Genomic DNA, 143,338 nt, shown 5'->3' with positions numbered 1-143,338 from the left:
ACCTCTGCTCTTCTGCTTCCCTCAGGCCCAGCCCAAGTGTCTTTCTCCCCTGGAGGCCACAGAGGCCACCCAGCTACTTATGGTCATTCCACCTCCTTTGACCTTGAAACCAGTTCAGTCCAGTGTTAGAGCAGCTTATGAGTGAATGGAGACAACATTAAGAACCACAGAATTGTAGACTTTTCAGACCCTGGGTAAACTGACACCAGGCTGGCCCTAAGAGACTTGCCCACGATCATCTAATTAAAAAACAGTGGAAGAGGCAAGGGGAAGGACCTAGCAGTTGTTGAAATGTATTGAGTTCTTAGTGCATGCGATGCTCTATGGGATTTACTTACATTTCCTCATCCTCCAAATCATCTTGCAACGTGGGTCTGTCACTGCCATTTTCTAGATGAGGACATCGAGGATGATGGGTTTTCAATAACTTGCCAGAGACAAGTAAACAGCTGGGCTGGAGCCTGAGCCCTGGTCTCTGCCCTAAAGCCCCCTGGTCTTCTTTGAACTCCTCCGTGCCCTGCTCACTTCCTATTGCAGAGAGAATGAGAATCTGAAAAGGGTTGTTTTATAGCTTTAATTTGAAAACTTCTCAAGTGTTGTAGGTACTGCCGGCACGTAGAGGAAACTGGCCTTTCCCATGATCTCACATCCACAAAGTATTTCTAGTGGTGACCGTCAGGGAAAATCTTAGCCCATATCATGGCCATAAAGAGTAAAATGTGTTACAAAAACCCCAGGCTTCCAAATAACTTCTTCCATCATTACAATGGAACAGGAAGGGGGAAAAAGAAAATAGAAGACTCCTTCACTATCAAAATAAAATGTAGCTGACTTCTGCCAAGGCAGTTATTCCTGGAATGTCTAAATATTATATCAGAGGCTGTGGCTGAAAAGTCAAGCATTTCATTCCCCACGTTTTGGCAAGAAGCCCTTTGGAACCTCAATTCAGCGACAGAGCTGGGGAGAAATCCTTCTTCTGAGGACCGTGCAAAATTCAGTTTTATTTGAAAGAATATCCTGCCATCTCCTTGCCAGGAGATGTATAGCATGCATCGGGAGTAAAATACAATGACTCCTAGGGCCCCAGTTTCCTCCTCGGGCCTCCAGGCCCTCCCCTTCGTCTTCGGCCTTCTCCAGCTCAGCTCTAAAGGGCATGCCCGGGACAGAGGACAGATCAGAGGGGCACAGTGCTCACCATTCCTCTGACTCCAACAACCTTAGACACGTGAATGTTCCCAGTTCTATTATTATTATCTATCTATCGTTAATATAAACTCACCTGTTATTCAACACTAACCACGTGTCATGAGTTATGCTAAGCATTCAATGTACATTTTCTCATTTAAATGCTACAACAACTCTATAAAGCAAGTAGCACTATGATCTCCATTTTATAAATGAGGAAACTGAGGCTCAAAAGGGTAAGTAAATTGCTTGAGCGAAAACCTCTGTTTTGTGCCTCCTCGTGAGTCAGAGTGAAACCGTCTCCTGAGGCCTCTTTGGAAAGAAGGGAAGGGAAGGAAGAAAGCCAATCTTTTTTTTTTTTTACCATCTGTTATGTGTCCTACACCACACTAGGCACTTTGGTTCTTGTCTCTCTCCTCACAGCAAGCCTAGTTTATGTAAACAGCCCTATTCTCTATAAGAGTTAACTAAGAGAGAGATCAAGTGACCAGACCACAGTTAGCAGATGGCTGAGTGACAACATGACACAGACCTCCTGTTCTAAAAGATCCCTTTCCACATACGTCATATGTGTGCAGATAATTTAAATCATGGCTCTAAAATATTAGCTGCAGGATCTTGGGCAAGTCCCTGATTCTTAGTTTTTCACCTTTAAAAGAGGAGTAATAACCCCTCCTGAATGAAAGGATAAAGTCAGCACCATTTGCTATCGTGGCACCATTTGCTGAGCAGGCCTATGACCTTGTTAAACATGACTGCCATTTTGCTTTTCTGAGTTTATGTCCTAGGACTGGAAATTACTGGAAAGCTGGAAAGCAAGAGCAAAACGTGACTACTGCCCCTCACAGCCACAGGCAAAAGGTAACATTGGAGCAAACCGCAGCTAATACAAAACCACCCAAAACCTCCTGTGTTCAACACCCCCAATAGCCCAGGGGTCACAGGACAGCAACCCCCCCTTTTTTAACCCAACTATAGTCCAATGAAAGTTCAAAGCCCCCACCTCTCAAGGCTGGCATATCTCTCCACACCATGCCCCTCTCCTTTCTTGGAAAGTGAATAAAATCTTTACTCTCTACACTTTCTTCTCTTTGTGAATTCTTTTGCAGCCTGTGTCATCAACCACCCATACACTGAAGGTCCACTAAGATCATATATGGGCATCCTTACTACATGCCACTTTCACACACACACCTCCTGTCTCTGGCTTCTATAGCACCTAGTTGCACCTCTGTCAGAGCCCTCTGGGCAATTAGGGGCTTCTGTGTGGGGACTGTATTGTGAGCCCTACACATTCTGCAGAACCCACATCTTGGGGTGGGCCTGGCATTCGCCTATAATTTAGTAAGTGTGGACGATTAAGGATCTATTGTTTCCAATCACAGGGACTAAAGATGTTTTTGGAAAGGCCTAACTTCCTTCAGGGATCATTCGACCTGCTGGTCACCTTTGGGTGACTTCAGTCTCTATTACTAAAGAAACCTGGCCAGAAACTTTGCCCCCTCTTTATAATCCAAACTCCCAAAGCAATGTCCCCCATCCAAAATATCCATTATAGTTTCCCTCTGAAGAGCTACCTTCTCCAGCAAACACTTATTAAATTTTATTTTTTGAAACCCCATTTTTATTAAAAATTTAGGAAAATACATAAAGGAAGGGACTCTCATACTCACCTTTGTGGCGTTCAGCCACAGTAAGAATTAAGCAGTCCCAGAGCTGCAGATCCACTCTCTGGTCCTTGGGCCAAGCAGACATGGCCTAATATGTGTCTTGTTTGTATGAACCACACAGGTGAGAGGTCCATTGTGCTGTCTGCACAGTCAGTCACCAATGGTGCAGGTCAGTCAGGTAGGGCTTTTATAGAGGGTCACTCTGTAGGATCATGCCCGAGTCAATACCATTGGGTACATCTAGTATTTGGATGAGGAAATTTAGATCTGCATTTCTCTTGAGCTAAGCATTTTACCAATAACACAGAATGTAAAAACAAAAGTTCTCAAAGGGTTAAAAAAATACAACACATTTTGCTCACAAAATGTTCAGTTTCACACTAGTTCAGTAGTTCTCTGGCCAGAAGCATCAACATCACCTGGAAACCTGTTAGAAATTCAGATTCTCAGGCTTCAGAATCAGCATATCAACACTATTTTAGTGGTCCAATCTCATGTCACTTTACAAGAGAAATACTGTGCTAGCCAATAGAAGCTATGAATATCTGTTCACTGATGCCCTTCTAGAGCCAGGGACCTACCACAGAGCCTGAAAATAACCCCATAGTTGTGAGGCCTGAAGCTCCTGAACATCTGGTCAACCCCAAGCACCAGGAATGGGGGTATAGAAAGTCAGGAAGCAACCTGAAGGGGACAAAGGGAGACCAGGACCTATGCCAAACCCAGTCCAGGCTCAGAGCACACTGCTCAGTTGGCACTGCAGGTCCTGGCTGGAACTAGGCACTGGAGAGGCACTTACACAATTTTGAGAAAGATATCTCAAAGCACAGGAACCATTGAGACTGAATGAGGCATAGCGGGGACAGGAGCAGTGGGTGGCTCGAGGAGCCCCGCTTGCCTCGGTCGAAGGACAGTAATGCTGTTGGCTTCTGTCTGCACAGACTGGCCCCTTACTGATTCGGACCAGCCTCTACTGCCCCAAGGCCAGTCTCTATAACCTCCACAGAGCCCAATATAACATGTTTCGTGCAAGAAAAGCTCAATAAAATTTGTGAATTGCTCCATATATAAATCTTATGGTTGCTTTTAACTAAAGGAAAAAGCACACTATCTGTGGTCTAAACGAAACACCTGGACTCACTCTGGGAAGGCGGAGTCACAAGGCTGTCCCAGCATGTCAGTAGCACACGTGAGGCTGGGAGATTACTAATCAGGTCTTTCTGACTCGAACACCTGCTCTTTCCACTGTACCATGCTGCTTTGGGACCACTGGAAGTTATGGAGACTGGAGCTTGGAAAGGTGTGGAACCCAAATAGGGTATGATAGGAGTCAAAAAGGCTCCAGCAAAAATCTCTAAAATGATAAGGATCTACAGCCAAACTATGGCCACAATGTTGGGTCTCCTCTCCCCTCCTGCAAATATTCCCTCATTTAGACTGCAGTGGTTTTAAGACAAGTTACTTGACACTCTTCCCACTGAAGGTGAAGTCTAATTCCCCTCCCATGAATATGAGCTGGCTAAGAAGTCTGGCTACCCTGGAGACACCTTACTGGAGAGATCACACAGAAATTGTGAGAGATGGCCTTGGAGCTCCCAGGGTTCCAGACCCCATCTGTCTGAGTTTCCCCAGCACCAGCTGCCAGAGACATGAGTGGGAAGTGTTCCGATAATTCTGTGCTTGTGTCTTTAAGCCACTAGAGTTAACATCAAGTGGATTGAAAACAAGTTGTCCCAGCCAAGCCCTGGCTAAGTTACAGATTCTTAAGCAAAATATTGTCATTATTTTAAGACACTAATTTTTTAAAAGATTTTATTTACTTATTTTTAGAGAGAGGAGAAGGGAGGGAGAAAGAGAGGGACAGAAACACTGGCGTGAGCGAGAAACATTGATCTGCTGCCTCTCGTGGGGACAGAACCACAGTGCAGGCACGTGCCCTTGACCAAGAATCAAACCGCTTACACTTCAATTTGCAGGTCATGGCCCAACCAACTTGAGCCACACCAGTCAGGGCAAGACACTAAGTTTAAAAACAGTTTTTTTAACACAGCATTACATAATCAGAAAACAACCCAAACCAAAAGAGGTAAAATGTCACCTATGGAAAAGAAGAGGGAAATAGGCAAATGTTAGCACTCAGAGGGGTATTTTTCAGTATCTGTGAATGACATATTTTCGCCTCTTTAACCCCAGTAAAAGATATGAATGAGTATACTAAAGCCGTCCCTTGCCAGGGATGTGAAGAAGACAGTAAAACAGAAGTATTGAGTGTCTATTTGAGATGCCCACAAAATTTGAATATTTCATTCTAAATGAGATTTTCACCTCCAGCTCACAATTACTATGAAATCAGTTCTCATTTGTTTTCCTCAAGAATGTCTCTTTGCTGGTATTTTTACAGGTTTTCCAGTTGAAAGAAACTTTTACTTTGGGGTCTATTTACAGACCCCCCTGTTGATGTTGTTTGCTTGTTCTCCTTAGAAATTCCATTGATTTTACACACTGGGACAGTCTCTGGTGTCCCCAGGCCCAGCCTGTTGCATCTGACGTGGCTACTGCCCCCTTCTCTGTCTTGTCCTGCTGGTACCTCTTTTAGCGTGACTGGCGCTCAGTGTTGTCTTCTCCACTGAGTCCCTCAACACTCTCCCCTCCTTTTCAAAGCCCTGTCTCAGTGTGGCGCCATTCAAGTCCCTTAGGCCCCTGCCCTGGTCTAACGTTTGTCCTTTTCTACCATCATCCCTCTTCATTTCTTTCATAAGTAATTATAACTGTCTCTTGACTGGTTCTGCTGTTTCCAGCACCTCCCACCTGAAATCCAGGCACCCTGTTGCTCTCTGATATGCCTTCCTAACGAAGAAATCTCATCAAGTCACCGGTGTCTCTGGAGTCAAGTCCAAGCACACGATGGCACAAGGCCATTCGTGATCTGGCCACTATCTTCCTCTTAAGCCTTATCACACATACTTCCCTCACCCCAGAGCAAAATTTCCAGCAATGCCATGGCGCACATGGTTTCCTAAGTACACCATATAGTGTTGGGCTCCTTCATGTTTAAAAATACTGCTCGTTTTCTCTCTCTCTTCCCTACCCTCCCTACTGCACACCCACCTGTGGAACCCCTATTTATCCTACCAAATGCATCTCAACTGTCACCTCTTCTAGGAGGTCTTCCCTGACTCCTCCATAAAGAGTTGCTATCTCCTCTATCTTGCACGTGTTTCCACTGCTGCACATGTCACTGTGAAGAAATCTGGATATTTACATGCCGGTTGTCCCTTTTAGACCTCAAGCTCCTGGAGAAACTGTCCTGTTTGTCACTGGGCCTCAGAGCCTAGTTCAGAGCCATCTACACCAAAGGGGCTCAGTAAATGTTTTTTCAATTAATTAGGACAAAACCAAATGAACAAGCATTCAGTGGTGAATTACCTGAATAACAGACCAAGTGCCCTTGAAAACACAGCCTCTGGCAGCTAGCCAGCAAACCTAAACTTACCGTTTGTATCACTATAACAACAAACTGGGTCAACAGCTCTGTGGGAAGTGGCTGAGCTGATTAGGTCAGAGACTAAAGGATGAAGGGCCAACTGAACAGAAACCACTTCGAGAGCTAGTTTTATTACGCTAACAGCTCATGTGATTCTGGTTGGCATTAGCAAGCACTAGGAACTGTAAGAACCAGAAAGTCTCCTTGATCTCGTCTTAAGTTTGATCGGGACTTTTCTTAGATTACTAGTTTCTGAATTTAATCTTCAAACTTTAATAAGAATGGAAAAACATTAAATTGGATCCAAAGAAGAAAAATCAATATGAGTAAGGTTTAGAAAATAGGAGTGATAAGAAGACATGATAGATGTTTAAGAAATAATTTTACTTACAATAATTAACTAAGAATTTTGACAAAAGGTTTTTTTCCAAGAAAGACTGTAGGAAAATTGTTTTAAATTGTAGGGGGGAAAATTGAAAACAATCTGAGTGACCAAAATAGGAGGTCAGATCATTAAACATCCATGTATTTGATAGCCAAGATATGGAAGTGTAAACATGGAATTATGTTTATGGAAATAATTACATTATAGTAAATATGGTAAAATTCATTTTTTATAAATTTACATATGTATAAATATGCAAGGAAAAACATCTGAAAGAAAATATAGCCAAATGTGGACAGTAATTATCACTGAGAGTTTGTTATAAATATTTATATTTTTCATTTTGTTCATCTGTATTTCCTATGTTTTCTAAAAATCAACATGTGTTACTATCACTTTTTAATTAAAGTAAAATAATGATAGAAATAGGCATGATTTAGCACCAAATGTAATTAGAAAATCTCTCAGATTTTCTTAGGAGCATAAAATAAATATAGTGAAATAGACATAAGGCCAAAGATGAGCTGGAATGAAAACATAAAGATTCTATAATGCCAGGTTGAGAAGTTCAATCTTTATTCTGTAAGCAGTATGGGACACTGAATCCTTTTTGTTCAGAAAAGTGACTTAGACACAATTGTTATTTAGAAAAACGATGCAAGAATTGAGATTGGTGGCTACTTGGACTGATGTAAAGAGAAGAAAAACAGAATCCCACGTTTCCAATGGTAAAGTTTGATGCCTAACACTTGGGGCAGGCAGTGATGGCTGGGTCGGGCCTCCAGAAAGAGAAAGAACAGCTGGGAGACGCAGGAGGGAGGGTGAGCGGGACTCGATCGTGCTCAGGCACGGGCCACTGTTCCTGACTGTTCCTGGAAACTTGATATGGAGCTGTGTCAGAGAAAAGACTCTTAAAATGAAGTATCTGCATGTGTGAAGTTTACACAGTTCTTATAAGTTTGTTTCCTAGACCAATATTAGATTTTGGAGGCCAAATTTAACAGAAGGTTATAGTTAGAGACAGACTAACCAGGGTCTCTAAAGAAAAACCTAACAAAAAATCAGAAGAAACTACTCTTTTAAGCCTGAGTATCTAAAGCTGAAAAGGCATGCAAGGATCACAAATTTGATAAAATAGCAAAGAAAATAATTTCTTAATCTCTTGATATTTTAACAGGATTCTTAACTAATTTATCCTTTGCTCTTTTCCAAAGAGCTGGCTGGTTTTACCCCTGGAATGTATTCATCATCATTTATAATTTCAGATAAGCTCTTTTTGTTCATTCCAAACTGAATTTCAGTGAAAAAGAACTGAAGTGAATGCTGATGTGACTTCGTAGTCACTTCATGATCTCTATTTCAGGTTTGACACCTGGTACAATGAATCACCATTCTGTATAACCACTAACCTCAAAGGATGTATCATCGATCAAAGGATGTAAGACTAGCCTATATCCTGAGTCTTTAGAAGACAGATAGGTGTTCGCACAGAAAAGTCTGTCCGTTTGTAAGAACTATGGGAAATTTTACAGAGAAGTAATTGATTGGTGCTCTGATGGAAAACCACTTTACACTGATACCTTGTGAGCAAATGACTCACCTACCACCCGACACAGACTGATTTAAAACTTAACATAAGGCTGAATTCATTTCCTCTTTATAAGTCTTACGGGAAGAAAGGAACCTCCAGGCCCAAAGAGATTTTTAAGTTTTCGTCATAAATACTATCCAGCCCCCTTTACATAAGCCAACCCAATGTTCTGGGAAAACAGATCTAGCCATCTGGATTTGCACAGAGGCATTCTGTTACATGGCCACAGTAGGTCTACCCTACATGTGTCATCAAAAAGCTGGTCTCCAGGAGAAGGCCTGAGAAGCATTACTCCCAAGCGACAGCAGAAATGTCTTCAGAGTCCTTTCACACTGCAAAGGCTGTGGTGCTGGGCAGATCGCGGAGTTTGTGTTCATGTGATTGGGAAGCTTACTTGCTTTTTGAAGCTGCCTCTTGGCTGATGTCACCCCATGAGGACAGCAGGCTGGCACAACCCTGTGGGGTGCAGGGCACCTTACACAGACTCCAGTGTGCTGGGAAGACCCAGTTCTTCTGCACAAAGCTTTTTTAAATTTTTTTAAAATTATATTCCAGATGTTTTGAGCTATAACGGACAGATAAAAATTGTGTATATTTAAGGTGATGTTTTGGTATGTGTATACACTGTGAAATGAATACTTTAATCAAGCTAATCAATATACCCATCACCTCGCATGGTTACCATTTGTGTGTGTGTCTTGACAACATTAAGATCTACTCTCGGCACAGTTCAGGTGTACAGTACAGTATCAGTAACTCTAACCGCCATGTGGCACCTTAGATCCCAGAACTTACTCATCCGGTGTAATTAAAAGTTTTGTAAGCTTTCACAAACATTTCCCCATATCCTCTTCATCTGGCAACTACCACTCTAATCTCTGCTTCTGTGAGTTCAACTTTTTTAGATTCTACATATAAGTGATATCATGAATTATTCACTTTTCTGTGGGCAAAAGCTTTCTAGCTATATCAGACTTGCTCTAAGTTTGTGAATAATAAAACATCTCATTCACCATCCTTGTAATATAGTTTTTATTTTTCTATATTTTTACAGATGAAAAACCCTTTCTAATTGCACCCTTATATGGGCAACAATGTCATAAAATGATGATATCTACACATATAAATGCTTCTCACTTGTAAAATACTTTCACAAAAACTCAGGGTAAGTTGAGTACTAATTACATTATTACTATTTTACAAATTTTTAAAAACTGAGGCTCAGCATTCTGGCCAAGATAGAGGTGTAGGTAGAAACCCTTCGCTTCCTCTCACAACCAAAAGGAAGATAACAACCAATCTAAAATCAATAAACAACCAGAAGCACCAGAAAATCAAACTACATGGAAATCCGACAACCAAAGAATTAAAGAAAAAAATCAACCAGAACAACCAGACCAGTGCAACAAGACAAAGAAATATGGCCCAAATGAAAGAACACAGCGAAACCTCAGAACTAAACAATAAGGACACTGCTAACCTAACTGATGGAGAATTTAAAGCCCTGGTAATCAAAATGCTCACAGAATTGATTGAGCTTGGTTGAAAAATGAAAGAACAAATGAAAGATACCCAAAATGAAATGAAGCAAAATATTCAGCGAGCCAAGAGTGACAAGGAGGAAACCAGGATTCAAAGCAACGACTTGGAACAAAAGGATGAAATAAACATCCAACTGGATCAGAACAAAGAAACAAGATTCCAAAAAAATGAAGAGAGGCTGAGGACTCTATGGGCCAACCTGAAACGTTCCAATATCTGAATTGTAAGGGTGCCAGAAGGAGAATAGCAACAGCAAGAAATTGAAAACTTATCTACAAATAATGAAGGAAAACTTCCTCAATCTGGCAAAGGAAAGAGAACTTCCAGGAAGTCCAGGAAGCCCAGAGAGTCCCAAAGAAGTTGGACCCAAAGAGGAATACACCAAGGCATATCATCATTAAGTTACCTGAGATTAAAGACAAGGAGAAAATCCTAAGAGCAGCAAGAGAAAAGAAGACAGTTACCTACAAAGGAGTTCCCATAAGGCTATCAGCTGATTTCTCAAAAGAAATCTTACAGGCAAGGAGGGGCTGGAAAGAAGTATTTGAACCCATGAAATGCAAGGACCTACATCCAAGATTACTCTACCCAGCAAAGCTTTCATTTAGAATGGAAGGGCACATAAAGTGCTTCCCAGATAAGGTCAAGTTAAAGGAGTGTATCATCACTAAGCCCTTACTATATGAAACATTAAAGGGACTTATCTAAGAAAAAAGATCAAAAATATGAACAATAAAATGACAACAAACTCATAACTATCAACAAATGAACCTAAGAGAAAAGAAAAACAATGAAAAGAAAAACTAAGCAAACATCCAGGACAGGAATAGAACCAAAGAAATGGACATTACACAGAGGGAGTTCAGTGGGGAGGGGGAAGGGAGGAATGGGGGAAAAAGGTACAGAGAAGAAGAAGCATAATTAGTGGGCATAAAATAGACCGAGAAAGATAAAAAATGGTATAGGAAACAGAGGACTCAAAGAACTTATATGTACAACCCATGGACATGAACTAAGGGGGAGGAGAATGCTGGAGGGTTTGGAGGACAGGGTAGCGGGGGATAAAGGGGAAAAATTGTGAAAAATGAATAGCATAATCAGTAAAAATACTTTAAAAAAACTGACACTCAGAAGCCATCAAGACTAAAGTCCCATGCAGCCAGGATGGGAACCCAGATCCTCTGACTTCAATTTCCCTGCTCTTTGCAGTATGCCACACTGCCCACCTTGCTGGGTGGGACCCTATCGTAACACTGAGCCTCCTAGTTGTGTCCAAGGCCAGCCTCCCAGTGGAGTTTCACAGTGTAGGCAGCCGGGCCCTGGGGGCCTTAGAGGGCTTTTGTAGCAGCTGGGACTACATCATGTGTTTGAACCCTCTCTCCCTAAACACAGCTGCTGCTGTGTGAGGATTTACAGTTTGCATCTTTGTAGCTCATCTACAGACTGACACTCAAAGATGTGTCCTCCTTTGCTGGGCCTGGACATTGGGGAGGACTTGACCCCTATTTTATCTCCTCAGGGGACCCAGCAGCCTCCTTAAAATAGAAGATTAGAGTGAACCTATTATAAAAGCCCTACTCTAGCCATGAGCTAACATGTATAAAGGTATAACATCTGCACAATAATAGTTATTGTTCTAAGTATTGCTATTAATAACACAAAATTATTGCTTGGCAAACAGCAAGCACTCAGTAAAATGTAACAGTGCTGCATGGTACAATATCATGATGCAATTCTGCATGCATCAGCTCAAGAGTCTTGGGAGGCATTAACATTACTCCCGTCTTATAGATAAGAGACTGGGTCTGTGGGGGCTAGATAACTTCACTGAAGTCACAGAGGCAGCACATGGCAGAGTCAAAATTCAAAACCTATCTATCTCACTCCCAACCCTGGAATGCCATTATGAGATTAAAAACAGACTCTGTATCATTGATTTCTGTTAGAGCAGTGCTTCTTTAAGATGAAAAAAAAAAAAAAGCACAGAGTGATGAAACTTTTCCTGCTTTCCACAAACTTGCATTTCTTTTCCACAAGCTCCTGCCTAGAAGCTTCCAATTTTAATTTGCCTTCCAGTCCTCTGGCCCAGGGAAGTCACTGAAGTCATGCATTTCTCAGGGCCATCCTACTGAGTGCCTGTTGGCCAGAGCCTGTCAGAATGCCTCCCTGAGCCTGCTGGCTCCCTGTGATGCTAGTCCATGGGTCCTGGGTGCAGTGCACAGGTCCTCCTTGGTCCTCCTTAACACCAGGCCTGGCCACACCAGTGCTCACCAGTCAAGCTGAGTCCAAGATTCCACCAATTCCCACAATGTGCTACAGGCATTCAAGGTCTGGGGGCGCTCAGAGTGCACAGGTTAACCCTATACCATCTCTTAGGGGTCTGAACATAGACTAACTACAAAATCCATAGGACCCAAGAACTCATGCCCAGCACCTTCTCTATCCTGACATCTACACCTGTGTACCAACCGGTCCTCCATTCGCTTTCATGTCCGTCCCCCTCCATCTCTACCCTTGCCTCCAGGCTCTGTTCTGTGTTGCAGGAGGCTGACACCTGCAAACTGCACTTCTTAGGCTCCTTTCCCACTGAATTCCACCTGGGTTCAGTCAAGGAGAACCTAGGGTTGCAGGTAGGGTCGGGGAGACATTGAGACAGAGTAAGGGAGAAGCCAGGGTATTTCCCTTAGGAGATTATAAGATATTCCATAGCCCCTTCTCCTCTGCCTAACAACAACAAAAAAACAAGTTCCCTAAGGACTTGCTTTAAACCAACCCAGGAAGGCACTGGGTCTAGCGGATTTGGGCCTTAAACATGCAGACCTCCTGCAGGTGGAATCTTAAAAGTTCTCCATACCCATAATCCCCTTGAATTCTCTGTCTCTGAGATATTTCACCCTCATAATGTTTTCTTAGTATGCTTTACTCTTCATGGGTACACTTTTTGAGCTCCCCCTCCCCCATTATTACCTGGTAACATCTAGCACAGGCCACATTTTTTGTTCCACTATAAATTCAAAGCCATCTGGTCAGCAACTCAGTAGATTTCAACAAATCTAATGCTGTTTAACATTCAACCAACTTTATTCTCTCTCTCTGGGGACTGACAGATGATTCAGGATACCTGCCTCCCTCCAAAGACCAGCTTCCTGGCATCTGTCCCTGGAATTCTCTACAGAAATTAGTCTGGCATCTTACCCAGTGAGGCATAGTCCTGGCTTGTGGTGGAAACACCATCACACTCTCATTATAACTCAAGTCCCAAGATTAGAGCTGTCTCCCCTTCATCCCTCTCCTTTGGAAGGGTATTCAGAACCCCTTTGCCATTCGTGATGGATCCCACAGTGTATTCAGCAGCCCCTCCTAAGGGTTTGGATGTCATGATGGACCATCCCTTTTGATTCAGGTGCAGCTGGAGGCCATAGCACAGTCCAATATTTCCAACACGGAATACCAACCAGAAGGTATTCTTTCCTGAATACAGGAAGAGGGTAGCTATCTGCCAAGCCCCCTGAAGAGGGACAACAGAGAAAGCTGTGTGGCCATATAAGCAGAGCAACAAGGTAAATGCATTTATATTTGTGGAGTTTCAATTTTATTCAACGACTTGGAAAAACAAAATGAGATAAGTAATAATTTTATAAAAATTAACATGGATATTAAAGAGAATAAAAATTCTCATAAGTTTTTAAGATAAAGTGAGAGAGCTCAAAAGCAGGACAATGGCCTGCTTCAAGCTACATCCTTCATTTCCTCAGAAGCATGAATTCTTTCTTCTCCACTTGGAGGAGTGCAGGATGGAGGCAGCAGGAACTCTTTGGGTGCACTCAAGGCTCATGCCGTCTCGTGCTTTGGGGTTCAACCCTGCACTTCCTCCTAAGAAACATTTCCTACCACTTGCGGCACCAAAATTTGTAAGAAAGAAAAAGGCATTGGGTAAATGGCTCAGGAAAACTCTCCACAGGAAAGAATATTGTTTCTCTCTGACAGAGAGAAAATAGAAAATTCCCAAAGGAAGCCACAGGGTGTGGATTTACAGGAAAGGAGCCCTCTAGCCCTCTTCCATAGGGGTCTAAAAAGAGCCAAGAGCAAGCCAAGAAAATACTCAAGGTTTACAAATAGATCAGCCCAACTCATCAGGAAAGTACACTTAGGGGTCTGCACTGTTTGACATTTCAAGGCAGTCGATTCTTTGTTGGAGGGCAGTCTTTGGGATGCATATCCCTGGACTCCATGCACTAGGTACTGATAGAAGCAGATGCCCCATTGTCACAGCCCAAAATATCTCCAGACATTGCCGGTGTGCCCAGGGTTAAGAACCACTGAGTTGCGATAAAGAAACTGTTAATAACAAAACAAAACAGTTGTCTTCTTGTAGCATTCTCTGCGCTACTTACATCACCCAGGACTCAGGGAGGTACCATGGCCATAGGAGGTGGAGCAAAATTCAGGCTGCGAGGATTCAGACCCCCATGCTGCCCACCATCCCAGGGACTAACACTACCTGAACTGAGAACCACAGTAAAGTCAGGGTGCATCAGCATCACCAGGGCCAGCACAATCCCAGAAGGTGCTACTCACATGGACTGGGGTGTGAATGGTGCGTCCTGGAGCTGTGCCATGCTCTGGCCCTGGATAGCACAGTGTTCCCGCCGTCTATCTCCGGTCTGGTAGAGAGAGTCTTAGGAAGGAGTAAGAATAAAACGACATAGTAAACACTATATATGGGTCAGGAAATCATGAGTCACGGTCTCAGCTTCCAAACGGGATCCCACTACCAGATGGCATCACAGTCTCAAAAATTAAAACAGAGCTTCAAATCTAAAAAGTCTTGTAACAAAAATTTATGTTACATTTTTGCTCTGTTGTCAGGATTCTACTGGATTATTTGAAAACTGTAGAGAAACTGTATAGTACAGCGGCATGAGCTTGGGATCCCTCAGGGAAAGATCCAGATTGGATTCATGTTTTTGCCACTTAAGAGCCTTGAGGTGACTCTCTGGAGGCTGACTGGAGACAACCGTGACCACCCCCACCCTGGAGTGCTGTGAGGGTCGACAGCGAAGGGAGGCGGTGGCTGTGCGTGTGCACCGGGAAGGGCACAGCACCACTCCCTCGCTGCTCAACCAGACCAATAGTGCGTGTCGCTTGACAGCTTACTAAAAATTTTAGCTTTTTAAAAAAATGTCAAGGACATCTGTTTTCTAAAAGATACCCATTTTAAACATTTTTGAGAATCCTCTACTCCATGTCATTTTAAATACTGGTTTTTTTTTCAGATTTCATATTATTTTATGCTTAGAGGTCATAATGTTTCTCTTAGTTTGATGGCTGAATATTAAAAGAAAAGGGCTCTTTATAGAAGCCTTTTTAAAGATTACTTAGAGGAAAGTATAATTGCCTGCCTTTATCCTAAAAATCTTTTTTTCTAATTAGAAAAACAATATGTGATCATTTTGAAAACACCCATTGACATCCAATGGATAGATCATCCAGAGAAAAAAAAATCAATGCAGAAACAGTGGCCTTAAATGACACTTTAGCCCAAGTGGACCTAACTCATATTTTTAGGACATGTAACCCAAAAGCAGCAGAATATACATTTTTCTCAAGTGCACATGGAACATCTTCTTGTCCAACAAAATACATCCATATTGTCCAAATGGACAAGTAAGAAGGAAAAACAGATATACCATAGATTGTAAATACGTGTAATACGTAGTTAATATATGCAAGTGTATCTCCTTTCCCACTCATCAAAACACAGCTTTCATCCCACGGTGTGTACACACATATATATGCACTATGTGTACTGACACCTGTTTCTAGCCACTTGGGCCCAAGTCATCTGCCCGCTAGCCTAAGATGGTATCTACAAGATTTGAGCCCAGGAACTCATACTTGCTTGGTTTTGCAGCTTTCATTTCAATTGTATTCAGATTACGCGTTTTCCTGCAGTCCTCTCCCAAGAAGTTGCCCACTCCTAAAATCGTATGAGCCCTTCATCTACCTCCAAATAACACATCAGACTGCCTCCGCATCCCTCAGCATATCCATTCATTGAGAATGTTCAGAGATGCGCTGAAATGGGCCCCCATCAGATCACAGGAGGCAATGTGCATTGCTTCCCAACTCCACGTTCAAGGATGTCACATTCATACTTTGAAATTGACTGGGTGAGAGTATGTATACCACAGAAACCAGCAAAAGTGACAAATCTGGACCCTTGTTTCCAGGGAGCCAGGTCAGCAGCATACCACGGACGAGACTGTCTCTGAGGGCCCCGAGGCCCGGGACTCCCCAACACGACTAACTCTGATACAACATGAGATTGAAAGGAGCGTTAGCTAGATGCACCGGTACTGCATCAACACCCAAATAAAAATGTAAATTGAAAACATGTAACCTAAGGAATTTTTTTCTATAGTCCTTTTTTCTCTTTCTCTCCTTGGTAGCTAGAATCCTGAGAGCTTACTAAAATAGAAACTATCTGCACGAAAACCAGGTGGGGAAAAAAAGATGTTAAAGTACAGCTTTGACCTAGAAGAATGTGACACTTTGGATTGTGATGGGAGAATAAATAACATTTTCTTGTATCAGTCTCTGTCCCAGGGGGTCTTGGGTTATTAAATATAACTGTCCGGACAAATAGTACTTCAGGGAGAACTGGTTGTTGTTCGGCTACTCCCAGGACAAATTACACGAAGCCTATTAACCAGACAGCCTGTGCCAGATTAAAACCCTCTCCTGACTCCTCTGGACACGCCTAGTTAGTCCTCCTTAGACACCCCCATCAGCCTTGTCGATCCGGAGCACAACACTAACTAAAAGTGACTCTGTGTGCTGGCTGGTCTGCCAGGGGGTCTGAACACAGCCACTGGGCAGGGGGTTCCACGGTGGCGGGCACTTGGTCTTTCAGTTTCCAGTGGCCTTTACCCATAAAAGCCCTCTATTGAGGCAATTTCTTCAACCAGTCTCCTCTGGATCACGGGTGTCCCCAAAATTTAGCCCTAAAGTTATAGACTTAAATCCAGAAAGAGTCTCAGGGATATTTTGCTCCAATCTTCCTCTTACAGGTGAAGTCCAGAGAAAGAGGGTCACTGGCCAAAAGCAACAGCAGAGCCGTCACCAGGGTAGAGCGGGAACTCAGGACTGCCCAGCCCAGGGCTCTGTCCACCCTCTTTCACTGTCTCCCTTGGAGGTGGGAGAGAGAGTTGGCATCCTTGAGGGAAAGGGGACAGCAGCTTTACTACCTGTATCCAACAGCAGTCACAGGTGTCACAGATCCCTAAATCTGTGAGAATGTCAAAGGCCCCCACTCAGCTAATGAACAGAGATTTCATCGAATTCAATTTGTGATACAACTATTGTATTTAATTGGTTGAGTCATTTCTTAAAAATATTTCTGATGGGACTTCCGGCCAAGATGGAGGCATAGGTAGTCACACTGTGCCTCCTCGAGCAACCAAAACTAAGGACAACAAAAATTTAGAAACCAAAAACAACCAGAACAGAGAGAAATGAACCGAACAAAAGTCTGACTAACATTCATTCAGACCGGTAAGGAGAGGTGGAGTTGGAGGCCTACAGAGAGGGGTCCCGGCAGGAAGAAGCGGTGGCTGGCAGACCCGGGAGCGCAGGACGCAGATGGCAGTTGGCGGACCCCAGAAGCACAGGGGCAGCTGACAGACTGGTGGCAGACCCTGGGCACGGGAGGCAACAAGCAGACCCAGTGAGGCACGCAAGGCAGCTGTCTGTCTGCAGTCACACATTCAAGAGCAGACAAGCTAGACAGAAACGGGCAGCAACACAGACCGCGCAACCCAGGGACCCAGCGCCGGAAACAAAGCCTGAAGGCACCGACTGAAAACACCTGTAGAAGTTGAGGCCGGGAGATTCTCTCAGCCTCACAGGAGGCTCCTTGGGGAGGCCCACAGAGTCCGAGAGAGTGCACAAGCCCACCCACCCGGGAGCCAGCACCAGAGGGGCCCAATCTGCTTGTGGGAAGCGGCAAGGGGGACTGAAGTCCTAGAGAGAGGAGAGCAGAGCAGGCATCATTGTACCCTCTCGGACCCCGCCCCCACATACAACGTCACAACCCAGCGACTGAGGTGGACACCTGGTGAACACCTAAGGCTCCGCCCCTCATACGTAACAGGCGTGACCAGACCAAAGGGTGGGGGAAGATGGCTCAAACAGCATTAAGAGCCCCTCGGCCAGTCCTTTTAAGCAAACAAGATATAGCCAACCTACCAGATGCACAGTTCAAAGCACTGATGATCAGCATGCTCACACAATTGGTTGACTTTGGTCATAAATTAGATGAACAAATGCAGGCTACAATAAGAGAAATGAAGGAAAATGCACAGGGAACCAAGAGTGATGGAAAGAAAACTGGATTTCAAATCAATGGAAGGGAGAATCAACCAGAAGAAAGAAAGAAACAACCAAACAGAAAAGAATGAAGAAATAAGAATTCAAAAAAATGAGGAGAAGCTTAGGAACCTCCAGGACATCTTTAAACATTCCAACATCCAAATTATAGGGGTACCAGAAGGGGAAGAGGAAAAACAAGTGGAAAAGTTATTTGAACAAATAATAAAGGAGAACTTCCCCAATCTGGCAAGGGAAATAGACTTCCAGGAAGTCCAGGAAGCTCAGAGAGTCCCAAAGAGGTTGGACCCAAGAAGGAACACGCCAAGGCACATCGTAATTACATTACCCAAGATCAAAATGAAGGAGAGAATTCTAGAAGCAGCAAGAGATAAGGGGACAGTTACCTACAAAGGAGTTCCCATCAGAATGTCAGCTGATTTCTCAAAAAAGACCTTGCAGGCAAGAAGGGGCTGGAAAGAAGTATTCCAAGTCATGAAAGGCAAGGACCTACATCCAAGATTGCTCTATTCAGCAAAGCTTTCATCAGAATGGAAGGGGAGACAAAGTGCTTCTCAGATAAGGCCAAGTTAAAGGAGTTCATCATCACCAAGCCCTTATTATATGAAATGTTAAAGGGACTTATCTAAGAAAAAGAAGATAAAAAATATGAACAGTAAAAAAAGACATCAAACTCACAGTCAGTAAAAACCATACCTAAAACAAAAGCAAACTAAGCAAACAAATAGAACAGGAACAGAACCACAGAAATGGAGATCACATGGAGGGTTAGCAACAGGGAAGTGGGAGGAGGACAGAGGGAGAAAAGCTATAGAGAATAAGTAGCATAGACAATAGGTAGAAAATAGACAGGGGGATGGCGAGAATAGTATGGGAAATGTAGAAGCTAAAGAACTTATGACACATGGACATGAACTAAAGGGGGGAATGTGGGTGGGAGGGGGTGGGCAGGGTGGAGGGGAGTGAAGGGGGAAAATGGGACAACTGTAATAGCATAATCAATAAAATATATTTTAAAAAAACTTTCTGATGCATTCCCCAAGTAATAACTGAATTACAAAGCCACAAATGAGAGAGAATTTAATAAAAATATTCTAGTGGCTCCTTTTCAAAATAATTCAAGGACAAATAAATAAGAAGCCTTACTTCATTGCCCGAACTAAATAAACTTCTCAATAAATTCTTCCATCATCCTAGCAACAGAAAACAGAATCCTCTATTGAATTTTTCTTCTTTCTATTTTTCTTCTTCTATTAAGTATAAAGTTTCTAAACAAAACAGACCTTTAAAAAATCACTGTAGCCTCAAGCTAGCTTTAAAAAGGAAAAATGTTACGTTACTTAATGTTACTGCAAGTTCCTTTTAGAGCACAAATCATAGATTATAAGAATAGATTTTCATGTATGGCAATATAAACATTTCATGAGAAAATAGTGGGTCTATGCATTCGTTTATTTATTATTGGAATTACATTTGGATAGCTCCTATTGTCTGCACAGAATGAGCTGGTTCGTTTTTATATTATGTATAGGATTTCCAAATTACAAGGCTAAATGGAATGTGTATCGTAAGTCCCAGAGACTGGCTCCCTCACCCTTCAAATAAGAAAAGCGAAACACACGAAGGTTCTGGGACTCGCCCAAGGTCATAGAGCTAATTAGCTGCAGAGCTGGAAATAGAATCTCCCCAGAATGTATGACTCCACAGAATGTATGCTGCTGATCATTCTCACAAAGTTTATAAAACGTCTTTTAACACCACAAATTCCCATGTTTTCGTTAGACATATGAAAATTATAATAGTGGTTCCTAATAAATGTTTTCTCCTCAGTTATATATGTTCTTGTTGTATACATGTGTAACATCAGAATATTTATGCTTTGTCAATGACTGTCCCCACTGGCCTTAAAAATATCATAATGCTTGTAGGGCAGAGGGGGGAAGCTCAGGTTCAGGACTCAGAACAGAGTTTGAACCCCAGTCTGTTGAGTATAAGAAAAGTGAAGCTGGTTATTTAACCTACTGAAGCCTTTCAGCCCCAACTTCCTCATCTAAAAATGGGACAATGAATAACTGACTACTTTGGTTGAGATGAATGCAAAGCCTTGAGATAAGTGTCTGGATTTGGGGGGCTGAGGAGAGAATAACTTTTGACATTTGAAATTCACCTTATTTCTAGTCGTCCTAAACTTACTCATTCAATGACAAAATATTTATTAGGTACCTTCTATAGCTACACATTGTTCTAGATTCTGGAGATACAACAGTGGACCAGATAGACAATACCAGATAGCCAGTGGGTGCTGATGGCCCTGAGGGGACACGAAATGAAGCTGGTTTTACATGTGTTAGAAAAACTGCAAAGTGGACTCTGCCACTGCTAAGGGAATGAATGGACTACTGGTAAGAAGCATTGCTAGGATGACATTCAGAATCAAAAGGCAAACAGGAAGCAAGTCCTTCTCTTTCCTCCAACCTTCAGGCTCCCTCTAGTGCCCCCTGTTGACAGAGTCTAACAGAGCGCCAGCTAGCAAAGCAAAAAGGAGATTTGCATCACCAGCCCCAACATCACAAAGCAAAGCATGAAGGGTAGGTTTGAGTCTTAAAGACAGCATCTTAATAACTGACATAGCTACTGAGGAAGCTATGCCACTTGGCTTCCTTTGGTCTCAAGTCCAGATGAGTGGGTCTCAGTCTTTCTCTGCAGATTTGGAAAGAACACTTTCCAACTACTGCTTAGAATTTTAAACCTTTTATTGCAAAACACCAACTACTCCAAACAGTGCATACCTGTGTGGTCTCCTTTATTTTTCCAAGGAAACATCTCTCTGTGAGTTTGTTCATTCTAAAGTGTTTTTATATTACAATAAGTTGCTAGAATGGCAGGTGAGGAAAGGAGAAGGGAGTGAGAGATTCAGAAGGTAAGAGTGGGGAAAACTGGGAAATTTGGGAAATGGCAGCTGAGAACTTTAGGAGGAGAAATAAGTTTTACCAAGAGGAATGAAAACACTAGTCTTATCCATCTCCCTACAAAATCTACAATATAATTTGCATCACTCATAAATGTGTTGTGGACTTGGATTTTATTATTACCATTATCATCATCATTATTAGAATAGGTAATTCATACACCAGTACAGAAAACCAAAGGACAAAAGAACATATAATAATTATCTTCCTTCTACCAGTACCTCCCAAGCAATGAAGAAAAAAACACGACAGCAGATGTATTGTGTCAGGGCCAATTTTCGAGATACAAAACCCATCTGATTAACACGAGCAGAATTGTTGTAGGTGTTCAGTTCTGTACCAGATTCATTGGGAAGGTGAACAAAACAGAATCTAGGCTGAGTTTCCAGGAACACCTCCCAAAGCCTCAGCACAGAATTAGGCCACCAGTAAAGCATCTGTTCCTCTCAGAGTCAGGAAAGTGCCGACTGCTTAAATGCTCCGCATTTGTCACAGTCTTCACCAAGGTGGGGCCAGACATGGCACCTCTGCTACAATTGCTGTAGGAGAATCAAATATGCTCTCCTCTCTCCTCGCCAGAACAGATGGCAAAGAACAGCCTCCAAAACACTGAATCCCACTTTGCCTTCTAAATATTAAATGTCAAACAGAAGTGCAAGGGCAAGAGCATCTGTGTGATGTAGCTGTCAGTCTCCCCACTTCTGAAAAGAACTGGAATGGGTGCTGAGGGAGCCTCTAAACCAGACCTGCCACGGCAGAAACCCTCTACACAAGAGCAAACATACGAAAGTTTCTAAAAATAAAAACTGTATGGTACTAGCAGAGAGAAAAATAGGGCAAAGCAAAAAAAAAAAAAAAACAGAATCCAGAAAAACACTCATGGATATATGAACATTTAGTAAAAGATAAATATAGCATTTCCAAGCAGTGGAGAAAATATAAGCTATTCCATTAAATTGGTATTGGAACAACAGGTTAACCATGTATACAACTGTAAAGCTACAGCATCCACACACCATGCACAGAAAGAAATTCCAGATGTAGTTAATAGCTAAATGTTAAAAAAGTAAAACTACATGGTAAGATAATTGCCAATGTATAACCTATCATCCTAAATGATGGTAAGTGCCAGGAAGCAGGGGACAAAGCTTTGTCTTGATACATCTTCTATGCCTAACTCTGAATCTCGTGCACACCAAGCCTTCAGTGATGGATGGATGGATGGATGGATGGAAGGAAGGAAGGAAGGAAGGAAAGAAGGGAGGAAGGAAGGAAGGAAGGGAGACTATTAGAGCACTAGAGGAAAAGGGGGATCATATGAGCCACATGAAATCAGGAAAATAGAAAGCAGGCTCCAGGAATTGCAGAAGTATAGCTGGATTGTGTTATACGGATGTGGGCAGGAAGGTGGCAGGTGACAAATGTTGAAAATAGAAGATGCAAAACTGTTACTAGGGTTTTGAGTGTCAGGCTAAGATAGCTGAACTCATGCTTTAGAGAGCAGAAAGCCACAGGAAGTTGAGAAACAGGGAAGGGCTGAGATCCGAACTGTGCTTTAAGGATACTAACCCGACGTTGAGAATATCTTTTTTTTTTGAAAATATATTCACTTTATATCAGAAATCTTCTTTGCCTTAACCCAAAAGAACTGGTTTTCAAAAGAATTGATCTTATGGTGTGGATCTGAGCAGCCCTGATAAACATTCCTTTTTCTAAAATAGTACAAACCATCTGTGTGACACAGAGATAGCCAATATACATATGAAAAAAATGCTAAATGTCACTAACCATCAGAAAAATGCAAATTAAAACCACAACAAGATATCATCTCAAACCTACCAGAATGGCTACCACCAATATATGAACAAACAACAAGTGCTGGTGAGGATGTGGAGCAGAGGGAACCCTCATGCACTGTTGGTGGGAAGGCAGACTGGTACAGCCGCTGTGGAAAACAGTATGAAGCCTCCTCAAAAATTTAAAAATGGAACTGCCGTTTGACAGTGGATCGCTGTCACTTCTGGGGAATATAGCCTCAGAATCCCAAAACACCAATTTGAAAGAATATATGCACCACTATGTTCATAGCTGTGTTAATTACAATACCCAAGATGTGGAAGCAGCCCAAGTGCCCATCAGTCGATGTGTGGATAAAAAAGCTATGGCACATTTACACAATGAAACACTACACAGCAATAGAAAAAAAGGAGGAACTCTTACCTTTTAGGACAGCATGGATGGACCTGGAGATAACTATGCTAAGTGGAATAAGCCAGACAGTGAAAGACAAACACCTCACTTAAAATCTCACTTATACGTAGAATCTAATGAGCAAAATAAAACCGTGAACAAAATAGAAACAAAGTCATGGACACATGGAACAGACAGACAGCTGTCAGAGGAGAGGGAAGAGCGGGTAATGGGAGTAGCCAAAGAACGTGTATGCATAACCCACAGACACAGACAGCAGTGTGGTAGCCTGAAGGAAGGATGGGCGAGCACTGGGTAGAGATGGGTAAAGGGGAAAAAATTGGGACATCTGTAATAGTGTAAATAATAAAAATAAAGTTAAAAACAAATAAATAAAACACTTTAAACCTACGTGTGTCTAGATCAGCCTTGAGTAAAGTGTTGTTCTGCAGTTTTTTTTCTTTCAATCAATTAGTCCTTGTGCTCCTCCACAAGCCAGCAGCTGCATTATTTTGATGCAACACCCTGAAATTAACTGAGCCCTCCCCAAGGCCTCGCCTGCGGTTACCAGCAAATGCTCACCCAGAGCAGGGGTGTCACTAGTGACTGACTGGTCTATGAGATTCTCTTATAAGGCAAGATTTGCTGATAGAAGTTCCAGTCTTTTTTTTTTTACTAGAAATATTTTTTAAATGATACATTCATCATAAGAGAAATTATCTTTTAATGTTATGAAAAACATTTTAATACTTGATAAGCAATTAAATACAAAGAATAAATCAATACTAAAAATTAGACCATCATCCTTTGACAATCACATATTATTTAATTTGTCCACCAGAAGCTGGTTTCTATGACAATGAGCATGTACTAAATCCACAAGTGATCATTTTAGACCATTTTAGATAATAGTTGTATCTTCAAATGGTAAAGTTGAACAAGTAAACATTAAAATTAAACATGCAAGTTCAATTAATATTTTGTTTTTAATAACATTTATTTTCTCTAATTTCCCAAACATGTGCTGATTAGGGAAATAAATAGTGAAGAACACAAGTCCAGTAAGACAGTATTATTGACCCATCTGGTATGAAAAGAGAACATGGAAACTTTGATTCTGCCCAGATGGGCTTCTGGAATTGTCTTTTTAGACATTGTATGTTCAATAATCAACATTTTAGAAAATAAATGGATTATTCATTTTCCTATTGCTTGATATTTTGACAAACCATCCTTTCTTTTTTAAAAATTTTATTTTAATTGTTGTTCAAGTACAGTTCTCTGCCTTTTACCCCCATCCCAGCCCACCCCCCCCACCCCTCCCCACCTCCCTCCCGTTTCCACCCCTCTTGTTACCGTCCATGTGTCCTTTATACTTGTTCCTGCAAACCCTTCCCCTTTTCCCCTGAAATTCCCTCCCCTCTCCCCTTTTCCAAAGTCCATCCCTGGGTCGAGTGAGGGCACAAAGGACGCAGTTTCCCCGTTCTCCATGCTTTTCTAAGAGTCCAGGCTGTGAGGAAAGCACCGTAGCAGTCTGGGAGACGGCCGGGTGAATAGATGCTGTCCCAGAAAGTACCAGGATGCTGTTCACCCTATGACAAATGAGTTCGCTTGGAGCTTTGCTAGACCTTGGCGTAAACGTCTTACTTAAATTACAGAATGCATATCTCCATCTGGTCTGGAATGATCATTCTTTAACAATCAATACATAAAATCCTCATAGACCTACCCACAAGCCTGCATAAATCTCTGTCCAGATTGGTTAATTGATATTCACAAACGTTATTAAGTTCTCTTGAAAAGAGAGCTCTTTCTGGTCCTGTTGGCTTATTAGGGTCAAGTTTGCACTGGGTATTTGGTTTATCAGCATTTCTACAACTTCCATTTTTCCACACATTTAATTTATATGCACATAAATATATATAGGTCATTTTTAAAGACTCATATCTGTAAGAAGGTTGCAAATATTTTTAAAAATAGTCCAGTTAACTCTGTATCATTGGAGAGCAAATATCTATTACTTAATTTATCCTGAAAAATCTTTAATTCTAATGCCTACTCTAGGTAAGCATTTGCCTTTTTTTTTTTTTTTTTTTGGCCATCCCGGTATTCACTATATAAACAACTAATAACTGCTTTGCTGACATCTTAGCTTCCTTCATTTTCATTCTTCAAGCAGAAGAATGTTTTGAAACTCAAATACTTTACTGCTTCTTTCTGTGAAAATGTGAAGCAGGTGGGCCTTGCCTCCCCACCCACCCCGCCCGGGAGAAACATGCGTATTCCCAATCTGAACTCACGCAGGAACTACGTTTTGTTCACATCTCAATTCCGTCGATATTCTCTATAAGCTGCAGAGTCCTTTGAAACATAAATTCTCTTACCAAATGCCTTGTTCCAAGAGAAAGTTTGTAAGCTGTAATTCTTACCTCAGTCATAGAAAAGCTGTTTATTCCACGGAAGCATCAACAGAATATAGAACAAGATGTCTCTTTTGGTTCCCACAAGGTAATTTTGTTTAATGTAACTTTCTAGATCAGACACCCATGATATTAAAAAAAACTGTACATGACATCAATTTTTTTATCCATCACTTTAGATTACTTGTGCCTATACTGTACTCTCCTCATACCAAAGCATATGAAATGCTTGAATAAAGTGGTTTACAACTTCGATAGGAATGGGTATTCTACTTCATGCTAAAGGGTATCTTACAGTATGAGAGTTCATACGCCATGCTAAGACTATATACAAGGACTCAAATCCTCAGTAGTACCCCAGAGCATCAGGCAGGTGCTGCAGAGACAACCTGAAAAGTAATGTTCAACCATATCACCACTGAAGCACTTTTTTTTTAACTTTTTTGTTGACTTTATTGGAGTAACATTAGTTAATAAAATGATATAGGTTTTAGGTGGACAATTCTATAATACATCATCTGTATATTGTATTATGTGTCCACCACCCCAAAGTTGTCTCCTTCCATCACCATTCATCCTATCTTTACCCTCCTCTACCTCCCCCACTGCCCTTTCCTTCTGGTGATCAGCATACTGCTGCCTATGTCTACACCACTGCAGCTCCGAACTCACAGCTCTCTTCTTCCACAACAGTTGACACCCGGTATTGTTAAGCTCACTGCTCACAGAGGCTGAAGTCAGCTGGATGCTCTTATTGATAGTACTGACTCTTCCACCAACAGTTTAGTTTCATGGGTGTTCCTCTTTAGCCTCAGCAAAATAATGAAGCACTGATGAGTAAATATATAACCCAATAAACCATAGCCGGATGCCGAGATTGCAAATATTTCCCCAGCCACTTTAAACTTGCCTTTGGTGCTCAAATAAGCAAGAACAAAAGAGATCCAGACAATGAAAAAGACCAGCATCCCAAAGGTGATACATTTTCCTTCCTAGTAACTATCAGGCAACCAGAAAGCCACAATTGTTGTAAGAAAGCATAGCAAGGACAGGAAGGTGTCAATTCCAAAGATAAAGCATAAAAATTTTATAGAACCTTCATCACATTCCAGAATGATCTTTACATTTTGACCTTCCATGTTCTTGTACACCCTTGGGGGTTTCAAGTAGGCTGTGCGTACTCCAGTCTCAACCAGAACAGAGATTAGCACAATGATTTTCTGATAAAGGGGGCAGGCGGATATAAATTGGGTTTTGGATTTGGAAATTCTATAAGCTAAAAACAGTGAAACCAGAGTCTTTCCAAGAATGCAAGACAGGCACAAAGACAAGCCCAGAGCCAGAGTGACCTAGCGGGCCATGCAGGACCAGTTGCGTGACTCGCCAATGAAAAGCATGGAAGACAGCAGCGTGATGACAAGAGAAACCTGAATGAAAAGTGCAGCTCCGGGCATTGGCGTTCACCAGTGGAGTGTGCCCGTACGTCACCTACACAGTTGTGACGGCCAAAACCACAAATGTCCCAAAGATGGAGAGAATGACAAGAGCGGACCCCAGGGCCTCATCATAAGCAAGGAATTCCACTTCTTCCAGCACACACTCACTCTTTTGTTCATTTGACCGGTATCCTTCACCACATTGATTACACTCTCTTTGACCTAAGAACAAAAAACAGAGGACTGACTGCAAGGAAATCCAACCGACCCCCTTCAGTGCCAACTAGCCCAGAGCAGCCAAAGGCCTGGTGAGATCCCTTTACATAGACTACATAATCTCTCCAAAAATGCAGTGAGAAAATGGTCTTGGAGTGTACATTATATACTGAGAATTATTTTCACTCTTGGAAATTCAGTCTCCCTCCTCTGTTTCAGCCCTTCCCGCATGGGCTTTGTGCAGAGTGATACCTCTTTCTTCCTCTTCCAATGATCTAATTGTGTGTATCCTCAGAAGCCCCAGAAAAGTTCACACAGTATTTCCCATATATGAGAAAATTAAAGCTACCAATGTGAAATAATCAAAAGGGTTATAACAGGGATAAGACTGATTAAAATGTGAGTGTTTTCAGTCTTCCATTCAACACCACTCCTACCTACTGAAGAGAACTTGGTCTTTGCCCGCTCTGCTGTGCCCTCCAGAGGCACCCTCTGGAGGCAGATTAGAGAAAAGTAGCGAAGTCCTGAGAACAAGAAGGGAAACAAAAATCACAACCATGTTTACTGAGGTTGAGGAAACGTTTGGGGCATTTAGCTGGGCAAAGGATCTAAGGGAGAATATTGTGACATATAAAAAAGTTCTTTGAGATAAAGTTGTGATAGATTGGGAAACAGACCTCTTCCACATTCTTTGAAAGATGCAGATACAGACTGGAATTCCCTTTCTATTGCTCTGGCTGCTGGACTGGCCTTCTCCTGATGTGACTGTGCAGGGACTGGGCCATGGGCGGACCAAGGGGTTATTTAGGTGACATTATGGTTGTCTTCCATTTGGGGAAATTTTAATTTTTAAAAATGTTCTTTTAAACAAATGTTTATTGAGTGCCTTTTGACAAAAAGGCAAGTATAATTTGTATTATCTTTAACACAAGGTAGAGATTAAAATAAGCCTACTCCGGCATGCTTCATAAGGCTAAATATACCATGCCCAGCTAAAACTCTGGTCATGAAGAGCAGTTATTCAGCAGGTGCAGTGAAGAATTCACGGGGCAATAGCTACCAAACTCCTCTGTCCTACAAACCTGTGTAATGATGGTTTTAAGTCAATTGTCTTTAGGGATGGAATTCTTGATCTTATAGTTCCAAATTAGAAATAATTTAGTAAAACATAGAGTTAAAATTCATTTATTTTTCCATCTACTATTTTTCATAATTAATGTTTAATATATTTCAGAAACCAAAATAATTTTAAATACTTTTTATGAATTCATTTATTCATAGTTCACGTTTTTTAAAAATGTCCTCTGGCCCTGGCTGCTGTGGCCCAGTGGATTGAGTGCCAGCCTATGAACCAAAGGCTCGCTGGTTCTATTCCCAATCAGGGCACATGCCTGGGTTGTGGGCCAGGTCCCCAGTGTGGGGGCGAGAGAGGCAACTACACATTGATGTTTCTCTCCTTCTCTTTCTCTTCCCCCTCTCTAAAAAGAAATAATTTTTTTAATTGTCAAAATAAGTTTCCTCTCAAATTCATGGATGCAGATCTTTTCCCCAGCTGTTTCAGCTTTAGAACTAAATCCCGGTATTATTTTTTTTTTCAGACCACGCACAGAACATCCAACAGTCTGACGGACAATAATGATATTCGTTATAAGTTGTTCATACCTATTTTCATAGCAGCTTCCCAAGAATCTTCTGACAAAGCATGTTTAACCTAACTGCATTTTTATATCAATGAAAACAATGACCATCTGTACCTGGTTCCCGTGACACGTGTCCACCAGCACATGGGACGGCGTCAAAGCAGCATATTGGTTCCCCTGATGAATCCTCTTCCGGGTCCCGGACGGCACACATCGGTGCACACGGCACACATCCGCATACACGGCACACACCCGTGCACACGGCACACATCGGTGCACATGGAGTAGGGAAGCAAGCAAAGGCAAAAATGGCGCATGTATTTGTCATCACCACTCGTGATGCCAAGCGAGCTCACGTCTGGATTTCTGTGGAAGTCTCGTGATATCTTGGGAAACCCAGGACAGCTGGGCAAGGACAACCAATACGGAGCGTAACAACAGGAACTGTCCAAGAAGGAATTTTGCTAAAAGCCAGTCACGGGGTTGATTCTGCATAGGCTAAGCTGCTGCTAAAGCTAGCTCTTTCCAACTTCAGGGACTCAAACTAGACTCCGTGCCCCTGGGACTCTGCGGAGGGGACAATTTGACAAATTTGTTCCTGTTTGGGAAGGGCTTGTGACCCCAAAATTATCTTGAGAGCCTGAAAAAGGTTTCTTCTTACAACGTCGTCCCAGGATAATCTGAAAGCTAAGGAAGGATGCATCATAGCAGAAAAGAAAATGAAAGATCTGTTCCATGGGAATAACTGGCACACCAAACAGGAAGAATGCACAAGGCACAGCCCCGGGCTGTTTTCTCACAAAACATGTAGATATCTCGATGGCCCACGCAGGTGCCCTTGACATTGTCCAGGGGTGTGTCCCTGGAGCCCCAGTGCAAACACAATGTCTGTAAATCCGTTTACAGTGGGATATAAATGAAGGGCTTCCCATTTAAAAGGGAGATAAGATATATTTTCTTTTTATTTATTTTTATTGAATTTACTGGGGTGACATTAGTTAATGAAATTGTATCGGTTTCAGGGCACACTTCTATAATTGATCATCTGTATATTAGCAAAGATTTATTTTGGAAAGTGAATAATCACATTTATATTTATTTTAGAAATCAGAATTTTCTCATGTAAAATCTGAATTGTATAACAATGCTACATACTAGAAATCTCTGAGTTCAGTTATGGTGTGTAACATTACTGAAATATATATTAGTACTATATACAATAGATAGGCTTCTTACAAGATGTGTGTGTCTGTCTCTGCAGAATGAACCGGATTTCCTCTCCCCTGACCCAGTCTTCTGAAAAGAGCACTCAGAACAACAAGTGGAGGCCTTTTGTTTCATCTCTCAGTATCCCTTCCCTTCCCTTCTCCACTCACATCATCTTGTTTTCAACCTAAATCAGGTCATGACTCTCCTCCATCAAGAGTCTCATGTACCTGGCTGGTGTAGCTCAGTGGATTGAGCGGGGGCTGCGAACCAAAGTGTCCCAGGTTCGATTCCCAGCCAAGGTACATGCCTGGGTTGCAGGCCATAACCCCCAGCAACCACACATTGATGTTTCTCTCTCTCTCTCTATCTCCCTCCCTTCCCTCTCTATAAATAAATAAATAAAATATTTTTTTAAAAAAAGAGTCTCCTGTGGTCCCCCTTTTCACTCAGTGAAAAAGCCAAAGTCCTTTACTATCCAATAAGCTCTGCGTGACCCCCCTTCTCTTCTTCTTCTACTACCCCCCCCCCCCTCTCTCATTCTTTCCAGCTACCCTGGCTTCTTGGGTATTCTTCCAAAAAGCCAAGCACGGCCCTGCCCTCAAGGCTTAGAAGTTGCAGTGCCCTCTGCCTGACATACTCTTGCCGAGATAATGCAGGGATTCGTGTCCTCAATGCTTTTAAAGGCCCAGGAGGCCTTTTTCACCACATTATGTGAAATTACAACACTCACACCAGTACTCTCTACCTCAGCCTCTGCTATTTTTTTTCTGTAACATTATCACCCTTTAAGATAATATATAATTTATCTACTTATCTTGTTTATTGCCTATTTTCTCCCACTTAAACGTTAGCTCCATTAGACAGGGATTTGTTCTGGTTCATACACTGACGCACTCCCAGTTCCTAGAACAGTGTCAAGCACACATGACCCCGTGCTGAATAAGTATTTGCTCACTCACTTCATTAGTTAGGTTGTAAGTGCTCTGAGGACAGCGGGTTCTTCTGCAATGCTGAACACAGAGGTGAACTCTTAGTAGGTGCTTCGCAAATTGGTGTTGAACTGCATTGCAACCAATTTTATTATGCAAATATATCCCCAATTTTAATAAAGAAAATGAGAAAAATAGTATTACTATGCTCTAATGAAGCAATATTAAAATAGAAATCTATTACTACACTTTATTATTTTTCCATCAATTTTTAGTAGAAGGAGCATTCTACGTATTTTTGTATATACAAGGGGTAACAGCTTCTACTTTTTTTAATGCTAAACAGTATATTGAATATCTACTACATGCCTAGCATTAGGAATACAAAAGTTTCAGGCTCCACTCAGTGAGAGGGCTCTGGGCCACAGAAGATGGTTTATAGTCTGGATCTAGGGCAGCTCTGTCTTTCTGCAGTGACAGAAGTTTTATGTATCTGTGCTGCCCGATATGGTAGCCCCTAGCCACATATGGCTGTTGAGCACTTGAAATGCAGCTAAGGTGACTAAGGAACTGCATTTTTAACTTTATTTCATTTTAATTAATTTAAATTTTAAAAGCTACATGTAACGAGGGGTTACTGTATGGGGCAGCAGCTCTAGGTCAAAGAAATAAAATGCCCCTAGAGTGGCGAACACTAATAAGGTTTTTATCTTTATATCCTGTCATTAGTATTCAAGTGCTGCTTAAGAGTAGGCCAAGAGAAAACTAGTGTGCATGTGGGTGTGTGCTTTTGTGAGCATGTGTGAGTTTATATATGTTTAGCTACCCAGGAAAAGCAAAAAGAAAAAAAAAGATTAAGAGAGTTAAAAAAAAAAGTTCTCCTAGGTGTCAGGCACAGCACAGCAGCTCAGAAATCCTAATTCCCTTGCCACTTGTCTGTGGATCCTTTCCCAGCATAATTTAAAAGACTGGAGGTTTAAGCCCTTGGGTCAAAAGGGCCACACAATTACAGGAGAGATAAATAAAAAACAATATGGTAAAAAGACACATGCCCCTAAAAAAGATATTTAGGCAGCAAATTTAAAATGCTGACTATCCTGACACTCACTTTCAGCTAGTGCTCAAGCTCATGCTCTCTCTCTCTCTCTCTCTCTCTCTCTCCCTCTCTCTCTCTGTCTCACTGGTTCCTTTATTCTGAGATTCACGTGGAAGATTAAATTGCCAATGTTTTTCCACCACCCTATCATCTTACTGTAACCCACAGGTCACCCTGTAGTAAACACTAAACTAGAATATCAAAAGCACTATAGTCCTACTCTCCTATAACTAATATTTCATTAAAGGTAAAAAGTTCACCTGTCTGGTTTCTTCTTAACTTCTGGTTAGTGATCAGGCTTCTTCCTAACTTTCCCCAACACATCTCTGGGTGTTGTCTCTACATTGTATACCCAGGGGACCCCCATCTTTAGTGCACCAACCACCTCTCAGTCCTACATGTCAAGATCTGCTTCTGCAAAATAAACAAACAAACAAAATAGAAACAAGCTCACAGAGAACAGACTGATGATTGCCAGAGGGAAGGGGGTTGGAGGACTGAGTAGAAAAGGTGAATGGATGAAAAAGTACAAATTGGTAGCTGCAAATTAATCACGTGGATGTTCAGTACAGCCTGGGGAATATAGTCAATAATATTGTAATAACTATGTATGGTGCCGGGTGGGTACTGGAAATATCGAGGGGGAGTCACTCTATAAAGCATGTGATTGTCTAACCACTATGCTGAACACCTGAAACTAATACAAAATAATATTGAATGTCAACTGTAATTGAAAAATAATTTTTGAAAAAGGAAAGCTCTCCTGTTGGTATAAGAAGAAAAGGAATAAAATTGTAATAATAGCTTATAAATGTCTAATCATTACATTGTGTACTGGAAACTAATATAATATTGTATGTCAACTGCAATTGAAAAAGAAAATATTTTAAAAAATAAATTCTAAGTATTAAATAATTAAAAATAAAATATTCTAAACAAACAAGTTCAATAATTAATAATAAATAATAAAATAAATAATTCATTATTAATAATGAATCTATGACATAGCAGCTTTTTATATAGGGTAGATACTTTATATCTAAAACCAATATATTTAACCCATAGGCCTTATTTCTGCTACCTGTCAGAAAATTTTTTAAAGCAATATTTTGTTAGGATTTTTAAAGCTTATTAAACTCATCTTCCTCTCCTATACCTCTCAACAAAAGTGTTTTGAGTAATACATGAAAACTTACTGACATGCATGTGTGACCATACATGCATGAGGTAGCTAGTGTTCCCACCTCAAATTATGTTATGAATTGGTAAACTTCCTCCCATTCTTTGACCTTGGAAATACATTAGAAGAAAAAGGGAGGGAAGAAATGAAATCTCTCTAGAACTACTGTCTGAGAGAGTAGGAGGGACTTCTGGGTTTCCCCAGGGAAATGGTAACTGGTAAACTGTGCCTCACTATACACATCCTCTGAAAAAGATCATACATAGTTTTAAAATTTTAAAAAACCGTCTATGACCTGCAATTGCAGCATCATAAAGAGCCTGAGAATATCATTAACTTTATACAGAGTCCAGCACAAATACTGCCCCCTTTTTATTACAAAATCATAAGCATGTAATTCTGTAACATAACAACATCGCATTCAAGCATACCATATGACATTCAGGTGAAATGAAATGTTCAAATTGCTGCCCATCTCATGAGAGACATTCACACACCCTAGAAACCATGCTCAAGCAAGCCTTACTTCTGACAGACCCTGTAGTATTTGTAAGTAAAAATATACCCACTAAATTCCAGCAAGGCCATCTCTAGAGTCCCCTGCTCATACCTGGATGTGTGGGAAATGAGAGGAGTCCAGGAAAACTGTCAGGGAAGAGGAAGAGTGAGCAGAGAACCTAAGGTTTATGGGGAGCAGACAAAATCATCCCCGGAAAGAAAATGCCCATCCCACATTAAAACAGGTCCAAAATCTTGTAGAGACAACACTGGCTATAGGGAAAGTTCTTGCAAGTAGGACTCATGGGGACAGTTTCAGGAAGGGACCAGAAGGTACAGAGAGGGAGAAGTGCCTTCTGAAGATGTGGTAGAAAGGGAAAGAAGAAAAAGGGGAATTTAAGAAATCCTGCAGAAACAAACTGCTGTCCATTTGACTAACAGAGGCAGGCAGTGAAATAGGGACTTGTAAGACACTCAAAATTCTCACCCTTGGCCATAGAAATAACCTACAAATTGTGCTGTGATAGAGGTTTACTATAGATAGAAAACACAAAATGAAAATCAAAACATTCCAGCAGATTAAGAATCCCCTCCAAAACAAATGCACACGTGATTGGCTGGAAGAATACTATAGCACAGCACGTTAAATAAATATACTAGCACTACAATTAAATATTCTCAGAAGAGCATTTGGAGATGAGCAGGAATATCTGACTCGAAATAAATCAGATATTTAAAATGAAAAACATAAATGGATATAAAACTAGAAGAAATTTTTAAAAGTTTATTTTTCTCAGAAAAGAAACTTAAAAGATAACAAAATTGTTTTAGATATTAAGATAAAAGTTATAAGGAATTAAAAAATTATTATATTTGAATAAAAATTTAATATGGGGCATTGAAGAAAGTGAGGAAACAACCAAGGGAATGGGGCTGTGATAAAGAAAAAGGCAAAAATTACCAGAGAGAAAGTTGAACAAAATGGAAGACAGACAAAGGGAATCAAATACTCTGAAGTACTTAAAGAAAACATAATAGAATTAATACTTAAAACTATAATCCAAGAAAATGTCCCCAAAACAAAAGATCTGAATCTATATATAGAAAATATATGTGCTGTACTTGGGAAAATTGACTCAGAATAATCAACTCTAGGTGTCTAATATTTCTAAATGCCTGAAACGATACGGAAATGCAATTCTCTGCACATGTAAACAAAATGAGATGTCAGAGTAACTAACCTCTGATGATTGGGTGCTCCAAAATATGGTCACATCCTTTTTCATCACAAGTTCAAACTTAGAGTCAGTGAATGTACATTCTCCAACTTTCACAAAGGCAATCTCCCCATCATCATCTAATTACCAGTTTAGAACATCATAGTATCCACTCCATAGTATCCAAAATGGAGATGAAAATTTTCGTCAATTTCATTCCCCTCAATTTTCATCAATTTTCATCAATTTCTATTCTCATTCCATTATGAGTAGTAAACTTAAGTGTCTTCCAATAGTACATGAACTACAAAACAAGAGGGGAAACAACAGAGAGAAAAGCAATTTGTAAAAATTTGCCTAGAAAACAGATTCTATAAAGAAAACAATCTCAAAAGTAATCCAAGTCATGAGATTGGATATTTTTTTTGTTTTTCTCTATCTTAGCTGTCTAATATGACAACCTCTAGCCACATGTGACAATTAAAACCTGAAAGTGGCTGGCCAAGTCAGAGAAAGACAAATGCCACATGACTTCACTCATATGGGGAATCTAAAACTGAACTAACAAGCAAAACGAGACAGACTCATAGATAGAGAGCAGGCTGACAGCTCTAGGGTGGAGGATTGGAGAGGGAGGGATTGAGCAAAAAGGAAAAAAGATTCGTGAACAAGGACAACATTATGGTGATAGCAGGGGGAGGGAGGTATAAGGGGACTGAATGGTAATGGAAAAAATAAAATTAATAATCATTTTAAAAATAAATAGAATTAATTTTTCCTGTTTCAAAAGGAAAAAGAGAGGAAAGATGAAGGAAGGGAGGAAGGGTCTGGTCAAATTGAGATGGGCTGTAAGTATAGAATACAAACTGGATTTGCAAAGTTTTAGTTCAAAGAAAATGAAATTCTCATTAATAATTTCATGTTAATATTTTATATTATTATATTATGACCATACGTTAAACTATTATTGGGGGTAATATAAAAGATAATTAAATTTTGCCCTGGCTGGCGTAGCTCAGTGGATTGAGTGTGGGCTGCGAACCAAAGTGTCGCAGGTTCGATTCCCAGTCAGGGTACATGCCTGGGTTGCAGGCCACGGCCCGCAGCAACTTCACATTGATGTTTCTCTCTCTCTCTCTTTCTCCCTCCCTTCCCTCTCTAAAAATGGATGAACAAAATCTTTTAAAAAAAGATAATTAAATTTAATTTAATCTGTTTCTTTTTAGTCCTTTAATTTGGTTACTAGAAAATTTTTAATTACCTGTGTGCCTCATATATTTCCATGGGACAGCTCTGATCTACACTAAGGCAAAGTGGTGCCTAATATTTCCTAATGCCCCCATATCTAGGGAAGAAGGATATGTTGACTTGTCCCTTAGATTTCTTCCACTTACAGGTACCAGTCTAGCCTGTTACCACCATTCCCTTCCCTAAAGGTCAGGTGCTAGAAACGTGAAGAGCAACAAAATCCATTCCCTACTCTTGTCACATTACTAAAAGAGACAGAAAACTAAATGCAATTGGAATCAATCTAGAAATAAAAATACAAATGAAGATGCAGTGGTTCCAGCTACTGTGGGCTCGTGGGAGTGACAAGCAATTAAGAGTTGCTGGAGAATAAAGTGCTGAGGGTCCCAAAAGAAGTGGTAAAGTCAGAGGTGCTGACAGGGTGCAGAGCACGGGGTGGGGGCTGACAGTGCCAGGCCAGAGATGCCCATGCTTCATGCTTTCCAGGAGGAGGGGACGAACCGAAGGATGTACACAGAGGGGCATTCTGATTAGGTGTGCATCTTGGTGAGATCATTTGTGCTACTGTGTCCCAAAATAAATTTCTGGGACATCAGACCTGAGACAGGAGATATGAAAGCCGCATCTCCAAGATGACACGCGATAATCTCACCTCCAGGCCTCAGGCCCTTGCGTGCACCTCCATCTGCATAAAGACTACACATTTCTGTTTCCCTTGCAGCTAGACATGAGCGTGCAACTAAATTCTGCCTAATGGAATGTAAGGAGAATTGTATGCAATTTCCAAGAAATATCCTTAAATGGAGAGATGTACACATCTTTGTCTTTTCTTCTCCCTTGTGGTTAAAGGGTAGACATGACGGTGAAGCCCATGTAGCCACTTGAAAGTGTGAGGTGAACCCACATATTGAGGACAGTGAGATGAAGAAGTGGTAGGAACTCGGATCCATAAGCCACTTTTTCAGTCTTAGAATGCTAATCTCTAGTCCTGACCAGTGTGGCTACATGGATTGGGTGGCATCCTGCAAAGCTTTTGCCAGTTCAGTTCTCAGTCAGAGCACATGACTGGGTTGCAGGTTTGGTCCCTGGCCAGGGCATGTACACAGAAAAAAAAATGCCTATCTTGTTTAATGCATGATTTTGGGGGGTATTCTTTCCTGGAGTCACAATAAACCTAATAATAACTTTTTGTTAACAAATGGGAACTTAAAAATGCCCATTTAGGTCACACGAGAAAGCCATTCTTTCCAGTGAGCATGGGACAAAATCATGTCTATCACATATACAAAAGCAAATCAAAGGTTTTATTAGTATGCATTCTTTTCTCAAACTATATCATGAAATAAAACAAACAAAAACAACAGCTTACCTCCCAAGGTTCAAAGTCAGGTACACGTGCACAGTGGTTTCCTGTCATATACGGCCCATGTCCTTCTCCACACCAACTTAGACCATCCAAGGTATAAGCCAGAGAATAGACAGCTTGCTTGACATTGTTTATAATTCTTAGCTGAGACACATCCAGATAAGCATTTTTAAGATCTTCCGATGTCTCCTCTCCAGTACAGAATGTATCAAGCGTGGCATATAACCTGTCCCCTTTACCAGTCATATTCACTCTGTGGTCAGTGCTGTGTGGAACACTACTATTGCAGCAAGTACAGTTGAAAGCAGTTTGCCAAAATTCAATGGTCAGAACATCCTTTGGATCCTTGCCAGGATGAATATCACAAAGAAATTCTTTTAATCCTGGTATATCAGCTGTTGATATTGCAAATTCAATGCTTCCACCTAAATATGGGAAATATTCAGGCTTTGTGATGAGGGCTGACATCATCCAGGCTTCGCTCACTGTCCACGTTCTGCCAGTGATGTTACAGCAAACCATTTCTAGCACGAAAGGACTAAGTTCAGTATCAGATACATAAAGTACAATGACTCTGGCAGTGGATTTCTTTATAGCATCAATAGCTTTTTGTGTTTTCTTATTGGAATAGACTTTGGGGAAGGTTTCAGAGAACACGATACAGAGATTGGTATGCTCCATTTTTTCCTTAAAAATTTGTACTCCAAGCCCTGGCTGGTGTAGCTCAGTGGATTGAGCGCAGGCCTTCAAGCCAAAGGGTTGCTGGTTCAATTCCCAGTCAGGGCACATGCCTAGGTTGTGGGCCAGATCCCCAGTGGGGGATGTGCGAGAGGCAGCCACACAATGATGTTTCTCTCCTTCTCTTTCCATCCCTGAAAAATAAATAAAATCTTAAAAAAAAAAAAGAGGTTACCTGTAGTATCGGTGGTGCCTCTGATTAGTGCACTAGAGCCAATTGTTAAATATTCTGGAATTCTATGAATGATTTGTTACAAACTTAATATCTTGAAGTTGGCCATGTGGGAGTATTTACATCACAGGAATAAGGGAGCCCTACAAACCAGAGCTTTAAAAAAAATTGTACTCCATATTTTCCACAATCATCATCAGCTGCAGTTGTGCTGACCCAAACCCAACCAAAGTGTTGGATAAGACTTACCAAGGCCTCCAGCTGGAACTCATCACTGGCTACTGTATGAAGATAAGATAGAAACTGATATTTGTCACTAAGCATTGAGGAGGTAGAAGCACAACCCACCTACAATTGAAAATATTCATGCAGTTATTAGAAAGCAATAACACAATCTCAAATTATACAATCTCCAAATATTTTTATTGGTGAGGGACAGAACTTAACAGTTCTTCTCCCTTTATTCTCATGTCCTTCCATCGACAAAAAGATTTCTGCTCCTCTCCCTACTCAGTGGCTGGGGACTATTGAGGGAATACTTTGGGCTTTCTTATCCACCTTTTCCCATCTCACCCAAGGGAGTTGGAAGAGCTAATTATTAAGATAATTAGCATTCATTGTACCACTTTTCACAGGTGGGGTCACCGCATTCATTCACCCGCCCTTTCATCTCTCCTCTCCTGAGACTATGTGTGTGAGCTGAGCCACCCAGACTTCCTCAGATCTAACTCATCTCTCCCTCCCCTCTTTCTTCTCTCTCTCTCTTTCTCCCTCTCTCCATAACTACTTCCCCTCCTTCTCTCCCCTCAACTTGCTTTGCTTCTCTCTGCCAGGGCTGTTGAATGTTTAGGTTACAAAACTCAGACTGAGCAAGGTGGTAGGAAGCACCAGTTCAATCTCAGGCCTAAGTCACGTTCGGCCAAGTTACTAGGAGTCCTCATATTATAGGTACTGCCTAGATAAATAGAGAAGCATTTTTTTCTTACACCAGTGATCCCTGTGTGTATGTGTCATGAGTGAGAACTTAAGAGCTCAGTACCATGACTTCCTGACAGTCTTACATGCATTTCTGCTGCACTTTACTGTCACTTTCCCTGATACTATTGTAAAGAACTTAAGTCACATTCTTCCCCAACCCGCCCCATTCCCACTCCATGTTATTAACTCATACACCACCTCCAATAGGACCTCCTATGTTATAACTCCATAGTTTCATGACTGTGGATTCTTTTTTTTTTTTGTATTTTTAAAATTTCTTTGTTTTATTTCATTTTTTTTCTCTTGGGAAAGTTCCTGGAGAGTAAAGTTTTTTTATTTATTTTTTTTTTATTTTTAAAGATTTTATTTATTTATTTTTAGAGAGGGAAGGGAGGGGGAGAGAGAGAGAGAGAGAGAGAGAGAGAGAGAGAGAGAAACATCAATGTGCGGTTGCTGGGGGTTATGGCCTGCAACCCAGGCATGTACCCTGACTGGGAATCGTACCTGGGACACTTTGGTTCCCAGTCCGCACTAACTGTTGATTCTTTCACAAGTGACAGAATAGTCCTATTTTCTTGTTTCTCTACCCTTTGTCCTATTCCTATTCCTTTGGCTGAAGTTGACATTCTTTGGAAACTCACAAGCAGCAACATCAGGCAAGTCATATATAGGGGGCAGATCTCATTTAGGATGCAGAGACACCTGATTTGCAATTCTGGCTGCATAATTAGTATAAGATTATGGCCAAGTCACTTGAAACTTCTGACCCTCAGTTTCCCTACAAGTAAAATCCGGGTAATGATATCTATATCTCAAGTATATTAAGTATGCTTAATATATATTCAGTATATTATAAAGGATAATATACTTGTTATATAAAATACATGTTATATATTTTAATGATTTGATATACTCAGTACCTTAAATGAAACAACAAATGTAAAAGTGTTGAATAAAAGGTTTCTTTTACCCTTCCTGCAGATTTACATCAAGGATTTAAATGGGGAATCTATATTCAGAGGCCTCTGGCCGGTGCCTGGGTGACAGGTGTCCGGTGGAAGGCAGGGCTCACAGCAGCCGCAGTCCGAGCTGTTTGAGTTCCACGCCCACGGCATCAGCTGTGCCACCCAGCCCCTCCTCTTGGTTCTATTTCTCAGTGTTTTCCTGCTGCTTCTGCAATTTGAATTTGCAGGCCTATAAAAAATACTATGCTATATAAATGCCCCTTTTCACAATTATTTCAAATCTTCCCATTACTTGGTAATACAAATAAGCTTAATTATCATTCACATTAATAAATCTTGACTATTGATACTATAATGACCCATCCTTAGAAATACTTGTAGAACTTTATATTTTCATAATAACCCATTCTTCCTAATATTATCTGTTCTTAAGTTGAAATATGTCACTGTCTCTGAATTTAAAATAACCCGTAAAGTTAGCCTCTCAACACTCTAGCTGTCTTGTGAAATTTCCAGGCTCATTTCTATAGGAAACCTATCTGTGTGGAACGGCAAATGTAGCTCAGTCCTATAGGAAATCCCATGGGCGTGTGGTGGCATGCAGGTCACCAAACCCACGGATGGGCTGTCCTGTGGGAAACCAGGCCTGCATTACACTTAGGCTGCTTTTAGGTGACTTGCTCTTTCTAAAACTCCCTTACTCTGAATTGAGGCAGCAAATGCTTACTGCATACTTTTAAAGTATCTTCCTAAAGTCTGTGCTAATTCTTCCAAGGACTGAAGTGTAACCAGACCAATTACTCTTATTGTTCCCTTGCATTTGTAATATTTTTTCCTTGTTAACCTGTAAGAAGTAATCAGTAACACCCTTTCCATTGCTATCTGTAAAAAGTAATTACCTAAAGCAAACCTAAGTATAATGAATGAAAACCTTCTTTGATGTATGCATGCTGTTAGAAAGCCAATAAAAGCCTGTCAAAGCAAGGGTCAGGGTGCTCTCCCCTTGAGAGAGTGACTGTGCCGTCCCTTTTCCTCCACAGGACTTTGGTGGTCCATGTGAAATTGTCTCGTCTCATCTACAATGCTGCAGACACTGTGGGCCAGTGTCTGCGTTACATTTCAGTATGTTAGTGTATAGAACAAAAAGGGTCATTAACAATAAGCATTAATACAGACAAGAAACAAAATGCATTGCTTATACCACCAATCACCCAACCAACCAAGCAGTATTTCTCCATCACCTACTCTGGGCTTCACCCCCTGCTACAGTGTGTAGTGCCTAGTGAGATGTTAACACACTAATCATTAGATCACACCCTCCAGCCAGAAATTAAGGAGGAATCCAAAAGAATGTAGAAGAGTCTGAAACCACCTCCACATAGGCACCAAGTCACACTTGCTGAGGCAGGATCCAGCTCAGTAATCAGGAGGAGCCACATCACCACCATCCCTGTTTGTCTCTGCAACTTATCCCAGCTCACCTGAGCTCCTTACTATTTGCTATAATGTCCACAAACAGAGCTGTGTTTCTTTACCAATTAGTACCTAGCACAACAACCTGAGGTACCTGAGGTGTATAATACAGCCTTCTGAACTTCTGAAGAAGCCATCGTTAAGGATGATCCACTAGCTCCAACAGTTCCTGCCAGAAATGCTCTAGTACTGTTTCCAAAGTTGGGCTTGTTTCCTTCCTGCCCCATAAGGACTACCAAAGCTGCTTTCACAGACTTGGGTATATCAAAACACGGTTCAAAGACCTGATAGCCCAAAGTGATGATGAGTAAAATGCCCTTCTCAGTAATCTCCTCGATCGTGTGAATCATGGTTTTCATAAGGTGGAACCCCCTAAAGTTAAACCTGAAAAGGACATAGCCTTTGTAAGGCTCTTTGGGGTAGACCTTTGTGGGTAGGGGAAGCAGATCTTAGTCAGGGTTGGTGTGAAGAACATTTTGCCAAGATATCAGCAGGCACTGCATTGGCTGAGCATGTTAGGATTTCACAAGTGATGCTGCGAACTCTAAGGCTTCATGTATGAATCATATGACTTATTGATTGGTTTGGGTTGTGAAGCACCTTTTGGGACATTGCCTTGCTTTATATATTTTTCATAAGATGTAATCTCCCCATCCAAACTGCTGATTATCTCTTTTCACAAAAATATTCTTACAGTCTCAATTCTCTCCTCCACCCACACCCAACAGTCCCTCAAGATACTTTCCCCATTCATTGGAAGTTCCTGGTGCCATGTGACTCTCCAGCCCCTCCTCCTTGTTTCCTATAGGTCTCTCTTGTTTTCTTCTGGGCACTAAAAATAATAATAAAAGTTATGTAAATACATAAAAATACTAATGCTAGGAGTAGTATATCAAAGCTGCACATAAAATTTATATAGACTATATATACCATGACTCAGAAGTAATAATTTTTCCTGCCATGATTCAATGGTTGAGAGATTTTTGCATTAAAAAGGTCTTCTTCTTACCATTCTCACATATAATCACAAAAAAGATGCCTCTTTCTTTCCATTCCCTAGCCATTAAAGAGGAAAATATTTCTCTTGCAGTCTCTCACCACGCTTTTTTATTTCTTCTCTATAAGAATATAATTATTCTAGTCCTAACTCTTTCTTCAGAGTTTTAACCAAATTTTAACCTATCTGAAAGCAAAGACTTCAAGATTTTGTCTCTTAATATTTTCTGTGTCTATAGTATCAAATTCCATGTCTTCTACTCAATACATATTTTTAATTAAATGTGTAACAGCAAATAGCAGATTAGACATCTTCTCCACGTCTTTTTAATTAATTAGTTTACTTGAGCTTTGTTTTTCATTTAATATGCAGTTATTCAGTTCCACTGGTGCTAGACCTATAAATACAATGGTGAATTAGCTAGACACTACAATGTTGAAGTGAAGGAAGAGAAAAAGAGCCAAGTGATGCATCAATTGATTTTTAAAAAACAATAATGGGGTAGACACAAGAGCATGAGATACAAAATAGGGGCACCTCATCCTGGAGGATTGAACAGCTGGGCTTGAAGGGTGGCATAGAAATAGGAGACGAGTGCTGCAGGCAGAGAGAAGAGTATGTGTGCAGGCAGGACACAGGGAGGACCCGAGACACTCCAGCAGTGGAAGGTCGGTATGTTTGGAGGGTAGAGTACAAGTGCACATGGCCCCGGGAAGGGGAGCCCAGAGAACCAGGAGGTGCCAGAGCGTGAAGGGCTTCATCGTCCTAAGGTAATTGGCTTCCACACTTACACAGGTGGTGATACAAATTCAAGTGCACATTTTGTAATAATTGCAGCAATATCTTTTCAAAGGTAATATAGCATTGCATTGCAAGAGCTGGAAAATTATTCACCTACTTTGAATGAATAGTTCTACTCCTGAGAATTTATCTGAACAAACTGTTCTTCCCAAAGGAAAAAGCTATGTATGCCCCAAATGGTTCATCACAAAATTATTTAGAATATTGAAAAACTGGAAAGAACTTACATACTCAATGATAATAAACTAGGGTACGCTAATTTGATGGAAACATTTTCTATCATTAAAAAGCTATAATTAGTGAAATTACACAGCAGCATGCTTATAATATTAAGTGAAAAGACCTTATGCAAAGTTGCTCCCATATTATAATTAAAACCACATGTAAATTATGTGGACATTTGGATAAGTATCAACAGGGAAAAACATTACATGAGCACAGCAGAACCACTAGAAGGGTGGGGTCTGGGATGCTTCCCTTCCATTCATTGGTTCCCATTCATTGGTTCCCTTCCATTCATTGGTTCCCATCATGTTGACAGCATTGCTGCACAATGTATACCTCTTTGTCCCCAGAAAATTTTTCTAAATTTTTAATTTGTTTAAATTAATCAAAACAAGAATCAAAATACTCTCTTTTTCCTTCCATTTCATTATCTTCTCTGCTCTGAACAACATTGTCAAAATAATAGAATAGCTTCCTACCCAGTAAAATTTAGCTGATGGACCAACACAACTAGCATATTGTTAAAATGGTGGGTTTCAAATGAGACTCCTTCAAATGCCAGGCTGAATTTCTAGATCACTTCTAGGAAAAGGTTAATGATGCCAAAATGAAATTCTGCGTGGTTAGACCCTGAACCCCACTTAGGTCAGGCCTTCTGCAAGGGCTCTCCCACTGGGAGAGGCACATTACGTGGAGGAACATGAAGAGGTTTGGAGAACCGGGGGTTGGGTACATATAGAGGGAAACTGATGGCAGTTATGGGTGGAAATAAATTATATAGTTCTAATTTTTAAAATATATCAGAAAAATTTAAAATATTGAACACTGTTGATATCCAAAACATGCAGGTATATGTAGGATGGACTGAAATGCTGGGGGAAGTTTTAGCCTTGTACTTCATAAAGATGAGTGGTTTAGGTTTCAATGAAATCAGGCTGTGAAACCACCAAATCCCCACAACAAAACCTGGCATTACTGATTCACATTTATGACAAGGAACTGGCTTTTTGATGCCCTGGACCACATGAAACAAGATCCATACAAGATATCAGGAATCAGAATGTCATCAGACTCCTCAGCAGCAACACTGAGAGTCAGAAGATACTAAAGAAATCTTTTCAAAGACTTCTCAGGCTTCGAGTTAAAGCTAAGATAGAGTGAGCACATGCCACCCTGTCTGTCCCAGTGATTCCAGTGAAAATCACTGGACAGACACATAAAGCAACTATCAGACTCCTCTGAAAATTATGCAAGAACAGGTGGGCTGGGTAGGGAAATCAAAATGCCCCCAGTTGAGTGACTTACTTACTGTTAAAATGGGGTGGACTTCTCACTACTATTTCAAACACAACAGATATTCCAAATTAGTGTTTTAACAAAAGGATTGAACTTTTATTAAAAACATGTATATTGGCTTTTTTCATTTAACCTTGCTACAAAGATAACCTTCGGAAGTTCTGGTGAAGGGTGAAGAACAAATTAAAAGATTCCATTTGCAAAATATTAGTGCATTGTAAAATGACAAACTCCAGTTTTCACTTTATGTCATTAGGGATGAAGTAAAAACTTCTGGGATTATGAACTGACCCCACGATCATGAAGCTGTGAGCAAAAGCCCTTCTTACCCATCTTTCCGTTCATCCACTGTAAAAATATAAAGGATTAGAAGGTCCAGGAAAGAGGCAAGAAGGAAATAACTGCACCCCTTTCCTTTTGCAAATGACATTATCATTTATTCATCACTCTCATGATATTTCTAACATGTAGCATGAAATATGATCAAAGGAAAATACTTGTGATAAGTAAAAATTTCACTGTGTAAAAAGTTGGTAAAAATTTTGCAGCATGCATTTACAGGTATAATTACCACGGAGCATCATGGAAATGCCTACTATAGTACAGAATGTACAATGCCCAGTAAAAAAAATTGTGTGCAGGCTGTGGTCACAACTATGTACAAATTATGGCTGCATTTGCATAAAGGACTGAAAAAGAATAGAGAAAAGTGAAAAAACTGCTTTGATATTGTAGTGAAATAGTGAATAGCTGTTTTTCTTTTAATTTCTGGCATGTTTCATGTCTAAAGATCACATGCATGTGTGTTTGTGTGTCCATATACACACACACTTCACACCCAGAAATCCAACCCGGGTTTGCCTTTCTTACAATGGATTAGTAGCAAATTCAGATGATCAGTCATGGATCCCATTCTGTGACACGACAATTTTGGGCAGAGGGGAGTAGGGCAGGAGCCTTCCAGCTGAAGAAATCTTGCTGTGCCCCTTAACTCAGAAATAAATCAGTGTTCCCACACTGCATTTTCACTCGAGGAGAGTTCAGTCTAAGAACAATTCATGGTAAAGCCGCACCCCTGCATAATTCTGCATCTGAGCTTCTCAAACCTTCATGTACATGTGAGTCAGCAGGAGGTCCTGTCAAAATACAGACTCTGATTCAGCAGACGTGGGACACAGCCTGAGATTCCACGTCTCTAACAAGCTCCCAGGTGATGTTCCGGTCATCCAAAACCTGTCTTTTCCTTTCTGCGGCATATGTGTGGGAAAGGACCCACCTGAGCCCGACCTTTTCTTGTTTTTAAAATATCCTAGAATCTCCACCTTGGAGAAACTGAGGCCCAGAAACAGGAAGTACCTAACCTGAGTCAGATAAATAGTCAGGGCTGATGTTATGGCTCCAGGTGCGGACTCTGACCCCCACAGTCAACACTCCTTCGTCCCCCCCACGGGGGACCGATGTGGAAAGGAGACAAACAAAAATGGCTTACCCTTCACATTTTGCTGGTACTGGCTCCAAAACAGACTCATTTGCTGGGATCCTCCGGGAGCGAACCAGAAAAAGTCCTCCAATAACAAGTGAGTGGTTTTTGGCATCTATACACCCATTCACATCGAACTTGCCCAGCAAATGACAGGTCTGTTCTTTCTCTTCTTTGCCTTCAATGCCCAATTTGGCCCGTAAAAAAGGAAGAAATCCTAGAACCAAGCAATTCTTCCTGCTGGTCATTTTAAAAAGGTGAGTTCAGGAGAAATGACCAGTATTAAAAGTTTTAGCGAGACACCTTGATGCAGAGTTACAGTAAATGTGTGTCACATCCCAGGGGACTCAGCTGGCCACTACTTGCCACATAATTGTCATGCCTCAGTCAATCACAGAGCTCAAACTCACCTGCAATTTTGTGGATCTACATTAGGAGCTGAGTAATTCATTTGAAAAGAGCCTCATAAAGATTTCTTTTGTGCTTAACAATAATATATAATAAAATACAGTGTGTTTAGAGTTTAGAGGCATTTCATTTTGCAGAAATTGTCCCTTTCTTGTTAATTGTTCATCAGCCTCATTCATTCTCATTCCCCTTGTGGGAGCTGCTCTGGCCTCAAAGGTGAGGAAAGACATTCTCTTGTATCACAAATATAAAGCTCTTTTTTATAGAAAAAGTCAAGAGGAAAACCCTGGGGGATTTGGACTACAAGAAATCATTTTGAACCTGTGTTCTGTGCCACTTGTATTAGTGTGATGGTAGGAAAGTCACTGAACTTCTGTGTGTCAAGTTCTTCCTCAGTGTCTAGGATGGTAATAAGTTTATTCTAGAAAAATTGTATAAAGCCCACAGGAGTTCAAGGAACACCTTTCGTGGACATCATTTGCTTTCACCTCCTCTTCAAGGTCAAGTGTTGCCCTCAGCTCACTTTGCTGACTTTGTCCTAGGTTCAGGCACACATCCCTGAAGATGGCTGGGTTCCTTCCTTAGCGTCCCCCCTCCTGCCTTCCCTGTGAGGCCCCTCTTGCCAGACGCTCCCAGTCTCTTTCCCCAGCTCACAGGATTCTCAGGCTCCCAGGATCCCTCTTTGCCCTTCCTCAAGCATCCCCTCCAGGAGTAGAAATCCACAGAGTACTTTCTGAACACAATCCCACATCATGTATCAGGAGCAGGAAAAATGTGTATGCCTCTTGATCACATGATTTCACTTTGCAGTGTTTATCTCAAGGAAGAGGCAATAGAGATCCACACAAACATGATGTTTATGGATACTGAGTAGAGTTTTATTTATAATAGTAAAAAATGAAACCAATTAAATGGACACAATAGAGAATTCCTAAAAATTGGTTATAATCTATCCACATGATGGAATACAAAGAAGCCATTTAAATCATGTTTTAGAAAATATTTACTCGTGGGAAAAGAAAAGCTCACAATATGCTTAAAATGAAGATACAGATAACAATGCGGCATGTACAATTGCATTCTAAATTTATAAAATTTATAGCTCTTCAACTATGTATTTCCATTAGACACACTAGAAGAGGACATTGCAAACTGAACTCGAAGAAAAGCAAGAGACAAAAATTCCATTTCCCACTATTCTAACAAACCAGTTGTTGTCATGTCTCCACGTCCATTTCCAGGCCAGATTGATACCCACAGCCTTCCTAGTTACTTGTTGCTGGTAGATTGTGGGTGATTTTAATTTTGTTCTCTATATATTTCTATATTTTCCCACATGTTGTAAAATATCCTTGTATTTCTTTTATAAAGGATGCTACTGCAAATTTTAAAAATCCCACCATCTCTTTTACTACTCCAACACCCTCCACCACACACACCTCGCATATTTACCACCCTGATATCATTAGCATTGCCAGTCCCCTGGGTCCCACCAGCCCTTACATACAAAAGCTGTTCCCTGCCTCTCATCCCCACATTTGTTGGTCACGTGTAATCTCTACCTGACCCTGAGAAACCCGAAAGAGAGGCTCCCATCACCACTGCCCTGGTGAAACTGCAGGCCCGTGCCTCAGTCTCCCCACAGCCGAGTAGGTCTTCACGGGTGAGCTAGCAGGTGACATGCCCCCGGCCCCTCCCTGAGTGACAGCTCAGTCTGTCACGTGTCAGACTGATCTTAGTTTTCTAAATTGTGCCTGGTCCACAGATTCTACTGTCAGATTTTCACAATGATTCTGAAAAGACTTAAAGAAAAAGACACTCCTAGGATATCTGACACTTCTCAGATATGCTCCAGAGTCTGGCTTCGTCCACACAAAATGGCACTCTGAGGGACAGACCCACCGACAGCCTGAAAACCCCTCCTGAGCTGTTGTGGTTTAGTGCCCGGCCTTTCTCGGAACTATTTGGAACTATTCCTCACTTCTCTCCACTCTCCCTTTCTTACCAGAAGGCAGCTGCCTCTAAGCAACTGCCCCTCTTGTTGCAAAGGGCTACCTTTGAACAAAAATGAGTTTACCAGCAAAGCTGACTTGCCTTAATCATCTGGGCAAAACCTGTGCTAGGGACCAATGAAAATTCATTCAATTAGATTAAGTTACAATAATAACAAAACCCAGCACTCTGTAGCATTTTACATTTTACAAGTTGTTTTCACATACACTATTCTTCCTCCAGGTCAGGAACTGGATTCGCGTTGATGAGACTTCCAATTTGCGTCTGGCACCCAGCGTGTTTGTAATTCCCAGCATGTGAACACACTTGACCGGGGCCACAGCGATTACATCCTCCAGATGGAGAACCAATCATGAGAGAGGGGCAGAGAATGGGAAAAACCATCTCTTTGCTCATATGCAGAGCGTTCTCATTGAGTTCACAGTAACGGAGGCTCAACAGCATGTCTTGCCCTCATAACACCGTATGTGACTGGTTCTCTTTTGTTCATTTTAGAAAGGAAGAAACATGAGTCCACAAGGCTAGTACGTGCGAGCGTGCAGATGCAAAAACCCAGGGCCTTTCTGATGCCTTGTGATAGAGATAAAGGACACAGACCACATCCAGGAGGTTGGGTCCTAAAATCCAGCTTCTTTCCTCTCTGGTCCCACTTCATCATTTTGGACCACCAGCTCCTTATTCCAGAACAGGGGACTTTGGACTAACTGGCCTTTTTTGAAGTCTGTGAATCCAAAGGAGTCAGTGATGCTCTGATGCTGGATGAGCCTTTTCAAGGTTCAAGTTCGATGATAGCTTAATGACATGCTGTCAGAGCAAGCAGTAGCTTGTTGTTCTGTTAACTATGCTTTGAACCTAATTACCATGTCCACAGGTCTCTGAGTTAAAGAACCCCTGATCAAGCTGAGAGACACCAGGTGAATGATGGTACAAATGGCCTTTGGTATTTAATCCCATGTGTCCACACCCAGGCTTTGAGATCTGCATCTGTGAGCTGTATGTTTTCACCACCGTCCTCCCCACTTGTTTGATCCTTGCTGTTCCTCAAGGGCCCTGGTGAAGGTCAGGCTCCTTTCCAGGAACAATAACACCTTCTGTCCAGACGAGTCCCTGCCTTCAAGCAAAGGAAAACACCTGAGCCCTTAAAGGTTACGAGAACCATCTTATTAACAAAGGCTAAAAGAGTATTTGAAGGCTGTTACATGGTTTCCAGGAAAAGCCCAAATTCCATATCAAGTGTGTTCAGCTTCCCAAGCATTATGGCGATGACAGTGGACTATCGGCTGGGTTATAGTCTGTTGGTCAGGCAAAGCCTGCCAGATGTTACTTGGCTTTTATATTCCTCTATGTTGCTCCCTCGGCTTTATAATCATTTAGAATCCTAGGTTCTACTCACATCATACCATCCGATGAATGGATACACTAACCTACTTCATCTTATTTTCTAACCCAGAGCCATCCTCTAAACAGCCGAGAAAGGAACACAGCATCTAGTTATATGTGTTTAAATTGTTGTTTTCACTTTATATAATTTTTCAATGTATGTCTCCAACAGCTAAAATTTTACTACCTGCCTTGAAATTTGTGACATTATGACATTATGGCTTGACTGTATCTTTATCAGGAGAAGGAAGACTAAAAATAAATCAATTTTCACAGATGTATTGGTATATGAAGTACAAGTTATTGACGAGAGGCCTTGGGATATGTAAAGAGCAGGGTTTTGTTTTGGGGTTTTTTTTTAACACGTCAGCACAGAAGGGCCCCTTGTGTCTAAATAGAGAAAGCGCTCATTATAGCCAGGGACAGAGACACCGCGGCACTGCAGGCTGCCTCGCTGAGCTGAGAAAGCCACAGGTTACTCTCTCTTCTGCTGCATCTGTTTTCAGGGAAACAGTGTGACAGCCTGATGAGTCCCCTGCCTCTAAATCAGCTGACTTGCTAAGCGGCAAACCCTCACCAAATAGAACCGAAAGCATCCTTTCCCCACGGACGCAGCGTATGTGGCATAACGTGGGCCGTGGCGGTACCGCAGGTGGTGAGAATGGTAAGCAACTGACTAGAGCTGGGAAACATTACGTTCACCGTCTTGTAGAAAACAAACATCCATTTTTAATAAAGTTTAAAATTTCAGAAAACCTAGCCAGCTTTTAACTCTCGTCTGAAAAATGGAACGTGCATGCCTGCTCCAGTCACGCCTCACTTCCATTCCTACACTGAAGAAGACTGGGCATGCCAGGCTTAAGGCCATTTAAGAAAACTTCGTACAGCTTTATTGAGATATAATTCACACACTATAACAAGTTGGAAAATATCCTAATATCCAACAGAAGGGACTAATTGGAAACAACCTAAATATCCAGTAAGATGGGTTAGTTGGAAACAACCTAAAAGTCCACAGGGTGGGACTGCTTATAAAACTTTCGATAATTTTCAAAAGAATAGGTGTGGTCTGGTCATTTTTTGAAAATGTATTCAAAGTGATCTGGAAGGCTATCTATGAAGTTAATAAGGTGCATAGGCCATGGGTGGTCTGTATGCTAAGTCAATGAAATAAGCTTAAGCAGTGAAAGAAACAAGAAAATAGAGAGAAAAATTGGAGTTGTTAAAAGCTTGATTAGATTTGATTTCTCAATTTCTAATTTATATGCATTCAGCTTTTCCTGTCTTATTTGTTCAGCATTGTTTTCAATAACTTTCCCATCTTGTAAGTTGGTTAAAAATGAGTGCTTTTAATTCCCAGCTCATACGTTTATAGCTTTTCTACACACCTTATGTATCATGCTATAACCCCTGCCACAGGAACGCATATTTGTCTGCCATGAGACGTAGTGCCGGTCTAGAAATGAACATTTTGATGATGACCATCATCATTAAAACTAAGTAAAATAATTAGATAATGAGGCCATATGTAATAAAATGTTGAGTTCTACAGCTTAGGTTTTAAGAGCGTGATGATGTGGTGTTTCATGAAACCAGACCGACAGCTCTGCATGTCGGGTCAAGTGTTCCTTGTTGCTCAGGCTGTTTATCCGCACCAGGGTCTCCCAAACGCTAGTTCAAAATACACCCGTTAATAACAGGGCAGCCACAATGATAATAGTACTAACACTACCCATAACGGTGTTGCTTTCCATGGTTTACTTGTCTTGTTGTTCACCAGCCCTTACAAAAACTATATGCAGCAAATGCTATTTTATGTTTATTTCCACTTTCTAGATGAAGAAGCTGGAGCTCAGAAAAGGTAAGCTATATTCTCGAGGTCACAAAGGTCCCTAGTGGCTTTGGTGAATTTTCTAGTCAGTGACCTACCCATGGGAGTACACATGTCTCAGTGGTTATCTGTCTTTAAGATTAAAAAAAGAGAGAGAGAGAGAGAGAGAGAGAGAGAGACATTACTGGAGCTCTGCCCCAGTCTCTGGGGGATTTCCAGTGAGGAGGAAGATGTGGCCAGAAATTGCTGGCTGACGTCCGCCTGCCCAGGTTCAAGGAATTTGCAGGGCCTAAGGGTCATGCTGGTCAGATTGTTTTTGAGGGAAATAAGTTACTGCTCAACTTGCCAGAAGTGACTTCCAATACTTAAGTCTTACATTAATATGACACAGCAAAACCGGAATTTATAATGATTCAAATGTATACTACGTGCACCTTTATATCCAAAACTGCTCTCATCTTGCTCCGACCTTCTCTGGCTCCATTTCTCCCGCCGGCCACTGGAGGACGGTGGAGTTGGAGTGACCTTGCGGAGACACTGATTCTGCCCAATAAAGGCAATAGCATCTCTTTCCATTTTAAATGATCTCTTAAGTTAAATAACCAGTGTATTTCAGATTAGACTCTTCATCATGGGGGTTTCTTTCCTCTCAAGAAGACTGCCCAGTCAATTTCTTGCTCCTCCTTAGTTCAAGGGAAAGTTCAGGACAAGGTGGGGAAGACCCTGGGATCCACGTGCCCCAGTCCTTCCCGGCCTCAGCCCTGTGGATTATCCTTGTGGCTCTCCTGTTAGTCCCCACCAGCAAGGTTGCAGACCTCCAGTCACACCTCCACTCCCAAGACCCCTCACTCTGCCACCTCCTGTCCACGACTCCAGGCTCCTCCTAGCCTCTCAGTCCTCGCCATTTCCACATTCCTCCCCACTCCACAAAGTCTGAAAACACTTGTGACTCTCTGGTGTGTCACAGTACAGACCACAGAGAATAGGGGCACCACTAGGCCTTCCGTGAAAATATCCCTCCCTGACCTCACCTGTGAACTGAGCCCAGACAGTGGTGCCATGTTGAACAGGTGTCATAGGAAGCCCAGGGCTTCCCTCCACCACTTCCAGTCTGCCCAGCCTGGACTCTGTCTGACAGCCCCAACCCTGTTTAGATGTTTAACCCTGAGGGCATGGAGAACCAAGAAACTCTTACCTGGCCCTCATGTTTCTCAGTCCCTTTCTTCCTCTAGCACCAGAAGTACTTTCTACTTACTTTCCTTTCTGGAAGCAATTCTCCTTCTGTCATGGCTTCCCTCTTACCAATCCCGTGAGCTTCTCACGTACAGGTAGATATCTTTTCCTTAGCACAAAAAGCCTCATGATCTAGCCCTAATGGTAGAAGGACTACAGAAAAAAATTTTGTTTAATTACCAAAAGTCAAGTAATACATTAGAAATTATTTCAAAAATCTTAGTTTCTTTACAAAGCAGGGATTGAGTGTGATGATCTGTCTCCAGGATTTGGAAGCCTGACTCTACCACTCACTGTGTGACCTTGGGCAAGTCACTTAATGATTACACACTTTAGTTTCCTCATATGTAAAACATAGAGACAATACTAAGTTTGTTCTGAGGACTAAACATCACTGTGAAAAAGCAGGTGTAACACTCAGTAGAGACACTGGTACAAAATAAAGTGCCTTGCTAACATTCGAAATTAATAGTGTTTCTTTGTCCCCTAGCTAGTAGAGTAGTCATTAAGTCAGGTTATTGAATTTCATATACAGAAAAGGAACACTAAACAAACAAAAGATATGGATTATTTCCTTTTCCTACAACACCCATAAAATTCTACCTTCAGTGTTTTAGATTCCCATACAGAATGCCACTGCTGAGATGCCTGGGGACCCCTGGGTGCACAGTTCCACTGGGTAGAATTCATTAGGACCTTAGAATGCGGGCCCTGGCTTTCTAGAAAAGGGCACAGTTCAAATCAGCCTGACAAAATCTTAGGTTAAAAGGTTCTGTCACACACATACCTATGAAAACCAACCAGAAGATATATCTACAAAGGTATTTGCACATCTTAAATGATCTATTTAACACTATCTGTTTTATTAGCATTGAAATATATATATATATATTTAATTTTATTTATTTCTTTTCAGAGAGGGAAGGGAGGGAGAAAGAGAGAGAGAGAGAGAAACATCAATGTGTGGTTACTGGGGGCTGTGGCCTGCAACCCAGGCATGTGCCCTGGGTGGAGATCGAACCTGTGACACTTAGGTTCACAGCCCTCACCCCATCCACTGAGCTACGCCAGCCAGGGTGAAAAATATATTTTTAATACTTCAATAAGTGCTATTATCAGTACATAGTTTTCTATATGCAATGGTCAAGTGTTCAGTAACATCTGGCCACTGTGACTTAACTGTCAAAGTCACTTCTGAATGGTTTGGAAGCACTCTGAAACCTGCTGAAATTATTTATCTAGTTGTTCACATGCAGCGCAGTGAAACGAGCTAATAAATTTACTTGGCTCTCGGGCATGCTCTCTCCGTTAAAGCTTGTTGAATAACAAAATGTTATCACACAACTGCCTTGAGCCAATAATTCCTTAGAAATTACCATTATGGAGATTCAGGGCATAAAATTTTTTAAATTTAATTTAGTGAGATACATATAATAAATCAAATGGGAATACAATATTCCTGTCACTTGTTCACTCACTCAGACTACGGTTGAGAGAGATCATCAAAATAAGCCAGATTTGCAATTTCATTAACTCATGCCAGAGTGCACAATTTTTCCTCTCAGAACTCGGCGGTCTAAATAATAAATGTGTGTTTAATATTTATCTAAATATATTTATCTAAATAATATTTCTAACATGTCTGGAACATAGTTGCTCTTATAAATATAAATCACTACCAGCACCCCAGACATTATTGGAGTCTTATTTATAGTATTAATTTTCACCATCTCTGAAGAAAGCGTTGGCAGAGCAAACCTCAGCCTAATGCCTGTGGAATTAAGAATGGAATCTTAATGGAATTAAGCCTGAACTCAGGAGACTTTATAGCCTTTAGAACCAGAGGCAGAGCCAGTCCGTGAAGGATATCTGTCTTCAGAATTGACATTGCCTACTCTTTGGGTTTTGCTGAGTCCACACGGGAGGAAATGTAAACAATATTCTGCCTAGTAAATGGTGGGGGAGGGGGTTCTTTCAAAGGAGAGAGCTTGATAGAGATTTGACTGCCTCTCCCGAGTCCTACCGCCTCCCTCCCCCCCAACGCCTCCCACACACTAGGATATGTGGAAACTCCCACTGCAGCAAATACATACAAGGAAGAATCCGACTGATGCTACTTCCGATATGTCATTCTCACTTTGTTAAATTTCTATTTTATTTCCAAAATCAGGAGGAATTCAGAGGCTCTTCTCCCCAGTTGTGTTTGGTAATCAATTCATTCCATTTGCTTTGGTGTGGGAGAAGAGTAGCTAATGCTACTCTCTTTAAAAATTATGAAGTTTCTTCTGCCTTACGTCTCTTCCTCATCCATTTCCCCAAATTTTAACTTTTCTGAATAAAATTCCATTAATTTTCATCATAGATGCAAATGTTTGAGCACCCAATATACATGCCTTGCACTGACATGAAAAATAGCAAAGAAAGGACAAAGAAGGGAGAGAAAAACAGGTGAGAAAAATAAAGTCACGTAATTTTTTCAAAGAAATCAGTTGGACATAAGCAGTGTTTTATGAGTCATTTCCTATTCACTCCTCCTCAACAGTCCTCTTCCCCCACACCCCAGCTACCCCTCCTGATTACAACTGCAGATTAAAAAGTTTTAAGCTTTCTTTCATTGTGTGTGTGTGTGTGTGTGTGTGTGTGAGAACTTAAAAAACCCAGGTAAATCGGTGTGGATAATCTTTGTATCCAGGAAAGAAAGAAATTCTTCTGGTTAAGTGGATCAGGTAAAATAGGAATATTAATTTATTTTAGTAAGTAGTATATCAACTTTTTCTCTGCATACCATACCCAGTGAAAAAAAAAGAAGAAACCAACATTAAAAGAATTGACTGGTTTAAAAAAAGTGTCATATAGTTTATCATAATAGATACTTTGCTCTCTGACTTATCCTAAGAGATGAAATAAAAAATAAAAATTAATGTAAAACAAGTCACTGATAATTATGTGATTAGTATGTATTCTTGAAGTCAGTGAACTTTTTTTACTGTAATTTTGATTTGGTCATTTATCTCCCAGAATATAAATATTAGAAGAAAGTTATGACAAATTTTCTCCCTTTTCTCTTTTAAAGACACATAATTATAAGTATATGTCTCAGGCAGAAACACATGAATTTTAACAAACATTTTTCTGAGCTGACAGGAGAAAAATGTGAAAACTTTGAAATGGTCCAATAAGATCATGGGTCCAAGGCATCGCTCTGGGTTATGTCTGCCTTTCATTGCCTTTGAACTACCCTGCAGCTCTCTAAGTGTGGATGGCCACAGGCAATGAGCGCTGGGCAGATGAGCTTTGTCAGTGCGAACTGATGGCCTTCTCTCCCAAAAAGCCAGTTTGCAGTTAGTGGGCAAATTCTTCTTAACATTCCTTGTTGTCTGTATGGGTGTCTCCACTTTGAATTCTCTAACGTGTTCCCCATTAATTAATGAAGCAAATAAAATAGGAATTTTTCACTTTATATTTGTGTGAGAATCATGATTTTTAGCTTTTTATCAAAATCATCTTTTAAACAGATTCAAGATGCCTACACCAGCCCCTTACCAAAAGGAAATGTGGAATTTCCCTTCCACATTTCCTAATATCCCTTCCTAAAAAAGGAATATTAATTCTAAAATCACCCCTCAGAGAACATCCCTGGTGGCAAATGACACATTCCACCACCCCGCCATTTTTTGTTTTTAATAATTTAATTAAAAACCATTAACCCACAAAGTGTAAATAATACATGTATAAAGAGCAAAAAGTGACCATTTCTCCCCAAACTCTTAGGTACCACTTCCCAGCAGTAACCAGTATTACTAGTTTACCACTTCCATTTGTATCTAGATAAAATAAGGATGAGAATAAAGACTGTGTATGTAGATCTAGACTCTAGGGAAAAGGACTCACAGGACAGTAACAGGGAGGGGCAGGGGATAACTTGGCCTTGGTGTTCAGAGTGAGTCTGGCCGCTGCTGGATACAAAGTCGGGGAACAGGAACTCGTGCACCTCTGTGGCCTCTCTCAGGGACCTGTGCAGACACAGGCCCGCAGAGCAGCTGCACCTCACTTCTGCAATCGCTGGGGGCTGCCCCCCATCCACTCACCCTCCCTGCGGCTCCACTTCTGGGGGCTCTGTGGTGGTTGATGTTCCCCATTTTGGTTCTGCAACTTAATTCTCATTTGTTTTAGAGCCTACAGAACCCAGCTAGAGACCCTCTGTCTTAGTGGTCAGGCTGGGCACGCTTCCAGAGTAGGACTTCATGTTTTTCCTTCCAGAAAAGGGGGTGCATTAATATACATAAAACCAGGTGAGGAAGCAGCCCTGCCAGCGTCTAGGCTATGCTGTTGCCAGGTGAACAGAAACCACACTCACAGAACAGAAACAACGTCTAAACCAGGCTGCTCCACATCCGGATTTGTAATCAGACCCACAGAAGGCCACTCTGCGACCACAAAAATGGTGAAACATCCCCCTCTTCTGTCTAACAGGAGAGACTGCTGCTCCTTAACCTTAGTTAGTAAGGAGCACACCCATCCCTCGCTGGTCCTCCTGGCTGACACACAACCCCAAAACCGATGCTGTGTCCAGAAACATCTGATCCACAATCGGCCTCCACAACCTTAGGCCCACCCTGAATCACCCAGCACGCACCCACATCCTACAAGAAGCTTCTCCCGGCTCCTCGTGCTTCCTTTGGAGTGCTCGCAGTCTTGCTACAGCAAGAAAAATAACCCTAATGTCTTGTCACTACAGTAGTGTGATCCTGATGGTCTTTTGTTGGTGGGCTTTAACGGAGAATATCATTTTTACTTCCAGGACATATTAAATTTCATTCTGATCTTCTAGGAACCCTTAAAAATACTTCTCTCTGTATGCTTTATATTCTACCATTTCAAATAAAGAGCCTTCTTGCAATGCATTTCCCCCACTTTAATCTAGCATCAAACATGTAAAGCAAGTAAAATAAGTATTTTTGTCTCCAACACCCACTGAGGTTGAGACGTGTGCTAGTTCATCCAGGGAGCTGTGAATAATGCTGGGCAGAGCTCTGACTTCGCCGCCTCAGAAAAACCAACACAGAGAGAGGAAGGAGCCAAAACTGCATTTACCAAAAAATAGGTGGAGGTGCAGGAGCCCCTAGAGGGGCCCTCTGATGACTGGCCGTGGGCTCAGGAATAAGTAGCTGCTGATGCCTGAGCCGTGGGCGACCCCGCACCAAGGGGAAGGCTCGCCAGGTAAGCTGCTCCTGTTTCCGTAGGTCGACGCACACACACTACCTCATTAGGGATGGCCAGACCGCGAGACAATGGAGCTGGAGGCAGAACTAGGTCTGTATCCAAGTCCCAATTTTGCTGTTGATTTCTGTGTTGACTGTATTTCCAAGGCGGGGAGTGATGAGGAGTTCCCCAACCCCTGACTCCTTTCAACACTCCATCAGCCCCTTCTTGAATTATCACCCATCTTGAGTCTCCTTTTTCCCAACCCTTCACCCACCATGTCCCACCTTCCAATTTCACTAATGGAGCTGAGGCTCACCAGCGCTGTCTTCAAGCTTCAGAATAAACAGCACAACCGCCCCAGGAGGTGATCAAAGAACCTGCAGCTACACGGGTGGCGGGCGAGTGTCCTGTGTGTGTGGCACCTGCCACTTTGGGAGATGCAAAGTCAGCTGGTCACCACGACTTCCTCCAAAGTGTTGTCAAGCTCGCCACTAAAGAATAAGCCTTGAAGTTCCAACTTCAGATACCAGCTGTGTCTGGAACCATCTCTTCCCACAGATGATCGAAGCAGTGGCGTGGGGCTGGGATTCACTTCCTGAGGCAGTGTCCTTCAGGGAGGTCCCAACCGGTCCTACGCTGCTCACCACTGGGGACAGTTTTGATCATCAGAGATGTTTTAATAGCAGTTCATATGAGAAGAAAAAAGTATCAACCCTTGATCCCAGGTTCCATGTCTCCTATGCAAAGGTGACCACTTAAATTCCAGCAAATTCTGAACACCTCACTCCAAGGGATATGGATTAGAACCTGCCTCATTAGCTGCAAAGCTCTTGCTTTTTCCACTGAACCTGCTGGCATAAGACCAATGAGGATTTTCAATAACCGCTTCAGAAGTGGCCCCTGCTAGAGATCCCGGACCCAGCATCGACCTGCATGGACCTAGTACTGTCAAATGACACGTTCAAGTCCTACTGCCAGGACCTGCACCTCAGAAAGCATGAAGTCATATAAACGTAAGGTTTTCAATTATTTTAATAGAAAATATAGCAGAAGAAATTGCATTTCGGTGTATATATATTGAACAGAATCTCTTCAAACAGATTTCTATTTAGATAAGTATTTGCAAACACGAGAAATAACATGTTCTATGAGCTTTCACCACACGGATCAAACATTCGCACAACTTTCAGCTGAACATCTTGATGGAGCCCCCATCGTGACAGTTGTGTGTGTGTGTGTGTGTGTGTGTGTGTGTGTGTTTGAGCCTAATTCAAAACGCTAGCTAGCCTAATTCAAAACTAGAGCCTAATTCACCTCCCCAAAGAGGAGGAGGGTTGTTAGTATATAAAAAGCTTTCTGGACATCAAGTATAGATGCACTTTTTGAGAAAAACCCATTTTCACTTCCAGAATTGGTGTAACGAGGTGTAAGTTAATTCATGCTGTTTGATTTCTTCTCAGAGGCATGTTCCCTGCTGAGCTGACCCAGAGGCTATGTCTCATCTTCCTCACCAGACTCTTAGCTCCTGAGGATTCACCCAGGACTCTCTGCCCCCTTGTCCTCCTCTTGGGAGGCCATAGGAGAGGCTGACACTTAAAGAGCATCTCCTATGTCCTAAGCATGTAGAGTACCTCACCTAATTTTTTTTTACATTTTTATAATTTTAGATAAACTGGAGCACAGAAATTTAAGACACTTCCCCAAGGTCACAAGGCTAAATAACAGCAAAGTTGCTGCTTGAGCTGTCATCATGTGAATCTCAGATGCACCCACATACGACACTGCAGTGTAACACACTGCCACATGCTACGCTGTCCGAAACCACAGCACAGGGTGACAGGCCTCACTCTAGCACAGCATGAAAAGCAGGTGACGTTTACTAAAACCTGACAGTCCAGATTACTGCTGAGCGAGAAGTTATGTCTGTGAGAAAGCACCGATATTTCTTCCATCTTCCAGAACCTCAACTCCCTATTCGACAATTCGAAAAGCCATGTAGCGAATGCAGAGCAGTCCAAAAAACGCAATACGCATCTCACCACCAAAGGAAGAGAATGGCCTAACAAATTACCTGGTGAGAATTAGAGCCACACACCTACCACATGTGTTCAGAAAGTTCCTGCTGAATGCATGAATGACTCAAAACTAAGCTACAACTTTTGCTCTGTTAAGCATACATTATTGAAAAAACTGAGGTATAAGAAATACTTACAGACTCACTTTTTTTTAGTCCCCCAAATCCCAGCCCAGTGCGAGGGCCCTCGGTCTGAGGAGGGAAGCCCAGGAGGCTCCAGCAGAGGCTGCTGTGCAGCTGCGCTGGCAGAGCTCGCCAGCTGTCCTCAGCCCCCCGGGGACTTAGGCTGCAGTGGTCGGGTACAGTTCAGCTGATTTTCTGATCTTTAAAGACTGAACTAGTAAAAAGTATTTGGAAATCTAAATGGTGAGGGAAAGTGAAAATCCAGTAAATCCAACCTGTCGGGGAGCCCTCCCTCCTACCCCTTCCCGCACGAGCACCCTCTCTAAATATCACAGTTGCTGCAAAACTTCAACGCGGCAAAGGCCAGGAGGGCCTCCCCAGACTGCAAACGAAAGGCGCTATCACTCCGCAGAGACCCACATTCGGGTTTATCACTAACGCGGTTCCTAGGAGGGGTCTTCACCCACTTAGCGAGGTCGGTGTAGACGGGATTAGCGTACAAATGGGCTGAAAATGAAGGAGGAGGGTAAAGGGCCCTTGTAAATCCAGCCACCACCTGCCACTTCAGACCCAGCAGCACTAAGGCAGTTTAATCTGCAGGGATTCCCCTCTGGCGTGCAGAAGACACTGCTTAGGCAAAGTGGGATAGGGCGCCCGGCAGTCTGATGCACGGGACGACTTCGGTGAGTAAAATACGTGAACGCACTGAAAACAACAAAATGGGGAGACCACAGGCGTGTGCCTGGGTGACAGGGGACTGCGACAACTCCATTAGCGTCTGGCAGTGGAGCTGCTCCAGTCCAAACCATGGATGCTGACATTACTACGGGCTCGGCATTCCCAGGAACAGGATACACGGATTCTCCCTGTCACTGCACTGCCAACAGAGCTCCCTGAGGGGCTGTTACTTCTGCCACCAGCCACAGACGAGGATTCTCGTGTCTTTGGCCACTGTTTGGTGTAGTCTGACCTCATAAGTTTTGCCAACTGGATTGTGGGAAAATGGAGTCATTTTATTTTATATTGAATTTTCTGATTATATTCACTTAAGATACTTTTTTTAAGATTTTATTTATTTATTTTTAGAGAGGGAAGTGGGGGGAGAGAGAGAGAGAGAGAGAGAGAGAGAGAGAGAGAGAGAAAGAAACATCAATGTGCGGTTGCTGGGGGTTATGGCCGGCAACCCAGGAATGTACCCTGGCTGGGAATCTAACCTGGGACACTTTGGTTCCCAGCCCGAGCTCAATCCACTGAGCTATGCCAGGCAGGGCAAGATATTTAATAATTATACAAATTTCCTTTTCTATTAATTACTTGCCAACAGTCTATGTTTCTGATTTTTCTTGCTGTAAGTTAAAATCATGTTCAAGAATTCCTTGGATATTGTAGATAATAATTCCTTGTTAGTTTTATACCTTGCAAATAGCTTTTTCCAATTTGTTTTCCTGTAGATTGGTTCTCTGTGAGAACCACTGTTGGGTAAGAACCATTAATTCTGATAAAAATAAATTTTTAGTGTACAGTGTAAACTATTTGGAATCTTGTTTAAGAAATGAGTCCTTGCCCTGGCGGTGGCTCAGCTGGTCGGAGTGCTGTTCCGTACACCAAAAGGTAGTGGGTCTGATGCCCGGTCAGGGCACGTACCTGGGCTGCAGTTCAGATCCCCAGTCCGGGCACATTCAGGAGGCATCCGATCCACGTTTCTGTCTCACATCCATGCTTCTCTCTCTTCCTCTCTCCCTTTCTCTCTCCCCTCCTCTCTAAGCATATCCTCAGGTGAAGATTAAAAGAAAAAATATCTGTCTTCAAGCAGCATGACAAGGATATTCTCCTGCCTTTTCTTCCGTCAACTTTAGTTTTACTTTTCCCATTAAGCTCCTTCAGCCACCTGGATTCAATGTGGAGAACTGGACGCTCGTGCGTCAACCGAAGCGGACGCTAGCAACGCAGCTGCAGCCGACTCTGCCCTCCAGGAAGGTTGGCAAACATTCACAGGTCTTTCCATTTTTCAAGAGAAGCCAAAAACCTTGATTCTTTCTACATAACATCTCCTGATATTTAAAACATATATGGGCCCAGACTCATCCTGTGAGCTGTCAACGTGGCCACTGAGTCACAGTATCTCTTTACCAGTTAGATGCGACTTTGGATGCTTTGTGCTCTGGTTATTGCCGGAACAAGAGTTGTATTTTCTCTGCCCACTCACTTAATACAGCTTAATATTCTTAACCTGTTGCTAACCCTGCCCACTTGGTAATCTTATCCCTGTCTCAGTACCCTCTTGGTACTCAGAAGGAACCTACCCGGCTGATCTTTAACTTGAACTTCTAGCCTCCAACACAGTAAGACAATAAATCTGTTACTTAAGCCACCTACTTTGTGATACTTCATTATAGCAGCCCTAGCAAACTAACAGAGATGCTAACTGTTTCCAGGCCAACCTTTATTAACTCGGGTTAATAAAGAAACTATCCGACATGAACAAAAATGAGTCACTGCGGGCGGGGGGCGGGTCAGGGACAGGGAGGAGAGCAAAGAAGGGGAGGAAAAGAAAAAAGAACACAGAAAAATGATGGGAACTCCAAAGGTAACAGGGGGAAGAGCTGAGAAAGAAATAGTTTGCATTAACAAACAAACAAACAAACAAACGAAAACCACAGAATCCTACCCTGCCTCTTCCAGGCTTCCAGGGATAGTTTCCTCCTGGCTGGCAGGAGGACCAGACGGGGGCTAAAGCCATATTTGGTAATGAAGCAGTGGGCCCTGGTGTGAGCCAGGTGAGGGAGGATGCTGGATATTTTTGCATTTTGCACCATGTCCTTGTTTTGGCCTCTGCTCAGACATGATTACGGAGCGGTCCTGTGTTAGTCTGCCTGCACCATAGACGCAGAATGACCTTGTCAGATACCGGTGTTTTGTGAAATTGTTTTCATTAAACAGAACCCCCCAGCCCAGTGGTGAGTGCAGGCCAGCTCCCACCTCAGGGCTCTCTGCGGGCACTGCTTTTGTCTCTCACTTTGCCGGTGCTCAGATGCACACCCCTCCGGGCACACCTCCCAGTAACAGGCCTCCGGTCCTTCCCACTCCAGGCTCTACCAGCCGGTCTCTCAGGTCTGTGGAGCTGCAGCGGTCACAAGACCTCACTTAACTGTTCTAATCTCCTCTTCCTTATGTTTCAATGCCTTCTCTTTTTTGTAATTGTGTTGTGCATGTTTTGCATAAATTAATAAAACTTGTAATCACAAAAACAGTAAACTTGTAGAATACAATCACTCATAAGCCCATCTCCCGAACACGGAACACAGTTCAGTTCTGTGTTCCCTTCCAGGTGTGGTCCACTGACATCTATGTGTGGTGATGCAGTAAACATAACTTTACCCAGGCAGGATGGTGCAGTGAATATAAATGTGTATTTTGCTTTTCTCATTTAATGCTATATAAAAACTTTGTTTTCCCAATTATAAAATTACATAGCATAATGAAGAACAGCTTTGAATAACAAAGTGGCCTTTCAAAAAATCCACTCTAGGTAGCTGTCAGTGGAATTTCACACCCAGGAATAATAAAAAAAAAGTGATGAAAAATAAATAGGTCTAATGGGTGGGGCTAAGCAGAGCTGGTGATTGGCTGATGACCTCCAAATTCCCACTGTGGAGATCGCGGTAGATCCTAGGATTCCACAATTGTTCTCTTGATCTCTACGCTTTGGACCCTGGAGCGCCTCTTGGGGAATATGAGAGTTCCCTAGAGGTAAAAATAATGCGGGAGTCTTTTCTCTTGGCTCAGAGAACAGCAAAGGGAAAGCTTAATGCGAAACTTAAAAGGCAGTTGTTCATTCAATGCGCATCCAGAAGGACTAAATAAACTCTCTGATGAGCTGGGACTGGGACCACTGCCAGGGAACTGAGCCGTTGAAGGTAAAAGAGGAATAGAGTTCTGGGTCTGCCGGAACCCAGTGGCCAGAGAAATGCTGCACTCTGGGAACCAAAGACAAGCATTATGTTTTGAAAGCCAACTTCTCAAGGAGAAAGTCCTCCCAGAAGGGACTTTGAGGTGTTTGGGAGCTGATACCACAACTCAAAATCATCTTCCAGAACTGTGCTTGGTAAGATCCCCTTAAAGGTTTGCTGAGTGAGCAAAAGTGAGGCGGCTGGCTGAAGAGGGCAGCTACTAAGCACAGCACCAAAGAAGTTTTCCTGAGGAGTGCACTGCTTCCCCAGGACCACCTGCGGAGGTAGGTCTTCGAGAACTCTGACCAGAAGCCCCGGAGCCCCCGCCTGGAAGCTCTGGGATCCCTGGCGGGAAGCTGCAGACTCTGCTGCAAAGCCAGGGAGCTGTGGACAGAAGAACCCCGCCGGCTTCGGGACTGAAGCACCACAGGTCTTGATATCTCTGCTGAGGTTCCCAGTCCCATTTCCTACTGGGAAAATGGAAGGGGTAGAGATTATTGCTGTCTTTTTCATGAACAGATATTGCTGGGGAGGAAGGAAGAAGCATATCCCACTGAGAAACCGTATGGGGTTTGGGCTGAGAAAGGTGGTCAGAACGAGATGCAGCGTGACTGGATTCGGCTCTCAGAGTAGAACCCAGAGTAGAATGAAGGCTGTTTTGGGGGAAAGGAGACTCATGGAAAACACTGAATTCATTGCAAAGTGTTCTGATCTCAATTAACGTGACCATCAGGGTATGCACATAGGTGACAATCAATTCCTAACCTGGCTGCTTTGGCTCTGGCTGCTGTAAGGTATTTTCCTTGGAAATCTGAGATTCCTGGGTATCTCTTCTGTATGCAGGCGAGAAAATTTCTGAGAGCTGAGCTAGGCATTGAGACAAAGAAAAGTGAGGCACTGCATCGTGTAACCAAAAATCTCCAGAATCTTTGGGTTTCTCCTCAAGAAGGCAATGCTTCTCAAGTGTCTGAGGTAGATTCAGGGAATGGAAGGGTGATAGGATAACTGCATACTCAGGGGGAATGGGCTGGATTGGGAGGGAAGATGGAGGAACTCTGTTTTTCTTTCCTTTTTTTTAACTGCATACTCAGGGGGAATGGGCTGGATTGGGAGGGAAGATGGAGGAACTCTGTTTTTCTTTGCTTTTTTTTATTTAAGGGAAATCCCATTTCTTTTTTTTTAAGATTTTATTTATTTATTTATTTATTTATGAGAGAGGGGAAGGGAGGGAGAGAGAGAGTAATGTCAATGTGTGGTTGCTTCCCATGTGGCCCCCACTGGGGACCTGACCTGCAACCCAGGAATGTGCCCTGACTGGGAATTGAACTTGCGATGCTTTGGTTCGCAGCCCACACTCAATCCACTGAGCTATGCCAGCCAGGGCAGATCTCTGTTTTTCCTTTACTCATAATAAAAAGAAAGGGGCTAGGGGAAGGCACATGGCCATAAAAAACACAAGAGACAAGTGGAAGCATGAATTAATCCAAAACAAACTTTCAGAGAACTAACCACTTCTTTCTAAGGCGGGGAGCAGGACTAGAGGAGCTGTTCTGTGGAATCACTCTGACAGGAGAGATTCTCCGGTATCACATCTAAACCGACGTTGACAAAGAAAGGAAAGCAGATGGGTGTCAAAAGCAATGAGATAAGAGGGTACAAGCAAAGGGAGAAGCCCCCAGACAATGGGTACTTAACGAGGGTCCTAGTATTACCCCTACTGAGTATCACCTCTGGAGCTCTTGGGAAGAGGTCCAGAAGTTGGGACTCCAAACTAGATCTGGGGACACTGGGCTGGCAAGTGTCAACACTGGTGTGTCGCTTTCTGCACATGAAATGGGTAGGGATGTAAGAACAGAAGCTGTGCTGTAGGACAGGGAACTAGGGCAATGAATTGGGTGTTCGAGTTGGCTCTCTATAACAGTAAGCATGAATCCAGAAAGCCAGGGAAGGCCCATATTTCTGGGGCTAACCCCCAGAAAATGTTGGCTCTCCTGCCAACGATAATTTCACGAGTGTAAAACAGACCACAGAGGGATGTAGGGTGAAAATGTGGTGCAACAAACCTTGGGTGACAAATCTTAGTTCATAGGGACAAGCCATAGTGGTTGCATCGGGTGAGGAACCGGTCCTGGAAGATCATAGCTCTTTTGTTAATAACTGGAAGTGCTTTACAGTGACTGTAGAGGAGGCTGCAGTACAATTTTTGTTAAGACAAAATTTAGTCAATTTTTATTCTTAGGGACAAGCTGGTTGTGTCTTCATTGAGTGGGGAATAGAGTACCAGAAAATCTCGGTCACTTTGTTGGTAATAATTGGAGGAGTTTTAAGGCAACTAATGATATTTGGAGTCAAATAGTAGGGCAAAGCTTGGATGGCCAAACACACACAGGGACCGCCTAGTTAGTGCCCCCACTAAGGGGGGTCTGGGCCCCCGAAAATGTCAGCTCTTCTGTCGATGGTAAGTGGAAGAGCATCAGGGTGACTACGGGGAAGCCTAAAGAGAAAGCAGGTTAGGATAAAACCTAGGTGGCTAAACTAATTTCTTAAATCTGTTAGGTGAGTGGGCCCTGCCCCTGTGGGTGGTTTCCCATGAGGTTCTGATTCTTATTGTTTAAAAAAATGTTTTAATGTAATCTGGTGAGAGAGACCAAGAGTTTGTCACACAGAAAGAGGAAACTTCAAACGAACAGAGCTGAAGTAGACATTGAGAGTAAAGAAGGAAATGTAGACACAGGGAGAGACAAGGAAAAAGCGTGCTAGGGACAGAGAAGGGGCACTGAAAACGAAATGGGGAAGAGCAGCACAAGAAAGGCAGTATCAGACATGGAAGAAAGCCGGAGAAACTGAGGTAAATATTCTCTCTTCTCGCTCACTCCTGCCTTTCCCCCCCTCTTTTCATAATTATGGAGTACCCACTATCTGTCGAGCTTAGTACCGGAGATAAAATAATTAAGGTTACTCTCTATTTTGGGGTCATTGCTTAGGGCTAACACTTGGGAGATGACAACAGTAAATTGCTAGTAAGGGGGACATCAAGCTTGTAAGAGGAATCAGGATTGTCAGAGTGAGGATGGATCACAATATATCCAAAGGTTTGACTACCGGGGATCCGATCTGATGAAGATGGGCGCTGCTTTGGTCTGCGATCACCTCCGCATGCTGAGGCTGGGATTCATGGACATGTGAGGGTCAGGCTGGTCCTAAACCATGTTGTCTTCACCCCAGCCCTTGTGTTGGGAGCTGCTCTCTGTCTCATCTGGGCCTGAGATCTCAGGAGTCTTCATCAAAAAAGCCGCATGAGACTAAAAAGAGACACTAGCTCCTTCCTAGCTCTATCTGGAGCTAGATTAAAATAAAAAAGCAGAGGCAAAGTATCTAAGAACCACATTATGATTCTGTTCAAGTGTCATGAGTTGATTTAAACATGGAGTGGGCATCAAACGTTGTTTGAATAAATTATTAAATGAATTAGCTTTTGAGGGCATTAAAAACTTTTCTTCAAACATTTAAATTTTGCTTTCCAAAAAGACCTCTCAGGATTGAGAAACCAGGCTGCATAACCCAGCACAAATTAGCACGAAGAAGGAAACGATCTTGCAGGTGGTGGCTCTCTGCAGAAAGGGCTATGGTCCTGGTTCTTTCCAGAAGGAAGCAGATGGGAGTCTTAGTTTTAAACTAAACTGGACAGGGAAGCCTCAAATGGCACTGCAGTGACCCGAGACGTAGACGAGACTAGTGGGGAGAGGCACTTACTCTCAGGGGTGACAGCAGAGGGTGGGAGGTGGGCCCACCCCGACCACTAGATCTGTGGGGCTGGAAAGAGTCCGGGTGGAGAGAAGGGCTCCCGGGAACGGAGCTCCCTGCGCAGCTCCACCTCTAACCAGCTGTGCAATCCTCCCACCGCTGGAGCCTTCGTTGCCTTTGGGGATAAAATTCAACTGTTTTCCCAGGTCCTTACCAATTCTCGCCTTCTAGAAACCTGAATAAACTAGAGCTTACCCTCAAATAAACTTGAGGCCAATAGTATTTCCTTCCCCACTAAACTTCTTTATAGGCTGAAGTTATCAAGAAATAAAACTAACTAGCTTACGTTTCCATGCCTTTCCCTTTTCTTTCCACCCCAATGATCAAGATGATAAGCGGTGCTTCAGTAGCTAAAGTCAAGTCGGTGAGCAGACAGGGAGGGGAGGGTCTAACTAATCAGGCTCGCCTGGCGGGAGGATGCACAGGCATCAAGACGCATTTTGAATTTAAACTATAATTAGACCAAGTCACACTATATGAGCTCCAACAGCCTGCACCCTCTAAACCATACACCTTATTTTTATTTGTCCTAGGAACTGAAAGTCTCCAGAAGATAAGTGATAATTGCTTAAAACAAAGAAAAGCTAACCTTATATAATTTTTTCCAGACATCTCATCTCAAGAGTGTTTCTTTTTTTTTAAAGATCTTATTTATTTTTAGAGAGAGAGGAAGGAAGGGAGAAAGAGAGGAAGAGAAATATCAATGTGTGGTTGCCTCTCGCATGTCCCTTACTGGGGACTTGGCCTGCAACCCGCATGTGCCCTGACTAGGAATCAAACCAGCGACCCTTTGATTCACAGGTCGGCGCTCAATCCACTGACCCATACCATCCAGGGCTCAAGTGTTTCAAATTGAGACAGGCTAAGTTCTAGTGCTAGAGAATGAAAGGAAAAGAAATCAATTAAAATAGGAGCTTTTTTCCAGGCCAAATCAGACACTAAGCTGATAAAGAGCTTTGTGCCTCCATCTGGGCATGGAGGAGAGGCAGGAGGGAAACAGGACATCTGGGGAATGCTTAACCCTTGTTGTGCAGGGGACTCGAACATTCTTTCTGAGTTATCAGACCAGGATGGATGGGTTTTATTGGTCCAGAGTTTCACTGCCTAAACTAAAAAATTGAACTAAGATTTCTCCCCTTTGTTGCTCAAATTTTCAATACTTGCATCATTTCAATCACTTAACTTCAACTGTAAATTGCATAATCTGTGACGCCTGCTTTCTGGTTTGGATCCTTTGGGTCCTGATGCCAAGCTCCTGTCCATCACAGGAGTCATGACTGGGGTCACCCAGCCCTGTACCCTGGGCCCATGTGACTGCATTTGAGCCTCCCAGGGAGAACAAAGACCACTCTTGTCGCAATTCTCCAGTGCTGAAAGGACCCAGAGTCCTACGGGCAAATGGGCCTGGAGATCACATTGCAGACCATTCCTCGGTGACAGCCTGTCTGGAGAAGCACCCTAGGCGTCAACTCTGCAGACCCGCGTGAGCCGCCTGACTAGCTGGACCGCCTCAGCCCTCGGAGGAAGGGAGCTAAGAGTGCAAAGCCCACATACCACCTGGTGCCACTTCTTCTGTCTCCTGTGGAAAGACACAAAGGGCCACCATACCATCGGGGAGACAGTACTAAGAGCTACTGAGAACCAAGTCTACTATCTATCTACCTGCCTCTCGTCCTGCTCTCCCCCTACCTGTTATCCCTGCTCCTTCCTATGCATCTCTTCCATTCTCACTTAACCACCTTCCCTTGGTAACTCAGGACCTCGCCTTGCACAGGATCAACACAGCCTCTCAAGATCCAACTCTAATTTACCTTAAATTCTTTCAGAACCTCCCCACCGTGCCCCGCATTTAAGCTGCCAAGTAGGAAACAATCAACGCTAGCTAGGAAGGGCCCTTAATGCCAGGTGACTATGTCTCTGATGGCTAGCCAGTCTATAAACAGGCTGCTCTTGTCTGTCGCTGTCAGTTGTAGCAAGGAGTGTGTAGGGTCATACAAAACAAGTCTGGCCCTGACCGGCGTGGCTCAGTCGGCTGAGTGTCGCCCCACGAAGCGAAAAGTTCAATTTCCAGCCAGGGCATATGCCTGGGTTGTAGGTTTGGTACCCGGTTGGGGCACTTATGAGAGGCAACCAATGTTTCTCTCTCACACATTGATGTTTCTCTCTTTCTCCCTCCATACCCCTCTCTCTAAAAATAAATACTTAAAAAAAAAAACAAGTCTGCTGAAGCAGCAGAGGCTGTGGGCAGAGCAGGCCATGTGTACTGGGATCACCATTTGCTGAAAACCGTCATGTGCCAGCATTGCGCTGGGTGCCACATTAAAAATGAAACAACTTAGCCCTGACTGGTGCAGCTCAGTGCACTGAGCGCCTGCCAGACTGCGAAGCAAATGGTCAGATTCAATTCAGTGCACATGCCTGGGTTGTAGGTCAGATCCCCAGTTGGGGGCGCACGAGAGGCGCAACCACACATTGATGTTTCTCTCCCTCCCTTCCTCTCTCTCTAAAAATAAATAAAATTTAAAAAAATAAAACAACTTATTTGGTCCTTACAATTGTCCTAGCAGATAGGTACTATTTTCATCTGACTATAAGGAAATATGTTGAGAAAGATTAACTTGTCCAAGAGTACAGAGCTGATAACTGATGAAGCTGGAAAAACAGCCTCAAGAAATCCTGTTCTCTATCTTGTGTCACTTCTCTCTGCCACTCACCTGTTTGTCACGGACAAACTCCCTCTACCTTCTTTACCCAACCCCGCCCTGTAAGTTGGGATGATGAGGATCCAGTCCATCAGTAATTTATGAAAACTAAGAGTTTGCTGACCAAAGGGCAAGCAATTAAAAACCTAGGTAGCACAGATCACAGCACAGACCAAGCATCTGACAAGCGGCCATACAAGTCAAACCTAACAGTGGGCGGCAATGGGACACGGAGTTAAGACCTGCTCTCTCCCCTCACAAAGTTTACAACCAAGAATGGGACATGGCAAGCGAACCGCCACGGAGCAAGGCAGATGGAGTTGGTGGAATACGACAGACACACACATGGGCTCCAGGAACGTAGAGAGCGAATGCTCAGACTCACAGGAGCTGAGGGAGGCTTCTGGGAGGGGCGACAGGCTGGGCTTTAAAGCGCAAGCTGTCTCCATCTCATTTGCAGGTCACCCTAGCCCAGGAACATGGGGCTCAGCCTGGACACACAGACGGGCAGGAAGATGCCTCAAATTTGAGTAGCTGGAGAATATTCTTGGAAGATGAAGCTGGAAAATTAATTACCGTATTTTTTAGGACTATAAGACACACTGGACCAGAAGATGTACCTAGGTTTTAGTGGAGGAAAATAGGGGAAAATTTTTTGAAACAAAAAGTGTGGTACAATATTTAATAACCTGTGACCCGGCTCCACCGCTGCCCACCCAGCACAGCGAGCCAGGTAAGCTACATTTGGACTATGACACACCCACTTTTCCTCCCAAATTTGAGGGGATGCATCTTATAGTCCAAAAATACGGTATATGTTGGATGAAGCAGTCTGGGCCCTGTTCCATGGGCATACGAGGTTACCAATGGGTTTTGAACAGATGAATAAGGTGGCCAGAACTTTTTGAGTCCACAATCTGTGTTTTGAAATGGAGATACTAGCTTGGGAAGGAAAGAAACCAGGAGCTGAGAAAACCCTGCAGCTGCCCCTGTAGTAAGACAGGACAGACAAGTGAGGGTCTGGCCTGTGGTGGGAGCTGGGAATGGAAAGCAGCAGACTGGAGAGACATCTTGGAAGAAGGAGTGATCACTTAAAAAGAAGCCAGATACGCACATCGAACATGACATTGACCTCCCCCAGGCTCGGAGCCTGCCTGCTCCCTAGGCTCCAGCACAGCGCCACGCACGGGACCGGCGTCAGTCCATAGTTCCTGCCAGAGATGCGCTCACATTTGCTGGGAATATAATAAACGTCAAGTTGCATATACCTTCCCGTCACTGCATAAATGCAAAATGCTTATGGTAATTATGATGGATAATAAATATCTTTCTCTTCTACCGTTGAATCACAAAATAAGTGCAGTCTATGGCAGCCTCACGTTTGCCAGGCCACTCTGCAGCACATTAGCACTAAAAAATAAAGCTCCTAAGATTTATTCGTCACTTCTCTGAATAATGAACTAAATAGTGTTTAGTCTTCACTCTTCTGAGTAATGAACTCAAGAGTGTTTCTCTGCTGCAGCCGCTGAAAAACAGCTTTGAAATCCTCATTGAGATTTAATTACCTAACCTTCTTTGCTAAAAGTCTCCTTTTATCTTGTTGAAAAGAGTACTTACAAGATGTTCAGGGAGGAACTGAGAGAGCAGTTCGGAAAGGAAACCCGAGCTGCCACTCGGCCAGGCCAACCACCAGCACCTGGAAACAGTTCCCACCACCCCGAGGCCAGGCTGGACCATCCGAGGCCGGGGCTGTCAGCGCACTACTCTGAAGTTCAGGTTTTCTGCCTCCCTGACATGGAGGACCTTCGCCGTGAACAAACCCCCATAATGGCATGCTATGCTCCAAGCATTATTTTAATTTACAATTCAAACAGAATTTGCCAAAGAACCAAGCTGTCTGCCCAGAGTTTTTTTAAAAAAGTGATTTTTATAAACACAGCACAGCACTTAGGGCTGCAACAGAGAAGGCAGACGTCACAACTGGGGGAAAACGCAGTGGCTTCCTATTCGGTGACTGCAGGAGGAGGAGCTTGGGCGCAGGCTGGGTGGCCTGCCGGAGCTCAGCATCCTCGCTCAGGTGTCTGATGTGTGGAATCCTCCCACTGGACACTTTTCCTTTGACATAGGCCTTGTAGGTCTTTTTAAAAAAGCATTCCAGCCCTGGCTGGTGTAGCTCAGTGGATTGAGCGCGGGCTGCGAACTGGGGTGTCGCAGGTTCGGTTCCCGGTCAGGGCCCATGTCTGGGTTGCAGGACACAGCCCCCAGCGGCCGCGCATTGATGTTTCTCTCTCTCTCTCTCTCTTTCTCCCTCCCTTCCCTCTCTAAAAAATGAATGGATAAAATCTTTAAAAAAAAAAAAAAAAAAGCATTCCATTTTTACATTTTAAGAACCAGGCTCTAAGAGTTCAAAGATAAAACATCACTGACCCTACTTTCAGAAAGTTTAGTTTGGTTGAAGAAAATGCATGTAAACGAGTAAAATAAAAATAATAGCCCTGGCTGGCGTAGCTCCGTGGATTGAGATCGGACTGTGAACCAAAACATCACAGGTTCGATTCCCAGTCAGGGCACATGCCTGGGTTGCAGGCCATGGCCCCCAGCAACCACACATTGATGTTTCTCTCTCTCTCACTCCCTTCCCTCTCTAAAACAAACAAACAAACAAACAAACATAAACTACTCATGATATTCCTTGACAGGCAATGGGAGCTTGGAAAGGAATCTCCCATTCCCAGACATGAGGATGGCCCTCAGAGTGGGGCATGAGGGCCCTGGGGCTGGCACCCCGGGCAGAGGGAGAAACAGGGGGAAAGAGAGGTGACCCACAGCAGGACTGACCTGGCTGCAGAAGGCCAAGTTGGGCCAGACTGTGGAGGGTCTCAAAAGCCACACTAGAGGCTTTTCTCAGACATATAGCATGTCACTTAAACCACATGTAAAGCATGGGAACCGATTATGTGACTGACTGGACTGATGGCCTTGTTCACAGCAAGGGAAATGGGCTGGGGCCATCTTCCTCCAGGGTAGCTGGGCTACCGCAGAGCAAAGCTGCTCCGGCTCCACTGCCTTGCCCAGTACATACCCCAGCTGGACAGTGCCATCCCTGGGCTGCATCTCAGCCTCCCGGTGTCACACCAACTCTCCAGTTCCACCTCCCAACCACCCAGGGCAGGCAAGGTGTATTCACTTTCGGCTCCACCTGGCCCCCGCCCTCCTGGAATATTCCACACTTTCGTCCTTTCCGTAGCCGTAGCCAACTGCCTGCTAAGACTCAGCTCCAACCCAAGGGGAGACATCATACACTGGGACCCTCAACATGGGCTTCGGTGTTCTCCCTCAGTCTCTCTCAACACTTTGTGGAAGTAGTGCCCGAATGTTTTAGTCTGCTGTTACTCACATGCTGACTTACTGCATCTATTCTTGTCCCAAACTTTGTTCCCTAACAGGAAGAGAACAAATGTTTCATAATTGCACACACCACTAAAATCCAAAGAAAAGAAACGGGGCACTTGATTTCCAGTACCAGACTGGAGATTAGCTGACAGGAGACAAGGGTTCTTTTCCCTCTGTGAGGGGTGATGTCATGCGGCATGAACTTCATAAACATACAGGGCCCTTGTGCCACTGAAAGCAAGTTACCCACCCCATCCACGAAATCCGGGGACGTGGCAGAGTGCGAATTTACCTGCACTGCCCCAGCTAATTCCGCACAATGGGGTTATCAATCCCGCATCAGGTCTTATCTGCACTGCCACGTTTTAAACAACAGACCATGCTCACAGAGGCATTTCACAGGTAAAGCACAGCTTTTCACCCTTTTTCACTGGACCACACAGGCACGTTTGTTCGCTGTTGCCCAGGAGCTGCTGCCTTGCCTGGAGTAACACAGCTACACGGAGTCAGAAATAGATCACGTTTGTTGGATTTCAGGCTGTTTTAGCAGCAAAATTAGGAATAAATATTTCTTATGTATAGTCCCCAAACTAAGAATCTTACTTTATGTCATGAATACTCTTAAGATCTCTGAGTAGAGTCTCATTCCTCTTTCTGAGGGGGAAAATTTTTACATTTTCCACAACGATTCTCTCCTGAGATTCAGGATGAAGTCACACACAGGTGAAACTATATGCGAGATAACTGTGCTCTTGTAGTAAACTTTCTGTTTAACTTACTCCCAAACTGATGTGAGCAGCGCTGACTCTCTGCCTTAATGAGCCACATCTCTCAATTCAGGAAACACATTCTTCAAGAGATGGCCATCGCTGTCTGCTTAACAGAATTTTTTAAGTGTGTGTGATGTGACTGTTTCCCCGATAGTAACAAATGTGTAGGTAATACATTTGGCATGGTGTAAGTTCAGTAAGTTAAAAGTCACTTCTCTAGTACAGGTTTAAAAGTATAGGATAGTTTTAAGCCTCTGTAGTAACACTTACCTGACAGCGCAAGCTCTGCAGTGAATCAAAGTATACAACAGCCCTGGCTGGTGTTAGCTCAGTGGATTGAGCTCGGGCTGCGAACCAAAGTGTTGCCAGTTTGATCCCTAGTCAGGGCACATGCCTGGGTTGTGGGCCAGATCCCCAGTGGGGGTGTGTGAGAGGCAACCACAAATTGATGTTTCTCTCCCTCCCTTCTCCCCTCTCTAAAAATAAAATATTTTTTAAAAGGTATACAACAAACTTGGATCTAGGCACATTCTATATATGTATACATTATGTAATATGGTTTAACTGTTCCTCCACTCTTAGGAAGATACGTTGAGATTTTTAAACATCCACATTTTTGCAAAATATTCCAACTCTTAAAAGTCAAAACCAAGGAGAACTCTTTCATTATTAAGGACACAAGTGTACTATAGATATCCCCTTTGAAATTAGGACAACTAAATTGAAAAAGAGAAAAAATCAAATACTCATACACCAGAGCTCTCAAAACAGTTCCTGAAGGCACTCTGACCAACTGACACAGACACAGGCGAACCCCTAGCCTGTAGCAGTCAGTTTTAACACAGGGTCCTGCTACCTTCCTTTCAGTGATGTCGCACCTTAGCAAAGCTGGGTTTCAGTGGCTGCTGTGATGAAAACTACTGTGCAAAAATCAGCACGGGACAATGAGGATGGCAGTGGTCAGTCAATCTCTAAGTTTGGTAAATTGTGCAATGCCCAACTGATGCATATGTGCCACTGGTAATTAACTGGAGTTATTTAAGAGTATTTTCTTTCAATGTAATATTTTTTTTTCAAACAGCTACTATGTTGTTAGGACATAATTACCTTTTGTTTGAACATGACTATCACTTAATAAGTGGAATGATAGATACTTATTTCGGTCTAGGGTCACTATTAAAAAAGTTATTGCCCTGGCTGGTACGGCTCAGTGGACTGAGTGCTGGCCTGTGAACCAAAGGACGGCAGGTTTGATTCCCATGCCTGGGTTACATGCTGGGTCTGCAGGAGGTGCGTGAAACCATGCAATAATGTTTCCCTCCTCTTTCTCCCCACTTCCCTGCTAAAAATAAAATCTTTAAAAAGAGAAAAAAAGAAAAAATTACTAATAAAACCATGAAAGGAAAAAGTGTGGGGACTTCTGTAATAAATACAGAAGTCCTCTGACACTCAGGCCCAGTGTAACCTTTCCACACCAGTCCCGTGGTGTGGAAAGGTTACACACCACGGGACTGTGTCAGGTACCTTAGTAACTTAACCAAGAAAGAAAAAAAATATTTTTCAAAATGTTTCCCATTCAATGGTATATTCTTAATATTCTTTAAGCAAAATTCTGATGGGAAACAGGCTAGGGCAGCAGCAAAACACTGAATTATTTTAAAAAATACTCCAAGATATCTCACTTAAATCTCTGGGTACTTATTACCAGCCTTAGGGAAATCTCATTATGTGCTACATCACTTTAGTCAGTCATCAAGGAAAAGTACTAATTCTTCAATCTAAGTAATACGAACTTGGATGGGATGCCATGTCCTTGAAAAGTTTTAAGGTGATTATTGAACACCCAACAGTCATAGCATGTATTAATTCCTAGCACTTTTTCTTAAAACAAAAAAAAAAGCACTATAAAACTTCCATTCATTATAACACTACATCATTACCAATGTAACAGAAGTTGCTTTCCAGAAAAATCAGATGAAATTTTCTTGCACTTAAATCCTTCTCTTTAGTTCATTGAAACTTGTTTCTTACTTAGAGCAATTATCAATTATCCTAATACAATTAGGAAAGGCATCTGTCTTTTTATTTATTTTTACAGAGAGGAAGGGAAGGAGAAAGAGGGAGAGAAACATAAATGTGTGGTTGCCTCTCTCATGCCCCCTACAGGAGACCTGGCCCACAATCCAGGCATGTGCCCTGACTCAGAATTGAACCAGTGACCTTTTGGTTCCCTGGTCCATGCTCAATCCACTGAGCTATACTGGCCAGGGCAGGAAAGGCATCTTAGTGAAAGGCTCTTACATGCTTCACTATTTAATGTAACCACATCAAGTGTAATTTTTTTAAATATAATTTTCTCTATGGTGTTAATTTTTCTAAAAAAGAGTGTGCTGGCAGGTTACATATTGCCTAAAAGAACTGAAATATAACACTGCATATAGAATAGCATTCTGAAATATAGAAAATGTATTTAATTAGAATTTAACACAGTGTTTAGGTAACAGTGAGGTTAAAGTGAAATTCCCAACTGCTTGTATAGTACCTAATATGTATAACTCATTAAAATAATCCACTAACAATCTACAAAAAAGCCCTATTTAGCAATGGTGTGAAATACAGCTTTTGATTTTTCTAAAAGAGAATGACAGATTTTTGAGAGTTCAAGATGAAATTTCAGTATTATTTTAAGCCATGTTAAAACAATAAAGACTTTTCAAAATACAGTGAAATTAAAGTCTTCTCAGATGACCGAAGGCCAGACCAGATCAAGGATGTGAAAGGAAACGTACCATGGCAACGCAGCTACCTGAAAGTAGCGACTGAACTTGGTTTCTGAACGTGGCTATTTCTTCTAATCTTCACATTGGCGACTCACTAATATAAACACTTAATTTAATGGGTTTGATCAACTCTGATAACATAGTTCCAAACAATGAAAAGGATCCGATTTGTCTATCAAATAAAGGTAATTTGTAAAAAATAAATAAAAAATAAAGGTAATTTGTTTTAAGAAACTGAGAACAGATTTGACCAAATATAAATAAATATGCAAGAAGTCAAATAAGCATGGGTGTGACTTTAATTTTGGAAACACGAATACAAAGCTTTTAAGTTAGTCATTTAAATAAAAGGCTACCTAGTATTTTGTGTCCACTATGTTCAATGTTAACATTCTGGGCAAAATGTTGCCTACTCTCTCACATGTGGAAGAGGAGCTAAGTTTATTTCCCAGAAGCCCCTGATACTATACGCAATTTCTTATTTCCCATATCCTGATAGTGTCTGTCATCTTTGCGCTTGTTTCTGACTTTCTCATGGACACTGAAGCTTAATGACAAAGTCTGGAAGTTGTTTCCTCCTTTATGAAGTATATTGAAGACAAAAGGCATTTAGGTCATTTCACATTAATTTAGCAAAGCGTTTTTGTGCCAACATTTTCACAACATACATTTCGGTACACCATAAACAATTACATAATGGTTTCACAACTACACTACTTCAAGTAACAAAATATTTCTGTATGAAAAGTCTGCTCAAAAGATTACATTCATTTCTTCACTTAATATCTTAAGGTCATAGTAGATTCAAAGAAAGTTACTTACCTTCAACATCCATATTCTCCAAAAGCATATACTCCAATTACTCTAAATACCCCAGAAATAGTCAAACTCCCTGCAGTTTTAGGATTCTGCTAATCAAAGGACTCTTAATAAGGTCAAAAAAAAAAAAAAGCCACAGGTATTATTAGTGAACAAAGACCTTAACGGGAAAGTAAATTAAGATGGAACTGCTAAAAAAAATTCTCATTCAAGGAACTTAGGTTACAGGTAGGTAATCTCTCTAGCTCTCTAGGGAATTACCAGAACGACACAGCTCCAGGATTTTTGAGTGGGTACAGTATCAGTTTCACGATCTGGTTACTCAGATTTGCAGAGGGGACCTGCAGCATAGGGGTCGATTTCTCCTCTTTGACAAAAAAAGCAAAAGGAACAGGTTGAAAGAAAGAAGCAGGTATAGTTGTTACCAAGACCTCGACAGAGACGATATATACGTCAGCCGTCCTAGTTACCAAACAGACCTTCGGAGTGTCTGAGCTACAACGAAGTACTGGCTTAATCAGTTCCAGAGTCTGGCCCCCAGTTGTGAACTAATTTAGCTGTGAGATCTTCAATAAGGCAGTATCTGTGGCCTTCTCTTCTCACCTGTGGGTTCGTCTAAGATTTTAAACCGTCACTAGATAGACCAGGTATGTTCCTCACTAAGAATTTATTCCAGTGGAGAGATTTAAAACTGTCAATGCTCAGGCCACACTCAGATTCAAATTTAATCGGTTTGATCATGAGGTCTAGGCATTACGCAGACTTAACCCCTCAGGTAGTAGTTAAGAGGCACCCAGGGTTGAGAACCACCAACAAAAAGTTAGCGTTGCATAGGGTTGAATGCCTGGGCCTCTTCAATATAGAAGACCGGGGCTGGGAGCTGGCATTTTGGCACTCTGTGGGGAGTCCAAATCTCTTGCCATTAAATGAGACGTTCAAGAATGTAAGAGCCAAAGATACCAACACTACTATTGTCAAAGCCCTCCAGTGCTAAAATACCTGGCTTCCCTGTATCACCTGTGTGGCTAAGCCACCCCAGTAGGGGCAAAAGGAAGGCTTTCCAGGGGTGGAGACGTCCAACTTGTATTCACTTCTGTTACTTTAATTTGGGCCAATGAAAGGAGCACCCACTAAGGTGTGCTCAGCATATTCCAATGAGAATTCAGGAGAGAGGGAGGGAGGAGCAGGGTGTGGAGAACAGTGAAGGGGGCTGGTGTGGAAAGGTTACACTGGGCCTGAGTGTCAGAGGAATTTCTGAAAGATAGTACTACCCCTAGAGATGAATCACTAATTGTCAATAAGGAGGTGATTAACACTTTCGAAGTACATTCATCCCTGATGGTCAATTACACACCGACAACTTCCTGGTAAGCCTTACCTTGAAGGGCCTTATAGCATTACCTTCAAGGTAGGCATCTGAAAGCCTGGATGCTAAGTCCAGCTCTGCCAACAATTAGCTGTCTATAACTGACTGTGGCAGACTTCTCAGCCGCCTCAAAGCAAAAGCATGTTCTATCAACCTTCCCAGAACACACAACAAAGGGACTGCCACTGGGTATGTGTGGATGGGTATTTTCCAAGTGTCATAATCACCACGGATTTCTTAAGTGTTCAGACCTTGCTTATGTATACCACAGCTTTGACAAAAGGGAAATGAATATTTTATTTTACAATGTATTTTGAGGTTTACCTTTGACTGATATTTAAAAAAAATGATTCCTCTTCTCCATTCTTTCTCCTGCAATGATTTTTCTTGTTATTTATACAAAATAAGAATTTAGGGCTGGGTTTGATCTTGTAAGTTTATCCAACTGCCTCATCTTACGGATAAAGAAACAGATGACTTGAGCAAGTTCTCACAGCTTTTTAAGGACAAGACCACGCACTGAAGTTGGACATTCCCACCTACCTAATCTGAGTGCCTTTTATTCTCTAGAGGCTTGATTCACAAGTATTTTGATAAAACAGGGTATCAGGAGATAAGCCAAAACACAGCAAGGAAACAACTTTTGCAATTCTTGTTTGGCTCTATGCATGTAGCTGTTTCAGGATGAAGGCAGCAAAATATGGAGAAACAGTGCACACCTATCTCCCAGATACACCTAAAGACTTCCTCTCAGACACTGTGCCGGGCTACCCATGTCATTTCTAACACAGCTGACAATCACAGGTGGGGCATGAAGGTGGGGCTGGGTGTTTGGTCTTAAAAATTCTTAGAAGTAAATGATGCTTCCACTGCTCTGCCACCCTCCTCCTAGTAGATATAAAGAAACAAAATATATTTAATTAGATAGAGGTGTCCCAGGTAGGTGGCAAGTGATGGGAATGCAGTTGTGATCTACCACGGATCATGTTTAAGTCTGAAACTCATCAGGTAGCCATTACTAAGCTGAGCCTGTTTCCTTAAGTGTAAAACGGGACTGTAATCTCACTGTTCCTCAGCTGCATGAATGAAATCCCGTGAGGGTACGGAGTAGTACTGTATGCCACAAAACAAACAGTGCTTCGCAAAAGAAGAGTGGGTACTTAGTATCAGGGAATTTCTGAATTTCAGAAATTTTCATTTTTTTCTATATCCTGTCAAGGTCTGTTTTGGAGAAACCATTTTTCCAGTATTAAATAGGACTATACGAGAAAGGGGTTAGTGAACAGATAGCAGGAACACATTAGGTTCAAAAAAAGTAACTGTTTTAAACTTCAAAATCTCTCAGAGCCTTGAATAGAACACAGACTACGACCCCAAGATCTCCAAGACGGAAGGACAAGTGAGCAGTGCCTTCCCAGCTTCTAGGACCTGACCCTTTCACCCGGACCATCGCGGCGGAGCGACGTGCCCTAGGACACCCTTTGGGGGGAAAACAACAACGACAGCACTATTACTATTACTATATATTTTTCCTAGTATGTGCTTGAAAACACAATCATAAGACACTTTAGTAAAGAGAAAATTTTTCACATAAACATAAATGTTTGTAAACCTTTTATAGGCTGTCTATTCCAGCTCCAGAATAACACGACTCCAAATCTGTTAAGGCCAAATCACTAACATAACCCTCTTGTCAAAAGGCCATCGAGAATAACCCACCATCAGGACAGAGAATGAACCTTTCAAGTTCTGTAGCAGTCATCCGACTCCTAGGTCCCAGGTAAGGATATCTGTTACAATAGACAGAGCTCTTCCCTAGATGGTCCAGCAACAGCTTTCCTGTCCTCTGAACCAGCCAGAATGAAGGCATCCGCCACATATAATTTTATTGTTTACCTAACACTGAATCCCATACAAAACATTTTTTTTTCTAATACAGAATTTTGAAAATTAAGAGGCAGCAACCTGAGATGGAAATAGTATGAGAAAAACAGGGACACCTAAAACTAATGTCAATTATACTATTAAAGTATAATTAAAAAATGAACAAAGAAAAGCATGGTAACACTCTTAAACAGTAACATCAGCTAAAACACTGAGTGAGAGATGGCTGTAGAATCTATGTCTAATACTGTCTATTTTTAGAGTGCTTATACAAATGTCACAAAGGATGTGGTAGAGACTGGTGGCAAAGGCAACAAGTTCTACACCAGTTCTCGAATCTTCTCTTACAGCTGGTAGAAGGATTACAAAGTTTGGCAATAGTTTGCGTGGATCAAGACTAGTCACAGTCTTCTGGGCAGCGGGTAATAAATCTGTCTACAGATTACATCTAAGAGTTTATTTCACAACTCTTCACTGGGCAATATAAGCTGTGGGCATGCATTTGTAAACTGCAGGCATGCGTGATGGTTTTCGTGGTCTCAAAGCTTCCCCTCTGACCAAACGAGGTTAAAGCACTCTAAGTTTAGGCTACGCCGCCAGAGACAATCTCTTCGGGGGGGGGGGGGGGGGGGGGGGGGGGGGGGGGGGCACACACAAACTTCCTACGCAAGGCTGCTGGAGCAGGCAGTGTGAGGCAAGGAGGACAAAGCTCCTTCCTAGTGAAAAGGCTGACTGTGAGCAACATGACTTCTATTTGAAACATGATTTGAAACATTTTAAACTGAGTCCACTCCTAGTTCCTTTCTCCTATGGCTGTGACAGCATTCAATTCTAAAGTACCTCCACAAATTCTTGGTGCTGTCCATATTAAGGTAGCTTGCATTTTATAATGCCGGTGTACTGCAAAAGTGGCTGGATCAGCCCACCTGTACTTTTATCTGATATGCTTGTCACTTCTCTCCCAACCTTTGGAGAAATAAGGTTACTTACAGGGAAACTCAGATTCTAAAACAGGTATACGTACTAAGTCACACTGTAAATAATGTTTTTTTCCTAACAGCTCTCAGAAACTGGTAAGGGAACAGAATCCCATGACTACCCCCAAACTCATCCACCTTCATACATCTTCATGAACAGAGGCATCAACAGCGACAGTGAGTTTATACACAAAGAACAAGTGAGGCAGAGGCAAAGGCAAATGCAGTGTCAGTCTGTCTGAGTGTAGGCAATGATGCTTTGATTGTACCCGTACAAACTCTGTAGTCCCTTTTAGATATCCCCAACGCAGCCCTCAGGCCATAGCGCTCTGCTGTGAAGAGTTCAGATGTGATGTAGCCGCTCCAGTACTCTTCACAGTACTGCACATGTCAACACTGGGAATGGTTGCTAATCAAGTTAAACTGCACACAGGACTTTAGAACAAGAAGTTTATTACTCCCACTCAGTAGTTCCTGGGGGCTTTGATGTTAAGTCATACATAATTCGAGAAATACCAGGAATCTTCTTAATCTCAGTGACCATCTTCAACACCACCTGTAATAAAACAAAGATTACAAATAGAAGAGCCAGAATCCACGGCACGTCCAAAGGACCCAAATGGCTTGCATTTGCAATTTGAAATTGTGATCTATTTTTACTACTGTCCTCTCTGTATATGGGATGGTCCCTGATAAATTTTGTGCAATGAACCTATTTCCCTCTACAGATTTAAGTGGCTTAAATTCTATACTACTCAAAGTACAGTCCACAAACAGGTGCCAGTCCGTAAGTTGTGTGTGTTACAGGTCCACAGGTGTTTAGAAACACAGCACTTTGGCATTGTTACGGCATCTAAACATGTGAAGCCGATTCTCCACAAGCTACCTATGACTGAAACATACAACTCTGAGGCTACCACGGCAGTGCATAATGCACTACAATAACAACCACCACCGAGTGTACAGGAGACGGAGGCCTGGTCACTGAGTGAACAGAAATTTGGCAAATCCAAGCCTAAAGAAAAACAAGGCCGTAGGCCACATGTCACAGCCCAGCTCTGCAGCTGTAACCAGAGCCCTGCCCTGCACTGGAGTACTGGGGCAGTGGTCCAGCTAACAAAGGCCAACTGTGATTTTCATCCACTAGTAAGCAAATAGCTCCTTTGGAACACTGTGCTGGAGAAATAACAGGAGGGAGGGGATCAAAAATGGAATTGCGAGTAGGCGGCACATTAAGCAATTCATGGGTTTCTGGTCATAATGCCATCAATTCTCGTCCTTATTTCTAATAAACTCTTCTTCATTCCTGAGGTTCTTTACTTGGAGAATAAATACTATTTATAAAGTAGAGGATGGTTGGCAAAATTAAATAAAGTTATAGGTTAGAGTTAGTAATCAGACATCTACAGGGATATAAACTTAAGGCCTTTTTCTACTACAGTGTGCTAAACAGGCTTTTTATGTCCACAACTGACTATCTTATGAACAGAAAACCAACCCCAGAAATACCAACATTGTCCCAGTCTATTCCATTCACCACATTATAAAATGCAAGAGGTACTGAAAATGTATGTTAGAAGAAAATATATAAATTACCTCTACAGGGATCTCATTGCCAGGCGTTGCAGGTATACCAGTCATGAAATCACTAGTAATAAAGGTTCGAATAACCACAGATCTCTGGCACGAAGGCTGCTTCTGAAGTGGGTCCCGATCAAAATGTAACGGTGTCAAAATCACTGGCATCTGGCTGATTTTTCCAGCATACCCTACGGAAAGGACACTGACATGTAGAGCCCACCACCATCCCTGGAAAAGCTCTCTGATCCAGTTCAGTGAAATCCTCCCAGACAACATCTAAAATCTCTCTCAATCTCTCTCTCTCTCTCACACCCCCCCGCCGCCCTGCAGTTAGCACCACAGTCGTTCTGCAGTTTCCAGCTGCTCTCATGGCATCTTAAGTAAACTCAACCACAGAAACAAGTAACAGGATTTGATGGCTGCAGTGATACGTTATATTTGCGTGTGCGTGTGTGTACATATAAATATAAAAAACAAAGTCTACTCTTGTAATTCATGGCTGTTCAGGTCTATACTGCAAACATTGAACTGGCAAACACTAAACTATTGCCTCCAGAAGAACCAAGAATTAGGTTCTCACAAGCCTTTGGTTTCATTTTCATTAACCAATCAGTACACAACCTTTTGTTGTGTGTGTTTCTGTTTAAAGACACCTTTTTAACATTTACTGTACATTCATTAACATTCAGCTCACTGCCAATAGCACTGTAATCCATACATGAACAAATCTCCTCTAACCTACATATTTTCTCTATAAGGCACATCTCAGCCTTCCTGTGCTTAGAAGCTTAGACAGTAACTCAGCATCATGCTTGGGGGAACATTTGAAGCAGTGAAATCACCAACAAGAAGCACGAAAATGCAGCAAGTATGGCACTAAATAGACTACAGGAAGGACACTTGTTTACGGTAAGAGAACTGAAATAAGAAGGATGAATACTGCCTTGTCCGATCTCAGCTGAGAACATGCAAGTTGGGCAGCTCAAACTTTCTGCCACTATGCACATGCCTGCAAATGACCAAAGGGCAAATAAATTTTATATGAAGGCAATACCACAGAATTATCCATAGAAATGAATAATAAAAATGAGAGCATCTAAAAATCAGCGGTTGCATTCTCCTACTAGAAATCACAACGCCAGCGCCCAAATCCTAGGTCAAGCGTGCAGTGATGAACAAGATGACCAACTCACCAGACTCCCTGAGAATGTTCTGAGCCTCGAAATCAGCTTGGCGTAACGTGCTGAGCACCCCTGTTGTCAAGAAAGTGGGAGTAACATCTGTCGGAGGCTCTTTAACCGGCGGGCCAAATATATAGACGACTCTAGAAGAGGGGAGGAGAACATTCCAGAGAATTACAATTTAGTATGGGAAGCAAGGCACACAGAATGACATTCTTTCCATTTAACTCTTAGGCACCTCTCCTATCCACTTGAAATCCCCCATGGGTAAGTTAGGATATAAAATTATAGATGGGTTTATGCTCTATGTACCTCCCTCAAAGCGTATTCTACAGAACACTGATATCTCAGGATGTGCAAAGGCAGTATGTGATTACTGCAATCCTCTTTTCATGTAATGTCTTGGATTGGATTCAAGAATGTCGCCAAAACTTCATATCTGTCTGGACTCTGTGGTGAAAATAGGGTCTTTGCAGATGTCATCAAGTTAAAATAAGGTTATAATGCACGAGGGTGGCCGTTGATCCACTGACTGGGTGTCCTTCTGAAGAGAGAAATTTGGGAACACACACACACACAGGCCGAAGAGGGCTGTGTGAGGACAGAGACAGAGACTGGAGTTACACGGCAACGAGCCAAGAACTGCCAACAAACAACAGCAACGAGGAAAAGCCAAGACAGGACCCTCCCCCAGAGCCGGAGGAGAGAGCACGGGCCCTGCTGACACTTGGAGTTCAGACTTCTAGCCTCCCACACTGCGAGAGAACAATTTCTCCTGTGACAAACCTCCCAGTCTGTGGTCATTTGTTAGGGTAGCTCCAAGAAATTAATACTCCTAAGCCTGGGGAAACACTGAGCTGAACAAATAAACAAGTTGTTTTACAACAGAACTTCAGAAATTGTAACAGGCTAATAATATACAGCACTGGAAACCTCCAAGATGAAGGAGCTACAGTGGATTTCCCACACTTACTCGACCACTCAATCCCTTCGCTTTGGGAAACACTGATCCCAAGGAAAGACTCTCCTTTTCACTTTATTAAAAGTGTCACCAAAATGGACCCCAAAGCTTGGTATGCTACTGTTTCCTTCTAAAAGGAGTAACTCAGCACTGCTTTCAGCAAACATCTACTTGAAAGATAGGAAGACACCACTGCAGGTGTCAAAAAAGCTGGGTTTGGAACACGGCTTGAGGGAGGCAGGATCAAACAACTCAGGAGAATCACTGTTGACATATCCAACATAAAAATTAATGTGCAAATCAAAGGAAAAATAAATCGGACAAACTAAACTGAAAATAAATTATACAGGTAGTTATTTAACGATATCTGGCACATGCCTATTTCTTTTCTTTGATTTCCCCTGAGATGATTATTAAATTAACTATAAAACCTTTAGGTATTTTTTCAATCCTTTTGAAACGTTACCATAAAACCAATAGCCAGCATAAGCTGCTAATTTGGAACACATGTTTTAAACTGGCTTTAATATTTTATACTAAGCTAAAAATCCTTTCTATTTTTTCCTTTAAACAAACAAAAACGTAAGCAGATGATTGTATTGTGTTGAAGGAACGAAACACAAGATCTTATTAAAAAGCTGTTCGATTGTGACCTAAGTGTGTACCTGTCTCTGTGCTTGAGCCCTTCGGTCCTCCAACAGTGGAAAAACCTTAAAAGCGCAGCCTTCCATTACACCTCACCCCGCTCCCACCACAGAACACACCTGTTAATGTTGTGACACATGCGAGGTATGAGCCTAGCCAGGAAAATGAGAGACTCCCAGTCGGGTTCATCTTTGCTGGAGATTCCACACACGTAACTGTAGGAGCGACAATCACCCTGAAAGCACAAACACAACCAATTTTAATGGTCTTACAGAAGTCAAAAGATGGACTGGAAAACATTTCGTGCATATGGTGACACCATTAGTAACAATCATCTTTTGAGAAAAAGAAAAATTTGTGTTATGAAAGCATATATGGATATTTCTCTAATAATATAAATAAATCCTAAATTAAAACCTCACATTAAGTTCTACCTAAATCAGTTCAGACATCAAGTGTCCCGGTAACCTTAAGGACTTGTTGAACACGCGCCAGAGGCACACCGGGATTCGCTCCAAGTGTCCGCCCAGCTGTGGACAGCAAGCACACGGAACCTGGCGACCATCCGCCCGTGCTGATCGGGTGAATAGAGGATTCTTAGGTCAGAGGTAACAAATGATTTCATAAACTTTCACTTATCAATTTATTTTAAACTGAGCTTAAATAATTGAATAAAACTGTACTAATATTGATTCCCTTTTTCTTTGTCCTGTTCCATCCAAGTAATTTTCTTTAAAAAAAAAATCAAACTGAAAAGCAATTTTAAGTCATTAGAGAACTACCTAATACCCAGTATATTGAGAAAACAAGAATTCAGACTGTGTGAATGCTAATTTGATAGTATCTATCAAAGTTTAAAATGTACATGGTTTTAAGCCAGGGAATGATCTTACAGAAGTACATGAGTAACTGCTTAAAGAAATAAAACATTACTTGCTAAAATGCCTGTAACAATGAAATGCCCGTAGGTAGGGGAATGATTAAAAATATGGTGTAACCATGTATGGAATATAAGGCAGCAGTTAAGAATAATCTACATTTAGTGGCATGAAACAGTAAGTTCATGATGTTCAGTTAAGAAAAACAAAGTGACAGTGTGTCTGTGTAATTCTCTTTTCTTTTCAAAATAAATGTATGTGGAAGAACACACACAACAGTTTGAGAGCAAGAACAGAGAAAATTCCTTTCAAATGTATTGCATTTTGATTGTTTTTACAATTATGGTTTACTTTGGTGTTCAGAAAACCAACTTCACTGCTATCCTAACCACGTATCACGATGTTTACTGGGCTTCCAGGACTCTCCAAAGGCCTAAGAGACTACAATGAAGTTAAATATCTAACAAAACAAAACAAACAAACAAACAAAAAAACCCTTTCATTTTCATGGGAAGAATAGTGGAATCTGAGTAAGCTTCATTTTTTAAAAAGTCACTCATCCAACAATTCAGCAAAAAGAGTATGTTTATTAAGTTTTAGATGAATAATCTCCACAACAGTTCATTTCTTTCCACACATAATTCTACTCTACAAGGCCGTTATAAATACATTAACTCAGTAACTGACACTCATACCATTTTAAGTTAAATTATTTGACACCTTATAGTTTTCATTTTACTACAAACTCTAAACAACAAAAAAGAAACCTTCCTCTTCTCTACCCTCTGACAGTTTTTCCCCCAGACACTCACTTGAGAATCCCATAAACAAAGGATACAGTCTAATCATGAATAGCACTATAATAACAGTTGAAACTACATTATCCTCACATGCTTTTACAACTGGAAAGACAGAACAATACAAAAATGTTCCCTGTGCATCACCACAGCTAAGAGAAGAAAGACATGAGACGGAAGCAGAGAGCACTGGTTTAAAAAGTACACGGGCTGAGAACAAGACCTGAACCAGTGAAACCTGATGGCATACCATGGTCACCTGGGGCGTTCGTGCAGCTGGATACTTCTGAAGCCACAGTGCATTTCGTACCAAGAAGGATAAATGAGAACATGACCTCCTGGTAACTACCCTTCGAGGCAGAAACAAACAAGGTAACCCCAGAGGCAAACCATTCTTTGAATTTTTACTTTTGTTAGAGATGACAGATGCTGCAAAACTACAAAATCTCAGCCTGAATACGGAGTCCTTAGAACCTTATTCACTGCATAAACATTATATAAAACACTGCCTTTTTACATTTCTACACTTGGCATATATATTTTCATATTCCGAAGTCAGCCCTATTCCCAAGTTAGTGGAAAGAACATCTGCAGAGGGTTATGTCACGGGTCAGTCAATGAACTCACACAACTCACCTGCACACCCACGGTTTTAATTGGCAGAAGGAAGGCATTCAGTGAATGCAGACTGGTAATCTGCATCAGCTTCTCCTGGTCCTCTTCTGTAGTGCAGGCTTTGACTCGCTGTAATAGCGTGTGCGGCTGCGAAAACGAGACATATTTCTTAAGATTTCAAGAAATAAGGTACTCACTCTTTTGGTATCTCTATTACTATCTGACATATTTACACCCACTAGTTTACAGTAACAGATCCTGTTGGGCATTTCCCTCTGACTTTTGTGTGCTACGTAGCAAATCAGAATTTCATTCCTGAGGGCTAGGGCTATCAGAAGTCAAATATCAGGATAAGAAATACAGATCAGATTTACATCCAGGCTTCAATCCTCTGTCACTAGCAGGGAACCTACTTCACAAGTCAAACCTTCTCCTCTCTAGTAAAATTTTCTGCCATAAAGTCCATTTTGTCTGAAATTAGTCTTCCTACTTTTTGGGGGGGTGGGGGGGCTTATTTACCTGGTATATTTTTTTTCCATTCTCTTACTTTCACCCCTTCAATTCACAGGTAAAGAGACTATAGGTAGATTTTACTTTTCAGTCTAGTTTGACAATCTATGTCTTAACTAGAGATGCTAGTCCTTTTAATTAATTGTGGGTTAATGATATGGCTGATTTCAACCATTTTATTCAGTAGTTTCTACCTGTCCCACTTCTTCCACTTCTTTCTCCTTTCTTACACTGTGAGCTGATGACTTCTCCCAGCTCCTTTATTTCCCCTTGGTTTTGAAGTTAAACCCTCCGTTTTTAGTCTTTCAGTAGTTCCCCTTAAATGTTAGCATGCATATTTAACAAAGGAGAATTAATCTCTCTAGCCTCCTGGCAAACAATACAATCATTTTTAAAAGCTTTAACTCCAACCAATCCCCTTGTGGTTTACGTGCTATTAGTTATGTATTATCACAGTGCTTCTTAAATAAAACAACAAAAATTACAGATTATTTTTATTATATACTCCATGTTTGTTTGAATTTTAGCCATTTACCATTGTCTTAGTTTACCATGTTTTCTTGTATCTGAGACCTTTCTCCTAGAAACCTTTTGCTTCGCCTAAAACTCAGTCCTTTAAGGAGTGGTTCTCAAGCCCAGCTGTAGACTCAAATTACTTGGTATGACCCGGTTCCATCCCATGTTAAATAAGAAATTCTAGGGAAAAAGGGGTCCCAGCATAGTATACAACAAAACCTCCCTCAGATGATTCTAATACACAAGCAGGTTAAGAACCACTGCCTTTATTGAGAAGGCAGTGTATCTATTCATTACTGTTCATAAATATTTTCTCTTGGTACTTTGAAGTTTTCTTGCTTTTACCATTGCTGTCTGTATAATGGTCTTTCCTTTGTATGGTAAACCAATCTCTTCCCTGGAGCTGCTCTGACTTTAGGAAGTGTGCAGCTTTGCTACGTATGTCAGCTCAATGCCAAATTCTTTTCCTTTATTCTGATACAGATGCATTATGTTTTCCAGAATCCGAGGCATGGTCTCTAACCAGTGTAAAAGAATCCAAATATTTTGTCTATTATCTCCTCTGAAAATATGTTCAAACTGACCTTTTCATTCTATCTTAACTTCTATTCATTTTCCCTTTGATGCTTTGTTCTGATTTCTGGTAATTTTTTTAACATTGCTCTTTAGCTGTTTTTAGTTTTAGTTATTTTCATTTCTATGACTTCACTTTTTAGAAACTGCCCAGTCATTTGATAGCCTCTTAACATATACCTTATTCTTATTATCAATTGCTTCTTTTATTTTATGTACTTTATGCTATCTGCTAATTCCAGTACTTGAAGTGTCTGAGGGTTTTGTTCTGCTAGTTTCCACTAGCTCTCATGCATGGTGCCTTGCTTCTGTACATATTTTGTAATTTTTTATTGTAAGCTCATATTTGGTGGACCTGTATCTATGGGAATTCTTTGAGGACCAACTGGAGATATTTCAAAGAGTAAATTAATTTACACTGCTTGTTGCTTGACACCTGTGAGCGCTGTCAACCAAGATCCACTTTATATTAGAATTGAATTCTTGGCTTGCAGTTTTTCAGACCACACAGATTGTGAGTTTAGACACCAAATACATAGAAGGACTAGAATACTTTTCCAGTCATGCTCAGTATGAGCTAAAACAAATATCCTTGCTTTCTTGCAACACATATATAGTATTTTAAAACACCTTTTCACCCTGGCTGGCGTAGCTCAGTGGATTGAGCGCTGGCTGCGAACCAAAGTGTCGTAGGTTTGATTCCCAGTCAGGGTACATGCCTGGGTTGTAGGTCATGGCCCTCAGCAACCACACATTGATGTTTCTCTTTCTCTCTCCCTCCCTTCCCTCTCTAAAAAAAAAAATAATAATAATAATAAATAAAATCTTTAAAAAAAAACCACACCTTTTCGTATCTAGCATTTTTAAGGACTCAGGGTATCCAATCTGCTCTATGACTGGAAATAACAGTGTGCATTTAAGTGTCTCTGTAGAATATTTTCTTCATAGTCATTTCTAAGGTAAAATTACTCTGAATCTTCAAATAAAGAAAGTCAAATATATTCACTGTAAATTCCGGAGTACAAGAATCGATTCAATTCTTTGCACTGATTAGCTTAAACTGTTTAAAGCTCTCGAAACACACAAATTCAATGTAAATTATTACCTTTTTAACACTTGCAGAAAAATCTGCTACTATTTTCAAAATATTGTTGGTTTCAGGAAAGTCCTTACAAATGTAAGGTTCTTCAGCACATATCACTCGGATTGCCAGACCGGGACCTGCAGAGAAGAGCAACAATGGTATTTAACACCAAGTTTAATACAAAAATGTCAATACTCCCAAAATATAATAAAATCCTTTCAAAAATTAAACCTCATGTGCCATTTTAAGTTTTTTCCTTAGTTTTACTGAGATATAATTGACATATCACCACTGCAAATAGTTTCAAGGATCGAATAAGACAATATATGTAAAATATTTAGTTAGCAGAATGCCTAGCACGTATCAGTACTCAAAAAATGTGAGCTATTACTGTTTTTTATTTTAATTAGACCATTCTCTCAACTCATGTCCAAATGATGAGAGCTATAAATTGAGGTACAGACTTGTCTAAATAAAAACATGTTAAAAATTCTCGGTTCTAATTTTAAATAAATATCACCTCTAATTAATTATTTTTCTAAATGACAGCAAATGACCATTTAAAGAGTATTTTTCATTTGTTCTTAAAGTAGTTATAGGCAGCCTGTGCAAAGACGTGGTTCAGTGATTCAGACAAGTGAGCCATGGTATAAGGATCTCAGAGAGCAGGCTTGAGCCCTGTCTTCCACCACGGCATCACAGAGAGAACTCACAAATCCCAGCTCTGGCACCAAGAGCTGTCTGGCAGTGCTATTAAATATCTCTATGCCTTGGTTTTCTCATCTGATGTCAACATTGTATGCCAGACGTACAGGATTGGTACAATATTTAAATATAAACAATGGAAAATAAGTATTTAATAAAATAAAGTATACACTAGATAGTAAAAAGAATGCTATTCCCTAACCACCTTTTCCATTCCCTCAGGTTACGTATTGCCCTTAATAACGTATTATTTCAAAATTGTCTGAATTGATTTTTCTTTAAAATGAAGGTCTAAGAACAAACACAGAATTCAATTTTAATTTTACCTGGGAATGGATGCCTGGAAACTAACTCTTCTGGAAGTCCAAGTTCTCTGCCTAAAATTCTTACTTCATCTTTATGAAAATCTTTCAGAGGTTCTATTACTTTTCCCTACAGCAGGAAAAAAGCCAATTAACACAAATTAGAAACCAAAGTGACATGGAAAACAAAGAATAACAAATTATTGACTTTCCCTGTTGTCTTTTACCTTAGATTTAAAAGTCAGTTTTTAAAACTTCATTTCTTCCTGCATGCTTATAGGCATTAGATGAATATTTTCGTGATCTTATTTCTCTTTGAAACACATTTTAAATATACATACAGCAAACTTACCCTCAATCTTTGATACAGTTCTCACTAGATGACAAGGCAAGTTAAAAATATACTAGTGTTTCAAAACAAAACTCTCCAAATACCATCAAGAAAGTGAAAAGACAATCCACATTAGGCAATCATATATCTTATAATAAACTTATAATAAAGAACCCAATTCAATAAAAAGATAAATAAGCCAATTTAAAAAGAAACGAAGGATCTGAATTGATATTTCTCCAAAGATATACAGTCAATAAGCACATGAAAAAATATTTAATATCATTAGCTATTAGAAAAATGCAAATCAAAACCACAATGAGATACCACTACACATTCGCTAAGATGCTCAAAATAAAGACAGATAAATACTTCAGTCTTTATGATAGCTGTATCAAAACAACAGAGAATAACAAGTGGTGGCAAGGTGTGGAGAAATGAGAACTCTTGGCATTGCTGATGGGAATGTAACATGGCATAACCACTATGGAAATATTAAGGAAGCCTCAAAATATTAAAAATATAACTACTATATGATCCAGCAATCCCACTTCTTGGTGTATTCCAAAAGAACTGAAAGCAGAGTCTACAAGAGATATTTGCAAACCCATATTTACAACACAATTCACAGTAACCAAAAGTGGAGGCGACCAAAGTGTACACTGACAGAGAAACGGACACACAAAATGGGTATATACATACAACAGAATAGTATTCAGCCTTAAAAAGGACATCTTAACATGGACTAACCTCGAGAACCTATGCTAAATGAAATGCGCCAGTCACAGTATGATTTCACTCGCATGAGCTACCTGAAGTAGTCAAATCATTGAAAGAGAAAGCAGAATTGTGACTATCAGGGGTTGGGGGGAGGGAGAAAAAAGGAGCTGCTGTTCCACGGGCATAGAGAGCGTCAGCTTGCAAGATGAAAAGTATGGAAATCTGTTTCACAACGATGCAAATACACCGAACACTACTGAACACTTACAAATGGTTAAGGGAGGGAAGAAAAGAGGCTTTATGGGAAAGTTCACCTAAGTTTTTACCTCTTCTCTCAACTTCCTGATAAGCTCTGTGTCATTATGATGGGTCTTGATGAGTTCAGCTTTGCCACTTGCAACAAGGGATGCACTTTCAATGAGATCAGGCCTTAAGGTACCTTGGGCAAGGAAAACCTCCTCAGGTTTCAGGTTCATTTCTCCAATTACTTCATTGGCAATCTATAACCAACAGGAGCAAAACAGCCTTTTAAAAGGTGAATCTTTTAGCAAGACAGCAAAATTTTATACTTTCAGCTAAATTTCTCAGAAGCCCTTGTGCAATGTTGACCAGATGAAACCCACCCATTCCCAAAATAAACTCCTTTTAAGAACACTAGGAATAGGCTTTCACATGATTCAAAAAGGTTTGCAAACATTCCCCGCTCCAAAAGCTAAAACCACTGAAACACTGAACATCTAATATCAACTGAAAATAGCTGTGCTTAGTTTAAACAACAGCACAATGTGAGTACACATGCTTTTAAAATATAAAACAGTTTCTACCATCTACATAACAGCAATATACAGTAAAACTCTTGGCAAAAAACAAAATGAGCAAATTTAGTTATTTGATAATGACAAAGAAAAACAAATACTAAAATTCACATCAAACAATGCTACCCAGAGGATGTTAAAAAGGTACCTTAACAAAAGTATCCCCAATGATTTTTCTTTTCTCCTCAGGACTTGTAGTCATATTTAACGTTTTGCTAATTCTCTTCCGTGGAGTTCTGTCTTCCTCTGATATCGGTAGAGTTGTTGTTCCATTGTAGAAAGAGTGAGCAGCATTTATCACTGGGCAAGAGAGCAGAAACACGTTTTAATCTAAAAGAGGGCTTTCAGCCCTGGCTGGTGTGCCTGGTATTGACCCGCCCAAGCCCAAAGCCTCTCCTGTTTAGCGTCTCCACAGAGTAAATCCAGTCTTCAGATGGAGAGGGACAGCAGCAGTTTGTTCCTACGCCGAGGGAAGGAATCTGCTCCCCAGTGTTCGACCAATCCACTTTAGGCTCACCCAGAGAACCACGCCCCCCAACGCTTCCAACTGCGGAGCCTCCCACAAGGGTTGCTTTCCCTGGCTTCCTCCCCTCGCCTCCGCCCCTGGGTTTTGGAGTCCCTCCATTTCACTATGCAAGTTACCAGGAACAGGGGCAGGTTCTTGTGGGGCTAAGAATGTTTACAATTGGGAGGTCCTTTTCAAGAAAAAGAATAACAAATTAAGTGTTTTAAGAATTAGCCATCAATACTAGGATGGCTAACAGGAACTTACCTATACACAGAAACAATTACAAATCACGCATGTACAGGCATGCCTCGTTTTATTGTTTTGATTTATTGCATCTCACAGACACTACTTTTTTTTTTTTTTTAAACAAATGGAAGGCAAGAACCTCCACTGGCAAAAGGATTACGCTTCCCCTTATTATGATGGTCTGAAATGGAACTTGCTGCATCCCCAAGGCATGCCTGTACCACCAAACCCAAATGAAATGTATACCTAACTCAAACTTTTCTTAGCCTAATCCCAAAATGCCCACAGCCACTCGAACACGACCCAATAGAAAGCAAGTTAGAGAGAGAAAACAAAGTGAACTTAATTACACATTTTTAAAATATCTCACTTGTGCCCTGGCTGGTGTGGCTCAGTGGATTGAGTGCTGGCCCGCGAACCGAAAGGTCACCAGTTTGATTCCCAGTCAAGGCACATGCCTGGGTTGCAGGCCAGGTCCCCACGTAGCGGCGCGCAAGAGGCAGCCACACATTTGCTGTTTCCCTCCCTCTCTTTCTCCTTCCCCTCCCCTCGCTCTAAAAGTAAATAACTTAAAAAAATAAAAATATAAAATAAATTATATCTCATTTGTAAATGTGAAGAGAATCCTAGGGTCTCTCCCAGAATTCTGGAAAAGATCTGGCATGAGGGACCGTGAAATTTAAACTTCACTAGCTTCCAGATAACTGGCTTTTTCTCTATCAGCTTTCCACCTTCAGCATGTTGTTGAAGCCATTAGACCCCTAGCCCCTCCTCTGTTCTTTGTCCTTGTGACATGACACTAGTTTTATGCCCATGCTGCCATTTAAGCGAAGCTTCAAAAGGAAAAACAGACTGCTCTTCATGTTTACTACAAGTCTTCATTTTACATTCAACCTTTCAGCACAGACTTCAATTAGTTCAATAATATATATGGTTTGCATCATTAAACTACTTGCATCATTGAACTGACTTGATCTCACTATAACTATTGATAGCACCTTATTTTTTTAAAAAAGATTTCTAATAATGTAAATGCAGTTATGACCTAAGAAGCTTGCTAGTGGCCTTAAAAAAATGACTATAGGCCCTGGCTGGCGTAGCTCAGTGGATTGAGCACAGGCTGGGAACCAAAGTGTCCCAGGTTCGATTCCCAGCCAGGGTACATTCCTGGGTTGCAGGCCATAGCCCCCAGCAACCGCACATTGATGTTTCTTTCTTTCTCTCTCTCTCCCTCCCTTCCCTCTCTAAATAAATAAATAAATAAATAAATAAAATCTTAAAAAAAAATGACTATAGACTTTTCACTCCTCATCCATATCAGCCTTCCTGTTTGTAAAATAATCTGTATAACCATACCTGCTGTAAGCAGGCTTGGGTATGCTCATGCATAAATGATACTATGGGTGGGAAAAGATAGCTTACAAAAAGAAAGGTAACTTACAAAAAGAACAATGATAGCTAGAAAATGGTAACTTACTGACCTATATATAACAATAGGAGTAATGAACAGTTTTAAAATTTATACTGGGACCCCTTCTGAACCAGAAGTAAAGATAACATAAAAATAAAAAATAAAAAATACTTTAAACCCGCCCTGGCTGGCATAGCTCAGTGGATTGAGCGCAGGCTGCGAACCAGGCATCGCAGGTTTGATTCCCAGTCGGGGCACATGCCTAGGTTGCAGGCCACGGCCCCCAGCAACCGCACATTGATGTTTCTTTCTCTCTCTCTCTCTCTCTCTCCCCTTCCCTACCCTCTCTAAAAATAAATAAATAAATAAATAAATAAAATCTTTTTAAAAAATACTTTAAACCATGAGATTAATGGGAAAACTGTACTTAGGGCAATGTGTTCCTTGGTGTGTGGTTGGTTTATAGGCTAGATTTGACTCAAGCAGTCCTGACATTCAAATTAACTTTTCTGGGGTTCATCAATACCTTTGACCTGAATTCCAAGTTTTTTGAGGGCCTCTTCCACAGACTGGCTTTCTCGTTTTCTCATAAAGCCGTTGTCAATGTGCACAGCAATGACTTGATCTTGGTTCAAAGCACGATTCAGCAAAGCCGTACAAACTGTCGAGTCTACTCCACCACTGAGTAAAACCTATAGGGTGAAATGAAAAAATCAAATTGAGTACAATAAGCAAAAAGAAAAAAAAAGTAAAAATAAAAACTATCAGCTTAAATCATTACGTAAAAACATTGTATCAAGGGAATGAATGGTAACTGAAAAAGCTCTCTGAAACAGTGCAATTCATGAAGCATATGGCCACCCAGTCTACACTCTATGTTGAAGAAGCCAGCTGAGTTCTAGCATTAGACATACATTTGTAGACTTTTTGCTTACCAAAACTTTCGATGTGCCTACTCTCTCTTTGATCTCTCGGATGCACTCAAGTTCTCTGTTCTGCACAGTGAAGGTCCCGCTGCACCCCGCTATTTCATAAAGGAAGTTCTTCAGTATTACTTTCCCATTTTCTGTAAGGCCAACTTCAGGGTGGAACTGTACTCCATATAATTTTTTAGATTCATTTGCTATACCTTTACAGAGAAAATAATCACATATTAAAATTTTTTCATATTGAAAAGGCTCAATTAGTACCCACAGTAATTCCTCACAATTTCTCCCTCTAGAAATGTGAGGATTGATATGAATTAGTTGAGGATTGAAATGTGAGGATTGTTAGAGACAGGAAAAAACAATAAAAGCAAAAACTGTATTACCATGATCTTTCTTCATAAAAATCTTTTCTTATGTAGCAATTAGTGAACTATATGACAATAAAATAAGCCCTACAGAGATTATTTCATGGTACCTCACTTCACTGAAATTACTTCGATTCTCCTGATTATTTATTGCAATTACTCAATTTCGGTTCTTGGACCCACATGGCTTTCACATGCAATGTGCAGGTACCAATTTTCTCTATGAGAAGAGCAGAAGGGAGGCCACAGAATATTCCAAATGTACTATTAACCATAAATATAATTTCATTGACTTAATTACTGTGTTTCTATCAATCACTGATTACCTACTGTGTATCAGACGTTAGGTTAGATATTTCACATGTGCATATATTACCCCTGTTAGGAGATAACAAGATACTTGCCTGAACTCAGAGTTAAGCAGTTAAACAGACCCGAAGACTCCCAAACTCATCCTCATTCCACTAGGTCAGGGTACCTCACACGTATTTACTTGGCTTCCAGGTCCCCACTCTCCCAGTTCACTTCTTAATTCACCGTCTGCTCCTTCTGAATCCTTTGTTGGTTCCTCTTCATCTTATGCAACCTGCCCACTACTCAGCCCTTAAATCTCTTCTCTGTACATTCTGAGTGATCTCAAACTCTCATGACCTTAAATTCTACACCTATGGTGGAACACTCCCAAATCTGTACCTCCAGCCCAGCTCTCTCCAGTCTAGACTCATGTATACACAACTGCTTACTCGTACTTTCATTTCAACATTTCATAAGTCATCTTGAATTAAATATGCAAACCCAAACTTCTGCATTCTTTCCCATCAGGTAAATGGAAGCTTCATCCTCTGGCGCTCAGGTTGAAAAACTTGGGAGCTAAAACTTGATTCTACTCTCATTTCCCCACTCCACATGCAATCCAACAGCAAATCCTCTATACCCCCCTTCAAAATATATCAGAATTCAGTCTAACTTCCCTTTTCCAGTCCGGCACGTAAAAAGCTAGAAAATTCTACATTGTCCGAACAAGAGTGTAAAAAGCTGACTATTGCCCTTGGAGAAACTAACAAGAGAATCACAACTTAAAGGAGCAGAAACCCTTGAGCATCCACTCCACAGGAACCACTGCCGAGGAGGGAAAACCTGAACTGTAACTCATGCACTGCTGGAGGCTCAGCCAGAATAATTCTGAGATAAAAATTCCAGAAACACCCAGTCATTAGAGGCGCCCACACTTTCATGAATGGTATGTCCAGCAGCGTTTGGTAAATTTTTCCTATAAAGGGCCAGAAAGTATTTTAGCTTTTGCAGGCCCTACTGTAACTAAAGCAAATACAATCATCTACAGCAGGTGTGTCAAATTCATTTTCACCAGGGGCCAGATCAGCCTCATGGTTGCCTTCAAAGGGCCAAATGTAATCTTAGGACTGTATAAATGTAACTACTGCTTAACAGTTAAGCAAGAGCTTGGTGCTGCCACTGGATAGAAACACGGTGCCGGGACGGATAAAACAAGGTGGAGGGCCACATTTGGCCCACGGGCCTTGTGTTTGCCACCTGTGATCTACAAGCAATACTTAAAAGTAATGGATGTTGCTGTGTTCCAGTAAAACTTGATTTATGAACACAGAAATTTGAATTTCATTTAATGTTCACATGTCACAAAATAGAATTCTCTTTAAAAAATTTTTTCCAACCATTTAAAAACATAAAAACCATACTAGCTTGTAGGTCATGAAAAAACAGGCAGTGGGCCAGATCCAGTGGGAGGCTGTAGCTTGCTGACTCCTTGACTCTAGGACAAAGTCCAAGTCCCTTATATTGAACAAAGATTCTTCATTAAATGGCCACTGTCTAGTTAATCTCATCTCTTATCTTCCCATTCATTCTCTACTCCAGCCATTCAAGCAAGTGTGATTACCAAAACAGACCATACTCTCAACTCCAGGTCTATGCAAAAAACCTCAAAGAAGCAGCAGCAGCAACAACAATGAACAACAACAACAACAATGAACAACAACAACAACAACACTCCTGAATAGTAGGTGATCAGAGCTGGACTGCAGAATACAGGTTAATACCAAAAGTTCATTGCTTTCCCATACAGCAGCAATGAACAAGTGGAATTTGAAATTTAAAGCAAAATACAATTAATATAAGCAGACCCCCAAAATGAAATAGTTGGGTATAAATATAACAAAATGCATATAAGATCTCTGAGATTCCAATTACCCCTGCCCACCTCCACCTGTCACACTGTTCCTTAGACCATTCTCTCTCCTTTCCTGATTACCACCACAGATTCCTAGCTGCTCTCCCTGCTTCTATGTTTGATCTTCTCTTTTCCCCTCACTGTAGTCACCTCACTTAGAGTAAAGCAAAACGTTTCATAATGGCCTCGAAGGTCCTGTGTTCTGGTGCCTGACAACCTCTCTGGCCTCAACAGCTACCACTCTCCCCTACATCTACTCCACTCCTGCCACCTAGTTTCCTTGCTGTTCTCAAACATGGTCTCATCCAAGAAGCGTCTGCACTCACTTCCTTCATGTCCAATATTGTCTTGCAAAAATACCTTCCCTGAGTATCTGATACAAAACATTAACAATCCCGTATCACACACATTCTGCAGCACTCCCCCTTCCCCTAGTTTTTCAATGCACTTAATAAACACAACTGATACTCTGTATTGTCTGTCCCTCCCCTCAACTAGAACATTGAACCAAGATTTTGTCCACTTTGTTCATTACTTTATCTTGGCACCTATGTGCGCAGTACCTAGTACGTACTGAAATATTTGTTAAATGAATAAAAATGCATAAGCCATCCACCACTGTTGATCTTTCATATGAAGTGAAAACATTTCAATATGAAAACCATTCTTGATCATTCTTATGGGAATATACTAGTCTCTTAAGTAACTGCGGGAAGATTACTCAATTCATTTTATCCATGACGAATCTTTTTTCAATGTATTATTTATTAGATATGGCATTTTAAACAAAAAACTTTATTAATAAAGCCACTTTTTTCTTTTACTGACTTCCAGGACTACTGGTGGTTTATTTACATTAACAGTTTTCAAGTAAGCAAGTGATTACAAACAGCCAGAAAATCAATTCCTCTTCTTCAAAAAAGCGGGACATGGGATGACAAGCTTTCTATAAAGCACTACACAGTAAAAATGTGAGGCTCTGTGGAATGCCTATGTAAAGTCTCTCTTACTAGAACCCTTTAATAATGTAAAAATTATATTCTTAATTTTGGACATACAAAAACGGGCTACTGGCTGGATTTGACCCACAGGTTACAGTTTGCCAACCCTGGCTCAGAGAAACGCCCCCGGGTGCTTAGTCCAGTGCTCTGCAGCTGTCCAAGACCCATGCCTACGTATACCTAAGGAAGACATTTAAAAAGGCGATCGTGAACATAGCACACTAGAAAGATGGACGGTTTTCAAACTTTTCCTGAGCTGTGAAAGTACAGCTGCTGTGTTTTATGTCTGGAAAACTTATGTTAGGGTAAACAGTTAAAAAGTATTTCAGAGCAAACCAGTAAGTAACTTCTAAATAATCCTCCTAATACTTCATTCCCTTCACAAATTGGAGATTAATCCTATGACATTTACAGTATCTTTAAAAAATAAGAAAAATCAAAAAGAGTACCTCATACAGAAACATGCTTAGACTCTCTAGATAAATTTTTAAGAATAAAATCTGCAAAAGTTGTAGGGTTTTTACCTGCCACAATGTTCCCAGAACGCGCCACAACCTTGAATCCGTCGGCGACTTTGTCTACACTGTCTCCATGGGTAAGCAGAACAATTTCTTCCTTCTGAAGGCCCCTGAACACACAAAAGGTACAATACAACACATAAATATCTTGAACACATGATTAATGGATTCTTTCGCTTTGTTTTCCCCCAGCTGGAGATATAACTAATATTGTGTACGTTTAAGGTAATTATATACACGCACATACAATTATAGTTGTACACCTTAATTATGTACGAGGTCTGTCCAGAGAGTCTCCAGCTGTGTTTGCGTGACACCAGTGTAACCTGACAGCCAACGAGTGGACTAGAATGCGCATGCATGAACAATGAATGACAATTTCACTGTACTAGTCAGTGGGTGCGGTAGATACCCTCGAGTTAGCATGTGTGCTGTGTGGCTGTCACGTTCAAAATGACTGAGTGAGTAGAGCAATATGCCAGCATCAAATTTGGCATTAAGCTTGAACAATCCTCGGCAGAAACAATTCAGATGATTCAGAAGGCCGCAGCTATGGGCAACTGGTAATTGGCAGCTTCATCACGGTAACACGCCCACTCATGCATAATATCTCCTACTGAGTTTTTTGGCAAAACATCAAATCACCCAGGTGACTTGGCCCCCCTACAGCCCAGACTTGGTGCCTATGACTTCTGGCTTTTCCTTAAACTAAAACCTCCTTTGAAAGGAAAGAGATTTCAGACTGTCAGTGAGATTCAAGAAAATAAGAAAGGGCAGCTAATGGTGATTGGGAGAACTGTGTGAGGTCCCGAGATGCCTACTTAGAAGGGGACTGAGGCGTCGTTGTTCTATGTACAATGTTTCTTGTTATCTTCTTCCAAAAAAGTCTCTATTTTTCATAGCACATGGCTGGACACATTCTGGACAGAACTTGTATGTATCATCTATACGTGGAGAAGTGATAACCACAGTAAGATTAGTTCCCACATTCATCACTTCACACAGTTACCATTTGTGTGTGTGTGGTAAGAACAATTAAGATCTACTCTCTCATCAGCTTTCCAGTACACAATCCAGTGTTAACTATAGTCACCATGCTATATATTAGACCCCCAGAAGTTATTCACTTTATAACTAAAAGTTTGTTCTTTTGCTTTAGAAATACTAGTGTGCCATATGTATAGATCAAGAAAATAGAAATAAGCAAGTAACAATGCAACACTGCTGGAATTTAAATTTATTCTATCCATTATCAATAAAGCCAATAAAAGAATATTAAATCTAGGTCAGAAAGAAGTGACCAATGGTCCACCAAAATGGGCTTTACCCAAAACATGGAAAAAACCCAAAGAGAAAGCAAATGACTAAAACTTAAGTTTTCTGGTTTTCAGAAAACTCAACAAATTTTTTTTATCATCATTCAAGGACATGTCCATTGATTTCAGAGACACGGGAAGGAAGGGAAAGGCGGAAAGAAAGAGAGACAGACAGACAGACAATAATCGGATGCTTCCAGCACATGCCCTAACTGGGGACTGAACCCACAACCCAAGTATGTGTCCTGACTGGGGGTCCAAGATGCAACCTTTTGCCTCCTGGTGCACAGGATGATGCTGCAACCAACTGAGCCACCTTGCCAGGGTCGATTTAATTTTTTTTTAAATAAAGCAAAAGATAAATAATTTCAGGAAATTAGTAAACAGTTCATTCACAAATTTTAAATAGAGTAAAGCTTTACATCTACTCTATTATCATGTAGCAATAAAATCAATTAATATATTCACTGTATTAAAAAGAATAGTATACCAGATACAGTTATGCTCCAATTAAGAAAATTAAGAGTGAGACAAAGCACCTATTAAGTAATGAGGCCTGCAAATGGATGGCTTGCTAAGTACCCAGCAAGAATGTGGTGAGAAGGTATACTAATATTATTTGGCAGATGCAGGGCAGTTTAAAATGGTATCCATTTGCCACAATCACACTCCACACCAAAGAGGAAAAAGGAAAACTAAAAATGCTGGCATCACAATATGTAAGCCCAAACAGGCGTCCCAGACTGCAGAGGTGCTTTTAATTATGGTGTAAGTGCTTTCCTTATTCCTAGTTAGCCTCAGCACCTCCTCTGCTGTCTGGACACTAAACTGGAAGACAAATACTATGACAGTTCTACCTTTGGCCAGTGTTGTGGCCTTAATTTTGTCTAAGAATTATAGAATCTCTAACTTTGAAGCATAACAATCCCATCTTTAAATCAATCTACTACCACTCTTGGTCATCTAAAAATATCTGTAATACCTGAATAGCGAGCATGTGTTATCCACACTAATACTGAAGACCCCATCTTCTCTAACACTTTTTTTGTGCACAGTACCTCCAAATACTTTATTCATCATCTGTTCAAAGAGAAATAAATGGGTGTTAGCATAAACTTTAAAAATATCCATTTTATATTCCCAATTTAATAATTTATATTCCTGGTTTTTAGGATATAGTATGTTTGTATCCCCCAAATAAAGGTATTTTGATAAATGTAGGTAACCTGACATTATTATATAATTATACAGTTATTAAGAGACATCATTATAAAACAAAACTAGATTAAAAATCTGACCTGAGGTTAATTTCCATTAAACACTGGCAGATTTTCCATTTAATATACTTTAATTAATTCATCTGTTAAAAATAGATTTCCTTAATACGTTCTTCTGAATTCAAATTAAAAGCATTTTAAAAGATAATACGAGCTCAGAAAAGGCTAGAGTAAACAAAAAGAGCTATGGTGTTAAAACCAGACAAGTATAAATTCCTCCAAGCTGTCCCATGTGTGGCCCCAGAGGGAAGGTCTGAAAGCCAGTAGAAGGCTGTGCTAAGGAGACAGGGTAAGTTAAAAAAAAAAAAAAATCTAGTCTCTCAGCTGAATTCATCTGTTCAAATCCCATTCACCTAAAGACTCTTATTTCAAATGGTCTCTTCATTCTGCCCTTCCTGTGTCAGTCACTCTTTTTTTTTAAATCTACATTTACGTATGTCCAAACTCTCCAACACCAAATAAATACAAATAAGATTTTTACAAACATTAAATCTGCACTGATACAACTCATCTTGGTATGCTGCTCCACAACAGGTGTCATATCTGTTGTAATAACGCGTGATGACAGCTGATGCAGGCTAACAGAAAAGTAGGCAGAAGGCTAAATAAACATTCATTCTTATAATGCACAGTGGCACAGTCTTTAGAACCATCACCAAACGCTGCCCTATAGACTCTCCTTTTAAGACATTCACAATAAACCTTCCTGCAACTAAAGTTTGGGTCAGCCCTGGCTGAGCCTGGCTGAGCCTGGTTGAGCTGGCTGAGCTGGTGTGCCTCAGCAGACTGAGCAGCAGCCTGTGAACCAAAGGGTCACCGGTTGGATTCCCAGCCAGGCACATGCCTGGTTAGCAGGACAGGCCCCAGTAGGGGTGTGCAAGAAGCAACCAACCACACAATGATGTTTCTCTCCCTCTATTTTTCCCTCCCTTCCCCTCTGTCTAAAAATAAATAAATAAAAATATTCAATTAAAAAAAACCACCTTAGTTTTAGAAAAAAGTTTGGGTCAAACCTCTTAGAAAAAAACTTGCTAAACCTTGTTTAACCCAGTATAGTTATACTTCATTTTTATTGTGCTTACTTTACTGCTCTTCATAGATCTTGCCTTTTTTCTTTTTAAACAAACTGAAGGCAAGAGCTTCCACGAGGAGGGGAAAAAAAATAGATTATGACTCACTTTATTGTGGTGGCCTGGAACTGAAACTGTGGTATCTCTGAGACATGGCTGTAGCAACGTTAGCTACTAAAACACAGACTGTGTTGGTGCATGATTAAATTCTTCAATGGCTCTGTCACATTTATAGTAGGGATTGGTAACTTTTTCCTACAAAGGGCCAGAGGGTAATTTAGCCTTTGCAGGCCCTACTGTCTCTGAAGCAACTATTCAACTCTTGCTGTTGTGGCGCAAAAGCATCCATAAACAATATTTAAAAGTAATGAGTTTTGCTGTGTTCAAATGAAACTTTATTTACAGACACTGGAATTTGAATTTCATTTAATGTTCACATGTCACAAAATAGAATTCTCTTTAAAAAATTTTTCCAACTACTTAAGAGCATAAAAACCATTCTTAGCTTGCAGGTCATAAAAAAAATATGCAGTGGGCCAGATCTGGTGGGAGGCTGTAGCTTGCTGACTCCTGGACTCTGGAACAAAGTCCAAGTCCCTTATACTGAACAAAGATTCTTCCTTAAACGGCCACTGTCTAGTTAATCTCATCTCTTATCTTCCCATTCATTCTCTACTCTAGCTGTTCAAGCAAGTGTGATTACCAAAACAGACCTCACCACAGCATCTTCAGGTCTCTTCCTAGTCCCAGGGGCCTAACAAAGTGGGTGGCCCAGAGCAGTCATTCAAATTTGCTAAATGAAATTTGCTTCTATATACTCAGTGAACATTGTGCACCTCTAATTAGCAGTTCTTAATTAGAAGACAGCTGAATGACCAAGATAACCAAAGCTGTTGGAACTCTACACAATTTAAAAGTCTATAAGGTTCAAATTAAAGGCTTTTTACAAAGATGATGGCTTGCAGTCAAGTTTAAAGCTATTTCACCTACCTGTTCAGAAGGCTTTCATACTTAGTTTTGAGGGGTGGTCTAAAAAGTAACTTAAAAAAAAAAAGACTGTCTAGGTCATGAAAGAGAAGGGAAGACTGAGGAGTGGATCCAAACTAAAGGAGTCTAAAGAGTCATGACAACTTAAACAACCACACGGTCCAAGACTGGATATGGGTCTTGTGAGGGGTATTAATGAGAAAGACAGTGAAATGTGAATGAAGTCTGTGGTTTACATGCTAACACTGAACCAATGTCAATTTCTGATTTTGACAGTTGTACTGGGGTTATGCAGGAGAAAGTCCTAGCACTTAGGAAATACAAGTCAAGGACTTCATCACGTCTGCAACTTACTCTTAAGTAATTAAACACGTCAACATTTTGGGGAACAAGCAAAAGTATACAAGAGCTCTATGTATTGTTTCTGCTACTTTTCTATACATCTGAAGGTCTCAGTTGTTTTTGTTTTAATGGACAGTATTTTGTTGTATGCAATAATCTAGTTACTTTCCTGAAAACGGATTCCTACTCAGGTCAGTTTTGCCATGCTGGTGAAGCAATTCATAAACAGTTGTAATATACACAAACTATTTCCTACAACTACATATCCTAAAGACAGAAAACACTAACTTTGTAGGAATACAAACAGAATAAAATTAAGTCAACAGTTAAGACAAATTCACAGATGTACCTGCATGCCATAGCAAATCCCAAGAACAGGCTTGCCAATAGTGAATATCGCGGGATCAAACCAGGGAGCGTCTTCGGCATACACAGAATTAGGTCCTCCGGAGATGATAATAGCACTGTGGATTGAAGGAAGAGTCAGTAAAGAAGCTGATTTTTATATAAAGTCTACAGATTCAGAGATTATATGTTTTGGGTGTATTATAGGATATCCGGACTCTATCACACCTAATTCTTGGGTTGGCCAAGAAGTTCATTTAGTTTTTTTCAAAAGATGGCTCAAGTAGCACTTAGTCAAAACAATTTTGTTAGATTGTATTGTGACAGCCATCATATCAGTGTGCATTTAAAAAAAAAAAAAAAGAAAAACTGCCCTGGCTGGTGTGGCTCCGTAGATTGAGTGCTGGCCTGTGAACCAAGAGATCGCCGGTTTGATTCCCAGTCAGGGCACATGCCTGGGTTGTGTGCCAGGTCCCCAGTTGGGTGAGTGTGAGAAGGAAGTGATTGATGTCTCTCTCATACATTGATGTTTCTCTCCTTCGCTTTCTCCTTCCCTTCCTCTCTCTAAAAATAAATAACATCTTTTTAAAAAATGTAAAAACAATTTTAAAAACATAAAAATTGATGGATTTGGGGGCAGACATTTTAATATTGAAGATTGAAGAAAATACGCAACATTTTTCGTGTATCATGCTTTATTATTTCAAAAAAGTAAAAAAAACAACTGCAATGCAATAAAAGATTTGTGCAGTGTATGGAAAAGGTGCCATGACTGACAGAACGTGTCAAAAGTGGCTTGCCAAGTTTCTTGGTACTAGTGACACTTTGCCAAATAATTCTTTGCTGTGGGGCTGTCTTGCATTGGAAGACGTTTAGCAGCATCCCCAGACTCTACCCACTAGAAGCCAATAGATGGAGATAGCCGACATACTCAAAATATCCAAATCAATAAAATTATTGGTGAAAATGAAGAGTGTCTGTTATTTTACATTTGGACTTTTTGGCCAGCCCAACAGTATCCTCCCACATGGCTTAATTATATTTACTTTATTGCATGTACTGAAGCATCAATTCAACATTCACTTGTTAATAAGCACAACTTCCAAATATATAAATACCAAGGTTTCTATCCACAAAGGTGGCATAAATTTGTTTTGATTGTTTCCTTCATCAATGGAGAACATAAATGAGAAGTCTGGGAGCTGGAGAGAATGTAGGTCGTTCTGGGAAGCAAGCAGTAAAGCAGGTTACTAAAAGTATTATGAAGGCCCCAGATAACTCAGAGCAAATATTCTACAGCAAAAGATGGCAGAATGTGAAGAATTACCTAACTTTGCCTGTTTAAAACCTGTTCTACATTCCCAACAATCTTACCTGAAACCCAGGAAAGGAAACTAACATCATTTTCGCTCCAAATGCTCTGCTCTGAGAACCAAGGCCAATATTATAATTTAGCGACACTACAATTCACAGAGCATTCTTTCTGCAGGTTAACTTAAGAATCAAACTATTAGTATAAAGGAAGCTGTAAACGGAAAGCTGTTCCTCACCAGGCTGCCAATACATCAAATTTGACCCTGAATTCAAAGGGTCAAATTCAAGAAAATTTAGAACACTAGTACTGTTGCAGATTTTATGACTATTGTAGCCATAAAAATGCCGATTTCCAGGTTTTATTTAGGGAAAAACAAGGGAGAAATGTGGCAAAATTACGCCTTCACTCTCACATGGCTACAAACAACTGGAATCACAGACTTACACTATCACCCTACATGCGCTCTCCAGTTTGCCGCACATGCCCACTTACATAACACAGACAAACTTAGGCCCTTTGCTCAATTTAAGGTATTCTCAGGCTCATCCTAAGTTTGAGTTTTCAGGAATCCCGATGGATCTATATTTCTAAAGAAACATAAGCATACATTCCAAGATCTAACCAAAATGTACTTACAATGAAATCTGGATTACAATTCACTTTATAATTAGTGGCTGCCTTCCATATAAAATCATATAAACTAAAATGCTAGACTTATGATATTGCACATCCAGAAAAATAATATAACAAAAGTCAAATTCACAAAAATTACTCAGCAAGCTGGAGCATTTTTTTTTATTTTTTAAGTTTATTGGAGTGACAATGGTTAGTAACATTTAAGTTTCAATTGCACAATTCTATAATACATCGTCTACATATTTCATTGTGTGCTCACCACCCGTCTCTGTCACCATAAATTTAACCCACTTTACCCTATCCGTCCTCCCCCAGCCCAGGAATTTTTTTTAAATATAACAATAGCCGTGGGTGATATAGCTCAGTGGATTGAGTGTGGGCCTGCAAACCAAAGGGTCACTGGTTCAATCCCCAATCAGGGCACATGCCTGGATTGCGGGCCAGGCTCCCAGTAGGGAACACATGAGAGGCAACCACACATTGATGTTTCTCCCCCTCTATTTCTCCTTCCCTTCCCCTCTCTCTAAAAATAAGTAAATAAAATCGTTAAAAATTATATATATGTATATATAAACAATTTAAGTGAGCTCAAAAGCTCCACTCTTTGAACTTTGTATGTTCTACATTGTCTATTAGCCTATATTCTTCAAAAAGAAACTGAAGAAAACCTACTCATACAATAAACTTAACATCTTTAAGATAACAATTCTAAAGGGGGTTGAGGTTATAACCTAGCTCCCTAAAAATGCAGAAGCTAAAATTCTATAAAACATATTTAGTAGTCAGAACCTGTATAATTTCAGTATATTTAGTCTTATAAAGGAGAGCCACCATGGGACTGCCCAGCATCCCTCAATCTGATAAACTCAAGGCTTTAAGAGTCTTAATGCTTGAAAAGGAAATGCTCTTAGTCAAAAATAAAAACTCAAGCAGTTAAACCAATTATGAAAATTCTAATCTCATTAAATCTTGAGAAAGGCTAATCACTCATTGTGAGTCTTCTATTTCTATCCTGCTATCATTTTGAAACTAACTTGGAATTATAATGCCCAATAAACCAAAAGACATTTCAGATATCAATTTTATGTATCAGGCAGATCAAGGTTCCACAAGCATGTAGGTTAACATGTCTCATGTCATAAAACTGTTATTCTGCCCTGGCTGGTGTGGCTCAGTGGATTGAGCACCAGCCTGCAAAGCAAAGGGTCACTGGTTTAATTCCCAGTCAGGGCAAATGCCTGGGTTGCGGGGCAGGTCCCCAGTTGGGGGCACATAGGAGGCAACCACACATTGATGTTTCTCTCCTTCTCTCCCTCCCTTCCCCTCTGTCTAAAAATACATCTTTTTAAAAAAACCAAACTAACTGTTATTCTACAAAAAAGGTGGTCAAATACTTACCTCAACATAAAATATTATAGTAATAAAGCCACAATGCTATATATATAGTTCCTACGCTCCCATACAGAGAAGACGCTCTAGGCACAAGCAGGACCTAGGAACTGTTCATGATCAGGTGACAAGAAAACCAATTAGACTCTTCTCATGCCAACTATATGTCTACCCTATGCTAAAACAATTAGTCTGTGTTAGTTCACTGGGGATTTTTGTTGGTTTGTTTTGGGTGGGGAAATGAAGAGGCTTGGGCTTGACAGCGAGCCACTCAGATTTCTCACAGAGTTTTCTGATTCGCTTAAAACTGGTTCTTGCTGTCAAATGAAGACAGGTGAGTTAGATAAATTCAAGAGACCCTTCTTATTCTAAAGATCTATAGTTTAAAAAAGGTATCTGTTTTAGCTTGTATCTGAAGACTAAGAACTAAAACAGAGTTCAATTAAACCTGCCTTTTCTGATTTCCAATTCAGCCTAATTCAGAAACAAGAATCACAGGACCATGTATACATGTCTATGAAGTCTTTAAAAGTTAATTTTTTTCCCCTTAGGAAAAAATCGTTACATTTTTAAGAAAAATTAAAAACTTTGTATTTTGGAAGAAACATAGCATTAACATTTAGGAGCCAATTAAGGATATAAACTGCAGCTGCTTACTTCTGGATAAGAAAAAACATTAATTTCATGAGAAAAGACACAGAATTAACCAGAAATTGCTATTAAAGGAAGAGTTTTATATGTAAGTTGGCTGTGTTTGGACTAGTTCTAAGAGTACAAGCTGAAATTAGCCCTTATATTAGACTTAGGAAATCTTCGTATTTTAGAAATTAGTTTCTTGGGACAGGAAGCAAACTTCTGTGCACAGAATTCCTCTCATTTACATATTCTAGCACTGTAAATATTCCTTAGATCAAATGTTCTGGGAACAATTGAAAGAAAGAATGAATGAATGAATGACTACAATAGTCATATCTAAGTCTGACCCAGAAATGCTAAACATAAAATATTCAAATGATAAGTCCTTAAAATTGTGCAATTAAACTTACGGTAATCTTTTCAATAGAAAAACTTAAGTTTTCTTTCTTTCTTTTTTTTTTTTAATCAGCCCTGGCTGGTGTGGCTCAGCCAATCAAGTGTCGGCCTGTAAAGCAAAGGGTAGCCGGTTCAATTCCCAGTCAGGGTAGATGCCTGGGTTGTGGGTCAGGTCCCCAGTAGAGGGTGATCGAGAGGCAACCATACATTGATATTTTCTCTCCCCCTCTTTCTAAAAATAAATAAGTTAGATAAAATAAAAAATCAGAAGCATGGGAAATTTCTTGTAAAACCATTCCATATCTTATTATATTCATTAAAAATAAAATGCAGTGCTCAAGCAAATAAATAATAAAATATCCTACAATGTAAGTTCAATCTCCTCAGAAAATCATAAGTGAAAAGTCTACCGGAATCCTTGCTCTTTTATAGCAAATGCTGGTGTTTCCAAGGGGAAGATTTCAGACTGCACGAAGAGTTCCCTCACTCTGCGGTCTATGACTTTTCCGTACTGAGCACCAGCATCCAGAATGACCACAGCTCCGTCGTAGTGGTGGCAGCCATCCTTAATGTCTCCTCCAGCATTTTCTACCTGCAAATATTAATACACATGTCTTAATTTTGAAAGTTCGAACTACTTTATAAAACAGTGGTCACTGCCAGCTCCAAAATCACACAGAACCAAAAACTGTTCATTTAGGACTTTCTAAATTATCAATTCAAAACACTTTGTTTAAGGTGAAGGTTTTTATACATACCCACATACCAGCATGCACATTTTACATAAAAGCTACAATTTACTTTTTATAATTTTTATTTATTGATTTGAGAGAGAGAGAAACTGATGTTTTTCCACTTATTTGTGCACTCATTGGTTGATTCTTGTATGTGCCCTGACCCAGAATCAAATCCGCAACCTCGGCGTATTGGGACAATGCTCTAACCAACCGAGCTACCCCAACAAGGCAAAAGCTACCATTTATTACCTACATGATAGTCATTTTATGTATAATATATATCTTACATGCCTTATCTAAGAATACGGTAAGCATACAACCCAGCTGCACCAAAATGTAGTCCTAATTTATGCCTGTTACACTAGTATTATTAATAATGCCTCTTTCAAATCCCAAAAGCACTCCAATTGAGCAATAAATTATATGGTCACCCTCCTTAGTACTCACGGCTTTCCTTTGATGGATATACTGATGAGAAACTAAATTTTGCTGCCAGAGTATAAGCATGCCCAAATTCACTTTATTAGGGTTCTTTGAATTACCTGGGGAAAATGATATATATGCATCTAACCCATAACAATAAAATTTTGAAGGTTTTTAAAATCTTATCTCTGTGTAGTACACTGATGACACTGTTCTAGAAAGTGATCTGACAAAACATAAAATTCACTATGCACCCTGAAGCATTTACCTGGAACTGGCTTCAAAATAATGCAAGTGTAGGTAGTTACAGATAAAACATAACTGCTTATGTACAGAAATCACTGAAGATGGGTGACAGGTATACTGCTTTCATCTCAGTCTAGTCTCTATACTGTTTTGGATATTTTACTTATGAAAAAAAGCTTTTAAAATGTGTACATACCCTGGAAATCCACTTGCAGGAAGCATATACAACATGGCCCCATTTTTAAATATTTTGTGTAAAAGCACAAGAGTGTATGTGTTATATATGAAAAAGTACAGACAGATATACACCAAAATATTAACAAAGGTTGTATCTGACTGAGGGAACTATAGGCTATCTTAAATTTACTTTCTATACATTTTCTAGTATATTCTAAATATATATGACACACATACTTTGAACTCCCCTTCGTTTATAAATTTGTGCATTAAAAAAGCTCAAATAGATCTTTTAGGTACTTATGTAACCTTTCTATCCCTCTTCCCTTTCCATTTATGTGAAAAAATAAATACAGACCTCACAACACTACTCACACTTCTGCTACAGTGACAAAGAAAGCAACTATCACAACCATCTACAGAGGTGGATTTGCAGAAGGACAAACCACACACCAGAACAAATTACTCAGATCACAAACATGAGTTTTAATCATAGGCATATTGAACAATGGTAAAAAAATCAGGCCACAGAAAAAAAGCAGTTTATAGAATATGTTAGCGCAAAAAAAAAATGCCAAACCTTTCTTCTTCCAGACCTTTGCCATTAATCTTACCATACACATGTGTGCATGTACACACACAGACACAATGCCCTTTAAGGAATGTATCTAAAATTCCTTAATCATAATTTATTTTTGTAAAGAATAAAGTATTTTTTAAAGATAACTATATCTTTCGATCCCATTATCACAATTTTTTTTTACCAAATCCAAGTTCAACCTCACTTTGCATGATTCCAACATGCACAAATTTCAGTTACCATGGTTTATACCAAGCTTCAGTTAACTAAGACTGGCCCCCCAAAAGATGGCTTAAATTTCAGTTAACATATATTAACTGTGAGTAAATAAAATACAAACTCAGTGCCAGTTCTTCAGTCCACAGATCATCACATTAACAGGTGAACAAACATCATGATCAGTAGTAACCAATCACGACCCTTCTTTCAAAATCTGTTGGTGATTGGTCACTGTACAACAAAGGGACAAGGGTACAAGTTGTTATGTCCCAGTGATAAATCCATATGACATTTTACACATATGGATAATCCAAAGCAAAAACTTAACAATGAAGATGAAAGTGCAGTAAAGAAATGAAAAGTGATATGCTGGAAGTGAAATTCAAATCCAATGTAAATGGAGCTACAGAACAAATAGCTGGCCCCAGCAATGCTGACACTGCTGTGGTTTGAGAACCTCTAGAACAGGGGTGTCAAACTCATTTTCACCAGGAGCCACATCAGCTTCGCAGTTACCTTCAAAGTGCCACATGTAATTTCAACTCCTTAACAGTTAAGGAGTAGTTACATTTATACACTTCTAAAATTACATTCAGCCCTTTGAAGGCAACCACCAGGCTGATGTGGCTCCTGGTGAAAATGAGTTTGACACCCCTGCTCTAGAATGTGCAGCCAGAGGAACTTAGAAAAAACAAACTCATTAGTATCAACGAGAAAGGTTGCTGTGACGAAAAGCATGTCTCAGAGGAACTGATTCCCAAGAAAATACTTCAAATTAAGGTAAACCTTGCAGATACTCCATGACATTCAAAATGCAAAGGATAACTTTGCAAATGTTGAAAACCATCAAAGGTATAGGAAAAATGCAAAGGGAGCTGGCTGGTGTGGCTCAGTAGACTGAGTGCTGGACTACAAAGCAAAGTGTTGACAGTTCGATTCCCAGTCAGGGCACATGCCTGGGTTGCAGGCCAGGTACCCCAGTAGGGGGAGTGTGAGAGGCAACCATATATTGATGTTTCTCTCCCTTTCTCCCTTCCCTTCTCAAATAAATAAATAAATAAATAAAGTCTTCAGGAAAAAAAAATCAAAAGGAAGCACTGTTTAAACTACTCTTAGAAATAAAACAATTTTCAATGTTTCTATTTTTTATTTTACATTTTATTTATTTTTAGAGAGGGGAAGAGAGAGAAACATCAATGTATGGTTGCCTCTCATGTGCCCCCTACCAGGGACCTGCCCCACAACCCAGGCACGCACCCTGACTGGGAATCAAACCAGCGACCCTTTGGTTCACAGGCTGGCATTCAATCTACTGAGTCACACCAGCCAGGGCTCAACATTTCTAATGTCTGAAGTTATACTATACTATATAGTAGTTTTACCAATTTGTTTCACTATCTTTTTATAATTAACTGTAAAAGTTAATGTTTTAACAAGAATTTTTGAAGGTCATGAAACTATTGTAATTTTCCCATTGATTATTAAAATCACTTTGCATAGTTTTAGCTTACATGATCATTATTATGGTTGTTTCACTATTGTGCAGTGATATAAACAGTTCTATATTTGTTTAAATCAACTAATTTTTACTTAAATGTATTTTAAAAGATAATTCTATACTGTTTTCTCAGCAATTTGTTTTATTGTTGTCCAAGTACAGTTGTCTCCATTTGCCCCCCACCACTCCCCCCCACCCCAGCCATCCCCACCTCCCACCCTTGATCCTATCCCCTCCTGTTTGGTGTTGTCCATGTGTCCTTTATACATGTCCTGAAAAACCCTCCCCCTTTTGCACCTTTACCTCCTCCCACCTCTCCTCTGGTTACTGACAGTTCTTAATTTCACTGTCTCTGGTTATATTTTACTCACTTGTTTGTTGTGTTGATTAGGTTCCACTTATATGTGAGAGCATACAGTATTTGACTTTCATGGCCTGGCTTACTTCACTTAGCACAGGGGTGTCAAACTCATTTTCACAGGCTGGTTGCCTTCCAGCCTTCCAAGGACCGAATGTAATTTTAGGACTATAAATGTAAATACTCCTTAACAGTTAAGTGAGAGCTCAGCACTGCCACTGGGTAAAAACAAGATACCAGGCTGGAGAAAACAAGGTGGAGGACTGGATTTGGCACGCGGGCCTCGTGTTTGCCACCTGTGACTTAGCATAATGCTCTCCAGATCCATCCATGCTGCCGCAAAGGGTAGGAGCTCCTTCTTTCTTTCTTTCTGCTGCACAGAATTCCATTGTGTAAATGTACCATAGTTTTTTGATCCATTCATTTACTGATGGGCACCTAGGTTGCTCCCAGCATCTGGCTATTGTAAATTGTGTATGAACATTGGGGTGTGTAGGTTCTTCTGAATCGGTGTGTCAGGGTTCTTAGGGTATAATCCCAGCAGTGGATTGTCGGGTCAAAAAGCAATTCCATTTTTAGGGGTTTTTTTTTAGCAATTTTTTTTAAATGTTCAATCACATTACACCACAGGTCAATGAGGAAACACTATGAATCAACCCTTGCCTCACTCCTTCCTACCTCAACCATCAACTATCCTATTCAGCACACAGCTTCAATAACCCAGAGGAAAGCAAAAAGGTCACTAGTAGTAAAAGCAAAAGTTCCTTTCCCTTGAAACCCTGAAACTTTACTCCTACTTTCATACAGAGTTGCAAAGTTTGATATTTAGACTTCCAAACCTTCAACAGGTTAGTAAGGTACCCTAATGAGAAAAGAAGCTGTTGTTCACATCAATAGTAAAGACAAATGAATTTCAACAAAAGACAGAAAAATCAATTATAACTATTTATAAAATCTATTTAAAAACTGAAGACAAAAGACTCAAGTCTTAAGGCTTACATTCATCTCAACTAACCTGAGGTCATCACAAAGTAAATGATATTCATAAAAATATCATTTTAAAGCCCTGGCTGGCATAGCTCAGTGGATTGAGCACGGGCTGCGAACCAAAATGTTGCAGGTTCGATTCCCAGCCAGGGTACATGCCTGGGTTGCAGGCCATGACCCCCAGCAACCACACATTGATGTTTCTCTCTCCCTCCCTCTCTCTCCCTCCCTCCCTCCCTTCCCTCTCTAAAAATAAATAAATAAAATCTTTAAAAAATATATAATTTTAAGACATCAAGACAATATTAAGGAAAAAACTAAACCATATTCAGCACCCTATTTAAGAATAAGGCAAAAGAATCTAGCAGATTCTGAGAAGACGAAGATGGTATCACTTTTGGATCTTCCTGAATCCCCACATATCACTGAATAACCAGAGAGCAAAACCAAAAACATTGACCTTATAACTAAATGACCAATTAACCCCCAAGAACTTAAACTTCAAGCTGGCCGTAACAAACTATCAAAGTCACAAATCCTGGTATAACAGCATCTGTGTGGGAAGCAACCAGGCCTCATCAAGAACTTAAGAACAGGAAAATTCCAGAACTGCCAAGAGATACTAGCTGGAGAGCACTGGGAGGGAGGTGTGCCTCTTCCAGTGCTGCACAGGGGGCCAGAGACCCCAGGTAAGTAAGGCCTAACGCTGTGGAAGGGGTTCAATCCCTACAAACCTTCAAAACTAATAGGCCAGGATTCCCTTCCAAGACAGGGCTCACAATAAGGAGAAACTGCTGGGAGCAGATTCAAAATTAAGTAGGACAAGGACAAGGGAGAAGGAAATAGAGGGGCCAGACTAAAGTGGAGGGAGAAGAGGGATCAGAGAGCCAGGAATCCTCAGGTAACAAGCAGCCATAACGTTAACAGAAGAGGGAGCTCTATAAAGTTATAGTATTTATTGGAACCGAGATTTCTTCTAAAAATTCAGGAATATTGAAGTCACATAAAAGAGAAACATGTCCTGGCTGGTACGGCTCAGTGGGTTGAGTGCTAGCCTGTAAACTAAGAGTCACTGGTTCTATTCCCAGTCAGAGCACAAGCCTGGGTTGTAGGATGCATGAGAGGCAACCACACACTGATGTTCCTCTCCCTCTTTCCCCCTCCCTTCCCTTTTCTAAAAATCAAATAAACAAAATCTTTTTTTTTTTAAGAAAAAGGACACTGAAAATTTTTTTAAGTTCAGCTTTTTGTGGAATGCTCCACAACCAGGATTTATTTGTTGCCTCATGACTACATTCCAGGTAAACTTTTTTTGGCAACAGTTTTTGCACTGGTGATATCATGCCTCCTCCTGATATAGTATAATAAGGAAAAATGCTGTTTGTTTCACTACTGGTGATACCGACTTCCATCAATTGGTAAAAATGTCTGTGCTTAAAAGATAGAAATCTGCTTCCAGTCTTCCCCCTGCTCAAATCCCTACAGCTAACTTCCCCTTAAAGTTTAATGAAGTGCAAAATACTGTCCAAGCCCTGTGAGGCCTTGGCTGACTTGACTCTTGAGCCTAACTGCTGTTTAAAGTCTCCAAAGCGCCAGAGTGGTTTGCTGTCCTCTCTGGCTGAAAAACCCCAACACCGGTGAATCAGTTTCAAACACTGTCAACTGAAAGACATCTGTGAAATTACACTGTATCAAAAATTTTCCCTTATGGAAAAGAGATTGCCATAGTCTCTCAGGAAATTTCCCTTAGAACAGAAAGATGACCCAAGGGTCCAGGGAAAGAAATATAGGTGAACTTGGCTGAAAATTAAGTTACCTAGAATAGACATGGTAAAGCTTTATGTAACTCACCATCTAAGTCACTCCTCTATGTACTAGAGGAACACTTGAATAAGATCCCTGGAAAGTATAGTAGCTTGTTATCCCTGGTGGTATGACTGGACAAATGTAACCTCTTAACATTTCTTTCAGTCAGCAAAACACTTAAAAAACATTTGAATAAGGATTGAGTTCTGTTTATTACCTGAAACACTTCCATTGACATCTTCTGGAAAGATTGAGAAAGTGCTAGCCTCAAAACATGCAGAATAAGTTGTCAGTGGCCTGGAAAAAAATCCCAAAAGTAACTGGGTGCTCTTCAAGAGATGCTGAATCATCAAAATATGTGATGGTACAGAGCAGGGGTATCAAACTCCTTTTTACCAGGGGCCACATCAGCATCATGGTTGCCTTCAAAGGGCCGAATGTAATTTTAGGACTGTATAAATGTAACTACCCCTTAACTAGGGGCAAGGAGCTTGGCGCTGCCACCAGGTGGAAACAAGGTGTCTGGCCAGATACAACAAGGTGGAGGGCTGCATTCAGCCTGCAGGCCTTGTATTTGCCACCTGTGGTATAGAAAAATAAGACCTAGACAACTTAAGCCAAAAAGTAATTTAGAAGAGTCAGGCTAAACATGAAGAAGGTTTAGAAATATCAAAACTAATTTATTTCATACATATATCCTTTATTTGTGAATAAGTGGCATGTGATCCCAAAAAATCTGTCTAAATAAGTCTCTTACTATATATATATAATATATATAACATATATAATATATATGTATAATTCTAGGTACAATTATTAAATACAGGTGACAGTTATACAGTTGTTCACTTTATGCAACAAATGCATAAAATGCCTTTAAATGATATTGTGCCTGAAAAAAAAATCTAGAAGTCACGATGCAACCCCTAATGCAGTAATATACAATACAGATACACGTTTAGTTGTATAAGCAATGCTTACCAATCATCAACATATTGCCTAAGTCATGATCACTGGCTTTTGTCCCATTTATATTATAATTTCAACAGACTTGTAGATATTAACATTGTAAACACAAAAAAATTTACCCTCACCTGAGAACATGTTAATTAATTTGAGAGTGAGAGTGAGAGAAAGAGAGAGAGAGAGAGAGAGAAACATCAAGGGGTTGCCTCCCTATGTACCCCAAGCAGGGATCAAACCCGCAACCTAGGCATGTGACCTGACCCGGATGGAATCAAACCTGATTTTGGTGTATGGGATTTCCCACACTACAACCAACTGAGACAACCAGCCAGGGCTGTAAACAAAATTTTTATTATTCAATTCATCTGAGTTTGCTTTTCTCTACCTCCTTTAATCTGAAAATGCAACCTACAGGTTTCTATTGGAATTTTTTCAATAAATTGCTATTGTTTTCAGTGTTCAGGTTTGGGAAATACAAGTCCCTAGTGACATACAGTGTTGTCTTAGCCTTTTACTGCTCTTGGTTTGTTGACTTCACACATTGAAAAATTTTCTTTCTGTTATATGGGCCAATGCACCGTCCTCCCCGTATTGTTCTCTAATTTATTTGTACTCCTTTACTGAACTAATTTGTACTCTGAAAAAGAATTTCATCTTCTTTTGAATAATCCTATCCAGATTCCAATGATGTATTTCACAGAACCAGAACAAGTATTTCAAAAATCTTTATGGAACCACAAAAGGCCCCACATAGCAACAGCAATCCTGAGAAAGAAGAATAGAGTTGGAGGAATCACACTACCAAATATCAAACTATGTTGTAAGGTCATAGTAATCAGAACATGCTACTGGCATTAAAAACAAGCACATGCATAGATCAATGGAACAGAATAATAGAGCCCAGAAATAAACCTACACCTTTACAGTCAACACTTGACAGAGGAAGCACATGTACACAATGAGCTAAAGATAGCCTATTCAATAAATGGTGTTGGGAAAATTGGAAGATACATGCAGAAAAATGAAACTAGATCACCTTATACCACACACAAGAATAAATTCAAAATGAATCGAAGACTTAAATGTTAGACCCCAAACCACCAAAATCCTAAAAGAAAACATAGGCAGCAAAATCTCAGAGATTGCTGGTAGCAATATTTTATCAGATATATCTCCCCAGGCAAGGGAAACAAAATAATAAATAAACAAATGGAACTAGATCAAACTCAAAAGTTTTACACAGCAAGGGGAATCATCAACAAAATAAAAAGGCAACCCACAGAATGGGAAAATATATTTGCTGATATATCTGGTAAAGGATTAATATCTAAAGTTTATAAAGAACTTACAAAACTCAACACCAAAAAAACAACCCAAATAAAAAATGGGCAAAGGACCTGAACAGACACTTCTCCAAAGAGGATATACAGATGGCTAATAGATATATGAAAAGATGCTCAAAGTTATTAATCATCAGAGAAATGCAAATTAAAACAATGAGATATCATCTGAAACCTGACAGAATGGCTACCATCAATAAATCAACAAACAACAAGTGCTGGCGAGGATGTGGATCTTTTGCACTGTTGGTGGAAATGCAGATTGGTGAAGTTACTGTGGAAAGCAGTATAGAGATACCAAATAAAAGTAAAAATGGATCTTCCTTTGGATCCAGCAATCCCACTTCTGGGAATACATCTGAAGGAACTTAAAACACTAATGCAAAAGAACGTAAGCGCCCCTATGTTCATTGCAGCAATATTTACAATTGCCAAGATATGGAAGCAGCCCAGTATCCATCAATAAAAGAGTGGATAAAACAACTATAGGGCATTTACACAATAGAATACTACTCAGTCATAAAAAAGGAAGAAAATTTTACCACTTTGAGCAGTAATGATGGACCTGGAGAACATTATGCTATGTGAAATAGGCCAGTTAGAGAAAGACAAATACTGCATGATTTTACTCATATGTGAAATAATGAAGAAACTGAACAAGAAAAATGGGGACAGACTCCTAGATGGAGAGCAGATGACCACTGGGGGGAGTATAGGGAGTGGAGGGATCAAGCAAAAAAGAATCAAGATTCATGGTCATGGACAACAGTATGGGGATTGCTGGGGGTTCTGGGGTCCAAGGGGACTAAATGGTAATGGAAAAAATACAATAAAGGTTAAATCAAAAATAAATAAATAAATAAATAAACAAATAAAATACTGTGTTGGGAACCGCCTTGCCTGGTTTCAGAAGCTGTACCCCTCATGGCTAAGGCTGAATGAGAGACCTTGGGACCATACGCCACTAAGGAGACAAAATTTATCTCCTAGGCAGGGGCACTGCCTCTGCCCCTTTACTTCACCCTGCTTGGCCCCGAGCCTGGCCAGTTAGCCAATGACAAGATTCCTCAAGGGAGGAACAACCTAAAACAGGCACGGTCATGGGGGCCCTCAGGGAAGGACTTGGGGGGCTACAGCAAAAGGGGGTGATGGACCCTCACCCCTCGGCTTTGACATAGCCTGAGTCCTCATTCTATCTGCAAGAAGTCTCCTAATCTCTTGGCTGCCTTACTTCCCCTGCCTGACTTAAGTCTGAAACAGTGACAGAGGGCAGTGCAGCCTTGTGCTGGAAAGGACCGGTTCCCCATGGGGATCAAGCCTAAAAAAGAATACATAAAATCCTGCAAAACCTGCTTTGCTAAGAATGCTCTCAATTTTCTGGTAAGGGTCAGAGCAGGATATGAATTTGTTTCCCAAAGTTTTGTAGCCCTTTAGCTATCTGACCCTGACTCAGAATAAGCCCTCATAGTTCTTTGTATGTCATCGATTGTTTGATCCTTACTGCCTGACAATGACTGATGAACTTTACCTATATTCCTGTGCATATTGAACCCAATAAAAGCCCACTGAGTAAAAGGCTCCTGGCCCTTCTCCTTTGAGAGACCATCCACCTTTCCTCCCCAAGCAGATCATGTCTTGTTAGAGTTATTCTCATCCATGACAGATGGGGGGGCCCTGTGGGTAGAGCCCCCCCACAATACTGAGTTTATGAACAGACTCAATTTTGCCTCTCATATAATCACTATTCCTAAAATACTTTTAAGATGTAATTTTAGCTAAGAGACCTATATATCTTTCCTTTCTTTTTAAAATACGGAACACTTCACAGATTTGCATGTCATCCTTGCACAGAGGTCATGCTAACCTGCTCTGTATCATTGCAATTCTAATACATGAGCTGTCGATGCAAGCACTACACATTTCCTTTATAAATATTGTAAAGTTTAAGCACAGACTGTCACAATTTCACAGGTGTTTAGTACGCAGTCAATTTTTCAAGATGCTTCACAAACCAAGTTGCCTCTCTACATATGGCCTTTTCTACTGCAGCAAGTACACTTTGTTGTGAGTAATCGTGAACTAATAAAGCCTGTATTCCAGAAAGAATAGAATTAGAGTATCACCATTTTGCAATCCCTAATAAAATAATGAACCTTGTCTATGGTGGTCCACAAAAGGACCAGTGGTGGTCTGCAAACTGTCTGTTACCAGTTCATAATAAGAAAAACGTGCCCTGGCTGGCGTAGCTCAGTGGATTGAGCGCGGGCTGCGAACCAAAGCATCGCAGGTTCAATTCCCAGTCAGGGCACATGCCTGGGTTGCAGGCCATGTCCCCAGTGGGGGTCATGTGAGAGGCAACCACACATTGATGTTTTTCTCTCTTTCTCCCTCCCTTCCCCTCTCTAAAAATAAATAAATAAAATCCTTAAAAAAAAGAAAAAAAAGAAAAATGTACATAAATTTTATATAAGCATTCATAAACTTGTATTACAAGTTGACAGTACTTTTTTTTTTTAGATTTTTATTTATTTATTTTTAGAGAGGGAATGGAAGGAGATAGAGAGAGAGAAACATCAATGTGTGGTTGCTGGGGGTTCTGGCCTGCAACCCAGGAATGTGCCCTGACTGGGAATCAAACCTGGGACACTTTGGTTCCCAGCCCGCGCTCAGTCCACTGAGCTACACCAGCCAAGGCGACAGTACTTTTATTTCTGTTGAGTCTACAAAAATTTGGGCCTTCTACTTTCGTGTCTTTGATTTTCAAATTTCACTTGCCTAAAAATTTATTTTACTTTACAATAATAGAGTCGTCAATAGATTGAAACTGGTTTTTTAATGGTTTTTTACTACAGACCTGTGAGAAGCACTAAACTATGCACTGGCTGTTAAAATAGAAGAAATTAGATGAAAGTGAAACTTGATAATGGATAGATAAGTTGGCAATATCTGATTCAATTCATCATCCTTAACATACAAAAATAGAGATCAGGTATACGTAACTCTTGCTGTGAGGCACTAAGTAAACATATGAAGGAAGACTAAACCATGTGTGTGTATAACTGTTTAGTTGAACAACAGAGACATTATACTCTTTGCTTTACTTACATTATACATATGTTTTTAATTTTCCATATGTAGCCAACTACATGATTGGCCCTTATTCCTCACTATTCTCTATAGCCTGACTTTACAGTCTGCCCTGTTATAGGTAGGATATATTTCTTCACTCCTCACACTTGGCTCAACCATGACACTTGCTTTGGTCAAAGTAATGAGGGCAGAAATGATAGTGTGCCAGACCTTAAGATATCTTAATGCTTCCACTTACCTCCTGTGCTTCTGCAATCACCACAGCCCACTGATCCCAAGGGGAAGGTAAGAGTAATGGAGCTCAGCAATGCTGAACCAACCCACAAACTCATGAGCAAGAAATTGGTTAGCACATGCCCTTCTAGTACCACAAATTAGTATTAGAAGTATTTGAAAATACTTTTGAGATTTATCCATGTTGAGATTCATCCATTAGAAGTATTTTCTAATACTTAACATTAGAAGTATTTTCTAATACTTCTAATACCTATTAAGTAAAATTTTTAAAAAACACTGCATACATGGCAGGCTCTGAATTAATAACATGCTGTGATTCGGCTTTCCCTGGCCATAGATAACAGAAATATGTAAGAATGTAGGGCAAAACTGGACAGAATGGCTCTAATCATGCTTAGTTCTCTGTGATCTTGTCCTTAAGACAGATATTACACTGATTCTTTAGCTTTACAGGTTAAAATATAGATGCATGCTTACCCTTCTTTAAAGAGCTAACTAACGAAGGAAATACATCAGGAAAGAGAAACTAGAGGCACGAGTAATTAACTCTAGAGAGCTAGGCCTGATGAGCCCAAGATGATACTACACCTCACAGACAAATTGATAGAAGTTTTCTTATCAAATTACTAAAAATAGCATTATATGAAAGTACTACACCAATACCAGGGTTGCATTTTTTAAAAACCCAAGCTTGTTAAGTCCAGAGCACTTCCAATTCTATTTATTTTCATCAGCTTTATTGTCAAATTACTTTTGAATTTAAAATCTAGACTGCTACTGTCAAATAAAGAAGTATTACACACTCTGGTACACATTTTTATATTTATAAAGTCAATCAAAAATTAGTGTGTTTCCCCACAAACTACATACTATTTCCCTTAAAATACAACTGAATGAGTGCTTTTAAAAATATTCTTAAGGATCATTATAAAATTATTATAAAATATTATAATGAAATTTTTAAAAGTGTATGCACTATGCCAAGGTTTATCTCTTGTAGGAGCTACCCTTTGACCTAGCAATGGCACTAGGTACTTATCCGAGAGAAATGAGCAATTCAAATGGCCATCAACAACATGTGAACGGACAAATAAGTTCTAACATATCCATATGTAGAATACTGTGCAAAAACAAAAATGAACAAACTAATGATACAACAACATGGATAAATCTCAAAAACATTATGCTGCGAGGAAGAAGACAGAATCATTGTATAATTCCATTTATATAAAGTTCAAAAACAGAAAACTTATGCACAGTGACAGAAAGCAGAACAGTGGTAGTGACTGAAGGAATGGAAGGAATGATGGCCAAAGAGCATGAGGAAGCTTCAAGAGTAATGAAATCTTCTATATCTTGATTGGGGTGGTGGTTACATGGGTACACACATTTGTCAAAACTTAAACTGTAAACATAAAGATCTGTATACTTCACCACATATACATTTTACCTCAATGAAAACAAGTAAAACAAAACACCTGTTAGTGACCTTTTCAAACTACCACTTCTCTCCACCAACTGAAAGACAATACTACAATAAGCAACTGTTACCTCAGCCTTCAGGGGCACTGGATGGTCGAGCGCTGCCACAGTATCCATGACAAGGCCAACACATGCACACAAATCTCAAAGCCACTATGTTACAAGACCCTAAATCCATCCGGCTAAATCCCTGTAAGTGGATGAATTAATCATCCATTAAAAGTTTATACTCTTAGCTAGAAAAATATTTAGACTAACTTAAGCTATATCCACTCAAGGTATACCAATACCTTCAAAAGAATTATCTTCTCAGTCTAATACTGTAAGTATTATGCCTTATTTCACCCAATCAGATGTTGGGGTTGGAAGGAACATATCTTGACAGTTCGTTACAATAATGAAGCAATGTGAAAACAGCCCACCAAAATGTAACTTAGGATCTACACACAAAAAACTGGTGATATAAAGCAAGTAGAGTACAAACTAAATGGTATCCCATAAGATGAGGTTAGTATGGCCCCGACACCAAAATAACTATAAGCCATTTTCTATTATGAAAAGAGATGCAACACTCCACAAAATGGTTACAAAAAAAATCCAGAAACATTATAAAAAATGATTATATACCATGATGAAGTGACATTTATCCCAGGGACGCAAGTTTGGTTTAATCCAAGAATCAATTAACTTAATAATATACCCAATCAATAAAGGACAAAAACCATATAATCATCTGAATATACATAGAAAAGTATTTGTCAAAATCTAAAGAATTTTCATAACAAAAACATCCAATGAACTAGAAATACACAGGAACTCCCTCAACGTGATAACGGGCATCTATAAAAAACCCACAGCTAATACCCTACTTAATGGTATAAAACTAAATGCTTTCCTTTAACATCAGAAACAAGGATTTCTGTCCTTGCCAATTGTATTAAAAATTATAGTAGCAATGGCTGGTGTGGTTCAGTGGGTTGAGCACCAGTCTGTGAATCAAAGGTTGCCAGTTTGATGTGCCAGCCAGGGCACATGCCTGGGCTGCGGGACAGGTTCCCAGCTGGGGGAGTGCGAGAGGCAACTGACAGACGTTTCTTTCTCTCACACATGGATATTTTTTTCCCTCTCTTTCTCCTTCCATTCCCCTCTCCCTAAAAAAATAAGTAAAATCTTCTAAAGGATTATAGTACAGCCCTGGCTGGTGTAGCTCAGTGGATTGAGCACCAGGCTGCGAAGCAGAGGGTCACTGGTTTGATTCCCAGACAAGGCACATGCCTGGGTTGTAGGCCCGGTCCCCAATAGGGGGCGCACAAGAGGCAGCCACACACTGATGTTTCTCTCCCTCTGTTTCTCCCTACTTTTCCCTCTCTCTACAAAGAAATAAGTAAAGTTTTTTTTCAAAAATAAAGAAGACTAGCCCTGGCTGGCGTAGCTCAGTGGATTGAGCGCGGGCTGCGAACCAAAGTGTCACAGGTTCGATTCCCAGCCAGGGTACATTCCTGGGTTGCAGGCCATGACCCCCAGCAACCACACATTGATGTCTCTGTCTCTCTCTCTCTCCCTCCCTCCCTTCTCTCTAGAAATAAATAAATATTAAAAAAAATAATAAAGAAGACTTAAATGGAAAAATACCCCCACACTGATGTATGCATTCAGCACAATCTCTACCAAACTTCTTTGCCAAAATAACAAGATTATGCTCAAATTCACAGGATCCAAAATAGCCAAAACAAACTTGGGGAAAAAAAGAGAAAGAACAGAGTTGGAGGATTCACACAACCCAATTTCAAACTTAATACACAAAGTTACAAAAGCAAGACAATGTAAAATTGGTGTATGGATAGCTATATAGATAAATGAATCAGAATCAAGAGTCCAGTCCAGTCCTGGCTGGCGTAGCTCAGTTGATTGAGTGCGGGCTGGGAACCAAAGTGTCCCAGGTTCGATTCCCAGCCAGGGTACATTCCTGGGTTGCAGGCCATAACCCCCAGCAACCACACATTAATGTTTCTCTCTCTCCCTCTCTCTCTCTATCTCTATCCCCCTCCCTTCCCTCCCTAAAAATAAATAAATAAAATCTTTAAAAAAAAAAAAAGAATCAAGAGTCCAAAATCAAACACTTGATCTTCTACAAGGGTGCCAAGGTCAGTGTTTGCCAAAGAATGGTACTAGGACAACTAAATAGCCACAAACAAAATAATTTTATCGGTACCTTCCCTTATAGCATATACAAAATACAGAACTAAACAGATCAGACACCTAAATATAAGCGCTAAAAGATTAAGAAGAAAACACAAATCTTCATGATCTTCAATTAGGAAATGTTTCTTAGATACGATGCCAAAAACACATGACAACAGAAAAGATAACTAGAATTGAACTGCATCAAAAGTGTTTATGCATCAGAGGACACGATTAAGCAACTGAAACTCCCCCCCCTCGAAATATTATCTGTAGACCCCATTTGACAAGAGACTTGTTAACAGAATAAAGAACTTCACAACTCAGTAAAAAGACAAATACCTGAAGACCTTTCTTCAAAGAAAACATACAAGTGGCCAATAAGCACATGAAAAGATGTTCAACATGAGTAGTTACAGAAATGCAAATCAAAACCACAACCAGATACCACTTCATACCCATAAGATCTATAATCAAAGAGACAGAAAGGATTCTGTTCTCCCCTTGACAAACAAGAGTAGCTAATAATTTTAAATGTCCAAGCAGCTTTAAAGGTTTAGGAAATATCTTCTGCAAATTTTATGACAGATTAGAGCACATTATTTTTCCTTTTGGTTAGTTTCAACATTACTGGTTCTCAACTTTTAGAAAACAAGTAATTTGACACTCAATTTTTAAGAATTTTAGAGTAACTCTCTTCACATAGTTATTAACTCAAAAAATTACCCTCCTGGCTGGTGTGGCTCAGTGGACTGAGTGCCGCCTGCAAACCAAACAGTAGCCGGTTCAATTCCCAGTCAGGGCACATGCCTGGGTTATGGGCCAGTTCCCCAGTAGGGGGCATTAGAGAGGCAACCACCCAGTAATGTTTCTCTCCCTCTCTTTCTTCCTCCCTTCCTCTTTGTCTAAAAATACATAATTAAAATCTTTTTTAAAAAGTATTCTAATATATACACATTAGGCTTGAATTTTAGCCAAATTTTAAATACATGTCAATAAAGAAGATCTGAAATCAGGACATTATGTGCTCTATAGCTGAGTGGCCATATGGCTCAGTTTTCCCAGGACTGTCCTAATTTACACCTGTTATTCCCACATCCTACCCACGTTAGCATTTGTCTCATTTTCTAATTTTTAACATAATATTATGAATAACTGCATTAAAGTAAGATATGTTGGATTTGTTATACTATACTTTCACTTTATACTTCACCTTCTGCCATGCCTTTGTCTCATACTGTGTGGAGTACAGGTGCAGTGAACAGAGTTCACACTTTAATTCTGGTTCAATGTGAAAACCACCCACCAATTATCTAGCCCTCATTCCCCATAAAATGAAGTACACTTGCACACTGGCAACTTGGGGCAGCTACTTCTATGCAGTCTTGGTTGCTGATAGGAGAAATGTTTGAAGCTGCTACTCCCGCCAGTCACTTGGTGCACCTGCCGTTTGAGTTACAGCCACTCCTCAGATTGCAAGGCCACTTACAGCTGGGTCAGTGGGAAATGCGAATAGTGTGCTTGTAAAATTCACGCAGGAAAGAGACACTATGTGTCCCTGTGCATAATGTACAAAGAGTATAATCTGAGCACTCATGCTACAGTGATTTTGCCATTAATTTATTTACTGTATTGTGTAAATCCACAATTATTTATTTGTTTGGTAACATTATTTTACAACAATTAGAAATTTAAGTTATTTTAGCACCTGCTTTTACGATCAAGTGCCCCAGTTTAGATAAAGAGAATATATGGTCACACTACCAAAACAAAACCCCTTTTTTTCTATCACATTATAATGGACTCTATTAGGGAATATGTAGACATAATTACATAAAGCATCTCTTGGGTTCTCAAAACCACGAACCCACCCTGGCTGGTGTAGCTCAGTACATTAAGCGCAAGCTGTGGACCAAAGAGTCACTGGTTCCATTCCTGGTCAGGGCACATGCCTGGGTTGCAGGCCAGGTCCTAGTGGGGGACATGAGAGAGGCAACCACACACTGATGTTTCTCTCCTCTCTTTCTCCCTCCCTTTAAAAATAAATAAACAAATGAATAAAATCTTTTTTTTTAAACCATGACCCCAAAGCCATGGCAAGGGGTCAACCCAGGAATTATTTTAGTATTTTTAGAGAAAGGGGGCAGGAGGAAGAAAAACATTGATGTGCCAGACAAACATTGGCTGCCTCTCGCACACCACCAACCAGTGATCTGGCCTGCAACCCAGGCATGTGCCCTGACTGGGAATCAAACTGGTGACATTTTGGTTCGCAAGCTGGCACTCCGTCTACTGAGCCACACCAGCCAGGGTGTGAACTTCTGTGATTGTTGAGCAAATACAGAAAACATCTCTATTCTACAATAAGCATGGAAAAAAAATACTCTATATAATCCAGAACAATATATGCTATATACAGATTCAAAATTCTGTAAAACAATTGCCCTTTTTATTGTTGTTGATTCATAAAGTACTTCAGAATTATGTATTAACCCTATAGATTTCACTGATTTTGAGCATCTAAACAAAGTTTAGGTTAGTAGGAATCACGAAAAGAGTTTAAGTACCAAAATGGAGGAAATTTTTATCATTGCAGATAGCAAACACTGTATCAAATGATATCCTTTGGAATATTATTCATTAAAGAGCCCTAGAAATATTATTAAACACATTTGAACAAAGTACAAGACGAGTCTATTTTTTTTAAATCCTAGAAAGACAACTACTTTCCTTAAGTGACAAGCTGGCCCCTACTAAAAGCAAAGCCATCTGAAGTTCCTATAGAAATTTCAAAACCTTCCAAGTCCAAGAAGAGAAAATAAAAGCCATTCCTTTTGTCTGTAATAGCTCTTCCATTTCTAGATGAATATCTTGATGGAACAAAATCTGAAGCAAAAAAAAATCTTTGACCTTAGAAAAAAAATGTACTGTAGGATTATCAAAAAAGGACAGTTAATTCTCAATGCACCCCAGATAAAAACCTCAGGTCATCTTTCCATTAAATTACAAAACTTATACTTTAGCCCTAGCTGGTGTGGCTTAATGGATTGAGTGCCAGTATGTGAACTGAAAGGTCACAGGTTCAATTCCCAGTCAGGACACATGCCTGGGTTGCAGGCCGGACCCCAGTTGGGGACAGACAGGAGGCAACCCATCAATGTCTCTCACAGATGGATGTTTCTCTCCTTCTCTTTCCCCCTCTGTCCCCCTCTCTCTAAATAAATAAAAGCTTAAATATGTAGTAAAATTCTTTTAAAAAACCCTTATACTTTAAAATGCAGAATTTAAATTTATAACATCAGTAAGTATTTATAAAACAGCCTTAAACCAAGTATGACACAACCTAGTTAATATTTTAGTGAAGGTGGTGGGACAAGTCTCACTTCTGCTCCAACCAAGAGGCTGAGGCTTGGTAGGGACGTAATGTGGAAAACCTGACAAGTAGCCCCAAGAACATAACTCAGATAATCCTGCCTTAATAAAACTGAAAAAAGTTATTATGTCTAATACTTGACAATTACATGTACTTTAATTAACACTGAATAGTTGTGAAAATTTTTAACAGAATTGCTGACTGCCTATGCTTTTGTTTATATTGAGTGAGATATTAACCAAATAACATTTGTTAAGGAAACAAAAATACCTGCTTTGGATGGTTGACCAAAGTAGCCCTGAAGAAAAGAAAAACTCGTTTCCAACTCCAGCTGTTTTTTCAGTATAAAAGGCGCTGGAACACATAAAGGTGCTTTGCAGCTCTAAAAGGGTCCTTTGTAGATAAAACTAATGAAAACAGCCCAAATGCTTTTATAGATTTTAGGTCTCTCCCAACTTTCTATCAGGCAAAAAAAAAAAAAAAAAAAAAAAAAGTCATTCTAGCAAGTTCTGAATTAAAAAAAATATGCCAGAATAAGAATCAAAATCAGCTCTCTCCTCACTTTCATTTATGAACTAGGATGAACACACGACTGTCAGAGGCACGACAGATGTACAGACTAAGCTTGGGCCCAGTGTCTCAGCTATTTGTGTTGCACCACAGAGGGAAAGGTGGTTCAGGGGTAAGCTATGGAAAATAGATGCCTACTCAGATTTCCAGGTGGATCTCTGAGATATATCTTATTTCACCTACTTAATTATTCAATATTTCCCATATTTAAAGATGTCCTCACTTGAAATGTTCCCTGTGATCAGTGCACATCATGGTTTAATTGTAAGGTTTTTCCTCCCTTAGGAATACATGAAATAATCATAGATTTGATGAAATAGGTATTTCCCTGGATTGCTCCTCTTGAAAATGCTTCCAATTCTGTCCATATCTTAATGTTAGTACAGTAAAACAAACAAACCACTCTTGATTATGCTATAAACATAAAGGACCTTTAAATAAAAATAAGTTAATCAACAATTCACCTGAGGCTCAAATACAGCAAACTGCTCAATATACTCTTTAAAATTCAAGTTGGACAAAACAAACAAGAAATACCAGCAAGGAAAAAAATAATGTATGTTCTACACTCCTGAGACTGATCAAGTAATTTGGAAACTGAAACTTGAACTTTCTTCTGTTAATTTTGTGAAAATACTTTTTTCAAATCACCATAAACTTTGCAAAATTAGGTTTGAGTCCCCTTAATAATATAGTCATTTCCTCTATCAGGACAAAGCAGAATCTTTCCAATGAGCATAAGGCTCAAACTAAAAGAGAACAAAAAGCTGTGTTAACTAGTGACCAGGGAAGAGCTGTACACTGACGTTTACATTCTGATCTTAGAAGTTAAAAGTTTGAGTGTTTTCATTCACCTATTTAATTCAGAGAAAGAGCCCCAAGAAGTCTGAGCATCAGTTTCCTCGGTTTAAGAGTATGTATCAGCTAGCTACCTTACAATCTTTACACATTTGTTCAACCAACACTGTCTGAGCGTTTACTAAATACTAGGCAAGTAGGGAGAAGACCCACGAAAATGTGACACTTTGGAACCACTTTCGTAAGGGAGCACTACCTAAATAAGACATTCCTGCGTGACTTACAACATCTGGCACCTGACGATTAAAAAATCCACACACCTGAATGAAACTTAATAAAGCAGTTTCTTAACGCCAGGCCCTAAACAGCGTACAGGAGGTACACCTAACTCAAGTAAATCTTAATTCAAAACTCTGCCGTTTCCCGCTGACGAAACTTAGGGTCTGAAAGAATTCCAGGCCGACTTAAATTGTAAGACATAAATGAAAGCGAAGGCGCTCAATTCAGAAGCGAGACGAAAGGGGTCTAAAGAAAAAGTGAGCTGGAGGTGGCGAGAAGCGCTGCAGGGTCCAAACAGGCTATCCCCAATCCGAACATCGACTAAGCAACTTTTCCAGCACCCCGGGACTGCAGACTCCCCCAGTCCTCCGGTGTGGTGGCGGAGGCTGGCGTCCCAGAGACGGCTCCCCACGCTCGCCACTCCGGGAACCGGTCCCATGGCAAAGAAACGAATAAAATCACCATTGAGCCGGTGGGGGCGGGGTTGCAAACGCTCCTTTCCTCGGAGGATGGGGGAGGGGAAAGGAGTAAGCGACCCTCCGGCCACCGGTCCAGATCCGGCCCGGGGGGTGGGGGTGGTGCAATTACGGGGCCTCGCCGCCAAAGCCCCCAAGGCGTGCGTGGGGGAACGGGGAGGGCCCCACCGAGGACAGGCGGGAAACGGGGTGGCGGGAAGACGAGAGAATGGCCCAGCTCGATCGCCGCACGCGAGGCCAGGACCCTGCGTTGCCTTCAGCGGGCCCCAGGATCTCACAAAAGGCCCCTAGCCTGCCGAAGGGACGGGCTGAGGTTTGCAGAACTCCCCCCGCAACCCACACATACACACACACACACACACACCCGCTCGCCTCACTACCCCCACCCTCGGGCCGCGCTCCGCGGGCTCGGCGCCCCACAGCGGCGCGGGGGAGCCAGGGCCGGTAGCGTGGCCATAGGGAGCAGACGCCCTCCCCGACGCCCGGCGCTCAGAGGGCGCAGGAACCCCGACACGCAGAGAAAATCAACAAAGCACCTGCCGCTCTCGAGAATACATGCCACAGGCCCCTGACCCGTGGCTCCCGGATGCGCCACTGCCCGGGCAGCAGGGCTGCGCTGACGGTTTTGGGGGAGGGGGCGGGGAAGGGCCCCGCGCGGTGGCTCGCTGGCCCCGGAGCCAAGCCTTCGTCCGGAAGCGTTGAGGGAGGGACCCCCACGCCAGACACTGACCTTGGAGTCTCCGTTGCACAGAGCCATCGGGGCCGGTGCCGCGGCGGCCGGAGTATGAGACGGGGCGGGAGAGGGCCGACCGGGTCGATGCCACGGGCCGCGACTGAGAAAAGGGCCTGGTTGAGGAGCGGAAGGGCGCGGAGAGAAGCTGGCCGCCTGCGAAGCGCCTAATGCAGTAGCAGCGGCGAAGCGCGGGCCCCAGCGCCGCGGGAGAGGAGACCAGCAGCGCACACGCTACCCCCACCTCCTGCTTCCGCCCGGGCCGGCCACTGGGAGGAGCCAGAGCCCGTTTGGCCCCGCAGGAGAGTCGCGGGAAGCCCCCGACTTGCCGCCGCGGCTAAATAGGCGGGGCTTTCAGAGCTGGGCCCCTCCTCCAGGTCCGCCCCGCCGCAGGGACTGGCTCTCTGGAGAAGAAACCCGCCCAGTCTCGCCTGCCCGCCTGCAGGAGGAGGGGCCTGCAGCGCCTAGCCTTGCTCTTGGGCCAGATCCCGCCCCGCCTCCGTCTGGCCCGACCCTGGCGGGAGGAGCTCGAGGCTCCCGGATGGCTCCGCCCCTCCCATCTCGCCACTGGACGGCCAGCGAGGAAGGAGGGATCCGAGGTGCCCCGCCCCATCCCCGCGGTTCAAGACAGCCACAGAGGAAAGCCGAAGCCACTCCAGCTTCGTGTTCTCCCGCTTACCTAAAACCCCTGCGAGAGCACTGGCGCCGCTGGGTTGGAGACCTTAAAGAGCTGGGCCCGTGGGAAAACTCATATCCAGTGCGCGGCTTCATCTTAGGTTTGGGGACCTGGAGGGGTCCGAGACCGCTTTGAAGAGTTCAGTGGTGACGTCTCAAGGGATGTCAAAGTGAGATTTGATCACTTAGTCCCCTCGAAAGTTCCACAATGGATACAGAATTTCCGAAGGGAGACGTTTGGGAGCGGCAAGCAGGTGGGAAGCTGGGCCAGGGGACTAGTGATGAAGTGCAGTTTGCACGGCAGTGTTTTTATTTGGATTGCTTGAAGAGCAAGGTTTGCAGACCCAACCACTCTTTGGCTCCGGTCAAGACGAGGTAGTGCTTTGAATTTGGTCACTTGAAGGACTAAATTGGAGTTGGGGAATAAATAAAAACTCACGGAATGGCTTACAGTTAGCAAAGCTTTTGAACAAATACTCAGTTATAGGAAGTCAAATTTGCTGAGCTCATGCTGTGTCAGCCTCCAGTTCAGGTATTAAGGACTCAAAGTGAGACAACTCGGACCTCCAAAACTTCATTTTATTCTAACCAATCCCATGAAATTAGTGAGGTGGAACTGATGTTCTTATCAACTTTCTAAATAATGAGGAAATTGAGTGAGGCGCTCAGTGAGATCATGTGCCTCTCTTGGTGTAGGATAATGAGGACCTGATCTGGGAAAGTTGAATAGTACAAACATACAGGAAAAAAGTCCTAAGCCTCTAGTGAGTCTCTGACTAATCCAAAGTGTTTCTGAAAAAATGGATACTTGAACTTTCTTTAGATAGACATAGATACTGGATTCTCTTAGTAGTCTGCATGAATAATCCAGAGAACAGTGTAATCACTGATAGAAAAACCCCAACTTGCATCAACATTCACCCAGAATGGAATGAAATGTAATGTGCCAGCCAGTGTTAAGAACTGGCTAAATCCCATCTATGTTAGATAATGCCTGGTTTCAATATAGTCTAGTGGTCACATATGTTTATGGCTAAGAATATCAGCATATACCAAAATCTGTGTATCGTATGTTCTTCTGCAACTTTTGACTGTATCGAGCCCTCCTTCTTTCTTGAAACTGGATTTCCCTTAAAATATATCATAGAGGTATTTTTTTTTCACAGCTAGGATTGTACTTGGTCACCTTTTCTTGCCCTTCTTCCTGTATCCTATAGGAGGAGGCTTAAGTTATGGTTTTCTTCAGGATTTCCATTTCTAACCCTCTTCTCATCTCTCTCTCCACTTATGTTCCTCTGGGGCATTTGTTTAAATGTATAGACTTGCTCAAAAATACCCTTAATAGCTTCTATGTTTTGACAGCTCTCTTCTGAGCTCCAGATCCATATCACTCTACTTATCCCCAGTTAGATGTTCAATGACATCTTGGGCCCCAAATTCAGCAAGTCCAAAACAGAAGCTCCCAAATTTCTGTGCCCAATCTCACTGGCACTGTGATAATAGAGGGAAATATTCAGACTTTCACCCATAAGCTACAAGTTTTTCACAGATGCCCTACATCAAATTAAAAAAGTTCCCTTCTATACTAATTTTGCCAAAAAATTTTATTGTGAATGGATATCATTGAACATTTTTTCTGTGTCTGTTGAGATAATCATATGGTTTTGATTTTTTTGATTTATTAATGTGATAAATTACATTGATCAATTTTGGAATGTTAAACCAGCCCTCCATTCTTGGGATAAATTTAAAGTAATCATGAGGTATTTGCCTTTTTATTGGATTGTCTTATATTGGATTGTCTTTGCTAAAATTTTGATTTTGAATTCTTGCATCTATGTTCATGAGGAACATCAATTTATAGTTTTCTTGTAATGTCTTTGACTGGTTTTGGTATCAGAGTAATGCTGGCCTCAAAGAATGAAGTTAAAGAGTTTGTGTAGAATGGACTTCTGGCCAAGATGGAGGTGTAGGTAGACACCTTGTGCCTCCTCGCACAACCAAAAGAAGGACAACAACAAATTCAAAAACAAAAAAAAAAAATACCAGAACTGACAGAAAATCGAACTGTATGGAAGTCCAACAACCAAGGAGTTAAAGAAAGAACACTCATCCAGGGGTGGAGATGGCAGCCAGGCGGAGAGGACTCTCGGCAAGGTGGCAGCTGGCAGACTGGGGGAGGCAACAGATTGTGGACTGGGTGGTCCCACATTCATGCAGATAAACTGGAAGGAAAAACTGGGGAAACAAACTGCGCAACCTAGGGCTCCAGCTCGGGGAAATAAAGCCTCAAAACCTCTGATTAAAAACACCTGTGGGGGTTGAGGCGGCAGCGGGAGAAACTCAACAGCCTCACAGGAGAGTTCATTAGAGAGAACCACAGGATTCTAGAACATACACGAACCCACCCACATGGGAATCAGCACCAGAAGGGCCCAGTTTGCTTGTGGGTTGTGGGGAAAGTGACTGAAAACCAGCAGAGAGCGGAGCACTGTTCCCTCTCTGACCCCTCCCCCACATATAGCAGTGGCATGGGTTGCCCTGCCCTGGTGATCAACTAAGGCTCTGCCCCTTACTATATGACAAGAATGCTGAGACAAAAAAAAAAACAAGAACAACAACAAAAAAAACAAGGCCCAAATGAAAGAACAGATCAAAGCTCCAGAAATAATACAACTAAGCAATGAAAAGATAGCCAACCTATCAGATGCACAGTTCAAAACACTAGTCATCAGGATGCTCACAGAATTGGTTAAATATGGTTGCAAAATACATAAAAAATGAAGGTTATGCTAAGTGAAATAAAGGAAAATGAACAGGGGCCCAACAGTGATGGGAAGGAAACTGGGACTCAAATCAATGGAGTGGACCAGAAGGAAAAAAGAAACATTCAATTGGAACAGAATGAAGAAACAAGAATTCAAAAAAATGAGGAGAGGCTTAGGAACCTCCAGAACATTTTTAAACATTCCAACATCTGAATCATAGGGTACCAGAAGGAGAAGAGGAAGAACAAGAAATTGAGGACTTATTTGAACAAATAATGAAGAAGAACTTCCCCAATCTGGTGAAGGAAATAGACTTCCAGGAGGTCCAGGAAACTCAGAGAGTCCCAAAGAAGTTGGACCCAACGAGGAACACACCAAGGCCCATCATAATTACATTACCCAAGATTAAAGATAAGGAGATAATCTTAAAAGCAGCAGGAGAAAAGGAGACAGTTAACTACAAAGGAGCTCCCATAAGACTATCAGCTGATTTCTCAAAAGAAACCTTGCAGGCAAGAAGGGGCTGGAGAGAAGTATTTCAAGTCATGAAAGACAAGGACCTACATCTAAGATTGCTCTATCCAGCAAAGGTATCATTTATAATGGGAGGGCAGATAAAGTGCTTCCCAGATAAGGCCAAGTTAAAGTTCATCATCACCAAGCCCTTACTATATCAAATATTAAAGGGACTTATCTAGGAAAAAGAAGATGATAAAAAAATATGAATAGTAAAATGATAGCAAACTTACAACTATTGACAACTGAACTTAAAAACAAAAACAGAAACGAACTAAGCAAGCAACTAGAACACAAGCAGAATGAAGATCACATGGAGGGTTATCAGTGGGGATAGGGAGTGAGGAATAGGGGAATAAGAGGCATAAATGGTAAATAGAAAATAGACAGGGGGAGGTTAAAAATAGTATAGAAATGTGGAAGCCAAAGAACTTATATGTATGACCTATGGACATGAACTAAAAGTGGGGGCGATTCAGGTGGAAAGGGGTGTGCGGGACGGTATAAGGAACCTATCCACATGGCATGACGAATGTAGCCCAGCCCCTTGTTGGGAACTGCCCTGCCTGGTATCAGAAGCTGTAACCCCCACCAAGGCTAAGGCTGAGGGAGTGGCCTTGGACCGTAAACCAGCAAGGAGACAAAAGCTTATCTCCCTGGCAGGAACGCTGCTTCTGCTGCTTCATTCATAACTGAACCCCAATGCTTGGTCAGTTAGCCAATGACGGGTAAGATTCCCCAAGGGGGGAACGATCTAAGACAGGCACGATCATGTGGGAGGCCCCCAAGAAAGGACTTTGGGGGCTACAGCAAAAGGGGGTGATGGACCCTTGCTCCTCGGCTTTGACATAGCCTGAGTCCTCATCGTCTGGGAGAAAATCTCCTTATCTCTTGGTTGCCTTAGTTCCCTTGCTCTACCTAAGCCTGAAACAATGACAAGGTGGTGCAGCTCTGTGCTGAAAAGGGCAGGTTCCCCAGGTGATCAGGCCTAAGAAAGAATATGTAAGATCCTGTGAAACCTGCTTTGTTTAGAATGCCCTCAGTTGAATGAGAGGGGTCCAAGGAAGCAGCAAGTTCGTTCTTTAAAGTTTTACAGCTGTTTGACCCTGACTCAAAATAGGCCCTCAGACTTCCTTGTTATCTATTGTTTGATCCTTACTTCCTAGCAATGAGTAATGAGCTTTTACCTGAATTCTTATTCAAACGAAACCAATAAAAAGGCTCTCTGGAGGGGGAATGGGGAGCTCTCCCCACCAGAGAGAGAGTGGCCAAGGCGCTCCCCACGTGAGGAGTGGCCCTGCTGTTCCTATTCCCCCACAGGACCTGGTTGTTTCTATGTATGTTTTTTCTCGTGTTTCAATGAACATCCGCAACCGAGATGGATACCACTGGCCGGTATCCTCCACAGCCCCTGACTCGGAAAACTAGCAGGCAGTTGGTCAGCACACAGGAACAGAGCCCACAGATCGCCTTTCCCGTGGGGAATCAGGCCTGCATTGTACCCAGGCTGCTTTGAGGCTTGCTTTTTGCTAAAACTCCCTCACCCTGAATTGAGGCAGAAAATGTTTACTGCATATCTTTAAAGTAACTTCCTAAAATCTATGCTAAACCTCCCAAGTATGGAAAGTAACCAGTTCAACTACTTCTCTCCTTGCATCTGCAAACATCCTTCTCTTTGAAGTAATCAGCAACATTCTTTCCTTTGTTATCTGTAAAAGGTAACCACCTAGAGTGAAAAAGCCTGTCTAGGCAGAGGGGTCAGGGCCCTCTCTTCCTTAGATAGTGGCCATTCAGTCCCTTTCTCTCCACTGGAGCGGGGGGGGGGGGGGGCAGAGTTTGTGTAGAATGATTTCTAGAAGAGTTAGTATAGAATTGGTTTTATTACTTCCTTAACTTTTTCATAGAATTCACCAATAAGGCCATCTTAGCATGAAGTTTTCTTTGTAATAAGGTTTTTAACTACAAATTCCATTTTAAAAAATACATATAGGGCTTTTGGGAGGATGGACATGGGGCTCTGTAGTTTTTCTTTTTTCTTTTGGAGTGAGCTTTGGCAATTTGTGTCTTTCAAGGAATATATCAGCTTCATTTAGTTGTCAAATTCATAGGCATAATGTTATTCATAATATTCTCTTATCCTTTCATATAGAATTTTGCTTTTTTTGTCTGATCTGCCAATTTCTATATTTTAATGGAGTGTTTAGATCACTTACATTTAATGTCATGTTGATACGGTTAGGTTCATGTATACAAAGGTAACCCTCCAAAAAATGGAATTTATTTATTTAAAAAATTGTGTATTTATTCTTACATGTTTAAACTTCAGTCACCTTCAAAATACTCTCCATTTGATGCAGTACACCTATCGAGACATTTTTTCCACTGCTCAAAGCAATTTTGAACTCATCAATTTTAATGCCATTTAGTGTTTCTGCCATTTTGTTTGTTTGTTTTACCTCTTCCACATTGGCAAAACAATTCCCTTTGAGGACTTTTTTCATCCAGAGAAACAAAAAAAGTTGCTTGGGACAAAATTGGGTGAATAGGGAGGATGGGGCATGGGGGTACCTCTGTTTTGGGTCAAAAACTGCTGAGCGCTCAGCATGGTGTGGGTAGGTGCGCTTGTAAATCGTCCATCATGAAATGGGCAAATGTGTTGGGAGAGTCTTTAAAAAAATTCACTGAAGCCAAACAGCCTCTCATGACAATGCCATCTGGTACCCTGATAGAGATGGGTTCCTAGAACACTCACTCACCTAGTGGGGGAAGCTTGTATTACAAGGCACCTCCCCCCCACAGAAGAGAATTCTGGGTGTTTTTTGTGTCGTCCCCCCCACCCCCGGCCTTCATATAACCTGGAGATTCTCAAAGCAGTAGCCTGGGCAACTTAAATGGTTCACCTCTCTTTTCTGTTCCTGTCTCTCAGGCGTCACTGTCCTTTGAAGTTTGATATCCAGTATTTTGAAACCATTATTTTACATATTTTGTCAGAGGTTTTATTGGTTGTTTCAGGCAGGAGTAAATTTAGTTCCTGTTAGTAAATCTTTGGCAGAAATACAAATCTTGAAGCCTTATTTAATGATTAGTTGAAGCTTCTTAAACCTATAATGTCTTCCTTTCTTATACGTATTTTTGTTCAGAGTGAAGATTGTCTTGAACTCAGAACAACTTAGGCAACATGAAATAGTGATGTTGATTCTTGTAAATGTAATTGTGTGGTTCCTAGGACCAACACAGTCGTCAAGAAACATTTGATAACATCCACAGATAGAAATTTCCAGATTTGGACCCTGGCTGGAATAGCTCAGTGAACTGACTGTGGGCCTGCAAACCAAAAGGTTACCGCTTCAGTTCCCAATCAGGGCACATGCCTGGGTTTCAGGCCCAAGAGGCAACCACACATTGATGTTTTGCTCCCTTTCTCCTTCCCTTCCCCTCTCTCTAAAAATAAATAAATAAATAAAATCTTTTTAAAAAAGGAACTGCCAGATTTGGTGTATATCATACCGTTGAAAATTTATTTTAGGTATAATTCATGGTCATCTCATTTGATTTTTCGAAATGTTTACTGTTTTAAATCTCTAACAGAAATTTATCTTTTAATCTTATGAAAAATATTAGATGTAAACTTAAAATGTGGGAGTACCTAGTTTTTCAAACTCCTTTTAGGATGGTATGTGAGGTTTTTTAAAATTTATAAACTAAAAAATAAAATTTAATCATATATCCTTTATTAATGGCTTCCCATTGATCTGAGGATAAACTCCTAACTTCTAATGTTGCTTAATTGGTACTTGGAAATGCGGCCAGCTCCTGTTTACCTTGTAGCCTGTTCTCTTACCACTGCCCCCTCGCTCTACTCTCTGGCCACATTCACCTACTTTAGTTCCTTAAACAGGACATTTTCTCTCTTGTTTTGGGCCTTTGAACTACGTATCTTCTGTCTAGAATCGTTCTGCTCCCCACATACACACACACACACAACTCGGCAATCTTGGGATAGACATTTCTTCCTCTTCT

General features: G+C 41.1%; 1 protein-coding gene, 1 long non-coding RNA gene, 1 other non-coding gene and 1 pseudogene across 5 annotated transcripts; all 4 read right to left on the bottom strand.

The window, feature by feature from the left end:
* Positions 1 to 26,320: 26,320 nt before the first annotated feature.
* LOC114490763 lies at positions 26,321 to 47,235 on the bottom strand (annotated as a pseudogene).
* Positions 47,236 to 84,135: 36,900 nt separating this feature from the next.
* GMPS (guanine monophosphate synthase) lies at positions 84,136 to 135,892 on the bottom strand. 3 transcript variants are annotated; one of them, XM_036017598.1, is made up of 17 exons: positions 135,360 to 135,691; positions 120,055 to 120,134; positions 113,217 to 113,398; positions 108,439 to 108,553; positions 105,396 to 105,493; positions 103,104 to 103,207; positions 99,014 to 99,207; positions 98,605 to 98,770; positions 96,062 to 96,213; positions 95,425 to 95,598; positions 94,072 to 94,177; positions 93,062 to 93,177; positions 90,379 to 90,504; positions 88,187 to 88,302; positions 86,474 to 86,604; positions 85,296 to 85,468; positions 84,136 to 84,255 (listed from the first exon to the last, which is right to left on the bottom strand). In XM_036017598.1, the coding sequence occupies exons 2-17, from the start codon at positions 120,073 to 120,075 to the stop codon at positions 84,154 to 84,156; spliced, it is 2,076 nt and encodes a 691-aa protein (XP_035873491.1). In that variant the 5' UTR covers positions 120,076 to 120,134; positions 135,360 to 135,691; the 3' UTR covers positions 84,136 to 84,153. The 3 variants fall into 3 exon arrangements, with proteins under 3 accessions (XP_035873491.1, XP_028360281.1, XP_028360282.1); XM_028504480.2 differs by lacking the exon at positions 120,055 to 120,134 and having other exon boundaries at positions 135,360 to 135,892; XM_028504481.2 differs by lacking the exons at positions 120,055 to 120,134; positions 135,360 to 135,691 and adding an exon at positions 135,166 to 135,345.
* On the bottom strand, positions 90,862 to 93,049 carry LOC118498787. The gene is made up of 2 exons (XR_004901250.1): positions 92,801 to 93,049; positions 90,862 to 92,586 (listed from the first exon to the last, which is right to left on the bottom strand). It is a non-coding gene; the product is annotated as an uncharacterized LOC118498787 (long non-coding RNA).
* LOC114491176 lies at positions 123,950 to 124,056 on the bottom strand. The gene has a single exon (XR_003683989.1). It is a non-coding gene; the product is annotated as a U6 spliceosomal RNA (small nuclear RNA).
* Positions 135,893 to 143,338: the final 7,446 nt, after the last annotated feature.

The sequence above is a fragment of the Phyllostomus discolor genome, chromosome 2 (assembly GCF_004126475.2).
Source record: "Phyllostomus discolor isolate MPI-MPIP mPhyDis1 chromosome 2, mPhyDis1.pri.v3, whole genome shotgun sequence".
NCBI lineage: Eukaryota > Metazoa > Chordata > Mammalia > Chiroptera > Phyllostomidae > Phyllostomus > Phyllostomus discolor.
This window is presented reverse-complemented; position numbering and strand designations above follow the sequence as displayed.

What these genes read in the sequence shown, in the direction of transcription:
- GMPS (XM_028504480.2), bottom strand. Translation starts at nt 135,386, where the DNA reads ATGGCTCTGTGCAACGGAGACTCCAAG. An exon ending in TTCTGGGAACATTGTGGCAG is followed by an intron (nt 99,208 to 103,103) that starts GTAAAAACCCTA and finishes TTCTCTGTAAAG; the next exon opens with GTATAGCAAATGAATCTAAA. An exon ending in GAACATTCTCAGGGAGTCTG is followed by an intron (nt 85,469 to 86,473) that starts GTGAGTTGGTCA and finishes TCCTTTCCGTAG; the next exon opens with GGTATGCTGGAAAAATCAGC.